This window comes from Quercus lobata, chromosome 2 (assembly GCF_001633185.2).
Source record: "Quercus lobata isolate SW786 chromosome 2, ValleyOak3.0 Primary Assembly, whole genome shotgun sequence".
Classification (NCBI taxonomy): domain Eukaryota; kingdom Viridiplantae; phylum Streptophyta; class Magnoliopsida; order Fagales; family Fagaceae; genus Quercus; species Quercus lobata.
The window spans coordinates 53,276,948-53,421,126 of NC_044905.1; the positions used below are offsets into that span (position 1 = coordinate 53,276,948).

General features: G+C 35.9%; 7 protein-coding genes and 4 long non-coding RNA genes across 15 annotated transcripts in view; all 11 read right to left on the reverse strand.

Annotated features, from left to right (window-relative positions):
• Positions 1 to 1,866: 1,866 nt before the first annotated feature.
• On the reverse strand, positions 1,867 to 2,983 carry LOC115978019 (leucine-rich repeat extensin-like protein 3). Its single transcript, XM_031100053.1, has 2 exons — positions 2,843 to 2,983; positions 1,867 to 2,395 (listed from the first exon to the last, which is right to left on the reverse strand). Exons 1-2 carry the CDS (start codon positions 2,943 to 2,945, stop codon positions 2,115 to 2,117), a joined length of 384 nt encoding a protein of 127 aa, XP_030955913.1. The 5' UTR covers positions 2,946 to 2,983; the 3' UTR covers positions 1,867 to 2,114.
• Positions 2,984 to 12,990: 10,007 nt separating this feature from the next.
• On the reverse strand, positions 12,991 to 13,698 carry LOC115966313. Its single transcript, XM_031085567.1, has one exon. It carries the CDS (start codon positions 13,696 to 13,698, stop codon positions 12,991 to 12,993), a length of 708 nt encoding a protein of 235 aa, XP_030941427.1.
• Positions 13,699 to 22,023: 8,325 nt separating this feature from the next.
• On the reverse strand, positions 22,024 to 23,018 carry LOC115978058. Its single transcript, XR_004088631.1, has 2 exons — positions 22,933 to 23,018; positions 22,024 to 22,437 (listed from the first exon to the last, which is right to left on the reverse strand). It is a non-coding gene; the product is annotated as an uncharacterized LOC115978058 (long non-coding RNA).
• Positions 23,019 to 33,310: 10,292 nt separating this feature from the next.
• Positions 33,311 to 34,297, reverse strand: LOC115978020. The gene is made up of 2 exons (XR_004088620.1): positions 34,182 to 34,297; positions 33,311 to 33,836 (listed from the first exon to the last, which is right to left on the reverse strand). It is a non-coding gene; the product is annotated as an uncharacterized LOC115978020 (long non-coding RNA).
• An 18,989-nt stretch (positions 34,298 to 53,286) lies between these two features.
• Positions 53,287 to 54,427, reverse strand: LOC115966322. Its single transcript, XM_031085575.1, has 3 exons — positions 54,081 to 54,427; positions 53,708 to 53,939; positions 53,287 to 53,316 (listed from the first exon to the last, which is right to left on the reverse strand). The coding sequence occupies exons 1-3, from the start codon at positions 54,425 to 54,427 to the stop codon at positions 53,287 to 53,289; spliced, it is 609 nt and encodes a 202-aa protein (XP_030941435.1).
• Positions 54,428 to 67,104: 12,677 nt separating this feature from the next.
• LOC115978021 lies at positions 67,105 to 68,091 on the reverse strand. Its single transcript, XR_004088621.1, has 2 exons — positions 67,976 to 68,091; positions 67,105 to 67,630 (listed from the first exon to the last, which is right to left on the reverse strand). It is a non-coding gene; the product is annotated as an uncharacterized LOC115978021 (long non-coding RNA).
• Positions 68,092 to 74,269: 6,178 nt separating this feature from the next.
• Positions 74,270 to 75,320, reverse strand: LOC115978045. Its single transcript, XR_004088628.1, has 2 exons — positions 75,190 to 75,320; positions 74,270 to 74,694 (listed from the first exon to the last, which is right to left on the reverse strand). It is a non-coding gene; the product is annotated as an uncharacterized LOC115978045 (long non-coding RNA).
• A 3,624-nt stretch (positions 75,321 to 78,944) lies between these two features.
• On the reverse strand, positions 78,945 to 87,427 carry LOC115975842 (isoprenylcysteine alpha-carbonyl methylesterase ICME). Of its 5 annotated transcripts, none has more exons than XM_031096862.1 (11): positions 87,131 to 87,427; positions 85,756 to 85,832; positions 85,423 to 85,492; positions 85,215 to 85,295; positions 84,150 to 84,224; positions 83,048 to 83,149; positions 82,817 to 82,963; positions 80,935 to 81,000; positions 80,666 to 80,809; positions 79,728 to 79,818; positions 78,945 to 79,456 (listed from the first exon to the last, which is right to left on the reverse strand). In XM_031096862.1, exons 1-11 carry the CDS (start codon positions 87,382 to 87,384, stop codon positions 79,295 to 79,297), a joined length of 1,269 nt encoding a protein of 422 aa, XP_030952722.1. In that variant the 5' UTR covers positions 87,385 to 87,427; the 3' UTR covers positions 78,945 to 79,294. The 5 variants fall into 5 exon arrangements, with proteins under 5 accessions (XP_030952722.1, XP_030952721.1, XP_030952723.1 ...); XM_031096861.1 differs by having other exon boundaries at positions 78,945 to 79,510; XM_031096864.1 differs by having other exon boundaries at positions 79,364 to 79,456; positions 79,728 to 79,804.
• Positions 87,428 to 106,590: 19,163 nt separating this feature from the next.
• LOC115975843 lies at positions 106,591 to 118,135 on the reverse strand. The gene is made up of 9 exons (XM_031096867.1): positions 117,814 to 118,135; positions 116,454 to 116,562; positions 116,160 to 116,266; positions 115,134 to 115,259; positions 114,914 to 115,034; positions 114,685 to 114,769; positions 107,452 to 107,565; positions 107,284 to 107,323; positions 106,591 to 107,122 (listed from the first exon to the last, which is right to left on the reverse strand). Exons 1-9 carry the CDS (start codon positions 117,994 to 117,996, stop codon positions 106,970 to 106,972), a joined length of 1,038 nt encoding a protein of 345 aa, XP_030952727.1. The 5' UTR covers positions 117,997 to 118,135; the 3' UTR covers positions 106,591 to 106,969.
• Positions 118,136 to 125,381: 7,246 nt separating this feature from the next.
• On the reverse strand, positions 125,382 to 132,469 carry LOC115966337 (putative calcium-transporting ATPase 13, plasma membrane-type). Its single transcript, XM_031085586.1, has 3 exons — positions 132,272 to 132,469; positions 132,029 to 132,148; positions 125,382 to 127,670 (listed from the first exon to the last, which is right to left on the reverse strand). The coding sequence occupies exons 1-3, from the start codon at positions 132,467 to 132,469 to the stop codon at positions 125,382 to 125,384; spliced, it is 2,607 nt and encodes an 868-aa protein (XP_030941446.1).
• A 10,655-nt stretch (positions 132,470 to 143,124) lies between these two features.
• Positions 143,125 to 144,179, reverse strand: part of LOC115975844 (cinnamoyl-CoA reductase-like SNL6) — a 3,146-nt gene continuing 2,091 nt past the window's right edge. The window contains exons 4-5 of the mRNA XM_031096868.1: positions 144,078 to 144,179; positions 143,125 to 143,706 (exon numbers count right to left, since the gene is read on the reverse strand). The exon at positions 144,078 to 144,179 is cut by the window's right edge and continues 52 nt beyond it. Of these exons, the coding sequence (XP_030952728.1) occupies positions 143,396 to 143,706; positions 144,078 to 144,179 (413 nt within the window). The 3' untranslated portion in view covers positions 143,125 to 143,395. The remainder of the gene's footprint in view (positions 143,707 to 144,077) is intronic.

A 144,179-nucleotide genomic window follows, 5' to 3' on the forward strand; every position in this document is an offset into this window, starting at 1 on the left:
AAAAAAAGTTAATTAAAAGGAAAAAAAAAATACAAAAAGCAAAAGTATCTACAATTACACGCCTACACTACTAAACATCTTAAACTAAGTGAAATACTAAGTAGTAGAGTAAAATACTATGACTAAGTTATTAACACTTAGTCTAATAGCACAAAACTAAAGTAAAAGAAAAAGTCCAAAAGTACATATCATTAATGAACTTTGAATCTAAAGCGTGTAAACTTAAAATATATACTTTTTGTGCTCCTTAGAATCTATTTTTCTCTCAAGTTGTAAATTTATAATTACAAGCATTCTGGCAATGAGTTATCAATATGGAAGATTTTGTTATCATAATTGAAAAAAAATTTAGTCATGCTCAAAACTATTAGAATTGGAAGGATATGGAAGTTTTATGTTTTTTGGTTTTTAGTTTTTTTTCCCCCCATCACATGTATAATAGTAACACAAAAAGTCTAATAATAGTAGGTGCCCACTTAATAGGGGGGAAAAAAGCGTATTATGTGCAATTTGTTTCTTTGATTGATTTGATTCATTCTCTCTAAAAATTTGGCATTTTTTTGTTCATGTGAAAATATGGGTCAGCCCAACCCGCCCGCAACCTGATTACTTTGACTTTTTAAAAATGACCCATTTTTTAACCCAACCCATTTTGACCCACAACCCGACTAATTTGATCCGATCGTTTGCCATGTCTAAGACCCGAACTCAACCCAATCTATCAAGCCTCAAGAAATTTGAAATCCAAGATCTATTTTCAACCCATGATAACAACGCTTTCCTAGGGTTTTGTGCACTAGGGTTCCGAGCATATAAAAGCTATATTTTACAGTCGTCCATAGAGATATAAAAAGATACATGCTTTACAAGAGTTGCTAAGACTTTTTGTGCGCCTTAAGTTTTTGTGCCAAGCTGCTTCCAAATCTACAAGCGTGGATTGAATACCTCTATCAAACAATAGTAATCAATTGTTGCTATGTTGTTAGTCACATATAAGGTGCAAAGAAAACTTCTCTACAAGAATAAGTCCGATTGGATATTAGGGATGATATTGGTATATGTCAATAGTTTTAACTATAGATTAGTATTTTGGAATAGTCCAATTGGGGTAAGATTCATTATACTTATAACCGCTTGATTCTTGATTTGTGAATTATTCTAGAGTGGTGATCTAAAATTCACTTGGTGAGGTTTTTGCTTACGAAGAATTTTCCCTTCCGTAATCAAATCATCATGTCAAGTTTATTTTCCATTGCACTTTATTTAGTTTGGTAATTTGATTGTGCCTCCACTTGATTTGCATGTAATTTTTTGACTAATTAATTAATTTGAGTAATTGAATTTATTAATTGGTGGCGGCAATATATAACGCAACACCTTCTAAAATAGTAAAATAAAACAAGTTGAAAATCCTGATTATGAGTGAATTCAAAATCAATTTCACACTTCCTGATTTCCTCAATCTAATATATATATATATATATATATATATATATATATATATATGTATTTATTTATTTATATATTTCTTTTGTAAAGTGTCATAAGGACATAAGTATGACAGAAAGTTAATAGATATGATGTAATAGAAATGGTAAAATGATTTTTTTTTTTTTTTTTTTTTGGAATACTTGTAAATGAAAAGTGTGACTGGGATTGATATCATTCATTTAAGTTACTTTGCCCCATTCCTCTCAACATTCATATGTTGCTTTACCTCGAAAGTCATTATACATTTTTTCCTGTCGGATCTGTGAATAGCTTATATGACTTCTTTTGATTTGTATTTTTTTCTAGTATATGTGACAAAATAAATAAATAAATAATCTTATAACTCCGAACAATTTCAGAAAGGGAGACAAGATATAGTATTTGGAATTTGCATGGAATTGCATCAAATTAGCCAACTGACTAACTTTTAGTCAGAACTTTTATTTTATACACGTTACATCTAATAATTATGGAGTGCATAGAATAGTACATGACAAGGAATTATAAGCCACTAAACATGTATCAAACCAGATTCACTTTATTCTTAAATACTGCTCTTCACGAGAATAAGCAACCTAATGCTCATTTATTTCTGAACCATGGTGCTTCATATCTCAAGGGTTTTAAGGAGGACAACGCTTATATGCGCTAGGAGTACATCGAGGTCGAGGTTCAGGTTGGCAATAAGGCGTATTTTTCTTACTGCACGGAATTGCCGGCCTATTGCGGATTGGAGGTGGCGGTTTGCTGGGTGGAGTTGGGGGCTTGAAGGGCGAAGGTGGTGGTGGCTTCAGGGATGGAGATGGCTGCTTGAAGGGCGAAGGTGGTGGTGGCTTCAAGGATGGAGATGGCGGCTTTTTTATACATCCCCGCCCATAAGTACTACCTTTTGGATCACACCTACCTGGTATATGAGAAAAAGTTATCAGAATATGAACAAATTAAGGAAATTAACTAGGAACAGATAGGCCCTAACAATGGGAGCTTGAGTTTTATTATATATTGAAAATATCAAAAACTGAAGTACCAGATAACTAATAACTAGTATTTGGTCATACTTTATTAGAAAAATACTAACTTTTGTACGTGAATAAGTGATAATCTTTTAGGCCTTTTTCTCTTTTTTTTTTTTTTTTTTTTAAACATTATTTCAATCTACAAAATATTGAATTATTCATTGTTGACCAACTATTTTTCAACATAATTGAGCAACTGCTAGCATGAAAATTCAAAATCTTGATCAATGAACTTCTAAGTAAAAAATAAAATGATTATATTAATAAGAATGCTGCAACTTGAATGTAAAACACAACCATCTACTACTACTAGAAACTAGTTCTCCCATCACTACCTATCGGGATTCTTGGTTTGTCGACTCTGCTGCTAGCTGCAGCTGAAGAAGGAATGAAAAAAGTTGAAGCCAGGAGAAGGCAGACAATTAGAGTGGCCTTCATTTTGAGAGTTAGTGGTGCTAAGCTTCTCTATCCCCCATCTTATTTATAGACCACCCAAGCAGGAGCACCTGTAATGGTAATGGCTATTAAACTCACTGGAACAAGACAAAGTATCAACTGGGATATAATTGAAAAGTATTACAGTAATAAAAGGGTAACACATAAAACCAAATTAAGATAAAACTAAAAAGAAGACATAGAAAAATTGGCTAAAAGACTTAAAAATTGACTAGATCAAAGTTTTCTCTACGCTTGTTTGTTTATTTTTTATTTTTTTAATGTTTTTCTTTTCGAAAAAGATTGAAATGCATTGCCTTTACTATTCTTATTACGTGCTATCTTTAGTTCACAAATCTTGAAATAAAAGCAGAAATCAAAAATTTTAACCTGACTTTATTTGTGGAAAGATGAATGCATTTGCTTTTTTCATTTTTTTTTTTTTCCATTTTCGCAATGAACGTAATTATTATTCTTTGTTCAAATTTAAATATTTTGGTTTTCCTTTTTAAGACATCCCAAAATACGTGTAAAGTGGATAAATTTATTTCTACACAATTCTATAGTATTCTTCACTTTTTGTAAAACTAAAGAACAAAGAAAAATAATCTCAAATCAAAACATGTAACTTAGGATGGAATAAATAGATTATATGAGATTGATGCTATCAAAATAAAAGAGAATTCTTTGGAAGGTGCTTCTCGTTCGGATCCTCACCATTTCATGGACAGGATCTCTTTAAAATAAAACGATGGTCTAAGAAGTGCCACATCAATTAAAACCTACAACACTCAAACTCAACTATGGTTAATGTTTACTTAGTATACCCACCGATCTAAACAATTTTTTTCAAAATCTCTCTCTTTTCCAACCCATCTCCAAGCTTCACTCTTTCTCAACCCTGCCATTGCCGCTGCAACCATGACCCTCGTTCCAAACCACCTTTATCGCAGGGGCCACATCTCATAGCCCAGCATCACCAGACTGCTCTGCTAGAGCAATCACTACCTAGTAAGTTTCTCTCTCTGATTTTTTTTATTGATAAGCTCTGTTTGGTTGCTGAAAAAATGAAGGGAAAAAAACTATGATACCGCTATTTTTTATTGATTTATTGGTGCTGAATATGGTTTCTTTATTTCTTTATTTATTTTTTTGATAGAATGGTTTCTTTTTGTGTGTGTGTGTTTTTAATTTTTTTTTTAAGCTTTTGGTTTTGAGCTTGGTGGGGTGTTTCAGATTTGGGGGATTTATGGATTGTTTCTATCTGAATTTTTTCTAAAAGCAATGGGATTTATAAGTTATATTTTTTATTCCACACCCAAGTTTCTTGAGACTAGGATAAAAAAAGATTATGGATTGTTTTGATCTGAATTTTTTCTAAAATCAATGGGATTTATGAGTTATATTTTTGATGCCACACCCAAGTTTCTTGAGATTAGGATAAAAAACATAAAAAGGAAAACCATAAGCATAGCTATTTTTTTTTTTTTTAGAATAAACGGCAAAAGCAAAGCTAGTTTAAGATAAAGGATGAGCGAAGAATTAATTATTGGAAAATACTTCATATGCTTTGCATAAGTTAAGAAAAATGACATGAAAATGACAACATAAAAGAAAGGCATGAGGGGCGGGGCGGGGATGGGATAAAACAAAACCATGTGAGGTGACAGCAAAGACCTCATCCTTCGGATCCACCCAGCCCCATTGCCATCCCTACTAATGGGGCCTTATATTTTCTTGGGTAATAGCTGGGGCCTGGCAAAATATAATAGACCACTCACACTTACAAGAAAGTATATTATGTTTCCACCTTCATACAATATCACATTCGTAGGTCCTGATATTGTATAAAGCGAAAACACCCTCACAAACTTTTGTATTGAAAATAGGACACTTGTATTACACCATCACACTGATATTGAAGCTGTGTGGGACTCATTTACTTTGATTGGGATACTGTAGGGATAGGGAGCGGAAACAGCACATGCCTTATCCACACTTCACACCCCAAACTTTGGTATTGAAATTGGACACTTAAACCCCACACTGATATCGAAATCACAAGAATTCAATGCAAAGTGACTGATTCATCAGTGGGCCTTCTAGGTCTAAAGAAATTTCGTGGATACTGAATGATATCAATGTTCCTGCATCAAATCACCATCATAGAGACTTATAAAGTTGGCTAGACATAAAAATTGAATAGGGTAAAGTTATGTACCTTTATTTATTTAATTTATCAAAACTATGGAAATGAGTTTGCTTCTACTATCTTTAGTTTATTAATCACGTGGGTATCATTTTGCTCAACTGTCTATCATCGAATGAGAGATTTTTTAGTGATTCCAACCTTCTCTACCCTTGTCTTATATACACAATCAAGTAAAAGTGTGTGAAATGGACAATTAATTAAACTCATTGGAACAAGACAAAATAAAGTAGGATATTTAATATAAAAAATAATAATAATTAAAAAAAAATGATAGTTACAAAGGAAAATTGACAATTGAACCCTAAATATCTCAATTGGAAACATAAAAAAAAATATCAATTGAGTTATAAGGCTCTTGTTAATGGGACATTTTTCTCCCTTCATTTTTTGCAATGAACTTAATTTTTTTCTTTATTCAAATTTAAATATTTTGGTTTCCTTTATTGTGAATGGAGTTGCTTTATATCCTGCACAGTAAAAAGCTTATCCATGTAGTTATACTTTAATTAGACTAAAAGAGAAAAGTAACACCATCGTCCGCTGTCCACTTGTAATTGACTCTTAAGTCTTCACTAAGTCCAAAAACATTTGGCCACCACGTGTTTTCTACTTGACAATGACCAATGCTCACTTATTAGTCTGCTTTTTAATCATCGAAATTATTATGAAATTTCTTCTAAAAAAGAAACAAAAGATATTAAGTAATTATATATACGTAACTAATAAAATTCTCGTGCTACTAGTCTAATTCAGATAGCCTTAAGTTTGATGGCTTCAAATTTTGCAATGTGTGTGCAAGCCAAATGCAGTAAGTTTAAACTCTAAAAAACAAACCTAATTACACACCCAAATCCTCAATATGCTAAAGTACCAACTTGTAATTAGTGGACCTAATTTTTTGTATTTAATTTTCAACAAAAATACTTGTTGTGGTCTCATTTGTAAGTAATGAAATCCAATAACAAGTTGACACTTAATTAAACATGTTGAGGAACGACGTGTTTGGGTGTCAATAAATGAAACTATTTAGTCAACTTAGAATTTAATACATTTCATTGATTTTTTAGAAAATATTAAGATAGTCTCAATAAAAGTTATTATTATTTGTAACAAAAAATTTAATCTTTTTTTTTTTTGGCTAAATAAGCTATGCAGTTGTTTATCAAGAGATTGATGTGTTATAGATTACTAGTTTTGGTGGCACTTGCAAGGCACGTGCTACCCCTTGATTGCAAAACTTAAGATAGGCTTCTATCTAAAGAACTATGAAATCATATTCTCAAAAATACATGTAATACAATGTCATATAAAAATTTTGATTACACACAAACTTAGAGTAACCATATAACATATGAAATATCAATTTTTCTATGATAGTTTTTTATAACCTATTTTCCAAAGGCAATATCCACTCATCAAAAACTTTTAAGAATGATATTGAATATTATTATCCTACATTTTATAAGTTTCTATGATGTTTAGCTTTATTAGTTTTTAATAGACAACCTTTTAAGCAAGAAAATAATAATAATAATAATAATAAAACAAGATAAGAAAATGCATATGTGCAATTGAAGTCTCTGTTAGATAAAATTATAAATTTAGAAGATTGAAAACCTAGGAAATTAGTGTTTTCTAAGTAACATATAGAATACCTTATATCACGATTTCAACTTCCCAAGCATAACTACTACATAAAACTCAAAATACGTGAAGAAGAGTTTTGAGATATTAAAATTCAGTGGGGTATTTTAGATATAGCACAATGGAATATTTTAAGAATTAATCATAGGATACATTATATAGAGTATAGTTTAGAGAGTAATAGTAGGGGTATTTGCTAATTTCTAAAACATAAAGGAAAAATTGCTTGGTTTTATAGTTTAGGGGGACTTATAAACTACCCAAGAGTTTAAAGGGAGAAACGGCATTTTCCGCAAGTATTTTTGTCCTTAAAACTATATATGGACAAAATGTCAAGTAACTAATCCACAAAATGTCCATAAAAGTATTTTCCGCAGGTAACTAATCCAAAAAAGAAGTCTAGAAACACAACAAAATATCACAATACCTCTATTTTTAGTTGTGGTTGCAATCGGTCTAAAATTTTATTATTTTATTTTATATTTATTTAGACTTATAACGGACTTACACTTTAGTAGTTGTGAAAATATTATGACATAAGCAAAATGTCCCAACATTTTCACAATACCTTTTATTTTCAGTTATGGTGGGTTTGGTCTTATATTTTATTATTTTATTTCAACATATAAGGAACTGACACCTTAGTAGTTGTAAAAATATTGTAACAAAAACAAAATGTTACAAAATTTTCACAATAAATATTTTATTTTATTTTGACCTATAAAAAACTAACAACTCTTATGAAAATATTGTGACAATTTATTATGTCATTATAACTATTTCTAAACAAAAACATTATGTCAGCACATGTAAACATTTAAAAAAAAAAAAGAGAGAGAGAAAAAAAAAAAAAAGCGAGCTCAAAGTATCAAACCAATGTCAATATATATAAATATTAAAATTTTAAAAAAAATTAAAAAGGAAAAAAGAGACCGGCTGAAACGGTGAGTTTTGGCTCACCAATTGATTAACCAATGGGCCTCTTAGCCCTTTTTATATAGGTGTTGCGGGTTTAATTGGGAGCCTTTGATTCTCCTTATTTAGGTAATATAATATTAAAATAAAAAATATTACATGTATGATATTTTTATAATATTTTTATAACAAATTTGAAATGATAAATTGTTATTATTGATTTTTTTTTTTTTCATTTGTTTTTTTTTTAGAAAGAAGACAAAGGCGTTTTATTAAGGCAGGCTAGATAAATCTGTCTGGAAAACTGATACAAGGTCTGGTGGGATGTCATCCATCCAAACAGTCATAACAGGTAGAACTTTTGCCTTACAAGCTAGGGAGTGGGCCAGCTTATTACACTGGCGTCGTACCCAGGATGCAGAAAAAGTTGTAAAAAATGAACTGAGGAATAAAATATCGTTTATAAGATGACCATGCTGTGCTAAACTTCTACCTCTGTTTTTCAAAACTTTAAACAGAGATTCATTGTCGCCTTCCAGAACGATGTCTTCCAAACCGAGTTCCAGTGCAAGCTCCATCGTTCTCCGTGCTGCAAGTGCTTCGGTCTCGATCACAGTGGCTGGCAAAGGGATTTGTTGCGTCAGTGAGACCAATGCGTGACCTTCACTATTCCCGTATTACAATTCCCAGTCCAGTTGTATTGTCTTCAACGAATGCTGCCACGTCGTAATTAATCTTGTATCGTTGAGCTTCCGGCGAAGACCAGGCCATCTGATGTTGACCTCGGTGCAGAGATGGATTCGCTGAAGGTGCAAGAGCTTCGAGTTGTCTTTCCCAAGCATGCTCTGTTATTTTGTCTAAGGGCAGATCTGTTTTGCCGAGGCGGAGATTGTGCAGCGATTCCACATGTTCCATATGACAAGAGGGAATAGTTCCGGGTCCTTATTACCTGCAAAAACAAAACCCATAACATCAGTGAAATTTTTGCTACCCCTGAGTGCTTCATGATTCCATATTGGAGTTTGATTCCATAAGGAACTCAGCACTGGGCAGCCATACAAAGCGTGGACCGTGTCTTCTTGGTGCACTCTGCAGATATCACACAAACCATCAGAGGTGATTTTACAACGAGCCAAGTTCACTTTAGTGGGTAAGGAATTTAAGCATGCACGCCAGATCAGGTTTTTAACCTTATTTGGCACCTCCAAACTCCATATTTTACTCCAGAGAGGTTTCATGGCTTCAGCATTCGAGGGTCCCGGCTGTTGGAGCGTGTTTGCTTCTAATAAGAACCTGTACCCCGATTTAATAGAGTATTCTCCGTCCGCATTAAAAGGCCAAATCAGGACATCTTCTTGAATGGAGCGACATAGAGGAATATTCTTAATGGTAGCTGCTTCAAAGTCATAGAAGAGCCGGTCAAGCATATCATCTTTCCACGTTCTGTTCAATGGGTCAATCAAGTCACTCACCCAGACAGTACCATCCCCATCCGGTTTTGGTGTTAAAATTCTGGGTTTGTGTTTCACAGGGAGCCAATTATCTCCCCACACCAGTATCGAAGTTCCCGTACCTATTCTCCACACCGCTCCACGTTTTATTACCTCCCTTCCTTTTAATATGCTTTTCCAAGCGTATGAAGCATTACTTGGGGATCTTGCTTCCATCACAGAGGTATTTGGAAAAAACTTGGCTTTGAAAACCTTGTAGAACAATGATTGGGTGTCATGCAGAAGTCTCCACGTTTGTTTTGCCAAGAGTGCATCATTAAACATGGCTAAATCTTTGAAACCCATGCCTCCTTGTGATTTAGGCTTACATAATTCCGACCATTTCACCTAATGAATCTTTCGATTATCACCTCTTTGACCCCAAAAAAATTTGCGAATTAAGGCCTCAATCTCATTGCACAAAGTGAGTGGTAACTTAAAACAAGACATGGTGTAAGTGGGGAGAGCTTGTGCAACAGCTTTAATAAGAATTTCTCTACCTGCTTGAGATAAGAGCTTCGACTCCCATCCTTGTAGTTTCTTCCAAATTTGTTGCTTTATGTGGGTGAAGCTCTCAGTCTTGTTTCTACCCACCAGGGAGGGGAGACCCAAATACTTCTCATATTGTTGAACTACCGTTACTCCAAGCATATCCTTGATCCTATCTTGGATATCAGTATTGGTGGACTTGCTAAAAAAGAGTGTGGTTTTAGCTCGGTTTATTTGTTGACCAGAGGCACGCTCATATTTAGCAAGAATGTTCAACAAAGTTTGGCATTCCTTCTCCGTAGCCCTACAAAAGATTAAGCTATCATCTGCAAAAAGTAAATGGGTAAGTTTAGGACCGTTACGACTGATTAATACTCCGTGAATATCACCATGTGTTACTGCTTTATTTATCAATACATGCAGCCCCTCTGTGCACATGAGGAAAAGGTATGGGGATAAGGGATCTCCTTGTCTAAGACCCCTTGATGGTGTGATGTGACCCTGGGGTTCCCCATTTATCAACACCGAATATGAAGTCGTAGTAATGCTTGCCATCATCAGTTTCACCCATCTCTCTTGGAAACCCATTTTCACCAAGACTTTCTCCATAAAAGACCACTCTATCCTGTCATATGCCTTACTCATATCGAGTTTCAAGATTATAAATCTTGTCTTCCCTTTATTATGATTTCTCATGTAGTGCAGTGTTTCAAAGGCCACTAGAATGTTATCTAAAATCAAACGATTAGACATAAAAGCACTTTGGTGTTCTGGAATGAGATGAGGCATAATAATTTTCAATCTATTTGCTAGAACTTTTGAGAAAATTCTATAAAGCACATTACTCAAGCTTATTGGCCTAAATTGAGACACATATTCTGGATTCTCAACTTTCGGTATTAAAGTAATAAAAGAGTGGCAAAGTGATTGCGGGAGCACACCACTATTGAGATAGTGAAAAATGGAGTGAGTAACATCAGACCCAATCAAAGACCAATAGTTTTGGTAAAACAGAGGGGGCATACCGTCGGGGCCGGGAGATTTAAGGGGAGCCATCTGCTTTATTGCTACCTCCACCTCTTCAATAGTAAACTCTCTGTCAAGCTGAACATTCATGTCGGGTGTAACCACATATGGGATAGCGTCAATCACTTCGGTTAGGTCATTTGGCTCATCGGATGAGAATAGATTCTAGTAGAAATCAAGAATAGTAGTATTCACTTGTTCTTGCCCGCCACACCAGTTACCCGTGGCATCCCGTAACTTGGTAATGTAATTCCGTCGGCGACGTTGTGAAACTTTGCTGTGAAAGAATTTTGTATTACGGTCACCATCTCTAAGCCACATTACTCTTGAGTGCTGGCCCCACATCTTTGCTTCCTTATCCAGCAACTAGTTTACTTCCCTTTCTAACAACTTCATATGGGTTGAGTTTCCAGTCCGAGCTGTCTCATTTTCTGCCTGCTTGAGATGCTTACGCTTTTTTTCAAGGTCTCTTCTAACTCTTCCAAAACATTTTTTACTCCACCGACTCAGCTCCCTTCCGTACTTATCTATTTTATTGAGAACCCTGATGTCCCATGAGTCTACAACGCTCTCCCTCCACATGGCTTCAACTGTAGTAGTGCACCCTTCATCCGTGAGCCACATTTGTTTAAATCTAAATGGTTGGTGGAAACTCGAATCCATCCCTTTCGGAGTTATCCACAGTGGTTTATGGTCAGAGGTTGTAACATCTAGATGGTGGATTTTTGAACCCGGGAATCTAGTGAACCAATCTGTGGTGGCTAAACCTCTGTCAAGTCTCTCAAAGACTATATAATCTGTAAAGTGTTTATGCCAAGTGTACGGGAAACCCACATACCCCAAATCCATGAAACTACAATCATCAAGAGCATCCCGAAAGAGTTGCATCTATGAATGTGGCCGGGTTCTTCCCCCTAATTTTTCAGATTGCCGAGTGATCTCATTGAAATCTCCAGACATAACCACGGTGAAGTTCTCCTCATTTTCAAGTTCCTCAGCTTATCCCATGATTCATGTCTTTTTTGGGTGTCTGGTTCACCGTAGAAACCGGTGAATCTCCATTCCTCAGGTGTATTTTTATTAATTGTGGTGTCTATATGGTTCAGGGAGAAAGTTTCAATATCCAGGTTGAAATCTTCCTTCCAGAATAGTGCCAGACCACCTGCTTTATTTCTTCTTGGAACCTCAAACAGATTCTTCAATTGAATTCTTCTTTGCACTTGTTCTAGCCTAACTTTATCTGTCCATGTTTCGGCTATAAATACAACAGAGGGATCTTTTGCCCACACCAATTCTGCAAGCTGATCAACTGTCAATGCGTTCTCAAGCCCACGACAGTTCCACATTAGGAGACTCATTGCTTCTGGCAGGGCTGTTGAACAGCCTCTACCAATATCTGAACATTTTCCTTAGGAAGCTGAGAAACCACCATTTTCTTGTTGGGTAACCCAGTATGGTCTACATGGTTGTTTGCTGGCCTCTTTTGTCCCAAAATGTCAAGTGTGTCTGAGGGTGGTACCCCTCCGTTTCTGAGTAAACATTTCCAGGTTGTAAGGTTGGTTTTGTTTTGTGGAGTTACGTTTAGGATGGAAGTATCGGAGAGAGGTTTGGGTGGTGTAAGTGTCGAGGTAGAATTTTTGGAGGGAGTAGCATGGTATTATGTTGGTATGGTATCATGGGTTATCATGGGATTAGCTTTTTTTGGAGATATTGTCATGTTGGAGGTATCAAAGAGAGGTTTGGGTGGTGTAAGTGTCGCGGTAGAGTTTTTTGAGGGAATAGCATGGTACTGTGTAGATACGGTATTATGGGTTAACGTGGGGTTAGCTTTTTTGTGTGAAGGTATTGTCAGGTTGGAAATATCAGAGAGAGGGATGGGTGATATTGGTGACGTGGTGGGACATTTGGGATGAGGGGTGGGGTAATGTAAGTCATAGGTATTTTGGAATGACGTAGTATGGATTTTGGTATGAGAGGTGGGGTCATTTGTTTTTGGGATATTATGGGGTGACGTGGGGTGGGTGATATTTTGGGTTGGGATATTATGGGAGTTATTTTCGGTCAGAGGCAAATCATATTTGCTTAGATCGCGGTCTATATCTTCAAGAACAGTCTAGAAATCATTCATGTGAGTAGAGTGTGGCATAAATTTCGGGTTTGATGGAGACAAGTTTACAGTGGCCTTACCAGCAAGGGAAGTATCTTTTGCCTGCGGATTTGATGCCATTTCCGAGTCTGTACTTTCCATCTCGGGCTGTGTTGCCTTTTCAGATCAGTTTGACTTATCAGCCACCGGCGCGTGAAGGGTGGGTCGCTGGGAATGTTCTCCAGTCTGCTTGGTTGCCTTCGACGCATAAAAACCCAGGACTGAGAGTACCGATTTGCTCTTTCCATTAAACGGCGAAGCCTTGATCCATGATCCATACCGTTTCTCCGATTCAGGTAACGTCCCTTCACTTTCGATCCATAGATCGCAGTCTTTATCACTGTGCGTCAAGCATCCGCACCAATAACATAGGTTAGGGAGTCGTTCGTATTTGAAAGTGACCCATTGTTCCCTACTGTCATCAAAGGCTATCACACGTCCCCTGCACAGGGGTTGAGATATGTCCACTAACACCCGGACCCTCATAAAACTCCCCCCGTCCTCTGTTGGAGCATTCTGCAAGTGGCACACCTGACCAGCTGTCTCACACAGCCCCTCTGCCACTCTTTTGTTCATGAACCTAACCGGAATCCTATGCACCTGAACCCAAAAATGGGTGAGGTTAAAGGATAGATTTTCAACTTTAGAGTCCGCTTCGTACCGTTGCAGAACCATAAGATTGTTGTCGTAGCTCCATGGTTCGTTTGCAAGGATATTTTCAACGTCAGTTTTACTGTCAAAAATGAATAGTACTATATGGTTTCCAAGATTTTTCAATCGGAAACCATTTTTGGATTGCCATAAAGGTTGAAAAGTAGCTACAATGGCGTCCATATTTAAGGCTCTTTTCGTTAAGAATTTGGCTGCGATAATATACTCTGTCGTAGCCAAATCTGATCTCATCTGAAACTTGGGACCTTCCCATTAAGAAAGAGAGAGTCCATTCCATTTTTTTGTGAGTTCGTCCATGGAGGTAAAGTACAGTGTTTCCCAAAGATCCAAGAAAAAAAAAACCAACAAACCTTAGTGTAAACTTGTTACTCTAAGGGACAGAGGCACCTCCGATGAGGGACGACACTTCTACGGCCTAGGAGAAGTTAGAGTTTCTAACTTTCACTAGTAGCCGAGAAACAAAGCACCAACCTTGTTATTTTTTATTCTAATTTGAACCTATCACTGAAATTATTATTTTTCCATAAATAATAGTTAATAATAACCTGCTATTTAAGATTTATTGTGAAAATGTTGTAAAAATATTGAATGTATAAGATTTCTTTATATTAAAGCTTTTCATTTATAATCCAAACTCACAATTTTAGCTCAATAAAAGGAGAAATTATAAGATCCACATGGTGGATAAGTGATGTAGTCTACCATTCCACTAAAAAACTTCCACTTGTTTAAAATTGTTAGTTAAAAAAAATTTTTAAACAGAAATTAATTACTGACTCAGTAATTTTAAACAAGTGGAAGTTTTTAGTGGAATTGTGAACAAGTGACGTAGTCCACCAGAGGACTCTATAATTTCTCCAATAAAAGATAAAATTATACCAAACCAAAATGATTGTAGAAAAGATATAAAAGGCAAAACTACACTAAACCAAAGCTACATTAAAAAAGCTCCTGTAGAAATGCTCTACGCTCTTTTTATATAGTTAGTAGATTAGTAGATACATTAGACTCTAATTTTTTTAATAGAAGACTTAAAAATTGACCAGGGTAAAGTTTTTCGTCCCTTTATTTATTTATTTTGTCACAGTGATTGAAATGTGTTTGCCTTTACTTTTTCTTTTTTCGTTTTTTTTTTCTTATTTTTTTTTTTTTTTTTGTTTCCTGCTATCTTTAGTTTACAAATCTATACATAATTTTGCTAATATGTCGGGGGTATTTATTTAGCATCATGTACACGTCTCGTCCTTGAATTAGTTTAGTACAGTTTCATTTGGTTAATACCTCTTTCTTTTCTTTTCTCCTTTTTTTTTTTTTTTTTTTTTTTTTGAGAAGTTGGTTAATACCTCTTTGAAAGAGGCTAGGATAAGGAACCGAAGCAGAAATTAAGAATTTGCACCTTACTTTATTTGTGGAAAGATGAATGCATTTGGTCATTTTTTTTCTTTTTTTCTTTTTGTGTGGGTATAAAGTAGGTAAATAGAGAAAACTAAGAGCACTATTGGGTGCCCTTATGATATTTTGTTAAGGACTATTTTAGGAAAATTTTGATACCATTAAAAACCTCAATTGCCTTTTTTTTCTTATAAAAAGTTTTAAAAATTATTTCTTAGACTAATACCTTTAAAGCACCCACTACCTTTTCCCATTAAAATAAGGTCTCAATATATTTTAAGAAATCAAGTTTTTTTTTTTTTTTTTTTTGAGAAACTTTTAAGAAATCAAGTTAGATGTCTAAAATTTATATATTTTGATTAATTTCTTATTTTGATTATTAATAATTATGAACTACTTATTTTTGTTTCTTTATTAGAATGATATTAAACATATGTTTGTGGTTAATTGAGATTATGAAGTATCTAAGCATAATAATAAGCCCGAATTGAATTCTAAACAAATCGAGATACATTTTGCAAATCTTCTTGTGGTATTTCTTGAGCCACAACTTAAACCATGTATGAAATAATAAATAATAGTTTTTACGTTTATATTAGACTTTGTATGACAATTAACATTGTTTATTTATTTTATCATTAACAATCAACTTAGTATTATTTAGGTTTTTTTTTTAAAAAAAAATATTATCCTTTTAATCTTGTATCTCCTGAACTAAAATTTTGGTTCTACTACTTTATAACTCAAACTTTTTCTCGCTATATGATTGGAATTTACATAGAAGTCCCTCAAATAAGCCACCAACAGATTAGTCCACTCTTTTATTTTGCACACGTTACAATATACTATTATTATGGAGAGCATAATACATAACTAGGAACTAATTATAAGAGGCATCATAAAGCCCAAACCATATATCACATAAAACCCACTTTATTCTTAACTTCTCTCCACGATAATAAGCAACCTAATGCTTAATTATTATTTGTAACACAAAATTTACTATTTTACTCTTTTGGCTAAATAAGTTGTGTTGTTGTTTATTAACAAATTGATGTGTTGTACAATAAAGTAGACTCTAATTTTTGGTATATTACAGTAAGGGAAAGGTTTTGTATACAGCCATTAACGTATAATGGGTAATGTGGTAGTAAAAAGAAAATGACAAATGTCTAAGGTCTACATAATCATGTGCATTGCATATAACTCTTGGACACATGTTACTTTCTTTTTACTGCCACATAATTACTACATACAAATAGAAGTCCATTTGTTTTTTGTCTCCATTGCAAGAGCCTTGTGGTTTGTTTTTTGAATGCTCCATGGCAAGAGCCTTGTGGTTTGGAAGTAGATGGCGTGCTCAAACGAACAATATGGATCTCACTAACAGCACTGATATCAAAAGTAGAAGCATGTGTATTTTGAAAGGCTCCACCAAAGAGTGCGAAAAGAAATTAAATTCGTATGCAGTGTGTTCAAATGAGAAGGCTTATGTAGTTGTGGTAGCTCAGGATGGAAATGGAGATATTTTGAAGGTGTGGGATAGAAGTATAATGGTGTGTACGTAGTCCTAGTTTTGCTAAAGCTTCTGCCATAGTTTGGGCTTTACAACTGGCTAAAGATGAAAAGTTCCAAAGTATAATTGTTAAGGGTGATTCTAAGATCTGTGTTGATGTCTTAAATAAGAATTTGGATCAGGCATGTCAGAAGATTCAGCCATTATTGAATGATGCATTAGTCTTAGCTAATTCTTTTGTGAATTGTTGACTTGTTTTTGTTGGATCAAGAAGACTTCGAATAAAGTTGGCTAGACATAAAAATTGAATAGGGTAAAGTTATGTACCTTTATTTATTTAATTTATCAAAACTATAGAAATGAGTTTGCTTTTATTATCTTTAGTTTATTAATCACGTGGGTATCAATTTGCTCAACTGAAAAGGTCTTTTGTCATTAAATAAGAGTTTTGTTAGTGATTCTAACCTTCTCTACCCCTTTCTTATTTATAGACCATATATACAGTCAAGTAAAGGCGTGTGAAATTGACTATTAATTAAACTGATTGGAACAAAACAAAATAAAGTAGGATATTTAAAATAAATATATAAAAAATCGATAGTTACAATGAAAAATTGACAATTGAACCCTAAATATTTCAATTGGAAACATAAAAAAATATCAATTGAGTTATAAGGCTCTTGTCAATGAGACATTTTTCTCCCTTCATATTTTGCAATGAAATTAATTTTTTTCTTTATTCAAATTTAAATATTTTGGTTTCCTTTATTGTGAATGGAGTTGCTTTATATCCTGCACAATAAAAAGCTTATCCATGTAGTTATACTTTAACTAGACTAAAAGAGAAAAGTAACACCATCATCCGCCGTCCACTTGTAATTGACTCTTAAGTCTTCACCAAGTCCAAAAACGTTTGGCCATCACGTGTTTTCTACATGACAATGACCAATGCTCACTTAGGTGTGTTTTGGATATCGCTTATTTTGCAGAAAACTAAAAACACTATAGCAAAATAAATTTTAAATGTGTGAATAGTGTCATGAGACCCATTTTTAATGAAAATTTTGGTAAAAAAAGAGATTTGTGGGTTTTGTGAACAGTGTACGGGACCCACTGTAAAAGACAGAAATGCACTTATAAAAAAAAAAAAAAAAAAATGCCAGACGCAATGTTGTTCAGCACTATCCAAACGGTAACTTATTAAGATCTGTTTGGATACCGCTTATTTTGCTGAAAACTAAAAATATTGTAGCAAAATAATTTTTAAATGTGTAAATAGTGTCATGGGACCAATTTTTAATTTTTTTTCTGAATAAAGTACTTGTGAGTCCCGTGAACAGTGCACAGGACCCACTGAACAGTGCTCTATGTCTTCTAAAACGCATGAATAAAAAAATAAAAAAATAGAAAAGAGGAAACGCCAAACGAGAAACACGCAAACGCAATCAGCTAAATCCAAACATATTCTGAAATTTCTTTTGAAAAAGAAACCACGTGTTTTCTACGTGACAATGACCAATGCTCACTTAGGGTCCGTTTAGATACAACTTATTTTTACTGAAATTGAAAACTGAAAACACTGTAACAAAATAATTTTTAAATGTGTGAATAGTATCATGGGACCCATTTTTAATATTTTTTTTCTAAATAAAGTGATTGTAGGTCCCATGAACAGTACCGGAACAGTGCGTGAACAATGTTAAACAGTACGGGAACAGTGAATTTTCTCCCCTCTGAAACGCGTGCAACAGGAAAAAAAATTAAAAAAAAATAATAATAAAGAGGAGAAAAACACAAACGCAAAACTCAAACGTGGATCCAAAGCCACACTTATTAGTCTGCTTTTTAATCATCCAAATTATTATGAAATTTCTTTCAAAAAGAAACAAAAGATATTAATTAATCATACATAACTAATAAAATTCTCGTGCTACTGGTCAAATTCAAACAGCCTTAAGTTTGATGGCTTCAAATTTTGCAATGTGTGTGCAAGCCAAATGCAATAAGTCTAAACTCTAAAAAACAAACCTAATTACACTCCCAAATCCATAATATGTTTAAGTGTCAACTTGTAATTAGTGGACCTAATTTTTTTTTATTTAATTTTCAACAAAAATACTTGTTGTGGTCTCATTTGTAAGTAATATAATCCAATAACAAGTTGACACTTAAACATGTTGTGAAACGGCATGTTTGGGTGTCAATAAATGAAACTCTTTGGTCAACTTAGAATTTAACATGTCAAAAGCCTTGTAGCTAAATTGACACCTCCCCATGTACAAAGTGCTTGGGGGTCTAGGGGGGAAAGAGTTCAAGTTGCAGAGTTAGCAGCATGTTGTAATTATTTCTCCCCAAAAAAAATTAGAATTTAATACATTTCATTGATTTTTTAGAAAATATTAAGATAGTCTCAATAAAAGTTATTATTATTTGTAACACAAATTTTACACTTTTTTTTTTTTTTTGGGCTAAATAAGCTTTGCAATTGTTTATTAAGAGATTGATGTGTTATAGATTACTAGTTTTGGTGGCACTTGCAAGGCACATGCTACCCCTTGATTGCAAAACTTAAGATAGGCTTCTATTTAAAAAACTTTGAAATCATATTCTCAAAAATACATGACATACAATGCTAATCTCATTCATTGAAAAATTTTGATTACACACAAACCTAGAGTAACTATATAACATATGAAATATCAATTTTTCTATGATAGTTTTTTATAACCTATTTTCTAAATGCAATATCCACTCACCAAAAACTTTTAAGAATGATAGTGAATATCATTATCCTACATTTTATAAGTCTCTATGATGTTTAGCTTTATTAGTTTTTAATAAACAACCTTTTAAGCAAGAAGATAAGAAAATGAATATGTGCAACTAAAGTCTCTATTAGATAAAATTATAGATCTAGAAGATTAAAAACCTAGTAAATTAATGTTCTCTAAGTAACAAATAGAATATCTTATATCACGATTTCAACTTCCCAAGCATGACTACTACATAAAACTCAAAATACGTGAAGAAGATTTTTGAGATATTAAAATTTAGTGGGGTATTTTAGATATAACACAATGGAATATTTTAAGAATTAATCATAGGATTCATTATATAGAGTATAGTTTAGAGAGTAATAGCAGGGGGTATTTGCTAATTTATAAAACATAAAGGGAAAATTGTTTGGTTTTATAGTTTAGGGGGAACTATAAACTACCCAAGAGTATAAAGGGAGAAACGGCATTTTCCCCAAGTATTTTTGTCCGTAAAACTATATATGGACAAAATGTCAGGTAACTAATTCACAAAATGTCCATAAAAGTATTTTCCCCAGGTAACTAATCCAAAAAAGAAGTTTAGGAATACAACAAAATGCCACAATAATTTCACAATACCTCTATTTTTAGCTGTGGTTGCAATCAGTCTAATATTTTATTATTTTATTTCATACTTAATTTGACTTATAACGAATTTACACTTTAATAGTTGTGAAAATATTATGACATAAACCAAATGTCCCAACATTTTCACAATACCTTTTATTTTCAATTATGGTGGGTTTGGCCTGATATTTTATTATTTTATTTCAACATATAAGGAATTGAAACCTTAGTAGTTGTGAAAATACTGTAACAAAAAAAAAAATGTTACAACATTTTCACAATAAATATTTTATTTTATTTTGATCTATAAAGATCTAACAACTCAACAATTATGAAAATATTGTGATAATTTATTATGTCATTATAACTATTTCTAAACAAAAACATTATGTCAGCACATATAAACATTTTTTTTTTTTTTAAGACAAAAAAAAGAGTGAGTTCAAAGTATCAAACCAATGTCAATATATATAAATATTAAAATTAAAAAAATTAAAAAGGGAAAAAGAGACCGGCTGAAACGGTGAGTTTTGGCTCACCAATTGATTAACCAAGTGGGCCCCTTAGCCCTTTTTATACTGGTGTTGCGGGTTTAATTGGGAGCCTTTGATTCTCCTTATTTAGGTAATGTAATATTAAAATAAAAAAATTATATCTACAACATTTTTACAACACTTTTTTAAGAAATTTGAAATGGTAAGTTGTTATTGATTCTAATTTAAACCTATTATTGAAATTTTTTTTTCTGCTAATAATAGTCAATAATAACCTGCTTCTTAGGATTTACTGTGAAAGTGTTGTAAAAATATTATATGCATAACATTTCTTTATATTAAAGTTTTTCATTTGTGATCCAAACTCACAATTTTAGCTCAATAAAAATTAAAATTATACCAAACCAAAATGATTGTAGAAAAGATATAAAAGACAAAACTACACTAAACCAAATCTACATTAAAAAGGCTCCTGCAGAAATGCTCCTTCACTCTGTTTATATAGTTAGTAGATTAGTAGATATATTAGACTCTAATTTTTTTTAATAGAAGACTTAAAAATTGACCAGGGTAAAGTTTTTCGTCCCTTTATTTATTTATTTTGTCACAATGATTGAAATGTGTTTGCCTTTACTCTTCTTTCTTCTTTTTTTTTTCTTTTTTTTTTCCTGCTATCCTTAGTTTACTAATCTATACATAATTTTACTATTATGTCGGGGGTGTTTATTTAGCATCATGTACACGTCTCGTCCTTGAATTAGTTTAGTACAGTTTCATTTGGTTAATACCTCTTTCTTTTCTTTTCTTTTCTTTTTTTTTCTTTTTTTTTTCTTTTTTTTTTTTTGAGAAGTTGGTTAATACCTCTTTGAAAGAGGCTAGGATAAGGAACCGAAGCAGAAATTATGAATTTGCACCTTACTTTATTTGTGGAAAGATGAATGCATTTGGTCAATTTTTTTCTTTTTTTCTTTTTGTGTGTGTATAAAGTAGGTAAATAGAGAAAACTAAGAGCACTATTGGGTGCCCTTATGTTATTTTGTTAAGGACTATTTTAGGAAAATTTTGATACCATTAAAAAACTCAATTACCTTTTTTTTCTTATAAAAAGTTTTAAAAAATATTTCTTAGATTAATACCTTTAAAGCATCCATTACCTTTTCCCAATAAAATAAGGTCTCAATATATATATTTTAAGAAATCAAGTTTTTTTTTTTTTTGGAGAAACTTTTAAGAAATCAAATTAGATGTCTAAAATTTATATATTTAGATTAATTTCTTATTTTGATTATTAATAATTTTGAACTACTTATTTTTATTTCTTTATTTTAATGATATTAAATATATGTTTGTGGTTAATTAATTGAGATTATAGAGAACCTGAGCATAATAAGAAGCCGAATTGAATTCTACACAAATCGAGATAGATTTTGCAAATCTTCTTGTGGTATTTCTTGAGCCACAACTTAAACCATGTATGAAATAATAAATAATAGTTTTTACGTTTATATTAGACTTTGTAAGACAATTAACATTGTTTATTTATTTTATCATTAATAATCAACTTAGTATTATTTAGGTTTTTTTTTTTTTTAATATTATTCTTTTAATCTTGTATCTCCTTAACCAAAATTTTGGCTCTACTACTTTATAACTCAAACTTTTTCTCGCTATATGATTGGAATTTACATTGAAGTCCCTCAAATAAGCCACCAACAGATTAGTCCACTCTTTTATTTTGCACACTTTATAATATACTATTATTATGGAGATCGAGCATAATACATAACTAGGAACTAATTATAAGAGGCATCATAAAGCCCTAACCATATATCACATAAAACCCACTTTATTCTTAACTTCTCTCCACGATAATAAGCAACCTAATGCTTAATTATTATTATTGAACCATGGTGCTTCATTTCTTAAGGGGTTGAAGGTGGGCAACGGTTATATCGGTTACATCCAGATCGAGGTGGCCTATTGAATGGCGGACTTGGCCTCCTATAGGGTGGACCTGGCGTTGGTGGAGTTGGCGGCTTCAACGGTGGAGCAACTGGCTTCAAGGGTTGAGCTGGCGGCTTCGAGTGACAAGCACGAATATATGGATTACACTTTTCTGAGATATATATGAGATAAATTTATCAGAATATAACCAAATTAAGAAATTAAGGAGAAAACATACATGGAAGAGAGCAATTAGAGCAAAAGTTCCATAAATGGAAAATCTCAAACAGTGAAATTACTTGACAAGTAATTTGCTAATTAGTACGTGTTTAGAAACTTAAAATTTATCAGAAAAACTCTAGCTTTTGGAATTGAATATATGATTATCTTTTAGGCCATTAAAAACAAGAAAACTCATTTGATTTCAATATCGGTATCTTAAAAATCATTTAATTTTGCCCAGTCTTTAACAACAATTTGAAATTAATAAGCTTATATTCAAAATATTTTTCAACATATGTAAATGAGTAACTGCTACTACGTAAAAGCTTACTCAATGAACAAAATCAAAAGTTTATTTTAATAAGTACGCAACAAAATAAATTAAAATACAACTATGAACTATCTAGCTACTAGAAAATTCAAAATAGTGCTCTCGCGAGGTAACCTGATGCTGCATTTGAAGAAGGAATGAAAAATATGGAAGCCAAGAGAAGGCAGACAATGAGAATGGCCTTCATTTTGAGACTTCTTGATTCTAAGCTTCTCCACCCTTATCTTATTTATAGGCCATACATCCAAGTAGAAGTGCGCAAAATGGACCATTAAACTCATGGAACAAGACAAAATGAAGGTAGGTGATTTGAATTCAAGACATCTCCATTAGAAACATCATTAAGTAACAGTTGAACTACAAGCTTTTAATAATTAAGATATAATTGAAAGAAAACTTTAAAAAATAAAGCTGGCTAAAAAATTGATTAGAATAAGGTACGGTTTGGATTGCGCGTCTACGTCTGGCGTCTGGCGTCTGGCGTTTTGCTTCTTTTTTTCATTTTTCAAGCCACTTATATTGACTTTCAGAGACAAAATTTACTGTTCATGAAGAATGCATGCACCGTTCACGCACTGTGCATACACTGTTCACGTATTTAAAAATATTAAAAATGGGTCCCATGGTACTATTCACATATTTAAAAATTATTTTGCTACAGTATTTTTAATTTTCAGTTTTAGCAAAAATAAGTTCAATCCAAACGGACCATAAAGCTTTTTGTAAATTTATTTATTTATTTATTTTGACAAGACGATTGAAATGAATTTACTTATATATATATATATATATATATATATATATATATATAGGATTGAGTTCAAGTTACACCTAGTGTAACTTTAAACAATATTACACCACTCAATATATTTTAATTAGATGTGAATTTTGACAAATCCACCGTTAGATTATATTATCTTTATATATTCTCCATGCTTGCAAAATTTCAAGGTGATCAAAGATTAATAGTCATGTTATCAATCAATTGTTTAAATTCAAATTTTTATAGTTTAAAATAATGCATAAAAAATGAGTTTATGGATTAAATAGTAAACAACATCCAATTAACATAAAAATTGGCACGAATATTAAGAACATATAGAACATGTAATTCAACAGTAAGATTTTTAAAATATGAATTCTATAACAAATTATTGAGTGGTGTAATATTGCTTAAAGTTACACTAGGTGTAACTTGAACCCAACTTATATACACACACACACACATATATATATATATATATATATATATATATATATATATATTGGTGGTATCAAAAGATAAATCATTGGAAGGTCTCTCCCTAAGGGAATGCATTCAAACCGGTCTTGGCGTAAAACCTCATCTCAATTCCCAGCAGTGCTTTAATGAAGACCTTATTTTGTTGATTTAAAATAAATAAATAAATAATTTCAGTTTTAGTGCACAAAAATATTTTTAACAAAATAAGCACCCACATCCTCATAACTCTACTAATTGCGAACCTCATTAAGCTAGCAAGCAACAGCTAATGGTCTATTTATTCATTGGATACTATCTAAATAATTCAAGGGTTTAAGCTTGTCACTGTTATCTTATTGCACTTTGAAAAGTCTATCTTGGATATACAGAGGAAATTAACAGGCGGATTGGTCTATTTGTAGTTGACCCCTAGTCTTCACTAAGTTCAAAAACTTGTCAGCACTTCTTTTTTGTCTATTTAATAATAACCACTCATTATGTCAAGACCTTTGTAGCTAAACCGGCACTTCTTGGTATTTTTAACAATAACCACTAATTATGCCAAGAATTTTGTAGCTAAACTAACACTTTATAAATTTTCATAAAAAATTGTTGAGGATACCAATTCTCTCTCCCCTTGTTACCATCATATTCATCTAAAAATAAAAAATAAAAAATAAATAAAGAAAACAAAAACAAAACAATAAACGACTAATAAAATCTCCTACCAGTCGAATTTAAGCAGACTTAAGTTCGGGTGGTTGGCTCAAAATCAAGCCAAGGCGATGGATGAGACTAATTGAAAAACTTTGAATTTAATAGATTTTATTGTTCTACTTCTATCCGAAAATAATAATAAGACGCTCAAACCTCACATTGATATTGACAGAAGAAATTTCAATGCAAGGCAACGGTTCAGTGGGCTTTCCAGTTTCCACAAAGATACTTCGAGGACATTGCTTGAAATCAAAAATGCGCCTGCGTCAAATCACCATCAAAGAATACTATCTAGCTACTAGAAAATTCAAAATAGTGCCCTCACGAGGTAACCTTCAGCGGCATTTGAAGAAGGAATGAAAAATGTGGAAGCCAAGAGATGGCCGACAATGAGAATGGCCTTCATTTTGAGACTTCGTGGTTCAAAACTTCTCTACCCTTATCTTATTTATAGGCCATACATCCAAGTAGAAGTGTGTAAAATGGACCATTAAACTCACTGGAACAAGACAAAATGAAGGAAGGTGATTTGAACTTAAAACATTCCTATTAGAAATATCATTAAGTGACAATTGAACTACAAACTTTTGACAATTAAGATATAATTGAAAGAAGACTTTAAAAAATAAAGCTGGCTAAAAAATTGATTACAATAAAGTTTTCTGTAACTTTATGTTAGTTTTTAGACCCCTTAAAACACAATTGGATTAACCAAGGTAATTAGCCAAGTTGTTACTTAGTCCAAATTAACAAATCTAGGTTATCACAATCAAACAATTATATCATGCAAAGCAGTGGAAAAATAAATAACACAACGATATGATAACCCAGAAAAACCAAACCGGTAAAAAACCTGAGGAGCATTTAACCTAGCTATCCTCAAGGTAAAAAGCAAATCCACTAGAAAGAATCAAAATTCATACAATAAGACTTACAAGCCCCCACGCTCCACTTCTTATTGCTACCCACCAGTAGAACTTACTGACACGACCACGTGAAAGCTCCGAATCCACAGACTTCTTCTTTCTTTGGCCTTTGCAAAACACAAACACCCCCATTTGTGACTTTGAAATTCCACTCAAAGGTTTAGCAACACAAACTCTCATATTTATGACTCCAAGACCACCCTTGAAGGCTTAGATCATCAACACCTTTGATAACTAGAGAAGGCAGCAACTTCTACAACACCGGATCTTGAGATTTTTCAAGGAATAATACCGGTAGAAGACATAAGAGAGCTTTTGGATACAAAACCCTAGATCTACAAAAGAGGCACAAGATGCACTCTAATCTCTCTAAAAGACTCTCAAAACCTCACCTAGGGTTAGCTTATAATGTCCTTTAAATACTGGAAAAAACGGCTTGCAATTTGGGCTTCAAACGAATAAGTTATGGTTTTTTTACGTTTGCTGATTTTGCTAATATGCGATTTTGGATCAATCGAATCTGTCTTTCGATCGATAAAACCAACCAGCTTGTAACTCATTAGTTTTTATCCCAAACTTGAGTTTTTTGTCTTGTGCTTCAATGTAGGCCATTCTAAACTAATAAGACTTAGTTTTTGTCATGTTTTGTCATGGTTTGCCAACATTACAAACTCAAAACCTAACACTTTATTTATTATGACAAGACGATTGAGATGAGTTTACTTTATTTATTTATTTATATATTAGTGGTATCTAAATAAAAGATAGATCATTGGAAGGTCTCTCCCAAAGAGAATACATCCAAACCGGTCTTGGTGTAAAACCCCATCTCAATTCCCAACAGTGCTTTAATGAAGACCTCATTTTGTTGATTTAAAAAAATAATAATAATTACAGTTTTAGTGCACAAAAATATTTTTAACAAAATAAACACCCACGTCCTCATAACTCTGCTAATTGCAAACCTCATTAAGCTAGCAAGCAAACCTCATTATTGCACTTTGAAAAGTCTATCTTCTTGGATGTATGGAGAAAACTAACATGCAAATTGGTCTATTTGTAGTTGACCCCGAGTCTTCACTAAGTTCAAAAAATTGTCGGCGCCCCTTTTCTGTCTAATTAACAATAACCACTCATTATGCCAAGAACTTTGTAGCTAAACCAACACTTCTTAGTATTTTTAACAATAACTACTAATTATGCCAAGAACTTTGTAACTAAACTGGCATTTTATAAATTTTCAATAAAAATGTTTAGGATACCAATTCTCTCTCCCCTATGTAACCATCATATTCATCTTAAAACAAAAAACAAAAAACAAAACCAAAAAAAAAAAAAAAAAAAAGACTAATAAAATCTCCTACCAGTCGAATTCAAGCAGACTTAAGTTCGGGTGGCTGGCTCAAAATCAAGCCAAGGCGATGGATGAGACTAATTCAACAACTTTGAATTTAATAGATTTTATTTTTCTACTTCTATAAGAAAATAATAATAAGACACTCAAACCTCACATTGATATTGACAGAAGAAATTTCAATGCAAGGCAATGGTTCAGTGGAGATGGAGTAAGGCAAAACTATGCCAGGTGGGAGCGAAGACCCCATCCTTCGGACCTGCCTTGCCCCGCCCCATTGCCATCCTACTAATGGGAGCTCATAGATGGGGCCTTATATTTTCTTGGTTAATAGATGGGGCCTGCCAAAAAATAATAGATCACTCACACTTATAACACTTATAAGAAAGTATATTATGTTTCCACTTTCATACAACATCACATTTGTAGGTACCATGATATTGTATACAACATCACATTCGTAGGTCCTGATATTGTATAAAGCGAAAACACCATCACAAACTTTTGCATTGAAAATAGGACACTTATATTACACCACCACACTGATATTGAAGCTGTGTGGGACTCATTTACTTTGAGTGGGAGACTGTAGGGATAGGGAGCGGAAAAGGCACATGCCTTATCCACACTAAACACCCCAAACTTTGTTATTGAAATTGGACACTTAAACCCCACACCGATATCGAAATCACAAGAATTCAATGCAAAGTGATTGATTCATCAGTGGGCTTTCCAGTTCTAAAGAAATTTCGTGGATATTGCACGATATCAATGTGCCTGCGTCAAATCACCATCAAAGAATACTATCTTCTCATCCTCACAAATCACACAAAGGGGCATTAGTCTTTAGGCGAAGAATCAATTCCCTTCCAAAATAGTAAGCTAAAACAAGGTGAAAATCTTGACTCTTGGCTCTTAAGTGAATTCTAAAGTCAATTTCACTCAACCTCAGTATAACGAACGGAATTGAAATAAATAAGGTAATAATGTTTTTGTTAAAAGTGTCATACGGACACAAGTATGACAAAAATTTAATAGATATGATCTATAATACAAATTGAAAGCTCGGATTTGTGCTAAAACACAAGAACTTGTTCAGACCCCCAATTAAAAATTATGACTAAATTGCTTTTACTCTAACTTAGACTAAGTGCGGAACAAAAGTAAATAAGCGCAATGAACCGATAACACTACCTTAAGCCATATTCATCAATCATCAACAATAAAATGAAAGCTCAAAGAGTAAGGAAGAGAGATGCAAACACAAGATAACACCGAGACATGTTATCGAAGAGGAAACCGAAGAATTCAGCAAAAAACCTCTCCACAACCCTACAAGTCGAAATCAATCCACTAGAGAATAAAGTTGGAGTACACGAATAACAAAAACCCTCCAAGCTTAGGCTACCTCATGTACTTGAGCTTTCCAAGCTCCTGCTACCAACTAACTTCTCGGAGCCTTGTCTTCTCTAACTTTCCAGATCTCGCAATTCAGCCTGATTGCATCCGCCAATGAATGTCTCCCTCCAATGCTTCCCAGCAGTATCAAAATCTCACTTTACACTCAATATGGGTATGGTAAGTGTTTGGGCTATCAACCTCTCAAAGATCTAAAGATGGAGGGATAGGAGTTGAGGAAAACTACAAGGAAATGTGTAGATAATTGAGGGTATAACAATCTCTAACTCTCAAGTGTATTTTCTAGGATTTTCTCTAGAAAAGCACTCCTTACACTTTGTGGGTAAAGATGATATATATAGTGTGGATAAAGACTTGGTAAAGCAAAACATAACTTTTTACCAAACAGAAACTTTCGCGGGTCCTTCACTAGTTGGCCTTACCCACGAAACAGTCGCAAAAATTACAGCTTGGTGTTGATACCATATTTTGTCCGTCCCTGATTTGCGTGCTGGATCCCGAAAAATCCAAAAGCATTATTTTCTTCTCATGGAGCCGCGAGAACATCCAAAACGACATGGTGCAACCTGTTCAGGCACCAAAGCGCCCGAAGTGCATTTTTCAGCCAAAACGACCAAAATGCCCCTGGTCAACCCTAGGTTTGACCAAAGGTCAAACGAAGTCAAAACCCTCACAAAACAACATTTTTCATAGTTTTACATTAAACCCAAGCTTCTTAGAGATTTTAACAATTTTGACCAAGTTTGACTAAGTTCGACCCAAAGTCAATCTCAAGTGGGCCCAAAAACCCTAATTTTGATCCTGCTGTCAAAACGAGTTGAAACCAACGCCATTACGAAGATTATCAGTGTGATGCTCTAATTTGATTGATTGTGTGATGTGTGTGGGAGTGTGATGAGTCCCAAAGCAAGTATTTACTAGATAGATCTGAGCTTTATTAACAACTATAAGGAGATTCAATTGTGACTAATCCTTTTGAAGTATAGCGCAGATGTGGCTAACGCTTTTTTTTGGGTCATTACATATGGTATCAAAACCGGCCCGATAACCCTATGTGGGCTCAGAGACACTACCCACAAAGTGGGCCCTAACGAGAACATTAGGGATTTAAGTGGGGGAGATTATGATGCCCCAATTTGATTAATTGTGTGATGAGTCCCACATCGGGTATTTACTAGGTAAAGATGGGTTTTATTAACAACTACAAGAAGTCTCAATTGTGACTAGTCCTTTTGAGGTATAACACAGATATGGCTAGAACTTTTCATTGGGTCGTTACAGGCATTTCCAACTCGAAGGGTAAAAAGAGATGGAAGGGCAATCCAAACGCAAAGGGTAAAAGGAGTTAAAAAATTTCTTAATCAAAATATTCCTTATCGTGTACAATTTTTTGTATACCACTTTATATTTTACTAATTCAAAAGATCACTTTTTTTTTTAATTCCTTATAAAAATAAACAAAGTTTAAAATAAAGAAAAAAAAATAGACACATGGTATTCTATAAAATGGATAGAACTGAGAGTGACAAAAAGGGGAAAGATGATTTCTATTCACTATTCATGTTATGTATATTTGGGGGCATATGCATTTAGTTGTTACCACTTTAATGTTAATCTTTAGTGTTAATCAGATATATAATAGTGTTTAAAAAAGAAAGAAAAAAGAAATGAATAATACTTTTTAATTGATATTTAAATATTAAACAAGAATTCACTTAAATAAGCAATTTAAATTTGCTTAAGAAAAATACCCAAAAGATAAAAAAAAAAATAAAATAAAATAAAAAAAAAAACCAACCAACCAACAACTAAGATCAATGTAGGAAAGAGAAAAATCGAGTTCCACGATTACTACAAAATGCAATGGTATAAGATTTTTTTTTGGAATTTATTGCACTTTGAAAAGTCAATCTAAATAGACTAATATTAGATAGAAAAAACTAACACCATCGTCCCTCATCCACTAGTAATTGACTCCAAGTCTTCACTAAGTCCAAAAACATTTGGCCACCATTTGTTTTCTACTTGACTACCTATGCTCACTTACATAAAGTATGCATGTTACATTGTCGGCTTTTTAATCATCCAAATTATTCCAAAATTTCTTTAAAAAAGAAACAAAAAAATATTATGCGTAACTATAACTAATAAAATTCTCGTACTAATGGTCTCGGACAGCCTTAAATTTGATGGCTTCAAATTTTGCAATGTGTGTGCCAACCAAACGCAATGAGTAAGTTTAAAAACATGTGCACCAAAATCCACAATATACTTAAATCTTAACTTGTAATTGATGGACCTAATTTTTTTTCAACAAGTACCTATTGTTGTCTCATGTGTAATTGATAAAATTCAATAACAAGTTGACACTTAAACATGTTGTGAAAAAGTGTTTGTTGGGTGTTAGTAAATGAAGCTATATATTTGGTCAATTTAGAATTCAATGCATTTTATTGATCTATCAAAAAATAATAAGACAGCCAAAATAAAAGTTATTAATGTTTGTAACTCAAAATTTACTATTTTACTTTTTTGGCTAAATAAGTTGTGTTGTTTATTAAGAAATTGATGTGTTGTAGAATAAAGTGGACTCTAATTTTTGGTATATTACAGTAAGGGAAAGGTTTTGTATGCTGCAATTAACATATAATGGGTTACGTGGCAGTAAAAAGAAAGTAAAAAGTGTTTAAGGTTAACATGATCATGTGCATTGCATATGACTCTTGGACACATGTTGCTTTCTTTTTACTGCCACATAATTACTGCATACAAATAGAAGTCCATTTGTTTTTTGGCTCCATAGCAAGAGCCTTGTGGTTTGTTTTTTGAATGCTCCATGGCAAGAGCCTTGTGGTTTGGAAGTAGATGGCATGCTTGAACAATATGGAAGTAGAAGCATGTTTATTTTGAAAGGCTCCCTACCAAAGAGCGCGAAAAAAAAAATTAAATTTGTATGTAGTGTGTTCAAATGAGAAGGCTTGTGTAGTTGTGGTAGTGCTTGCTCACTCCCAAGTGTAGGAGATCGTAGCAATATATTTCTTGGAGTACCGAGGTCAAACCACAAGGAGCAAGGTAAATTCAAAGACAATATAATTAACTAACAATTTGAGTGAAGAAGAAAAATACTTTTGCTTGGTGATTTTTAACAAGAATAATAATAAAAATTGATTTTAATCAATAATGTAAATACTAGGGCATCGAGGTGTTTCCCTATATCAATATGAAATTCTTTGTGATCTAAGAAAATATCTATTTCATAATTGATTGTTCTTATACAATTAAAAACTTATGATTCGGTTGAACTGAGACAATTCAAGAACGCATGATAACCTCGATTAATAATGCGGTTAGAAAAGTTTTCAGAAAAACCCATTCACTTTAAAACCTGATTTCTATTTGAAATTATTAGAAATTCATCTACACAATAAGAAAAACATGATTGAACTTATAGAAAGCATGGAAGAACTAATACATCAAAAGAAATCTAATTGAACAATCAAATATTTTATTGATAAAATCCTAGAAAAAATCACATTGAATATTCATACCGTATAGAAGAAACATAACCCCTAGCCCTAGCAAAGAGTTTAGGCTGCCATTAGAGAAAGGAAAATACAATTTTTTTCTCTCCAAAAATTCGTTCTACCAGCCTCCCTTCAAAACCCTATTGTCTAAGTGTCCAAAGAAAATAAAACATTTACTGTTTTAATTTCCGTCTAGGTTTACAACGGTAACTTGTGAGTTAATTTCGGCCTTCAAAAATTGAGAATTTTGGAAAACTCAAAACTGGAAAGTTGTAGATATTTAAGTCACGGTTCCAACTCATCTGGCCTTGTGTCAATTGGATTTTTGAGGAGAGAGATACACCCAAAATACTGATCAGTGCTCAAATCAGATTTTTCCTTTTCAGATTCTGCTTCTTTGATTTCTTTCCTTATTTGAAGCTTCCAATCATGGTAGACGATCCGAGCAGTCCAGCTGCACCTCCTTAGACATTTAAGCATGGTCCTTTAGGTCCACTTTAATTCTAGTTTGGCCTCCATTCTCTCACAAATTCTTGTAAACTCATCTTTCTCACATGATTTCCTGAAAGTAGAAAATTACACACAATGAACAACATCTTATTCAAGAAATTATGTAAAGATAAATAATAGAGACTAATGTAAATCATGGCTTAATTGTACAAATTAAGCATGATAATAAGGAGATAACGCCCATATAAATATATAACAAGTATACATTTTAAGGCGCTATCAGGTAGCTCAGGATGGAAATGGAGATATTTTAAAGTTGTGGGATAGAAGTATAATGGTGTGTACGGTTTGGGCTTTATAGCTGGCTAAAGATGAAAAGTTCTAAAGTATAGTTGTTAAGGGTGATTCTAAGGTCTGTGTTGATGCCTTAAATAAGAATTTGGATGAGGCATGTTTGAAGATTCAGCCATTATTAAATGATGCAATAGTCTTGGCTAATCCTTTTGTGGATTGTTGACTTGTTTTTGTTGGATCAAAAGGGATGCTAATTCCATAGCCCATGAGCTAATTAAGTAGGTATATTTTGTATTTAATAAATATATATCTCCTATTTTTGTAAGTGTGTATCCTTTCCTCGTGCTGTCATAGAGGATTGCGAAAGAGATGTATTTCTTTTGCTCCCTCAATGAAATATTCACATTTATCAAAAAGGCAAAAGACACAGTAGTTAGGTTAGGTGTGTTTGTAATATAATTAATATATGTATTTCTCCAAATAAAAATAAGGTTTAAATCTTCACTTGGGTGAGTTTTAAAGTCAATTTTAGTCATCCTCATGCAATAATGTCAAAAACATCCCCATGTATATTTCTTCCAAGAACTGTGGACTGAAAATTAATTCATATAACTTGAACCTTTTCAGAACTCTTGTTGATGATGCATAATTAGAATTTGCACAAAAAGTCCCTCAAATAAGTCAACAGACAAACTTTAGTCAACTTTTTATTTTGGACACATTTACAATACACTAGCATGGAGTGCATAATACCACATATATATGATATTATCGCATAATTAAAACCCACTTTATTCTTAATTAATACTGCCCTCCACGATAATAAGCAACCTAATGCTTGATTATTGTTGAACCGTGGTGCTTCATTTGTTAAGGGGTTGGAGGTGCGCAACGTCTATATGGGGTACGACTACATCCGGATGGCGGAGTTGGCTTCGTCCTATAGGGTGGACCTGGCGATGGCGGAGTTGGCTTCCTATAGGGTGGACCTGGCGTTGGCGGAGTTGGTGGCTTCAATGGTGGAGTTGGTGGCTTCAGAGGCGGAGCTGGTGGCTTCAAGGGCAAATTTGGCGGGTTCGACCGACATGATCGTCGATATGGTTCACACTTTCCTGAGAGCAAAAGTTCCATATATGAAAAATCTTGAAATGTGAAAGTACATGGTTAGGAACTTAGAATTTATCATAAACACATTAGCTTCGGGAGGTGAATAAGTGATTATCTTATAGGCCTCTAAAAACAAGAAAATACTTTTATTATTAGTATATAAGAAATCATATTGAATTACTCATTCTTTAACAACAATTGAAACAATATTATATTCAAATATTTGTCAACACAAATAAGCAACTGCTACTAGTATGAAAAATCTTACTCAATAAATAAAAATTAAAAAAATTATTTTATTAAGTATGCTACAAAATTGATTAAAATAAAACTATCTACTAGAAACTTACTTTCTGCTGCATTTGAAGAAGGAATGAAAAATATGGAAGTCAAGAGAAGGCAAACAATGAGAATGGCCTTCATTTTGAGAGTCAGTGATTCTAAGCTTCTCTATCCTGGTCTTATTTATAGACCATACATTCAAGTAGAAACTTGTAAAATGGACTATTAAACTCACTGGAACAAGACAAAATGAAGTAGTATATTTAAACAAATAAAAATCAATAGTTACTATGGAAAATTGACAATTGAACCCTTAATATTTCAATTTGAAATATAAAAAAAAATATCAATTGAGTTACAAAACTCTTGACAAGTAAAATATAACTGAAAGAAGACTAAAAGGGGGAACACATGAAAAAAAAAAAAGTTATGTATCCTAATTTAATTAATTTATCAAATCTATGGAAATGAGTTTGCTTTTACTATCTTTAGTTTATTAATCACGTGGGTATCAGTTTACTCAAATTTTTTTTTTTTTTTTTTGAGGGTGATCAGTTTACTCAATTGATAAAATCTTTTGTTATTGAAAAAAAAATTTGTTAGTGATTCTAACCTTCTCTACCCTTGTCTTATTTATAGACCATAGATACAGTCAAGTAAAAGCATGTGAAATGGACTATTAATTAAACTCACTAGAACAAGGCAAAATAAAGTAGGATATTTAAAATAAATAAATAAAAATTGATAATTACAATGGAAAATTGACGATTGAACCTTAATAATCTTAATTGAAAACATAAAAAAATATCAATTGAGTTATAAGACTCTTGCCAATTAGACATTTTTCCCCTTATTTTTTGCAATGAACTTAATTTTTTCCTTTATTTAAATTTAAATATTTTGGTTTCCTTTATTGTGAATGGAGTTGCTTTATATCCTACACAGTGAAAAGCAATTTTTTCCTTTATTTAAATTTAATATTTTGGTTCCCTTTATTGTGAATGGAGTTGCTTTATATCCTGCATAGTGAAAAGCTTATCCATGTAGTTATACTTATAGACTAAGGTCCGTTTGGATTCGCTTATTTTGCTAAAACTAAAAACTTTTTGCTGAAAGTACTATAGATAAAGGTAAAAGTTAACTGAAATAATACAGTGGGACCCATGAATAATATCAAAAAATGCAATGAGACTCATGAATAGTAGCAAAAATAAGCTAAACAGTAAAATAAGTTGACAAAAATAATTTTTGCCAAACACACACTAAAAGAGAAAAGTAACACCATCATCCACCGTCCACTTGTAATTGACTCTAAAGTCTTCACTAAGTCCAAAACGTTTGGCCACCACGTGTTTTATACATGACAATGACCTATGCTCACTTTTTTTTTCTGAATAAATACTTTATTACTCAACACAAAACTGGAGAAATACAAAAAGGCTTGGGCCTAGAACCATCTCTATCTAAAGCTTTCATCATAGATAAAGGCAAAATGGAGATGGGAACTGGCCTAAACCAAGATACAAAAGCAGCCCATTGGGCAAAAAGATGAGCAGGGACATTACCTTCTCTATTTACAAAAGAGAAAGAAACATTTACAAAAGATTTAGATAAATACAAAATATCATCATATATGGATTTGATACTCCAATAAAGGACATAATCTACATTCTTCAAAGGATCAATAACATTTAGAGCATCACCTTCCAATATTATATTTCTATAACCTTCCATAGCAGCACACTTGATAGCACACCAAGCAACTTTAGCTTCCCCTAGCAAAGAATTCCCTGGATCCAGTTGTTCTGCCTAAGCCAACAGAAGCTTTCCTGAATCATCTCTGCCCACTACTGCCACAGAAATTTTCTCTTCCCTTATTGCTGCATCAAAATTTAATTTTACCCAGCTATTTAGAGGGGAATGCCAAATATTAATTTTTGGTGGTGTCCTTGGTAATTTACTCCAAGCTTGTTTATGCTTCTCGAAAACACGCCTTATCTGTCTAGCAAGCTCAATTGAAATTCTTTAGCAAATTCATCATCTAGCCCCAAATTTGTTTTTGGGTAGAGAATAATCTTAACCCAATCTAGAATAGAAATATTTGACAAGTTACTCAAGTTAATAGGCCATGGGGCCATCAACCAGATTTGTGCAACCCAGTCACATTGAAGAAGCAAATGCTCTAAAGATTCTGGAGCATTATTACACAAATACCAATCTAGTGAGGGAAGAGGAAACCTGTTATTAAAAGCCGTACAAGTTGGTAAATATTCCAACTTATCTTCCATAAAAGGTTTTTTAGTCTAGCTTTTGCTTTTATTTTCCATAGCTGCTTCCAATCCTTGGCCTACAATAGAGGGTGAGTTTGAGTATTTGAGCTTCTAATGGTTTTGTAGGCTAATTTCACAGAGAACTCCCCAGAAGAGGTCAAATACCAAAAGACTTGGTCTCCCAAAAGTATGAGGCAAGTGGATATTAAGAATTCTATTCACCGTAGCTGGCTCAAACAAAATGGATAGTTTCCCTCTATTCCATTGCCTGGTGTCTTGATCAATTAGATCAGCAATTAGATGAACATTGTCAATAGCTCCACTTCTGGCTTGGGGAATAAAACCAGGTTCATTAAGAATCCATGGATCTTCCCAAATCCAAGTATTAAAACCATTGCCAATTCTATGGCACATGCCTTTTTTTATTACTTCTCTACAGGCAAATATACTCTAGGATGCCCAAGAAGCATTTTTAGGCATAGGAATTTTCATGAAATTTCTATTTCAAACATGCTTCTTTTTTAACATTGTCACCCATATTTTGTCTTCATTACGAACCACTTCCCAGGTCAATTTGGCCACCAAGGCTTTATTCATGTCTGCCATTTTTTTAATGCCCAATCCTCCCTCTGATTTAGGACTACAAATGGAATCCTAGCTTTTAAGAAAGCACCCCCGTTTGTTTTCTTCCTTCTTTCCCCACCAGAAATTGCGATACAATGCATCAAGTTTTGAACAAACTTGGTGTAAGGACACGGTTTACAGCCCAAGCCCAAAATATGTTGGATCTTGGCCCAATAAGTCTAATACAATAAATTTGCAGAGAGTGGGTCGAAGAACTAGACCCTAATGAATTTCACAACAGCTAGTATAGGCTTGGAAGATGACCAAGCAAGAACAAAGAAAGTAAAGCTGAACGACTTCACCATCCGAGGAGGTCACACTTATATAAATTGGTCACAATTAAATACAAGAACAATGTAGATTGCTACAGTGTTCTCTCTCTATTTTTTTCAATCCCTTCTCATGGAGGATCTCTCACCTTATATAGTTCCCTTTGGATAATCTTGATCCTACACTTGTTAACCATCTGAGCCCTTACTTGAGTACCTGTCCCATCAAACACCCCCTTTGGCTTTCTATGAGTTGCGATAGGCAAAACAGCACTGTTCAGAGGCCTTCTCCACATAAATGTGGCCAAAAAAGTAGCTGCAACGCATTTAATGCAGTGCCTTAGATATTTTTGGATTTCCTTCTTTCTCCTACGTTCATGAAATACGTCCCTATCATTGGAGTTTCCTGGAGGGTCACTCTAATTGCTGGAGTACAAACCTGAGCTACATTCATCACATCTGAGGAGCAGTTCCCCCTTGGACCTACACCCATTCGTTCCTTGCTCATGAGACTTTAAATTGGAATTCCTAATAACCACTTGTTCCTCTTCGGACCATTCAACATCCTCGGACAAAGCCTAAGGCCCAATATATGATTCTGGGCCCTTACCCCTACGATAGCCCCTCAAAACTCTGGTTTTTCCCTCTCATCTAAGGAGAAAAAGCGGGGTTTTGATTTTTAATAGATAAGACGAACTAATTCCTTGATTCACACGTGTGGGAGTACCATTTTACATGCCTCATAATTGTTACTGACGCTTCGTAGCCCATAAGGCGTCATTAATTACTCTAGGCGGCGTTATGTTCCTCGCATCCAATGATGAGGTGCCAATCCAATGGCCTATATTTTTCCTAGGATTTTGAGCGAGAGTATTCCCACTCATTTTCTTCCCTTGTATAAAGCGTATGGGGAAATCATTCCCCATTTCACAAATCTTCAAGTTCTTCAGAGATATCTAACACTCAAATTCTCAAAACTTTCCAAGTGACCAGACTTTTCTCACCCGTTCCTCAATTAGTTATTAGGAATTCCAATTTAAAGTCTCTACAAATTCATCAGGGTCTCCCCTGGTCTTCCTTTGTCCAAGCGGGGTAGACAAGTTTGGTAGGGATGGCAATTTAGATCCGATCCATGGATACCCGGTCCGGCCCGACCCTAATGGGCCGGATTTTACCCGGCCATATAAAAAATAGGGTCGGGTATGGGTTTTTTTTAAAAAATCCGAAACGGGTCCGGGTCGGGTCCGGATTTTATAAAAAAATCCAAGACCCAACCAGGATATAACCCGGTTCCATTGAAATTACTAAAAACTCACCTTATATATATATAGATATATGTTTAGTTGTAAACCCTAACCCAGTACACCATCCGCCTCTCCCTAACCCAGTATACCATCTGCCTCTCCCTAACCCTCTAATCTCTCTGTCGCTCACGCCCTCACGGCCTCAATCTCCGGCCTCAGTCACTCACGCCCTCACGGCCTCAATCTCTCTGTCCTCTTATCTCTCTGTCACTCACGCCTTCACCCTAACCCTCAATCTCTCTGTCACTCATGCAGCCACGCACTCAGCCACGCAGCCCTCGGCCTCACTCTGAGTCACTCACACTCAATCTCATAGCTCACACAGTCACTCACTCACTCTCAAGCACTTTCCTTATGAATTGGTTTTGGGTCGTGATCTGCTTGTTACCTAAGCACTCTTCCCTCTGTCTCTAGATCTAAAAGACTAAAACCCAAGGCCGAAGACCTCAAGCTCTCTCTCTCTAATCTCCAACTCAGGGCCAAGACTCTCTTCTCACTCCATTTCTATTTTTATCTTCTTCTTTATATTTTTTTTTTTTGTTTGATCCGAAATCTACTCCGTTGGTTTGGTTATTTCTGGGTTTGAGGATTGAAAAATGGGATTTTTATTTATTTATTTGGGTGTGGCTGTGGAGATTTGGAAAGAAGGAAATTTTGAGATTGGTTGTTTGGCCGTGGGTTTGATGTTGAGTTTGGGGCTTGTTTCATGGAAGCTTCCTTTCTGGTTGGGCTTAACGGGGCCCACGGGGCCCGCGGGGCCCAGCGGGAGCGGGTCCGGGCCTCGGGAAAAAAACCCGTTTAATATACGAGCCGGGTCCGGGCCTCTGGTCTTGGCCCGCGGGTCGGGTCCGGGTATGTAAAAATCCGGTCCGAACCCAACCCGTTGCCATTCCTAAAGTTTGGATCCCCGGAGAGATGCTTCTTTAAGACCTCCTTTGGGAACGATCAATGTTATCTTTGCTGCCCTTGGTAGGATTGGTTCTTGCCCCTCCAGAGTGATATCTGTGACTCGACTATCCACCGAGTATAGCAATTCAGAGCCAAAAAGAGCCAGAATAGAGATCTCACTGGTTCTGAGCTTCTCAGCCGAGGATAAGATCATAACTATTCAACCCCTTGACGATGCTTTAGTGGTCACACTTAAGATAGGGGGGTATGATGTGAAGAGAGTATTGGTAGACTAGGGAAGTGTTCTCGAGATAATGTACCCCGACCTATACAAGGGGCTGAATTTGAAACCCGAGGACCTAACGGCGTACAATTCCCCTCTAGTAAGTTTCGAGGGAAAAATTGTTACTCCAAGAGGTCAGATTAGACTGCCCATACAGACCGGTTCGGACGTGATGGAAATGGATTTTATTATGGCTAGACCTTGGCTTCACGCCCTAGGAGCCGTCTCTTCTACCCTGCATCAGAAGGTGAAATATCCGACAAATGGCCAGGTTAAAGAGATTATGGAGAATCAATCCATGGCTAGGTAGTGCTTGGTGGCTGCCATCATACATCGGCCCAATGCTGAGTCCTCGACCTATGTTGAAAGGAGCTTATAGCAATTAAAAACTCTGGTATTGCTTGATAATTGATCGACTAAGGAAGTGAAGTGCGAAGATTTATAAAAGGTTATTGTTGGCAACGATCTGGAGAAGTTCTTTCAGGTCGACTCCCAGCTACCTCCTCAAGAGAGAGAAGAGCTAATTGAGTTCCTTGGAAAAAATGTGGATGTATTCGCATGGAGTGCTTATAAAGCTCCAAGGGGGGACCCAAACTTCATTTCCCACCATTTGAATGTCAATTCATCTGTTACCCCCAAAAAACAACCTCCTTGGCGCTCATCAAGAGATCATTTTGATGCTGTCAAAGATGAGCTGACAAAGTTTAAGCAGACAGGGGCTATCAAGGAAATTTTCTACCCTAAGTGGCTGGCCAATACTATAGTAGTAAAGAAAAAGAATGGGAAATGGTGAGTATGTGTAGACTTCACGGATTTAAACAAGGCTTGCCCAAAAGATTCCTTCCCTATGCCTCGAATAGACCAACAGATAGATGCCATTGTTGGCCATCCTCGGATGAGTTTCTTAGATACCTTTCAAGGATACCATCAAATACTACTAGCCTTAGATGATCAGGAGAAGTCAGCCTTTGTCACTCCCACTGGAAACTACCATTACAAAGTAATGCCCTTTAGTTTTAAAAATGCGGGATCCACCTATCAAAGGATGATGACTAAGATGTTTGAATCGCAATTGAGCCAGAGTATTGAGGTCTATATAGACGACATGGTGGTAAAGAGTAAGGTGGTGTCTGAGCATGTGGGAGACCTCGGAAATATTTTTGAAATTCTAAGGAAACACAAGCTATGCCTTAACACTTCCAAATGCTCTTTTGGTGTGGGATCAGGTAAGTTTATGGGCTATATGGTGACTAACCAGGGAATCAAGGTTAATCTTGACTAGATTAAGGTGATAAACAGTCTACAACCACCTCGAAATCCAAAGGAAGTTCAGAAACTAACAGGACTAACTGCGGCCTTGAACTGGTTTATCTCCCGATCAATGGATAGATGCAAACCCTTCTTCCTATTGATGAATAAATGGAAGGGATTTTAGTGGAACGAGGAATGTGCTTTGGCCTTCCAACAGCTTAAGGAATATCTCTCTCATCCACCTATCATGTCCAGCCCTAAGATGGATGAAATTCTATTTGCTCATATTGTCGTGGCCCTTCATGCATTTTGCCAATGTAAGATGGCAACCACCATCCACTGCCTAGCCATGAACTGATTTCCCATTATCTCTTTAACCTAGCCATCTAACAGATATTTCACCTTCTAGTGCAGTGTAGAAAAGATAGCTCCTAAAGTGTGAAGCCAAGGTCTAGCCATAATGAAATCCACTTCCACCACGTTTGAACCGGTCTGTATGGGCAGTCTAATCTAACCTCTTGGAGTAACAATTTTCCCCTTGAAACTTACTAGAAGGGAATCGTACTCCGTTTAGTCCTCGGGTTTCAAATTCAGCCCCTTGTATAGGTCGGGGTACATTATCTCGACAACACTTCCCTGGTCTACCAATACTCTCTTCACATCATACCCCCCTATCCTAAGTGTGACCACCAAAGCATCGTCATGAGGTTGAATAGTTCTGATCTTATCCTCAACCAAGAAGCCTAGAACCAGTGAGATCTCTATTTTGGCTCTTTTTGGCTCTGAATTGCTATCCTCGGTAGATAGCCGAGCCATAGACATCACTCTGGAAGGGCAAGAACCGATCCTACCAAGGGCAGCAAAAATGACATTGATCGTTCCTAGAGGAGGTCTTGAAGAAGCATCTCTCTAGGGATCCAAACCTATATGCCCCTCTTGTACAAAGGAAGACCAGGGGAGACCCTAATGAATTTGTAGAGACTTTAAATTGGAATTCCTAATAACCGCTTGTTCCTCTTTGGACCATTCAACATCCTCAGACAAAGCCTAAGTCCCAATATATGATTCTGGGCCTTTACCCCTACATTTGGTTTTGGAGAATGAGAGAAGAAGCTTAATAAGAAGAGATTGATGATGCCACAGAAGAAATGAGAGTGGCTCTACCAGCTTGTGACAAGGTTTTCTTCTTCCAGCCCTGAAGACGTTGTTTAACTTTCTCAACAATTTCTTCACACACTGCTTTCTTATCTTTACCTGAGACAATAGGAATACCCAGGTATTTTTCCTTCTCATTTGAAGCATTAATTCCAACTACGTTAGCCAGCCTTGTTTTTAGACCATGGGGAGTATTTTGGCTGAAAATAATGACTAACTTGTAGAAATTAACCTTCTGACCTGACCAGCATAAGAAAATATCCAAACAAGATTTAATTTTCACCATGTTCTCATCATTTGCTTGTGCAAAGATAAACAAATCATCCGCAAATTGTAAATGGGTGATTGGCATCAAGTCTTGAGTTAACTTGAAACCTTGTATCCCATTACAGGAGGCTTCCCTTTCAATTAAACAAGCTAGAACTTTAGCAACAAGGAGATAAATGGGGAGAGGGGATATCCTTGTCTTACCCCTTGTTGAGGCCTAAAAAAACCAAATGGGCTGCCATTAATAATAATTGAGAAAGACGTTGTGGAAACACACTGCATAACCCATTGGATCCATGAGCTTGGAAAACCAAAACAATGAAGAACTTTTTCTAGAAATCCCCATTCTAAGCAGTCATAAGCCTTTTCCATGTCTATTAGTTTGCTTTTATCATCCAAATTATTATGAAATTTCTTTTGAAAAAAAAAAACAAAAAAACAAAAAAACAAAACAAAACAAAAGATATTAATTAATTATATGAAACTGATAAAATTCTCGTGCTACTAGTCAAATTCAGACAGCCTTAAGTTTAATGGCTTTAAATTTTGCAATGTCTGTGCAAGCCAAATGCAATAAGTCTAGACTCTAAAAAAAAACAGACCTAATTACACACCCCAATCCATAATATGTTTAAGTGTCAACTTGTAATTGGTGGACCTTTTTTTTTTTTTTTTTTGGTTTAATTTTCAACAAATACTTGTGGTCTCATTGTAAGTAATGAAATAATAACAAGTTGACACTTAAACAAATTCTGGAACGGTGTGTTTGGATGTCAGTAAATGAAACTATTTGGTCAACTTAGAATTTAATACATTTCATTGATTTAATTTATAGAAAATAATAAGATATATAGTCTCAATAAAAGTTATTATTATTTGTAACACAAAGTTTACTCTCTCTTTTTTTTTTTTTTTGGCTAAATAAGCTTCACTGTTGTTTATTAAGAGATTGATGTGTTATAGATTACTAGTTTTGGTGGCACTTGCAAGGCACGTGCTACCCCTTGATTGCAAAACTTAAGATAGGCTTCTATCTAAAGAACTATGAAATCATATTCTAAAAATACATGTCATACAATGCTAATCTCGTTCATATAAAAATTTTGATTACACACAAACTTAGAGTAACTATATAGCATATGAAATATCAATTTTTCAATGATAGTTTTTTAAACCTATTTTATAAAGGCAATATCCACTCACCAAAAACTTTTAAGAATGATATTGAATATCATTATCCTACATTTTATAAGTCTCTATGATGTTTAGCTTTATTAGTTTTTAATAGACAACCTTTTAATCCTATGCACAGGATGTAGAAAACGCAGTTTTGGTGATTAGGGTATGTTGTTGTTGCTTTTTGTGAGATTGAAACCCTGTGCTGCCGCACTTTGTATTTTTCCCTGATAATAGTGAAACCCTTGCAACTCCGTAGATGTAGGCAAATTGCCGAATCACATATATAATGTCTTGTGCGTAATTGTTTTTTTTTTTTTTGGGTGTGTTTTCTCTATTTTTTTGTTTCTCACAGGTTGGAAATTTGAGGTTAATTCCCAACAAAATATATATGGCAAATACCTTATGAAAATGGAGAGATAAATACCTCGATTATGGACGATTCTTTTTTCTTTTTATTGGAAGGGGTCGACTAAAGTCTAAATTATTATTTTGTATGAGTCAAGAAAAGTTTGGTTTGATTTTGTTTCTAAATCATTTTTTACCAATCTGCGAAAATTTTGTGGTAAAAAGCTTATGTATTGCCTATTATAGTTTTTTGGATCATTGCTTGGCATAGGAATTTGATGAGTTAATAGCTTAACGTCTGCTCAATGGTGCAGAAAAAACATCAGTCATAATCATAAGTGTGGGATAAAATTATAAAAATCTCCCGCCTCATTTTTTTTTTTTTTAAATTAAAAAAATAGGGACATAAAAATTTTAAGGGTTCTACTTTACACTTTACCAATCACAAATTCACAAGTTATCATGTGACTAATTTTAAACAAATAAATTAAAAAAATTAAAATTAGTTATTTTATAAGAAAAGAAAAAATAATATATGAAAATAAATAATTGGTAGGGTATAAAATAGAAAACTAAAATCTAGAAAACATTGGTGTAGGGACTGGGTTTAAGCATTATTCCTAAGGGATAAGTGAATTCAAGCCCAACAAACCCAATACAATAAATTTGTAGAGAGTGGATAGAAGAACTGGGCTTTAATGAGTGTAACAACAGTTAGAGATGGTTTAAAGAATGAACAAGTAAAACAAATATGGATTTGAGCAAGCAATTCAGTCCTCGGCACTGGTCCGAGGAGCTTCAACTTATATATTTCTTGAGTGACAGTGGTAATGGTTACAAAGTTGGTTCAGATTGCTATAGTGTGTCTTCTGGTTCAAATTTCTGATCCCTTTCCTCAGGGCTCCTTCTTCTTTATATACTACTTTCCTTCTTCATCTTCACCGTACACGTGCAGGTCGGATCTGATGTTGTTGGTCTTTTCACATCAACCTCCTCCCAAAGCTCTTAGGTAGTAGCTGTGAGTCTGAAAAGCCACTGCTCAGGTATCATTTCCACATTAATGCGGCCAGAGTGTTAGTTGTGGAGTATTTAATGTGGAGGCAGCAGCTTTTCCTGGAATTGCTCTACCACCATGCTCCAGTGTGCATACTTTCTGTACCTATCTTTTCCTTGGGGTGCTTTGGAAGATTGTCTTTGTCGGTAAATCAATTTTCTTCTACCTCGGCTTTTGCTAGCCGAGGACAACGTTGTCCTCGGCACGGTTTTCTGGGTCGCAATGATTACCACTGTCTTCTTCGTACACGATTCTAGACCTCGGCATAGGCCTCAGGCCTAGTACGAAAGGTGGATGTATGTCACTGGGCCTTATGACCCCACAATAGCCCCTCAAATTCTGCTGTCTGGCCCCTCGGACAGAAAGGAGGATTTTGATGTCCTCGAGCGAATCTTGGGCTTATTACGTCTTGCCTTCTACTGGCGTTAGTGCATTTTTAGCTGCCTGTCCCTGACGCTTCGGCATTTGGAGCGCACCCTTATTAAATTCCTGCGGCTGGTTGTCCCCTACGTTCTACGGCGTGATGGCGATCCAACGGTGGAGATTTTTTCCAAATCATGAGCGGGAAAAATCCCGCTGCTACTTCGATTTGGGTATAAATACCCATTTAAATCAATTTGCCCAAATTACCTTTGCATTCAAGAGCTCCTGCGCACATACGTTGAATCTACCAATCCTTCTCACTCTCTCGTGTCTCTTCAAAAGCCTATCCGAGGACACTTTTCTCATCCTTGTAAGTTATTTCCAAACTTTTCAAATTTTCTTTACTTTCCTTTTCTTGTGTCTTTCTTCCTTTGCCTCTTTTCCTGACTTTCTTTAGTTTCTCTGAACTTTTCTTGGGGATGGGTAGATTTAAGAGTTTGGTAGATTCAGAGGAAGAGATGGAAAAATTTAGGGCTAACTACAGGATTCCACCCAACGTGGGCCTGAAATATTGTGAAGAGGGTGAATGGCATTTTCTAAGGCAAGTGGGTGAGGTGATGATTCCCATGATCTCCTTCATAGAAGGTGGCGTGAGAATCCCTATGGGGCCGGTGATAAGGGATTACCTTAGGTTTGTTAGGCCAACCCCCACTCAGTACGTCCCAAACGTCTTCAAAATACTAGGGTGTGTAGAAGCTTTAAATGTGAAAATGGGGCTACGGTTGACCCATCACGATGTGAATTGGGTCTATAACCTTCACCACCTGAAGGGGAAAGGGTACTACCTGAAAACAAGACAACCTGAGATCAGGCTCATACAGTGCCTTCCTGAGTCTAGCAAGGGGCTAAACAAGGATTTTTTTTATCATGTTCGGGGAATGGCATGATGGCATTCCTTGCCCGACAGAAGAAGGGCAACCAAGTAAGGCTCTAGAGATAAGAGTAGGACTTGTTATTTCATCATGATTTGTGTGGTTTGGCCTCTAACCCTTTGCTTTTCATGGTTCTGCAGACAAAGGCACCATCGAACCAAATTTCAATTTGGTTAACAAGGAGAGCTTGGACAACATCCTCAAGGCCGAGGTGTTTGTGAACGAGGACGACAATCAGCTCAGAGCGGCTTACCTGATACTAGGGTATACGCCTATCTCTCGTGCTTTCCAAGCGCCAAAGTGTGTTATCAAGGCCCGTGATCCACGTCTCCATAGGATTAGCGTTGCCATTGAGGGGTTTCTGCTCCCTGAGGATGCTTCAATTCCGAAGGGCATACCCTTGGTTGGCTCTTCGTCTTCTCATCCAGTGGTAAAAGAAGAGGAAGGAAAAACAGAGAAAGAAGAAGAAATCTTTGAGGTAGGTTCGTCCGAGGACGATTTTGAGGTGTTCAACCGAGCTCAGTCATCTGAGGACCCTTCTGGTGATCTCGACGATCCAAGCTATACTGAAGAAGACTTCCCTTCAGTAGAAAACCTTTTTGAAGACGATATGGGCATTCAGAGGAGGCAAAGTACAAGTTTGCTGAATTTGATAGAGTCCTAGCCGAGGAAGGGGACACAAAGGAAGGTAGCTCAAAGCAAACCCCCTTCCCCTTCTCAGAGCAGGCTCTGTCTTGCTCCCTCCAAACTTCCTCCTCCTCCTCCCAAGTCAACCCTACCACCGAGACCCGAGCCTTCCGACCCCAAACGTAAAAGGGAGTCAAAGGGCAAAGAGGTGGTAGAGGCTGAGAGGCCACGCCCAGCACCAAAAGAGGATCCCTAGCAAGCTACCAAGCAACAAAAGGTTGGGCACAGGGGGCGTAAGAAGAGGGTCGATCCTCTACCTGAGCCCTAGGCCTAGCTCCTGGCTCCAATGCTTAGTGGGCCGCTCTGATGGACAATGCTTCCATCAGGGACTTCTAGGGAGGCATCGGCAGCCATATGGCTGATGCTTTGGAGAATGCTCTACTTCTGCCCTAGGACATGGCCGAGCTGAGGTCCTTTAGAAGGCAGGAGGTCTTCCTCAGCCTCAAGAGGTACTTGGGCATGATAAGGTTTCCAACTTAGTTTAATTAGTTAGCCTCTCATTCTTTTTTCTTTTAGCCTTTGTTCCTTGTTTACCTTGCATTTGTTCACTTTTTTAGGCTGTTCAGGCCACGTTCAGGGCAGAGGAGATAGCCACTAGCTGCAGCAGGTAGTTAGAGGACGAGAGGAATAGGCGTGTTGCGACTGTAGAAGCCTTTAACATTGCCGACCAGTCTACACAGGACCTGAGGAATAAATTGAAGGATGAGGAGAGGGCGAGGAGGAGTGCGAACTCGGCTTTAGAGAGCACTTAGTGGCAAGCCGAAGACCAAAGGCAGCTCCTTCGCAAGGCCAAGGACCAATTGGCTGCTGCTAAAAGGCAGATTGAGTCCTTGAAGAAAAAGTTAGCAGTTGTAGAGAAAGCCAAGGACTCCATGGAGAAAGCAAGGGACAAAGCAGTGTCAGCTCGTGGGGAGGCAGAGAAAGCTAGGAAACTGGCAGAAGAGACTAAAGAGAGGGCCGAGCAGGAAGCTTACGAGATTAGGGTAGCTAAGACCAAGACCAATCTCAGAGCCCAAATGCCAGGGGTATGCAGGCTCTACTGCTCCCAAGTTTAGGTTAAAGCCTTCAATCGGGCTGGGGTTAAGGCTTCATCTAAACCTAAAAGAGCAGAGAACGTGTATTATCCCCTGCTCTCCGAGAGTCTGCTCTCGCCAGTTCTGAAGCTGATATTGCGCCTAAAGCCGCAAAGGGAGGTCAGGATAGTGCCACCAATGCTCCAATTCCTCTTGGCACAACTGCCGATGAGACTGAGCATCCCGGGGTGCTAGAAAAGGAGAAAATTATTAACCAGGAAGTACCCCAGGATGTGATGAAGCCTCCTGTTGACTCGCAAGCTCCCTCTGCCGAGAAAGAGGCTCTTAAGAAAACGGAGTTAGTCTTAGCCTCCCTTGCTAAGCCTCTCAAAGTCACTCCTCCAAGCCAGGGTCCTGAAGCCTCAGACATAGCCTCTCAACAGCCTTCTAAGGACAAGTTAACTATAAAGGTGAAGAAATAGGCTGTGTCTGTTTATTTGTGCTGCTGTTGTCGTTTTTTCTTCTCTTCCCCCTTTTTTTTTTGTAAGCATACTTGAATTTTTGTAATGAAACTGCCTTTTTGTAGTGAAATGTGTGCACTTCTTTTAATGATAAGGCTTTTTGTTCATGTGATTCGTGCTCTTATTAATGTTTGAGTAACCCTAATAGTGTAATACATCTTTCACTTCTATTAGGTGGACCATAAGAGAATTTAGGTTTATAATATAGATCCCATAACTTCTGAATTGATTACTACAATGGACTAGAGATGCTAAATTCACAGTACTTTATGAAAAGAAAAAAACTCCAACCTCTAGGCACATACATTATGGTAAGACATGCAAATGCATATTTTTTAGAAACTCATTGACCTTAGTGAAACAGAATAGTATTAACTATAAAGGAAAGATAGGCCCAGTGTGCCTTGAAATGCTTTAAGTGATGCTCATGGATGGACATTTTTTTACATCTTTCTTCAATAAGGGCAAGGCAGGTGATCCGAGGAGCCAGGCTCCATTTAGGGTCCTATTTATCACTTAGATAAATATCTAAAGTAGTTAATTTCCTCAAGGCTTGTGGTCCGAGGATCCCTGCAATGCCTTGGTTCTGTTTAACACTTAGATGGTCGCTAAAAGGTATTAGTTTCCCCAAGATTTGTGGTCCGAGAAGTCATGCAAGACCTTGGTTTTGTCTAATACTTTAATAGTTGCCAAAAGTTATTAGTTTCCCCAAGGTTTGTGGTCTGAGGAGCCATGCAAGACCTTGGTTCTGTCTAATAATTGAATAGTTGCCAGTAGTTATTAGTTTCCCCGAGGTTTGTGGTCCGAGGAGCCATACAAGACCTTGGTTCTGTCTAATACTTAAATAGTTGCCAAAAGTTATTAGTTTCCCCAAGATTTGTGGTCCGAGGAGCCATGCAAAACCTTGGTTCTGTCTAATACTGTTATTAGTTTTCCCAAGGTTTGTGGTCCGAGAAACCATACAAGACCTTGGTTCTGTCTAATACGTAAATAGTTGCCAGAAGTTCTTAGTTTAACCAAGGTTTGTGGTCCGAGGAGCCATGCTTGACCTTGGTTCTGTTTAATACTTAAATAGTTGCCAAAAGTTATCAGTAGTAAATTAGAGTGCAAACAAAACTGCTTTCATTAATAATAATACCTTCTTAGGTTATTTATATTCCATAGGCGAGGTACAGTTTTCTCATCTAAGTCTTCTAAATAATATGCACATATTCCTGCTACTGAAGTGATGCGATATAGTCTTTCCCAGTTAGGCCCCAACTTTCCCCAAGCCTGGTTCTTGGCATTACCTAAAACTTTTCTCAGCACCAAGTCCCCTGGTGCTAATGGCCGTAGCTTCACATTGGCATCATACCCTTGCTTGAGTTTCTGGTGGTAATAGGCTAGTTGGATCATTGCCTTCTCTCTTCTCACTTCAATTAAGTCCAAACTTTTCCCTAGCAGTTCATCGTTATTGCACCCTAGCAGTTCATCGTTGTTGCGGGAAGTGAAGCTACTCTTGCTTAATGTTGGGAGGCTTGTTTCTAGGGGGATGACAGCCTTGGCCCCATAAGTCATAGAGAAGGGAGTCTCTCTTGTTGACCAACGTGGTGTAGTTCGATATGTCCATAGGACGTGTGGCAGTTCTTCCACCTATCTTCCATTTGCATCATCCAATCTCTTTTTCAGCCCTTTGACTATGATCTTATTAACAGCCTCGTCCTATCCATTTTTTTGGGGGTAGGTTGGAGTGGAATACCAGTTTGTAATTCCCAGGTCACAACAATATCTCCTGAAGGTCTTGCTATCAAACTGAAGGCCGTTATCCGAGGTGATGGTATGAGGGACCCCAAATTGAGTAACGATGTTCTTCCAGATAAACTTCTTAGCATCTACATCCCTGATGTTGGCCAGGGACTCGCTTCGACCCATTTGGGGAAATAGTTTGTGCCGACCAATAGGAATCTCTTATTTCCTGTTGCTTTGGGGAAAGGGCCTACGATATCCAAGCCCCACTGAGCAAACGGCTACGAACAAGAGAGAGGATTAAGGACCCCTCGGATGTTGGAGAAAATCTCTGGCATTGATCACACTTCTTGACGTACTCTTAGGCTTCCTTCTGCATACCCAGCCACCAATATCTTTGAGTGATGGCTCTGTGGGACAGAGATCTTCCTCCTGTGTGACTTCTACAAATTCCTTCATGCAACCCTCGAGTAGTAATTCTAATGCTTCAGGATGTATACATAGCAAATACGACCCAAAATAGGAGCGCTTGTACAATTTGTGATCCTCGGACAGCCAGAACTGAGGAGCTTTTCTTCATACTTTCTCAGCTTCTGATTTCTCTTCAAGTCGTGTGTCATCTTTAAGAAAGCTCACTATAGGATCCATCTAGCTCGGACCCACTCTGACTTGATGGATCCGAACCACATCCTGCTTAACTCCATCTACTTTGCACAAGTCCTCAATAAGGATGACCCGAGGTAAACCCTGAGCCAAGGAGGTGGCAAGAGTGGCCAATGAATCTACGTGCATGTTTCCACTCCTAGAGACATGTGACAAGTCGAAGAATTCAAAATCCGATTGCAAGCGCCTGACCTGACTCAAGTACTCTTGCATTCTCACATCTCTGGCATCTAGGTCGCCCTTCACTTGACCCACAACCAATCTTGAGTCCGAGAATGCTTCCACTTCCTTTCCTCCCATTTTTTGTACCATGGCCATTCCTTTCAATAAAGCCACATATTTGGCTTCGTTGTTTGTGGCTGAAAACCCTAGTCTCAATAATTTCTCTATGGTAATCTTCTTAGGGGATATTAGAACTAACCCCACCCCGGACCCCCTTTGGTTAGCTGCGCCATCAACATACACTTTCCAGCGTGATGGTCCTTGCACGGAAATTGTGCCAACCAATTTTTCATCCATTTTTTGCTCCTCTGCTCTTATTTATATCGGGGGTTCAGCAAATTTAGCTATTAAATCAGCGAGGACCTGGCCCTTTACGGAGGTCCGAGGCATGTATTTGTTATCGAAAGCTCCTAGAACTGTGCTCCACATAGCAATTCTTCCCGTGTAATCGGCACTTCGGAGTATAGACTTAAGCAGAAGCTAAGTTAGAACAACAACTATATGCGCTTGGAAGTAATGAGGGAGTTTTCGTGTGGCATGCACTACTGCCAAAATTACATTCTCCAATGGTAAATAGCACACCTCAGCCTCATGTAATGATTTACTCACATAATAGACTAGCTGTTGTATGCCACCATTAGTTCATATCAACACCAAGCTTACAGCATAAGAGGCCACCGCAATGTAGGCGAACAAAACCTCGTCGGCCTTAGGGCTGGACATGATGGGTGGTCGGGATAGGTATTACTTAAGTTGTTGGAAGGCTAAAGCACAATCCTCAGACCATTCAAATCCTTTCCATTTACTCATTAGGAGGTAAAATGGCCGGCACCTATCCGCAGATCTAGAAATAAACCGATTCAAGGCTGCGATCATTCCAATGAGTTTCTAGACTTTTTTGGGATTTCGAGGAGGCTACAGATTGTGAATTGCTTTGATCTGATCTGGGCTTACCTCAATTCCCCTATGAGTTACCATATAGCCCAAAAATTTTCTGAACCCAATACCAAATGAGCACTTAGAGGCATTGAGACGCAGTTTGTGTTTCCTTAAGATGTCAAAAATGACTCTGAGGTCTTCCACATGCTCAAACACCACTTTGCTCTTTACCACCATGTCATCTATGTAGACTTCAATACTCTTGTCCAGCTGTGACTTAAACATTCTAGTCATCATCCTTTGGTAGGTAGACCCCGCATTCTTCAAACCAAAAGGCATCACTTTGTAGTGATAATTTCCAATAGGAGTCATGAATGCCATTTTTTCTTGATCATCCAGGGCTAGTGGTATTTGATGGTAGCCTTGGAAGATCATCCAAGGCTAGTGGTATTTGATGGTAGCCTTGGAAGGCATCTAAGAAGCTTATCCGAGGATGGCCTGTAGTTACATCCACTAACTAGTCTATCCAAGGCATGGGGAACAAGTCTTTCAGACACGCCTTGTTTAAGTCTGTGAAGTCCACACAAACTTGCCACTTCCCACTCTTCTTTTTTACAACCACAGTGTTAGCCAACCACTCAGGGTAGAACACCTCCTTGATAGCCCCTACGTGTTTGAGCTTTCTCACCTCATCCCTGACAGCGTCGACGTGCTCCTTAGATGGGCGCCAAGGTGGTTTTTTTTTTTTTTTTTTGGAGTGGCTAATGGATTTACATTTAAGTGGTGGCAAATGAAGTTCAGATCAATTCCTAGGGTATCATAAGCGTCCCATGCGAACACATCGATGTTTTCTCTGAGGAACCCTATCAATCCCTCCTTTTCCAGAGGGGGTAGTTGAGATCCTACCTGGAAGAACCTCTCCGGGTCATCGCCAATGATCACCTTTTCTAAATCCTCACATTTTGCTTCCTCGGCTAGTGCATTAATAGGCGATGCCAGGGTCTTTGATTGCTATGAGCTTTCTTCAACACGGGCCGAGGACTCCGCTTTGGGCCGATGTGAGATGGCAGCCACCAGGCATTCTCTCGCCATAGCCTGGCAACCTCGAATTTCCAAGACCCGGCCCTCGAAAGGGAACTTCACCTTCTGATGCAAGGTAGGGGCAACGGCTCATAAGGTATGAAGCCAAGGTTTGGCCACGATGGCAGTGTAAAAGGAGTAAGTATCCACTACAATGAAGTTAGCCTCCACTATCTCCGGGCTGGTTTGCACAGGTAGTCTAATCTGGCCCTTTGGCATGATCATCTTCCTGTCAAAAGTCAATAAGGGGGAGCTGTAGGACGTCAAGTTTTCTAGTCTCAGCTTCAGCCCCTTATAGAGATTAGGGTACATGATCTCGGCCCCACTACCACCATCTACCATCACCCTTTTTACGTCGTAACCCCCAATCCGAAGAGTGATTACCAACGCGTCGTCGTGGGGTTGGATTGTTCCGATTTTGTATTCCTCGGAGAAACCCAAGACTGGATGAGGATACACTTTAGGCCTTTTTGGTTCTAGGATAGAGTTATCAGCGAGTAGCCGACCTACAGACATCACCCTAGTAAGGCATGAGCCCGTCCTCCCCGGAGTAGCAAAGATTACGTTTATCGTTCCTAGGGTGGTCTCAAGGAAGTGTCTCTCCGGGGCTCCTAGCTTACCTGGCCTTGATGACCACTGGAAGGATGCAAGAGGTGCCTCAGTTTCCCTTCTCGAACCAACTGATCAAGGTGGTTCCAAAGGTTCCTGCAATCTTCTGTAGTATATTCGTGTTCTTGGTGGTATTGACAATACAGACTCCGATTGCGCTTTATGGAGTCTCCAGCCATCTTATTCGGCCACTTGAAGAATGGCTCGTTCTTGATTTTCTCCAAAACTTGATGTACTAGTTCTCTGAATACGACATTAACCGTCTGTGTATTGGTTAATCTGGATTACCCTACGAAATCTCTTCTCGAACGGTTATTGTTGTATCGATCCGACCTAAAATCACTCCTCCTTTGTGGGATAACCTTCTCCTTTCCTTTTCCTTACAGCTGGTCCTCTTCCACCCTTTTGTATTTGTCAATCCGGTCCATAAGTTGACGTACACTGGTGACAAGCTTACTAGTCAAGGATTTCCTCAAGCCGTGCTCGGTTGGGAGACCGCTTTTAAAAGTGCTAATGGAGACATCATCAAAGTTTTCATCCATCTCATTGTACATTTCCCAATATCTGTCCGAGTATGCTTTTAGAGTTTCTCCCTCACGCATGGACAATGACAACAACAAGCTTAAAGGCCGAGGAGCCCTACTATTCGTAATGAAACGAGAGCCAAAGGCTTGGGTAAGCTGCTTATAGGAATTTATGGAGTTCGTCTTCAAGCCGTTGAACCACCTCATCGCTACAAGTCCTAGGCTGGACGGGAAGACCTTGCACATCAAAGCTTCGTTCTTGGAGTGGATGCCATTCTTTGATTAAACTGGCTCACATGCTCTACGAGATCCGTTCGACCATTATAAACGATGAACGTAGGCTGATGGAACCGCCGAGGTAGCCTAGCTCCTTCTATACTGTGCGTGAAAGGTGACTTAGAGATCTGATCCAGAGCCTTACTCATGGCATCATTACCTAGACACCTACTAGATGGGCCCTTTTTGTTTTCGTCTATGATGGTGCTCGTCTTCATAAGAGAAGGTCTTGCTTGGAGGAGTTCTTGCTCTCTGCCTGTAATTGCTGTCCTCTTCATCATTAGAGGATATGTCAGAACCGGAAAGAGATCGCCTCCGCTGTGCATAGCACAATTTCTTTTTCAAGTCATCTATCTCCTGCTGCATGGTTTGGTTGTTGTTTTGTCTCTAGGATATGTGACTGCCCACTTGGGAGTGGCTTTTGCTCGTCTGGGTGGTATGCACACTCCCCTCTCGATTCCTTTCATTGCCCTGATTTTGCTCAAGGTTAGGAAGATTACTCTATCGCTGGAACCCTGCGAGTTCTGTAAGTTGGGGATATATTTGGCGTGGGTTTTCTTGGTGCGGACCTGATCCTACCATGTTTAACCGTTGCACTCACTAACACATAAGTTCTTCCCACAGACGGCACCAATTGTAGGGATTGGATTTGAGCACTATTCTTAAGGGATAAGTGCATTCAAGCCCAACAAACCCAATACAATAAATTTGTAGAGAGTGGATAGAAGAACTGGGCTTTAATGAGTGTAACAACAGTTAGAGATGGTTTAAAGAATGAACAAGTAAAACAAATATGGACTTGAGCAAGCAATTTAGTTCTCGGCATTGGTCCGAGGAGTTTCAACTTATATATTTCTTGAGTGATAGTGGTAATGGTTACAAAGTTGGTTCAGATCGCTACAGTGTGTCTTCTAGTTCAAATTTCCAATCCCTTTCCTCAGGGCTCCTTCTTCTTTATATACTACTTTCCTTCTTCATCTTCACCGTACATGTGCAGGTAGGATTTGATGTTGTTGGTCTTTTCACATCAACCTTCTCCCAAAGCTCTTAGGTAGTAGCTGTGAGTCTAAAAAGCCACTGCTCAGGTATCATTTCCACATTAATGTGGCCAGAGTATTAGTTGTGGAGCATTTAATGTGGAGGCAGTAGCTTTTCCTAGAATTGCTCTACCGCCATGCTCCAGTGTGCTTACTTTCTATACCTATCTTTTCCTTAGGATGCTTTGGAAGATTGTCTTTTTTGGTAAATCAATTTTCTTCTACCTCGGCTTTTGCTAGCCGAGGACAGCGTTGTCCTTGGCACGGTTTTCAAGGTCGCAATGATTACCACTGTCTTCTTCGTACACGATTCTGGACCTCGGCATTGGCCTCAGGCCCAGTACGAAAGGTGGATGTATGTCACTGGGCCTTATGACCCCACAATTGGTATATTGGTTCTTTTTTTTGAAAAGGGGGGGGGGGGGGGGGGAGAGGGGGTTGGTTTAAGAGATAGAACATATATAATGGTTCAATGTTAATGAGTCTATGCATGTTGCAAACATATGACATATGATAAACACATGTAAATTGAAATAGTAAATTAAGATAGAATCAGGTTAATGGGTGCCCTTATGTTATTTTGTTAAGGGATATTTTAGGAAAATTTTGATATCATTAAAAAACTCAATTACCCTTTTTTTTTCTTATAAAAAGTTTTAAGAGTTATTTCTTAGACCAATATTTTTAAAGCATCCATTACCTTTTCCCATTAAAACAAGGTCTCAATATATTTTAAGAAATCAAATTTTTTTTTTTTTTTTTTTTTTTTTTTTGAGAAACTTTTAAGAAATCAAGTTAGATGTCTAAACTTTATATATTTAGATTAATTTCTTATTTCGATTATTAATAATTATGAACTACTTATTTTTGTTTCTTTATTTTAATGGTATTAAATATATGTTTGTGGTTAATTGAGATTATGGAGAATCTGAGCACAATAATAAGCCCGAATTGAATTCTACACAAATCAAGATAGATTTTGCAAATCTCCTTTTGGTATTTCTTGAGCAACAACTTAAACTATGTATGAAATAATAAATAATAGTTCTTACGTTTATATTAGACTTTGTATGACAATTAACGTTATTTATTTATTTTATCATTAATAATCAACTTAGTTTATTTAGGTTTTTTTTTTTAAAAAAAAAATATTATCCTTTTTATCTTCTATCTCTTGAAATAAAATTTCGGTTCTACTATTTTATAAATCAAACTTTTTCTCTCTATATGATTGGAATTTACATAGAAGTCCCTCAAATAAGCTAACAGATTAGTCCACTCTTTTATTTTGCGCTCGTTACAATATACAATTATTATGGAGAGCATAATACATAACTAGGAACCAATTCTGGAGGCATCATAAAGCCCAAACCATATATCACATAAAACCCACTTTATTCTTAATTAATACTTCTCCCCACGATAATAAGCAACCTAATCTATATATCTATATATATATATATAAAACCGAAGCCTTTGCTGGCACCACAATTTTCCACGTCAGCACAATATTTAAAAAATAAAAAATAAATAAAAATTATAACTCCTCAAAACCCTAGCTACCTTACCCCTCTCTCAAGTTAAGTTAAGAAATATAAAGCCACGGTTTCTGCAAACACTCTCTTTCTCCAGACGTAGGAAGCCCTAAAGCATTCAAGATCTACAAAACCCTAGCAACCTTACCCCTCTCTCAAGTTAAGAAATATTTTCCACGTCAGCACAATATTTAAAAAATAAAAAATAAATAAAAATTATAACTCCTCAAAACCCTAGCAACCTTACACCTCTCTCAAGTTAAGTTAAGAAATATAAAGCCACGGTTTCTGCAAACTCTCTCTTTCTCCAGACGTAGGAAGCCCTAAAGCATTCAAGATCTACAAAACCCTAGCAACCTTACCCCTCTCTCAAGTTAAGAAATATAAAGTCACGGTTTCTGCAAACTCTCTCATTCAAGATCTACAACGCACGGTATAGATTTTAGCTTATAAAGTTCAGCTTTTGTAAGGTTAGTTTTGTTTATATATTAATTAATACATAGTACTTTGTTCACCATTGAATACTCATATAATCAATTTCCAATTCAGTGTTCAAGAATTAAACCAAAATTCTTTTAAATTATCTATAATATTTTGTCCTCTGAAAATTTTATCTCTTTGATTTTAGTATATTGTGTTTCTTAAGTTATAGAGAGATTTTCTTTGGTTTCTGCAAACTCTCTCTCTCTCCAGATGTAGGAAGCCCTAAACGCACGGTATAGCATTCAAGATCTACAACTCACGGTATAGATTTTAGCTTATAAAGTTCAGCTTTTGTAAGGTTAGTTTGTTTATATATTTAGTCCTTACGTTTAGGTTTAGGTTTAGGTTTTAAAAGATTTATATATTACTACTATGTGGCTGAATTTCCTGTGACATCAGTTTTATGTTTTTAACCAAATACATCAGGAAAGCAAGAGAAGGCGCATAAATATTTAGTCCTTACATTTAGGTTTAGGTTTTAAGAGAGCTGAATTTCCCGTGACATCAGTTTTATATATTTTTTTTTTTTAATTTGTTTTATGTAAGGTTAGTTTGTTTACATCAGTTCTTTATCTCAAAGATAAGGCTTTTATTTCTACCGCAAGAACTATTTAGGTATGTATCTCTTACAAGCACACATAAACTTAAATTGTCTTTTAATATATGCATGCTTTATTATTTTCTAATAGTTTTCCTGTGCATCGCACGGGTTAGCGACTAGTGCTTAATTGTTACTGAACCATGGTGCTTCATTTCTTAAGGCCTATTGAATGGCGGACTTGGCCTCATATAGGGATTACGTGGCGTTGGAGGTGTGCAACTTTTATTTGGGTTACGAGTACATTTAGTATAGGGCGTTGGTGGAGTTGGCGGCTTCAACAGTGGAGCAACTGGCTTCAAGGGTTGAGCTGGCGGCTTCGAGCGACAAGATCCACGAATATATGGATTACACTTTTCGGAGATATATATGAGATAAATTTATCAGAATATAACCAAATTAAGAAATTAACGATAAAACAGGCATGGAAGAGAGCAATTAGAGCAAAAGTTCCATAAATGGAAAATCTCAAACAGTGAAATTACTTGACAAGTAATTTGCTAATTAGTACGTGTTTAGAAACTTAAAATTTATCAGAAAAACACTAGCTTTTGGAATTGAATATATGATTATCTTTTAGGCCATTAAAAACAAGAAAACTCATTTGATTTCAATATCGGTATCTTAAAAATCATTTAATTTTGCCCAGTCTTTAACAACAATTTGAAATTAACAAGCTTATATTCAAAATATTTTTCAACATATGTGAATGAGTAACTGCTACTACGTAAAAGCTTACTCAATGAACAAAATCAAAAGTTTATTTTAATAAGTACGCAACAAAATAAATTAAATACAACTATGAACTATCTAGCTACTAGAAAATTCAAAATAGTGCTCTCGCGAGGTAACCTGATGCTGCATTTGAAGAAGGAATGAAAAATATGGAAGCCAAGAGAAGGCAGACAATGAGAATGGCCTTCATTTTGAGACTTCTTGGTCCAAAGCTTCTCCACCCATATCTTATTTATAGGCCATACATCCAAGTAGAAGTGCGTAAAATGGACCATTAAACTCATGGAACAAGACAAAATGAAGGTAGGTGATTTGAATTCAAGACATCTCCATTAGAAACATCATTAAGTGACAGTTGAACTACAAGCTTTTAATAATTAAGATATAATTGAAAGAAAACTTTAAAAAAATAAAGCTGGCTAAAAAATTGATTAGAATAAGGTGCAGTTTGGATTGCGCGTCTACGTCTGGTGTCTGGCGTTTGGCTTCTTTTTTTTTTTTTTCAAGCCACTTATGTTGACTTTCAGTGACAAAATTTACTGTTCATGAACAGTGCATGCACCGTTCACGCACTGTGTATGTACTGTTCACATATTTAAAAATATTAAAAATGGGTCCCATAATACTATTCACACATTTAAAAATTATTTTGCTACAATATTTTCAATTTTCAGTTTCAGCAAAAATAAATTCAATCCAAACGGACCATAAAGCTTTTTGTAACTTTATTTATTTATTTATTTTGACAAGACGATTGAAATGAATTTACTTATATATATATATATATATATATATATATATATATAGGATTGAGTTCAAGTTACACCTAGTGTAACTTTAAACAATATTACACCACTCAATATATTTTAATTAGATGCGAATTTTGACAAATCCACCGTTAGATTATATTATCTTCATATATTCTCCATACTTGCAAAATTTCAAGGTGATCAAAGATTAATAGTCATGTTATCAATCAATTGTTTAAATTCAAATTTTTATAGTTTAAAATAATGCATAAAAGATGAGTTTATGGATTAAATGGTAAATAACATCCAACTAACATAAAAATTGGCATGAATGTTAAGAACATATAGAATATGTAATTTAACAGTGAGATTTTTAAAATATAAATTCTATAACAAATTATTGGGTGGTGTAACTTGAATCCAACTTTTATATATATATATATATATATATATATATTGGTGGTATCAAAATAAAAGATAAATCCTTGGAAGGTCTCTCCCTAAGGGAATGCATTCAAACCGGTCTTGGCGTAAAACCTCATCTCAATTCCCAGCAGTGCTTTAATGAAGACCTCATTTTGTTGATTTAAAATAAATAATTTCAGTTTTAGTGCACAAAAATATTTTTAACAAAATAAGCACCCACATCCTCATAACTCTACTAATTGCGAACCTCATTAAGCTAGCAAGCAACAGCTAATAGTCTATTTATTCATTGGATACTATCAAAATAGTTCAAGGGTTTAAGCTTGTCACTGTTATCTTATTGCACTTTGAAAAAGTCTATCTTGGATATACGGAGGAAATTAACAGGCGGATTAGTCTATTTGTAGTTGACTCCTAGTCTTCACTAAGTTCAAAAACTTGTCAGCACTTCTTTTCTGTCTACTTAACAATAACCACTCATTATGTCAAGACCTTTATAGCTAAACCGGCACTTCTTGGTATTTTTAACAATAACAACTAATTATGCCAAAAACTTTGTAGCAAAACTAACACTTTATAAATTTTCAAAAAAAAAATGTTGAGGATACCAATTCTCTCTCCCCTTGTTACCATCATATTCATCTATAAAAAATAAAAAATAAAAAAAAAACAAAAACAAAAACAAAACAATAAACGACTAATAAAATCTCCTACCAGTCGAATTCAAGCAGACTTAAGTTCGGGTGGCTGGCTCAAAATCAAGCCAAGGCGATGGATGAGACTAATTCAACAACTTTGAATTTAATAGATTTTATTGTTCTACTTCTATCCGAAAATAATAATAAGACGCTCAAACCTCACATTGATATTGACAGAAGAAATTTCAATGCAAGGCAACGGTTCAGTGGGCTTTCCAGTTTCCACAAAGATATTTCGAGGACATTGCTTGAAATCAAAAATGCGCCTGCGTCAAATCACCATCAAAGAATAGTAGAATACTATCTAGCTACTAGAAAATTCAAAATAGTGCTCTCACGAGGTAACCTTCAGCTGCATTTGAAGAAGAAATGAAAAATGTGGAAGCCAAGAGATGGCCGACAATGAGAATGGCCTTCATTTTGAGACTTCGTGGTTCTAAACTTCTCTACCCTTATCTTATTTATAGGCCATACATCCAAGTAGAAGTGTGTAAAATGGACCATTAAACTCACTGGAACAAGACAAAATGAAGGAAGGTGATTTGAACTTAAGACACTCCTATTAGAAATATCATTAAGTGACAGTTGAACTACAAACTTTTGATAATTAAGTTATAATTGAAAGAAGCCTTTAAAAAATAAAGCTGGCTAAAAAATTGATTAGGATAAAGTTTTCTGTAACTTTATTTATTATGACAAGACAATTGAGATGAGTTTACTTTATTTATTTATTTATTTATATTTTAGTGGTATCTAAATAAAAGATAGATCATTGAAAGGTCTCTCCCTAAGAGAATACATTCAAACCGGTCTTGGTGTAAAACCCCGTCTCAATTCCCAACAGTGCTTTAATGAAGACCTCATTTTGTTGATTTAAAAAAATAATAATAATTTCAGTTTTAGTGCACAAAAATATTTTTAACAAAATAAACACCCACGTCCTCATAACTCTGCTAATTGCAAACCTCATTAAGCTAGCAAGCAAATCTCATTATTGCACTTTGAAAAGTCTATCTTCTTGGATGTACGGAGAAAACTAACATGCAGATTGGTCTATTTGTAGTTGACCCCGAGTCTTCACTAAGTTCAAAAACTTGTCGGCGCCCCTTTTCTGTCTAATTAAAAATAACCACTTATTATGCTAAGAACTTTGTAGCTAAACCAACACTTCTTAGTATTTTTAACAATAACTATTAATTATGCCAAGAACTTTGTAGCTAAACTGGCATTTTATAAATTTTCAATAAAAATGTTTAGGATACCAATTCTCTCTCCCCTATGTAACCATCATATTCATCTTAAAACAAAAAACAAAAAAAAAAAAAACAAAAAAAAGACTAATAAAATCTCCTACCAATCGAATTCAAGCAGACTTAAGTTCGGGTGGCTGGCTCAAAATCAAGCCAAGGCGATGGATGAGACTAATTCAACAACTTTGAATTTAATAGATTTTATTGTTCTACTTCTATCAAAAAATAATAATAAGACACTCAAACCTCACATTGATATTGACAGAAGAAATTTCAATGCAAGGCAATGGTTCAGTGGAGATGGAGTAAGACAAAATTATGTCAGGTGGGAGCGAAGACCCCATCCTTCAGACCTACCTTGCCCCGCCCCATTGCCATCCCTACTAATGGGAGCTCATAGATGGGGCCTTATATTTTCTTGGTTAATAGATGGGGCCTGCCAAAAAAATAATAGATCACTCACACTTATAACACTTGCAAGAAAGTATATTATGTTTCCACTTTCATACAACATCACATTCGTAGGTACCATGATATTGTATACAACATCACATTCGTAGGTCCTGATATTGTATAAAGCGAAAACACCATCACAAACTTTTGCATAGAAAATAGGACACTTATATTAAACCACCACACTGATATTGAAGCTGTGTGGGACTCATTTACTTTGAGTGGGATATTGCAGGGATAGGGAGCGGAAAAAGCACATGCCTTATCCACACTTTACACCCTATTGAAATTGGACACTTAAACCCCCCACCGATATCGAAATCACAACAATTCAATGCAAAGTGATTGATTCATCAGTGGGCTTTCCAGGTCTAAAGAAATTTCGTGGATATTGCACGATATCAATGTGCCTGCGTCAAATCACCATTAAAGAATACTATCTTCTCATCCTCACAAATCACACAAAGGGGCATTAGTCTTTAGGCGAAGAATCAATTCCCTTCCAAAATAGTAAGCTAAAACAAGGTGAAAATCTTGACTCTTGGCTCTTAAGTGAATTCTAAAGTCAATTTCACTCAACCTCAGTATAACGTATAACGAACGGAATTGAAATAAATAAGGTAATAATGTTTTTGTTAAAAGTGTCATACGGACACAAGTATCACAAAAATTTAATAGATATGATCTATAATACAAATTGAAAGCTTAGATTTGTGCTAAAACACAAGAACTTATTCAGACCCCCAATTAAAAATTACAACTAAATTACTTTTACTCTAACTTAGACTAAGTGCGAAACAAAAGTAAATAAGCGCAATGAACCGATAGCACTACCCTAAGTCATATTCATCAATCATCAACAATAAAATGAAAGCTTAAAGAGTAGGGAAGAGAGATGCAAACACAAGATAACACCGAGACATGTTATCGAAGAGGAAACCGAAGAATTCAGCAAAAAACCCCTCCACGACCTTACAAGTCAAAATCAATCCACTAAAGAATAAAGTTGGAGTACACGAATAACAAAACCCTCCAAGCCTAGGCTACCTCATGTACTTGAACTTTCCAAGCTCCTGCTACCAACTAACTTCTCGAAGCCTTGTCTTCTCTAACTTTCCAGATCTCGTAATTCAACCTGATTGCATCCACCAATGAATGTCTCCTTCTAATGCTTCCCAGTAGCATCAAAATCTCACTTTACACTCAGTATGGGTATGGTAAGTGTTTGGGCTATCAACCTCTCAAAGTTCTAAAGATGGAGGGATAGAAGTTGAGGAAAACTACAAGGAAATGTGTAGATGATTGCGAGTATAACAATCTCTAACTCTCATGTGTATTTTCTAGGGTTTTCTCTAGAAAAGCACTCCTTACACTTTGTGGGTAAAGATGATATCTATAGTGTGGGTAAAGACTTAATAAAGCAAAACATAACTTTTTACCAAACAGAGACTTTCGCGGGTCCTTCACGAGTTGGCCTTACCCGCGAAACAGTCGCAAAAATTACAGCCAGGTGTTGATACCGTATTTTGTCCGTCCCTAATTTGCGTGCTGGATCCTGAAAAATCCAAAAGCATTATTTTCTTCTCATAGGGCCGCGAGAACATCCAAAACGACATGTGCAACCTATTCGGGCACCAAAGCGCCCAAAGTGCCTTTTTCAGCCAAAACGACCAAAATGCCCCTAGTCAACCCTAGGTTTGACCAAAGGTCAAACGAAGTCAAAACCCTCACAAAACAACATTTTTCATAGTTTTACATTAAACCCAATTTTCTTGGAGATTTTAACAATTTTGACCAAGTTTGACTAAGTTCGACCCAAAGTCAATCTCGAATGGGCCCAAAAACCCTAATTTTGATCCTGCTATCAAAACAGGTTGAAACCAATGCCATTGCGAAGATTATAAATGTGATGCCCCAATTTGATTGATTGTGTGATGTGTGTGGGTGTATGATGAGTCCCAAATCAAGTATTTACTGGGTAGATCTGAGTTTTATTAACAACTATAAAGAGTTTCAATTGTGATTAATCCTTTTGAAGTATAGCGCAGATGTGGCTAACGCTTTTTTTTGGGTTGTTACATATGGTATCAAAACCGGCCCGATAACCCTATATGGGCTCAAAGACACTACCCACAAAGTGGGCCCTAACGAAAACATTAGGGATTTAAGTGGGGTAGATTGTGATGCCCCAATTTGATTGATTGTGTGATGTGTGTAAGTGTGTGATGAGTCTCACATCGGGTATTTACTAAGTAAAGCTGGGCTTTATTAACAACTATAAGAAGTCTCAATTGTGACTAGTCCTTTTGAGGTATAGCGCAGATATGGCTAGCACTTTTCATTGGGTTGTTACAGGCATTTCCAACTCAAAGGGTAAAAAGAGATGGAAGGGCAATCCAAACGCGAAGGGTAAAAGGAGTTAAAAAATTTCTTAGTCAAAATATTCCTTATTGTGTACAATTTTTTGTATACCACTTTATATTTTACTAATTCAAAAGGATCACATTTTTTTTTAATTCCTTATAAAAATAAACAAAGTTTAAAATAAAGAAAAAAAAAATAGACACATGGTATTCTATAAAATGGATAGAACTGAGAGTGACAAAAGGGGAAAGATGATTTCTATTCACTATTCATGTTATGTATATTTGGGGGCATATGCATTTGGTTGTTGCCTCTTTAATGTTAATCTTTAGTGTTAATCAGATATATAATAGTGTTTAAAAAAGAAAGAAAAAAGAAATGAATAATACTTTTTAATTTATATTTAAATATTAAACAAGAATTCACTTAAATAAGCAATTTAAATTTGCTTAAGAAAAATACCCAAAAGATAAAAAAAAAAAACCAACCAACCAACAACTAAGATCAATGTAGGAAAGAGAAAAATCGAGTTCCACGATTACTACAAAATGCAATGGTATAAGATTTTTTTTTGGAATTTATTGCACTCTGAAAAGTCAATCTAAATAGACTAATATTAGATAGAAAAAACTAACACCATCGTCCATCATCCACTAGTAATTGACTCTAAGTCTTCACTAAGTCCAAAAACATTTGGCCACCATTTTTTTTCTACTTGACTACCTATGCTCACTTACATAAAGTATGCATGTTACATTGTCGGCTTTTTAATCATCCAAATTATTCCAAAATTTCTTTAAAAAAGAAACAAAAAAATATTATGCGTAACTATAACTAATAAAATTCTCGTACTAATGGTCAAATTCGGACAGCCTTAAATTTGATGGCTTCAAATTTTGCAATGTGTGTGCCAGCCAAACGCAATGAGTAAGTTTAAAAACATGTGCACCAAAATCCACAATATACTTAAATCTTAACTTGTAATTGATGGACCTAATTTTTTTTCCAATAAGTACCTATTGTTCTCTCATGCGTAAGTGATAAAATTCGTTAACAAGTTGACACTTAAACATGTTGTGAAAAAGTGTTTGTTGGGTGTTAGTAAATGAAGCTATATAGTTGGTCAATTTAGAATTTAATGCATTTTATTGATCTATCAAAAAATAATAAAACAGTCAAAATAAAAGTTATTAATGTTTGTAACTCAAAATTTACTATTTTACTTTTTTGGCTAAGTAAGTTGTGTTGTTGTTTATTAACAAATTGATGTGTTGTAGAATAAAGTGGACTCTAATTTTTGGTATATTACAGTAAGGGAAAGGTTTTGTATGCTGCAATTAACGTATAATGGGTTATGTGGCAGTAAAAAGAAAGTGAAAAGTGTTTAAGGTTAACATGATCATGTGCATTGCATATGACTCTTGGACATATGTTGCTTTCTTTTTACTACCACATAATTACTGCATACAAATAGAAGTCCATTTGTTTTTTGGCTCCATAGCAAGAGCCTTGTGGTTTGTTTTTTGAATGCTCCATGGCAAGAGCCTTGTGGTTTGGAAGTAGATGGCATGCTTTAACAATATGGAAGTAGAAGCATGTTTATTTTGAAAGGCTCCCTACCAAAGAGTGCGAAAAAAAATTAAATTTGTATGCAGTGTGTTCAAATGAGAAGGCTTGTGTAGTTGTGGTAGCTCAGGATGGAAATGGAGATATTTTAAAGTTGTGGGATAGAAGTATAATGGTGTGTACGGTTTGGGCTTTATAGCTGGCTAAAGATGAAAACTTCTAAAGTATAGTTGTTAAGGGTGATTCTAAAATCTGTGTTGATGCCTTAAATAAGAATTTGGATGAGGCATGTTAGAAGATTCAGCCATTATTAAATGATGCAATAGTCTTGGCTAATCCTTTTGTGGATTGTTGACTTGTTTTTGTTGGATCAAAAGGGATGCTAATTCCATAGCCCATGAGCTAAGTAGGTATATTTTGTATTTAATAAATATATATCTCCTATTTTTGTAAGTGTGTATCCTTTCCTCGTGCTGTCATAGAGGATTGCGAAAGAGATGTATTTCTTTTGCTCCCTCAATGAAATATTCACATTTATCAAAAAGGCAAAAGACACAGTAGTTAGGTTAGGTGTGTTTGTAATATAATTAATATATGTATTTCTCCAAATAAAAATAAGGTTTAAATCTTCACTTGCGTGAGTTTTAAAGTCAATTTTAGTCATCCTCATGCAATAATGTCAAAAACATCCCCATGTATATTTCTTCCAAGAACTGTGGACTGAAAATTAATTCATATAACTTGAACCTTTTCAGAACTCTTGTTGATGATGCATAATTAGAATTTGCACAAAAAGTCCCTCAAATAAGTCAACAGACAAACTTTAGTCAACTTTTTATTTTGGACACATTTACAATACACTAGCATGGAGTGCATAATACCACATATATATGATATTATCGCATAATTAAAACCCACTTTATTCTTAATTAATACTGCCCTCCACGATAATAAGCAACCTAATGCTTGATTATTGTTGAACCGTGGTGCTTCATTTGTTAAGGGGTTGGAGGTGCGCAACGTCTATATGGGGTACGACTACATCCGGATGGCGGAGTTGGCTTCGTCCTATAGGGTGGACCTGGCGATGGCGGAGTTGGCTTCCTATAGGGTGGACCTGGCGTTGGCGGAGTTGGTGGCTTCAATGGTGGAGTTGGTGGCTTCAGAGGCGGAGCTGGTGGCTTCAAGGGCAAATTTGGCGGGTTCGACCGACATGATCGTCGATATGGTTCACACTTTCCTGAGAGCAAAAGTTCCATATATGAAAAATCTTGAAATGTGAAAGTACATGGTTAGGAACTTAGAATTTATCATAAACACATTAGCTTCGGGAGGTGAATAAGTGATTATCTTATAGGCCTCTAAAAACAAGAAAATACTTTTATTATTAGTATATAAGAAATCATATTGAATTACTCATTCTTTAACAACAATTGAAACAATATTATATTCAAATATTTGTCAACACAAATAAGCAACTGCTACTAGTATGAAAAATCTTACTCAATAAATAAAAATTAAAAAAATTATTTTATTAAGTATGCTACAAAATTGATTAAAATAAAACTATCTACTAGAAACTTACTTTCTGCTGCATTTGAAGAAGGAATGAAAAATATGGAAGTCAAGAGAAGGCAAACAATGAGAATGGCCTTCATTTTGAGAGTCAGTGATTCTAAGCTTCTCTATCCTGGTCTTATTTATAGACCATACATTCAAGTAGAAACTTGTAAAATGGACTATTAAACTCACTGGAACAAGACAAAATGAAGTAGTATATTTAAACAAATAAAAATCAATAGTTACTATGGAAAATTGACAATTGAACTCTTAAATATTTCAATTGGAAACATAAAAAAATATCAATTGAGTTATAAAACTCTTGACAAGTAAAATATAACTGAAAGAAGACTAAAAGGGGGAACACATGAAAAAAATAAGAAGACTTCGAATAAAGTTGGCTAGACATAAAAATTGAATAGGTTAAAGTTATGTATCCTAATTTATTTAATTTATCAAATCTATGGAAATGAGTTTTCTTTTACTATCTTTAGTTTATTAATCATTGGGTATCAGTTTACTCAATTGATAAGGTCTTTTGTTATTGAATAAAAAATTTGTTAGTGATTCTAACCTTCTCTACCCTTGTCTTATTTATAGACCATATATACAGTCAAGTAAAAGCATGTGAAATGGACTATTAATTAAACTCACTAGAACAAGACAAAATAAAGTAGGATATTTAAAATAAATAAATAAAAATCGATAATTACAATGGAAAATTGATGATTGAACCTTAAATATCTTAATTGGAAACATAAAAAAAATATCAGTTGAGTTAAAAGGTTCTTGCCAATTAGACATTTTTCCCCTTATTTTTTGCAATGAACTTAATTTTAATTTTCCTTTATTTAAATTTAAATATTTTGGTTTCCTTTATTGTGAATGGAGTTGCTTTATATCCTGCACAGTAAAAAGCAATTTTTTCCTTTATTTAAATTTAAATATTTTGGTTTCCTTTATTGTGATTGGAGTTGCTTTATATCCTGCATAGTGAAAAGCTTATCCATGTAGTTATACTTATAGACTAAGGTCCGTTTGGATTCGCTTATTTTACTGAAACTAAAATCTTTTTACTGAAAGTATTGTAAATAAAGGTAAAAGTTAACTGAAATAGTACAGTAGGACACATGAATAATATCAAAAAACATAGTGGGACTTATGAATAGTAGCAAAAATAAGCTAAATAGTAAAATAAGTTGACAAAAATAATTTTTTCCAAACTCACACTAAATGAGAAAAGTAACACCATCATCCACCGTCCACTTGTAATTGACTCTAAAGTCTTCACCAAGTCCGAAAACTTGGCCACCACGTGTTTTCTACATGACAATGACATATGCTCACCTTTTTTCTTTTTTTCTTTTTTCTTTTTTTTTTGTTGAATAAATATTTTATTACTTAACACAAAACAGGAGAAATACAAAGAGGTTTGGGCCTGGAACCATCTCTATCTAAAGCTTTCATCACAGATAAAGGCAAAATGGAGATGGGAACTGGCCCAAACCAAGATACAAAAGCAGCCCACTGGGCAAGAAGATGAGCAAGGACATTGCCCTCTCTATTTACAAAAGAGAAAGAAACATTTACAAAAGATATCATCATATATGGATTAATTGATACTTCAGTGAGGGACATAATCTACATTCTTCAAAGGATCAATAACATTTAGAGCATCACCTTCCAATATTATATTGCTAAAACCTTCCATAGTAGCACACTTGATAGCACACCCAGCAGCTTTGGCTTCCCCTAGCAAAGAATTCCCTGGATCCAGTTGTTCTGCCCAAGCCAACAGAAACTTTCCTGAATCATCTCTGCCCACTATTGCCACAGTAATTTTCTCTTCCCTTATTGCTGCATCGAAGTTTAATTTTACCCAGCTGTTTGGAGGGGACTGCCAAATATTAATTTTTGGCGGTCTCCTTGGTAATTTACTCCAAGCTTGTTTATGCTCCTCGAAAACACGCCTTATCTGTCTAGCAAGCTCAATTGAAATTCTTTAGCAGATTCATCATCCAGCCCCAAATTTGTTTTAAGGTAGAGAATAATCTTAACCCAATCTAGAATAGATATATTTGACAAATTACTCAAGTTAATAGGCCATGGGACCATCAACTAGATTTGTGCAACCCAATCACATTGAAGAAATAAATGCTCTAAAGATTCTGGAGCATTATTACACAAATAGCAATCTAGTGAGGGAAGAGGAAACCTGTTATTAAGAGCAATACAAGTTGGTAAAATATTCCAACTTATCTTCCATAATAGGTTTTTTAGTCTAGCATTTGCTTTTATTTTCCATAGCTGCTTCCAATCCTTGGCCTGCAATAGAGGGTGAGTTTTAGTATTTGAGCTTCTAATGGTTTTGTAGGTTGATTTTACAGAGAACTCTCCAGAAGAGGTCAAACACCAAAAGACTTGGTCTCCTAAAAGCTGATGAGGCAAGTGGATATTAAGAATTCTATTCACCGTAACTGGCTCAAACAAAATGGATAGTTTCCCTCTATCCCATTGCCTGGTGTCTCGATCAATTAGATCAGCAACTAGATGAACATTGTCAATAGCTCCACTTCTGGCTTGGGGAATAAAACCAAGTTCATTGGGAATCCATGGATCTTCCCAAATCCAAGTATTAAAATCATTGCCAATTCTATGGCACATGCCTTTTTTTATTACTTCTCTACAGGCAAATATACTCTGGGATGCCCAAGAAGCATTTTTAGGCATAGGAATTTTCATGAAATTTCTATTTTGAACATACTTCTTTTTGAACAAAGTCACCCATATTTTGTCTTCATTACGAACCACTTCCCAGGTCAATTTGGCCACCAAGGCTTTATTCATGTCTGCCATTTTTTTAATGCCCAATCCTCCCTCTGATTTAGGACTACAAATGGAATCCTAGCTTTTAAGAAAGCACCCCCGTTTGTTTTCTTCCTTCTTTCCCCACCAGAAATTGCGATACAATGCATCAAGTTTTGAACAAACTTGGTTTGGGGGAATGAGAGATGAAGCTTGATAAGAAGGGAGGGATGATGCCACAGAAGAAATGAGAGTGGCTCTACCAGCTTGTGACAAGGTTTTCTTCTTCTAGCCTTAAAGACATTGTTTAACTTTCTCAACAATTTCTTCACACGCTGCTTTCTTATCTTTACCTAAGACAATAGGAATACCCAGGTATTTTTCCTTCTTATTTGAAGCATTAATTCCAACTGAGTTAGCCAGCCTTGTTTTTAGACTGTGGGGAGTATTTTGGCTGAAAATAATGACTGACTTGTGGAAATTAACCTTCTAACCTGACCAGCATGAGAAAACATCCAAACAAGATTTAATTTTCACCATGTTCTCATCATTTGCTTGTGCAAAGATAAACAAATCATCCGCAAATTGTAAATGGGTGATTGGCATCAAGTCTTGAGTTAACTTGAAACCTTATATCCCATTACAGGAGGCTTCCCTTTCAATTAAATGAGCTAGAACTTCAGCAACAAGGACATAAAGAAATGGGGAGAGGGGATCTCCTTGTCTTACCCCTCGTTGAGGCCTAAAAAAACCAAATGGGCTGCCATTAATAAGAATTGAGAAAGACGTTGTGGAAACACACTGCATAACCCATTGGATCCATGAGCTTGGAAAACCAAAACAATGAAGAACTTTTTCCAAAAATCCCCATTCTAAGCGGTCATAAGCCTTTTCCATGTCTATTAGTCTGCTTTTTATCATCCAAATTATTATGAAATTTCTTTTTAAAAAAAAAAACAAAAGATATTAATTAATTATACGTAACTAATAAAATTTTCGTGCTACTGGTCAAATTCAGACAGCCTTAAGTTTGATGGCTTTAAATTTTGCAATGTGTGTTCAAGCCAAATGCAATAAGTCTAGATTCTAAAAAAACAAACCTAATTACACACCCCAATCCATAATATGTTTAAGTGTCAACTTGTAATTGGTAGACCGAAATTTTTTTTTTTTTTTTTGTTTAATTTATAACAAATACTTGTGGTCTCATTGTAAGTAATGTAACAATAACAAGTTGACACTTAAACAAATTATGGAACAACATGTTTGGATGTCAGTAAATGAAACTATTTGGTCAACTTAGAATTTAATACATTTCATTGATTTAATTTATAGAAAATAATAAGATATATAGTCTCAATAAAAGTTATTATTATTTTTAACACAAATTTTACTCTCTCTTTTTTTTGGCTAAATAAGCTTCACTGTTGTTTATTAAGAGATTGATATGTTATAGATTACTAGTTTTGGTGGCACTTGCAAGGCACGTGCTACCCCTTGATTGCAAAACTTAAGATAGGCTTCTATCTAAAGAACTATGAAATCATATTCTCAAAAATACATGTCATACAATGCTAATCTCATTCATATAAAAATTTTGATTACACACAAACTTAGAGTAACTATATAACATATGAAATATCAATTTTTCTATGATAGTTTTTTATAACCTATTTTTTATAGGCAATATCCACTCACCAAAAAATTTTAAGAATGATATTGAATATCATTATCCTACATTTTATAAGTCTCTATATATGATGTTTAGCTTTATTAGTTTTTAATAGACAACCTTTTAATCCTGTGCGCAGGATGTAGAAAACGCAGTTTTGGTGATTAGGGATTGTTGTTGTTACTTTTTGTGAGACTGAAACACTATACTGCCGCACTTTGTATTTTTCCCTAATAATAGTGAAATCGCTGTAACTTCGTAGACGTAGGCAAATTGCCGAATCATATAAATATTGTCTTGTGCATGATTGTTTTTTTTTTTGCGTGTGTTTTCTCTATTTTTTTGTTTCTCACAGGTTGAAAATTTCATGTTAATCCCCAACAAAATATATATGGCAAATACCTTATGAAAATGGAGAGATAAAGACCTCGATTATGGACGATTCTTGTTTCTTTTTATTGGAAGGGGTCGACTAAAGTCTAAATTATTATTTTGTATAAGTTAAGAAAAGTTTGGTTTGATTTTGTTTCTAAATAATTTTTTATCAGTCTACGAAAATTTTGTGGTAAAAAGCTTATGCATTGCCTATTATAGTTTGTTGGATCATTTCTTGGCATAGGAATTTGATGAGTTAATAGCTTAATGTCTGCTCAATGGTGCAGAAAAAAACATCAGTCAAAATCATAAGTGTGGGATAAAATTACAAAAATCTCTCGCCTCATTTTTTTTGTTTTTTTTTTTAATTAAAAAAATAGGGACATAAAAATTTTTAGGGTTCTACTTTACACTTTACCAATCACAGATTCAAGTTATCATGTGACTAATTTTAAAAAATTAAAATTAGTTATTTTATAAGAAAAGAAAAAATAATATATGACAATAAATAATTGGTAGGGTATAAAATAGAAAACTAAAATCTAGAAAACATTGGTACATTGGTTCTTTTTTTCCTTGTGGGGGGGGGGGGGGGGGGGGGGGGGGGGGGGGGGGGGGTTTGTTTAAGAGATAGAACCTATATAATTGTTCAATGTTAATGAGTCTATGCATGTTGCAGTCATATGACATATGGTAAACACATGTAATTGAAACAATAAATTAAGATAGAATCAGGTTAATGGGTGCCCTTATGTTATTTTGGAGATAGAATCAAGTTAATGGGTGCCCTTATGTTATTTTGTTAAGGAATATTTTAAGAAATTTTTGATATCATTAAAAAAGTCAGTTACCTTTTTTTTTTCTTATAAAAAGTTTTAAAAATTATTTCTTAGACCAATACCTTTAATGCATCCATTACCTTTTTCCCATTAAAACAAGGTCTCAATATATTTTAAGAAATCTTTTTTTTTTTTTTTTTTTGAGAAACTTTTAAGAAATCAAGTTAGATGTCTAAACTTTATATATTTAGATTAATTTCTTATTTTGATTATTAATAACTATGAACTGCTTATTTTTGTTTCTTTATTTTAATGATATTAACTATATGTTTGTGGTTAATTGAGATTATGGAGAATCTGAGCATAATAATAAGCCCGAATTGAATTCTACCCAAATCGAGATAGATTTTGCAAATCTCCTTGTGGTATTTCTTGAGCCACAACTTAAACTATGTATGAAATAATAAATAATAGTTCTTATGTTTATATTAGACTTTGTATGACAATTAGCATTGTTTATTTATTTTATCATTAATAATCAACTTAGTTTATTTAGGTTTTTTTTTTTTTTTTTGTAAATATTATCCTTTTTATCTTGTATCTCCTGAAATAAAATTTCGGTTCTACTATTTTATAAATCAAACTTTTTCTCACTATATGATTGGAATTTATATAGAAGTCCCTCAAATAAGCCAACAGATTAGTCCACTCTTTTATTTTGCACACGTTACAATATACTATTATTATGGAGAGCATAATACATAACTAGGAACCAATTATAGGAGGCATCATAAAGCCCAAACCATATATCACATAAAACCCACTTTATTCTTAATTACTACTTCTCTCCACGATAATAAGCAACCTAATGCTTAATTGTTACTGAACCATGGTGCTTCATTTCTTAAGGCCTATTGAATGGCGGACTTCGCCTCTTATAGGGATTACGTGGCGTTGGAGGTGTGCAACTTTTATTTGGGTTACGACTACATTCAGCTGCTGAAGTTAGCTTCCTTGGTGGAGTTGGCGGCTTCAACGGTGGAGCAACTGGCTTCAAGGGTTGAGCTGGCGGCTTCGATCGACAAGATCCACGAATATATGGATTACACTTTTCTGAGATATATATGAGATAAATTTATCAGAATATAACCAAATTAAGAAATTAAGGAGAAAACATACATGGAAGAGAGCAATTAGAGCAAAAGTTCCATAAATGGAAAATCTCAAACAGTGAAATTACTTGACAAGTAATTTGCTAATTAGTACGTGTTTAGAAACTTAAAATTTATCAGAAAAACACTAGCTTTTGGAATTGAATATATGATTATCTTTTAGGCCATTAAAAACAAGAAAACTCATTTGATTTCAATATCGGTATCTTAAAAATCATTTAATTTTGCCCAGTCTTTAACAACAATTTGAAATTAACAAGCTTATATTCAAAATATTTTTCAACATATGTAAATGAGTAACTGCTACTACGTAAAAGCTTACTCAATGAACAAAATCAAAAGTTTATTTTAATAAGTACGCAACAAAATAAATTAAAATACAACTATGAACTATCTAGCTACTAGAAAATTCAAAATAGTGCTCTCGCGAGGTAACCTGATGCTGCATTTGAAGAAGGAATGAAAAATATGGAAGCCAAGAGAAGGCAGACAATGAGAATGGCCTTCATTTTGAGACTTCTTGGTTCTAAGCTTCTCCACCCTTATCTTATTTATAGGCCATACATCCAAGTAGAAGTGCGTAAAATGGACCATTAAAAAATTGATTAGAATAAGGTGCGGTTTGGATTGCGCGTCTACGTCTGACGTCTGACGTTTTGCTTCTTTATTTTTTTTTTCAAGCCACTTATGTTGACTTTCAGAGACAAAATTTATTGCTCATGAACAGTGCATGCACCGTTCATGTACTGTGCATGTACTGTTCACGTATTTAAAAATATTAAAAATAGGTCTCATGGTACTATTCATATATTTAAAAATTATTTTGCTACAGTATTTTCAATTTTCAGTTTCAGCAAAAATAAGTTTAATCCAAACGGACTATAAAGTTTTTGTAACTTTATTTATTTATTTATTTATTTTGACAAGACGATTGAAATGAATTTACTTATATATATATATATATATAGAGAGAGAGAGAGAGAGAGAGAGAGAGAGTTACACCTAGTGTAACTTTAAGCAATATTACACCACTCAATATATTTTAATTAGATGCGAATTTTGACAAATCTACCGTTAGATTATATTATCTTCATATATTCTCCATGCTTGCAAAATTTCAAGGTGATCAAAGATTAATAGTCATGTTATCAATCAATTGTTTAAATTCAAATTTTTATAGTTTAAAATAATGCATAAAAGATGAGTTTATGGATTAAATGGTAAATAACATCCCATTAACATAAAAATTGGCATGAATGTTAAGAACATATAGAACATGTAATTCAACAGTGAGATTTTTAAAATATGAATTTTATAACAAATTATTAGATGATGTAATATTGCTTAAAGTTACACCAGGTGTAACTTGAACCCAACTTTTATATACACACACACATATATATATATATATATATATATATATACTTATTTTGGTGGTATCAAAATAAAAAGATAAATCATTGGATGGTCTCTCCCTAAGAGAATACATTCAAACCGGTCTTGGCGTAAAACCTCATCTCAATTCCCAGCAGTGCTTTAATGAAGACCTCATTTTGTTGTTTAAAAATAAATAAATAATTTCAGTTTTAGTGCACAAAAATATTTTTAACAAAATAAACACCCGTCCCTCAAAATAAATAAATAAACACCCACGTCCTCATAACTCTGCTAATTGCAAACCTCATTAAGCTAGCAAGCAACAGCTAATAGTCTATTTATTCATTGGATACCATCTAAATAATTCGAGGGTTGAAGCTTGTCACTCTTATCTTATTGCACTTTGAAAAGTCTATCTTGGATATACGGAGAAAATTAACATGTGCATTGGTCTATTTGTAGTTGACCCCGAGCCTTCAATAAGTTCAAAAACTTGTTAGCACCCCTTTTCTGTCTACTTAATAATAACCACTCATTATGTCAAGACCTTTGTAGCTAAACCAGCACTTCTTGGTATTTTTAACAATAACTATTAATTATGCCAAGAACTTTGTAGCTAAACTAACACTTTATAAATTTTCAAAATAAATGTTGAGGATGCCAATTCTCTCTCCCCTTTGTAACCATCATATTCATCTCAACCAAAAAAAACAAAAAAACAAAAAAACAAAAACAAAAACAAAACAAAACAATAAATGATTAATAAAATCTCCTACCAGTCGAATTCAAGCAGACTTAAGTTCGGGTGGCTGGCTCAAAATCAAGCCAAGGCAATGGATGAGACTAATTCAACAACTTTGAATTTAATAGATTTTATTGTTCTACTTCTATCCGAAAACAATAATAAGACACTCAAACCTCACATTGATATTCACAGAAGAAATTTCAATGCAAAGCAACAGTTCCGTGGGCTTTCCAGTTTCCACAAAGATATTTCGAGGACATTGCTTGAAATCAAAAATGTACCTGCGTCAAATCACCATCAAAGAATACTATCTAGCTACTAGAAAATTCAAAATAGTGTTCTCACGAGGTAACCTTCAGCTGCATTTGAAGAAGGAATGAAAAATATGGAAGCCAAGAGAAGGCAGACAAGGAGAATGGTCTTCATTTTGAGACTTCGTGGTTCTAAGCTTCTCTACCCTTATCTTATTTATAGGCCATACATCCAAGTAGAAGTGTGTAAAATGTGCCTGCGTCAAATCACCATCAAAGAATACTATCTAGCTACTAGAAAATTCAAAATAGTGCTCTCACGAGGTAACCTTCAGCTGCATTTGAAGAAGGAATGAAACATATGGAAGCCAAGAGAAGGCAGACAATGAGAATGGCCTTCATTTTGAGACTTCGTTGTTCTAAGCTTCTCTACCCTTATCTTATCTATAGGCCATACATCCAAGTAGAAGTGTGTAAAATGGACCATTAAACTCACTGGAACAAGACAAAATAAAGGAAGGTGATTTGAACTCAAGATATCCCTATTAGAAACATCATTAAGTGACAGTTGAACTACAAGCTTTTGACAATTAAGATATAATTGAAAGAAGACTTTAAAAAATAAAGCTGGCTAAAAAATTGATTAGGATAAAGTTTTCCATAACTTAATTTATTTATTTTGACAAAACGATTAAGATGAGTTTACTTTATTTATATATATATTAGTGGTATCTAAATAAAAGATAGATCATTGAAAGGTCTCTCCCTAAGAGAATACATTCAAACCGGTCTTGGTGTAAAACCCCATCTCAATTCCCACCAGTGCTTTAATGAAGACCTCATTTTGTTGATTTTTAAAAAATAATAATAATTTCAGTTTTAGTGCACAAAAATATTTTTAACAAAATAAACACCCCCCCCCCCTAAAAATAAAATAAAATAAACACCCACGTCCTCATAACCCTACTAATTGCGAACCTCATTAAGCTAGCAAGCAACAGCTAATGGTCTATTTATTCATTGGGTACTATCTAAATAATTCAATGATTTAAGCTTGTTACTTTTATCTTATTGCACTTTGAAGAGTCTATCTTAGATATACGGAGAAAATTAACATGCAGATTAGTCTATTTGTAGTTGACCCCGAGTCTTCTCTAAGTTCAAAAACTTGTAGGCACCCATTTTCTGTCTACTTAACAAGTATTTTTAACAATAACAACTAATTATACTAAGAACTTTTTAGCTAAAGTGCTAAACTGGCACTTTATAAATTTTCAACAAAAATGTTTAGGATACCAATTATCTCTTCCCTTTGTAACCATCATATTCATCTCAAAAAAAACAAAAAACAAAAAACAAAAAACAAAACAAAACTATAAAAAGACTAATAAAATCTCCTACCAGTCGAATTCAAGCAGACTTACGTTCGTGTGGCTGGCTCAAAATCAAGCCAAGGCGATGGATGAGACTAATTCAACAACTTCGAATTTAATAGATTTTATTGTTCTACTTCTACCAGAAAATAATAATAAGACACTCAAACCTCACATTGATATTGACAGAAGAAATTTCAATGCAAGGCAACGGTTCAGTGGGCTTTCCAGTTTCCACAGATATTTCGCGGACATTGCTTGAAATCAAAATGTGTCTGCGCCAAATCACCCTCAAATAATACCGTCCTCTTTATCCTCAAATCACACTCGGGCATTAATCTTCAGTAAATGAGGAATCAAATTCCGTTATGAAGCATGTCAGAACCTCCACGGTGGGAATAAGAATCATGGGGGGCAGAAAACCCTCAATTTAGAATTTGTTCAATTTTTTTTGTGTCAATGCAAAAATGTGTCTACTTCAGTTCAAATAATAATAATAAAACGGCTTTAATTCGCCCGATCGATGGCATTAATGCACTTTAATAAGTGAGATTTTTTGGGCCCATGGGGAACTCAAATGGTGGAACCAAGTCTAGACTTCGAAAAAAATGCATTCAAAAGTACATAACAAATTTTCCTATTGTAATAATAACCCATTAACTTAAGTCACCAAAAGAAAAAGAACTGTGAGAATTCCTATAAAATAATACAAACTGAGAGTTCCTAAAATTAATACACGATCATCTAACGGAGGTAAATGAATAAGGATAGTGATAACTTTGAGAACCATAAGAGCTAGAAGGGGCTAATCTTGCGAGCCAACTTCAACAAAAACTCAGGAACAAGGCGTCTTCTTGGAGGGGCCATAGCATCCTTGTCAAGAGCTTCCTTATCACCGGCATGTATCACAGAAACTAAATGGTCAAACAGTTCGTCTTTACCCCCTCTTAAAGGATCCTGCATCGAATGACCAAAAAGTTGAGGGTTGCTTTGAAGCACAAGGCCACCTTGCTGTATACATGAATTATAAATGTCTATAAACAACTTCCTTCTAGGAGTTGTTATGGTGGATATCTTGTCCACTTAATAACATTAGTGAGTATATAACATTTGATAGATCAGGCAACATATGCCTAAATATGAACAGTGGTTATTAATAGGAGTAAAGGCACGTAATAATATCAAATTATCAATCAATCTACAAGAAGATATTCAAGGCATCACTTACTTGGAGAAACAAATCTGTATGTGTTTTTCCCTCATAAAGAACTAGCTTTGCTTGAGCTCCTGCCCTTTGAAGAGCATCTACGAAAGTTTTACTGCAAAAGATGAGTAAATATCTGGAATTATGCATGAGAAACTAAGAAAAACTTATTAGCCTGTAAATTGATGATGATGCATGAATGAATAAATAGATTATCAAATTAAATTAAATTGGATTCAGCACACATAAATAACTATGCTATCCTTCTTATGTTTTATACTTACTATGTTCATATTTCTTAAAGAGCATGAAAGAAATGATACATTAATTATGTGTAATTCAAGTGTGTAAACAACATTATATGCATGTCATTTATAACCCCTTGCTTTCCTGTCTGATATTTCTATATTAATCGTGATAGAAATGGTATGCTGGTGGTGTGTTATTGGAAACTTCAATGTACTGTAAAGATCCTTCTTGCTGAAAAAGATGTAGATAGCCATGTCCACTCATGCAAGGACTTTAGGAAGATATATTTCAGCTTAACCATGCTACTATGCTAGTCTGTGTCTTCAAAGCACTGAGCATTGCATTCACAGCCAATGCACCACATAAAACACAAGGGGAACTATTCGCTACACAGTCCCATTACCTTGCCTACAAAACTCCCCTTTCAACCCTTGAGCATCTCCCTTACGAAAAGGGAATTACCCAAAACACCAAACAGGGAGCAAAGATTAAAATTTTGTAACTAAGCATTCAATTAGGAGTAATCATATTTCATATGACCGTGTTATATTTGTTTGATGGGATTGCAGGAAGGACAGGGGGAGGATGGAAAAGGGAAGGAATAGACAAAGTCCCCTTGTTTGGTAGACAAGAACCATGGAGGGAGAGGAAGGTCAACCCCCTCTTACCAAACATAGTGATCTTGCAGCAAAAATTTAAGGGAACATCCTAACCTGGCATCTGATGGTATGGAATAATCTGAAGTTCCATGGAAAAGAGTAATAGGAGGCAAGCGAGAAACAGCATCTCTAATGCTTTTGTCCTGTATTTGAACTTCAGGAGAAAATCGTTGCAATCCTTGTTCACCTTCCATAATGCTGTAATTGCACATTACAAGAATATATCAAGGTGATAAGCAGATAAAATAAAATAAAAAAGATAGTAATAATAAGTTCATAAGCGTATAGCAATCAGTTCACAGGAAAATATATTAGGCAAGTACCTTAAGAAAATGGAGCGATAGAGACCTCGATTATTGAAGTGATCAACTAAATTAGGTAAATTGTACCTGCTCCCAAAATTTTTAAGGGAAAAAATCAAAATATGGACATAAGTTCATGTTCAATCAGTAAATCAGCAAACATTATGCAGCAAAAAAGTATGCAAGCATATGCAAGTCTCTTTGCAACCTCACAAAACAATTAAACCATACTTTATTTCACTTTTCTTCTAAAAATTCATAAAGGATTTGCATCCTTAAAATGGGAAAGCAAAAACAGCACCATCCACCTAGTGCTGAAAGGAAGCAGTGCCAGAGGGGGCAGCATGGTAAAAACAAAGTACTAGTCTGATTGACAGATGTATCCCATTGCCTTCTAATTTACTCAGACTGATAATTCTAGTAGTTTCATCTTTCCTGCTATTGTATAGATTGAATATCTTTTGTGAAGCCTCACTTCCAACTGATGGATCAAATGCTTTCTGATCTTTAGGATTATTATACCAATATATATGACATCTGCCTTGAGAAAACGGCTCACACCTATAATAGACATAGATGACTAGCATAAACAAGGACCTGAAGAGTGTCAGTAAACAACACTTGATCCACAATTTTGAATTTTCTCTCCTAATTAAAATAAATAAATGGGGAGAACAGGACACACCATACTAGTTAGCAGTGTTCTGGAATAATTCAATCGAAAATGTGGCATACTTCCATTCCAAACACTAACCATGATAATCCAAAAATTCAATTATTTTCCTTCCCTTATTTATATTTCTTGAAAGACTTCATAGAGTTCAAGGCAAAACCAAGCTAAACTCATACAGATTAAATTGAACAATCGTACTTTACATTTTTGTTTTTTTTTTTATAGGTAAAAGAAGGGTACAACTTCTTACCCAAAGGAGTAGCACAACAGGGGACCGCGCCTCATGAAGCAGAGGTCACTAGTTCGAATCTCCCCTTCCCAATCCCCTTGGGCCAAACTTAATTATAAAAATAAAAAATAAATAAAAAATAAAAAAGCCTACTTCTAATGATACAATCTTCTTAAGTTGTATAAATGTACGATACCAGTCACATTAAAGGATATGAGGCAGTACCACATTCACTTTCCCATTTTACAGACAGCAAACAACAAAGATCCACTATTCTAGGTAACTTAGGGCAGTCACGCCAAACAATAACATTTATGGTATAAGTTTGGAACCTCTTTGAAAAACTAAAAGCCATTCCTTCATTATAAATTTCTATAATAATCAAAAAGCACAATAACTTGACAGACACTAAACTGCAGCAACACAAAAGAAACTCAAAAGTCAAAACCATGCAGTACAAAAGCCATATGTCAGACCAGTAAAGCTCCAAACTACACACCAAAAAGTAATTTAGAAGGCAATTGCTAGATGCCCAGTTGGACCATCTATAAGTCATTAGTATTTGCAAAAATACCGGCAGTGTTCCATATCCAATAAGGCAGGTCAAGGGGCACACTGCTTACTGTGTCCAGGATTCAAAACTTATAACTACACGGCAAAAAAGTGAGAACGGGTTTAGGATTTATGGTATTGAGAAGATATCAACCATCAGTGACCTTGGTAAAAATGCCAATGGATGTCCCATTTTCTCATGCACATCTAAACCCTCATGATCAACAAGTTCTGCAGCTACATGTTTCTCATCTGGGTTCCAAAGGTTAAACCCCAGGCTTGATCCTCACAATCTTCTATATATTTACTCTTAATAAATGGTAAACTATATACATATATATATATATGCATGCATTAAACAATAAAACATATTAGATAAACTGAGGACCTCTAATCAAATTCAGAAACTTCCATGAGATTCACTACAAAAGCAACATATAAAAAATTACCCTCCAGATAAACCAAAATAAGCTTTTAATTGAGATACACTCCATGTAATACTCTCTCCTTTCTCGGGTTCAGATTCTTTGATTGCTTGCTCCAGGAGGGCACAAGCAGAAATGTGTGCACCAGCTGATTGCCCCATTAGATAGATCCTACTCAAATAGGCACAAAAAGATCAATGACATGGTTTGAAGGTGAGATGGGGAATTCCCAAAACCAAGAAATTAGTCTGTCACCTGTTAGGGTCACCCCCATACTCAGTAAGGTGGTTACAGACAAATGAAATGCCCTGGGAAGTATCTTCTACCATATCACCAATAGTCCCCTGGGGAAAATTCCTGCATCACATCTTAACTTGTGAGGATCTTATAAATAAACTTAGACCATAATGGACAGAATACAGATAACAGAACAACTTCGCATACTTTAGAGATAATGAAAATTATTTGTATGAAGTATTGATGCAGGAGCTAAAAGGGTGCAACTGGCATCAACATCTCCAATGATGCAGCAGCTAAAATGATTAAATTAGCAACTTAGTTCCTTGAATACATTAAGGATTTTGATGCTTAGAAATTCATAATATGCTTCCCTTTGTGGTATTAGTATTGCTATTTCTTGCTTTGAAAATTGTATTTTACTATCTGGTAAAGTGTAGAGTATGTGAGAATGTGCCTAGTATTAATATTATTTATTAAGTTATGTACTCGAATGTCTATTTAAGTTGTCTTGGAAACTATCTAGATTATGCATCTTTGGCTAGTCAGTATTCGTAATCCCTTATAAATATCAATGAAAATATAAGGAAGGTAGACCCCTTTTTTTTTTTTTAAATTAAAAAAAGGGATTATTCCTACAATAACTCCATTCCCTACCTTTAAACCTTTAGGCTTTACCTGCTGAATACAGCAAAGCTATCAACTTTGCAGCCTTATTTGGGCTGCATGATCAGATACCATGTAACTTTCACTGTATCTTTTTTCCATCAATATATAATGGAGGGATGTTGTGGTTAGTTAAGTAGTAAAATCTCATATTGAATAATAGTGAGCAGTTAATATAACATAACTGGGCCTAAACCCATAGGCTTAACTTTGTGGGTAAAGTGCTGAAGATGAGCAAGTATCAGTTCCCATATTAGCAGTCAAAGGACTTAGTTTATTATTGTATATCAAGTCATTGATGAACTATGGACTCCAGTATGGCAATGAACTGAAATCAAACACCAAGCGTCCTTAGGCTTTGGCTCAAGTGTTAATTGTTGGGTGGTCCATTTAGGGTTTATTCAATTTATTCTATTAAAAAGGAAGGAGAAGAAAGCATCAAAAAACAAAATACCTATAGTCAATGCATGCCACTATTATGTCTCTTTCTGCCAATTGCTGTCCCAAAAGAGAACCCCATGCTTTGTACCTATAGAAGGCAAAAAAGGGGAAAAGAGGGAAGGGGGGGTGAGGAAGAAAGAAATATAAGTGATGTTGAACAACGGTAGATAAATCCATATATTCAAGGGAATGAATGCTAATATCTAGTTATCTACAATGTCTTATACCTATTTGGCATCAGCAAATGAAGAAAATATAAAAAATTGAAAACTGAAAATACAAAATAAAATCAAACCACTATTATGGTTAAAACTGCTGAACTAACAAAGTTCAAACAGGCAGTGCCATAAATTTATCATGTGACGAGGACTTTTGCATTAGATAAGAAAAAAAAAGGGTCTAACAGGGATTTGGATCTAGTAAATGTAGATACTCTAGTAAAGTTTTGAGGATGTCTCACATTTGCCTCATATCTTAGTTCAAGTAGCAGTAGTAAATTTAACATCGAAAACACTGAATCTACCATACATTATCGTCCATCCTCTCATGGACAAATTTAACTCGACTGTCTCATAGATCCATTCATTTCTTTTCTTTTTATTTGTTAGTTACACACACCTAGTGAATTTGGCAAAACGCTCCAAAGGTACATACAAGGTCAAAGTGGCTCCTTAACTGTATTTCATATTCCCAAAAAGCTCCATGTCAAATGTAATTTGGCAACTATTTACTGTTAGCACAGATGGGTAGTTCTTGCAATCTCAAAGTGTACATGCTGATCCCAAATGCAATTGGCAATCCTTACTGCTATGATGGGAGATTCTCTTACCAAAATAAGAAACATATGTTTATAATATCAAAATAAAATTTCAGAAAGACATCATATCTTCCAAACTTTAAACCTGCTTTAAGCCCTCAAGCAAATAATAGGGATGGCAGATTTTGTAGCCCTATATTTAGTACACAGATTAAGCAACTAATGTTGTAAACATGTATTCACAATGTTTTGTATCACAAGATGCAACAAATTTAAACTGAACAGTAATGCAAAACCTAGGAGCTATCACAAATCACTAACCCAATAATCCAAGCTCCACCAGTTACAAATATAACAACTGGCTTTGGTTCACCACTATTTGCAGGTAAAAATAGATCCAATCTGTATAAAAGTAAAGACACAATTGCAAAAGTAAAAAATTTGCATTTGCATGTGATACATGAGTCAGTTCATAGCTTGGCAAAAAGAAAATAAAGAAAAATTTATTACCTCCATCACAAGTACTTACCTATTTCTTGGTTGATCTCCATAAACAACACTTCGCCGGACCTGGCTTGAGAAGAAATAATAATATGCAACTGTAGAACAATAGCAAGCAAGTTATGTTCCATTTATTCGGACCATATGTAAATATATCCTAAAATAAAAATATGTCCCTGTCACAGATTGAAAAATAATCTAGAAACCATGCCGCTTTTGTCTTTTCTTCACATAGACACAAGGAATCCCCGGCATTTAGTTTCCTTCAGAATCTAGTTATATAACTAAGCAATCAAATAAAAGGAAACAAAAAGAAAGGACAAGGGAACAAGGTTATGCAACAAGTAAAAACAACACAAACCTTGAAGAAAGCCGGGCATAAGTAGCAAGGCATAACAACCAAGAGCAATTAATCTTGTGATCCACCGGTAGCCTACCCTGAATGAAAAGAAATGGTTAAAAATGATATCCACACCAACTAAAACAAGGTGAAAGCTTTCCATGTCACTTGAAACCTAATTGCTGACAAAGAAAAATCTAAAGCCTTTCATCCATCAATTTTTTTCTTGGACAGTAAACTAAAGTAAGCATGGACTTGTTAGAAATTAAGGCATATAACATGCCAAAACTGATCCAAGAACTCCATCCAATGGAAACAGAAAAAATAACAAATACTTCAGAACAAACACATCAACTCCTTGGATTTGAAAAGTTGTCCAACTATTACTAGAATCACTTAACTTCTCAAAAGCATTAACATCATTTATACACACATTCTTCATGTAGTATAAGCCAAACTTTTTTGTTCGCAAATCAGGTAAAAAAAAATATCCTCCATAATAGTCTGAATTTATTTTATTGGCAAGTAAAATGACTTTACATGGAGATCTATACATTTATATATTTAGAAGATACAGACGCACCCATGGGTCTTGAACCCATAACCGTACCCTCCACCTTGCTCTTACAAAGGGAAGGAGATGTCATTTGAGATGAGTTCATTGGCTATAGAGATCTATGCACAAAGTTGCAAAGCAATTTACTCCTTCCGTCTCATTTTGTTTGTCTACTTTAGAAAATCCAAACATTAACCTTTTCAATAAAATAAAAGGCAATATTAAAGAAGTTATTAAAACTGTCCTCATTGGTTTTTTGAAGCAGAAAACGACTTTGGACATCCCTAAATGAAACAATGGATAAACAAGATGCAAATTGGATTTATATTCAATTAGAATGGTATATTAATTCTTCAATTATTGTTGGAAAAAAAAAAATCAGTAGAAAAATAAATAAATAAACCAAAATCATCTCAGCTATACATCACACTTGCAAAAAGTAAACTGCAGAATATCATAAAATTCAACTTTCAAATTCCTCTTACTTTTCTTTCTCACTCAATTTTCTCAGCAACCCAACATCAAACACCAAATGTCAAATTCCAATAAATCATCATGAAACCACTTAGCTAAATTTGCAAAAGGTAAAAAAGCAGAACAACTCTACGATTCAAATTTCAAAATTCTCTCCTATTTTCTTTGTCACCAGAAAAATTAGCTAAATTTTCAGAAGCTAATACGTCAAGTTTCAAATCTCTTCCTTTTTTTTTTTTCTTTTCTGGCTCAATTTTCTCCGCAACCAAACAGAAAATGTGAAATTTGTACAAAAAAAACACACACATAAATGATAAATCATATAAATGCAAAAATATAAATAAATAAATAAATAAAGAAGAGTACCCTAGATATCGGAGGAGGATGAAGCTGAGCCGAGTGACGAGATAAGTCTCGGCGGCGGCGTGGCTGATAGACTGAGCGCGGTTGAGCCGCGTTGGCGCATCTCGAAGCTTGGCGTCGGCGGAGGAGGAGGAGGAGGAGCATCGGCGGCGACGCTGGTGGTGGTGGTGGTGTTTGGTGGCATCAGTGAGAGAGTGAGTGAAAAGCTTATCAGAAGAAGAGAGCAAGCTAGGCTTGGCGTCCACCTCTAAATTCATGTCCAAAAAGCCTATTTTGGATTTCAGAATCGCAAAAATTAGATTTGAACGTGGAAGCAAATTGAGGCTGGGAACGTGGGTTTTTATAGTTTGTTTAGTGAGGGTGTATGCGTATGTGATTTGGATTTGCATTTGCATTTGTAGTTGTTGTGCGTGTTTTTATTATTATGGGCATAAAGTAAAGTAGAGCCAAAAGAATAAGAATATTTTTATTTATTTTATTTTGCGTTTGAATTTTGCGGGAGTTAAAAAGGACAAGTCGCTTCCGTGCTCTCCAGAGTCCAGACTGTTTTTTTTTATGTAAAGCCTCGCACTTAGCGCGCGGCAATCCCGCGTGCCCAGCTCTCCAGCACTTTCTTTCTTTTTCTTTTTTTCAAATCAAGTCTAGTTCTTTCTTTTCATTCCTACGTGCTGTCTCTTCAATCATGCGTGCTGTCTCTTCCATGATCAAATGCCAAACTTGCACTGCTAAATTTCTTTTCCGTTAAATTGCACTGCTAAATTACCCAAAACGACGTTGTTTTACACTTTTTTTTTTTTTTAATTCCTGAATTTTAGGGGAAAAAAAAAACATCATTATGTGGTATAGTGCCCGTTTGGGTAGAGCTGAAACTTGCGTTTCAGCTCTACGTTTTCCTACCTTTTTTTTTTTTTTTTTTTTTTTTTTCTCTGCACGTGAACAGTAAAAGTACTGTGCAGGGGACAAAAAATACTATTCACGCACTGTTTACATACTGTTCATGCACTATTCATGGGTCCCACGACACTATTTACACATTTAAAAATTATTTTGCTACAGTGTTTTCAGTTTTCAGTTTTCAGTTTTCAGTTTTAGCAACAATAAGCTCAATCCAAACGGACCCATAGTTACCTGATTCTCATTTCTTGAATGTTTCACCGTTCCAATTTTCAAAGTATCATTACTACCTAAAACTCAAAATACTTAAAAAGAAAATTTTTGAAAAATTAAACATATTGAATGATGGAAAATGTTTTTTACATTTTATTTTTGTTTTTTTTTTTTTGTGTGTAAAACTGTTTTTTTTTTTTCACTTAAAACAGTGCGTTAAAAAAAACAAAAAAATACAAAAAGTCAACCCAAGAAAAATTGGACATAAAACATTGAATTTTAACTCAACAAAATTGATAAAAATAAAATAATAGAAACACAACAAAGTGTCACAACAAAGTGTCACAACACTTTCACAATACTTTTATTATTTTATTTTAACCTATAACGAACTAACACCTCAGCAATTATAAAAATTGTGGGGTCAAAGAATTTGGCAACCCCGACCCATCTCATACTAAACCCAAAGCCCACGTCAAGGAGGAAGGAATAGCTGAGGACGAATAAATAAAGCCCAAGTGGCCTAAAAACATCGCCGAGGAAAATTCTGTCCTTGGCCAACCCAGATCCTAGTAGGGAAGAACGGTCTGCCATCAACGGCAGCCTCCCAAAGAGTCCCAAGAAAAAGGACAAGTACTGTAGGACAGCCATGGGAGCATGGTGTAGGAACAGTTCAAGGAGAAGCTGTCACCTCCGCATTAAATGCCCACAACTAACGTTCTGGCCGCATTAATGAAGAAATGACCCCTGAACAATACAGTCTTGGTTGCTGCAACTCACTGAAGGTTTAGGAAGGTGGCTGATGGGACAGGCATTCGAGTAGTGACCTGCATGATCAACAGATGAAGGGTCAAAATCGACTGGAGGGGGATATATAATGTGAGAAATCCTCCAGGAAAGGGGGCAAAAGGAAAAGGAAGGAGAATATGGTAGCAATTTGCAGGATCTTGGAAACTTTTGTGACCTAGCACTGAAGAAAGAATAAGAACACTAAGTTCCTTGGACGAAATGCCCGAGGACAGAATTTCATACTTTAGTCCATATCCTTGTTATTCAATCTATTCATAACCGTGTCTAGTTGTTGTAATCCTCACTAAGACCTAGTTCTTAAACCTACTCTCTATAAATTTATTGTATTGGGCTAGTTGGGCTCGAGTCCACTCACCTAGTAGCAGAAGTGCTCAAACCTAGTCCCTACAAAAATATTGTGATAACAACGAGATATCACAATATTTTAACAATACATTTATTTTTTGTTATGGTTGGTTCTAGTATGATAATTTACTATTTTATTTTGACTTGTAAGACACTAGCACCTCAAAAATTGTGAAAATATTGTGATTATTTGTTGTGTCAATATTTTATTAAAAAGATAAAAAGTGATCAGCTCAAAAGTGTGAAATGGTGAGTTTTTGCCTCAGTAAATTGATCAAACCAAAAAGTTACAGTAGATAAGCTCCTCGCTCTTAAGAAAGTAAAGTAAGGGGTATTTGTTCGTCTCCAATATATTAAGGGGAAATTGCTTGATTTGAAAGTTTATGGAAAGTATGGGGTTTTTTTGTGTGTGTAAAACTATGTTTTTTTACTTAAAATTGTGCGTTAAAAAAAAAAAAGCAAAAATACAAAATTTAACCCAAGAAAATTGTATATGAAACGGTGAATTTAGCTCAACAAAATGTCACAACACTTTGAAAATACCTTTTTTATTTTATTTTATTTTGACCTATAAAGAACTGTGTTAAACTATGTTTTTTTCTTACATAAAACAGTGCATTAAATTTTTTTTTTTTTTTTAAAAGCAAAAGCAAAAATGCAAAATTCAACTCAAGAAAATTGTGCATGAAACAATGAATTTCGGCTCAACAAAATGTTAGAACACTTTGACAATACATTTATTATTTTATTTTATTTTGACATATAAAGAACTAAAACCTCAACAATTATGAAAACTAGCATGTAACTCATGCAAACGCATGGATGCATTTAAAATTAAACACAATTTTTATTATAAATGTACGGCACTGAGATCCCAAAGCCCATACAGGCCCTGGGCCCAAGCCCATACCAGCCTTGGGCACAGGCCCAGCGGAAAGGTCCAGTTACCCTACGCCCTTCTTGAAACTGCCTTAATGTAAAAACAAGTTTTGGGTTTTGAATTTTAAGAGGTGATCGGACAAACTTTCCCGGGCAAGCATATGAGCCGTGTCCGGGAAAATCATGATATGCACGGGAAATTGAGTTGCCGAACATAATCGATCAGGCTGGAATCAAGTTCCAAGGCCATAAATGCTGCACCGCCCTCTCATCTAAACATCCACTTTAACCTGATAATATTGGACCTTCAGTAGCACTAACGGTGGCTGTAATCATAATCTCCCCACTAACCTTGGCTATAAATAGAAGAAATTTGGGAGAAGAAGGGTTCAGAAAAACTGAGAGAAAATAGTCAAGTGAGAGAGTATCAACTAAGTGTTGTTTTGAGTCTCTCTGCCGAGAACGACCCATAGTAGGAAATCCTCGAGTCCACTACAAATAAATTGTGAGCCCAAGCGATTTAAGGCCCAGAAGTCTTATACTTGGTTCTTACAATTGGCGCCCACCGTGGGGCTCTCCTACGAAGTTGTGGTTCGACTGAGACTCAAACGAGGGGAATGTCTGAGGAGCGTTCAGGAGAGCGTGCACCGAGCAGTTCCATAGGATCTTCTCGGGGATCAACGTGGAGGGAGAGAAGGCAGAAACGGTGGGAAGATAGGGAGCACCCAAGAGGAGAGGAAAGGTCCGGATTGGGAGAAGGGTCGGCCCAAACACACCAAACGGTTTCAGGCGTCTCGGCGCATCAGCAGTATGATGATAGAGAATGAGAGCTGGAGCGGTTGCGCAGATTGGTAATGGATTTAGAGCTGGAAGCAAGGGGTCGGCGCCATGAAAGGAATCGCAACCCCCAGCAAAGGAGAAATCAGGGCGAGGAGGGCTCCAGCCGATCTGGTACGCAACGATCCCGAGACCGATCACGCTCTCAAGAGTCACACCGACAACCACGAGAACCACGTCATCGACGGAACCGCTCACGGTTGCATGGTTACGATAACCAAGGATTAGAATCGCCGGAGGAACGACAGCACCACAATGCCGCCATGTACGCCATGAGCCGAGCCTTGCGGATGGCGGCCCGATCTCCATTCTCCGATGAAATTGAACGGGCCCCAATGCCGAGCAGATTCACACGACCGCCATTCAATTCGTATGAGGGGAGGACAGACCCCGTCGAGCATGTTAGCCATTACATCCACATGATGTCTTTGCATGCACACAATGATGCATTGATGTGTAAGGTATTCCCTTCTAGTCTCGGCTCTACTGCACTGAGATGGTTCAATGGGTTACGGAAAGGTTCTATACGCAGCTTCGCCAAGCTGATTCAAGAGTTTGGCAGTAGGTTCGTGACCTGCAGCCGAGTGCAACAGCCGGTTGACGCACTACTTTCCATGAAAATGAGGGTCGGGGAAACCCTTTGGAGTTATGCCAGCCGATACTAGGAACTCTACAACGAGATTGGTGGAGGAAACGAGAAAATAGCAGCAAGCACCTTCAGGATGGGGCTCCCCGAAGATTCTGAATTACGGGAGTCGCTGACGAGAAGACCCCCCGAGGATATAAGGCAACTGATGAGACGCATAGAGGAGTACAAACGCCTGGAGGATGACTGGCTACAGAGTAGGGGGAAAGCTCCATTAGTGGGGAGATCTCGGCAAAGCATTTTGCCAACGAAGCCAAAAAGAGACTTCAGAATGCAGGAACCAGAGGTGCAAATCGAAGGGGTTAATGTGGGGTTTAAAGAGCCCGTGCACAAAATCCTGGAACGGATCAAGAACGAGTCATTCTTCAGGTGGCCAAACAAAATGGGGGGCGACCCATCTCGAAGGAACCAAAACCTATACTGCACCTATCACGGAGACAAAGGACACACCACCGAGCAGTGTCGGGTATTAAAAGATCATCTCGGACAGCTAGTAAAGGCAGGGTACCTGAAAGAGTTTGTAGTAGACTCCACTGATCGAGAAGCCGGATAGGGCGCCCAACAGAAAAGGAACCCCCTCCCACCTCCACTGGGGGTAATCGAAATCATCCATGCCGCACCAAGAGGAACAGCAGCAGCAAAAAGGGTATTGACAGTGGCTTGCACGGGGGAAGAATCATCCGAGAAGAAAAAGAAAGTTGGATGGCTAGCCATCTCGTTCGGAGAAGACGATTTGGAAGGAACGGTCCAACCTCACGACGATACTTTGGTGGTAACAGCCTGGATAGGCGGATTCCTGGTGAAGAGGGTAATGATTGATCAAGGGAGCGGGGCTGACGTCATGTACCCGGACCTTTTCGAAGGGCTCGGGTTAAAGACCCAGGATTTGGCGAAGTATGACATGCCGCTGGTCTCATTTGACGGGAGAGTCGTAATTCCCGAGGGGCAAATCTCTCTCCTAGTGGACATGGAAGGTAAGGGAGTTATAGTTACCTTCATAGTAGTCCGATCATTCTCACCGTACACCGCAATCCTGGGGAGGCCGTGGATCCACGCCATGGAGGCTGTTCCGTCCACTCTCCACGTGAAAGTAAAATTTCCTACTGAGTATGGAGTTGCCGAGGTAAGGGGGAACCAACAAGTGGCGAGGCAGTGCCTCGTCGCCGCGGTCAAATGGAAAAATGAACAGCTCGGTCAAGCCGAGCAGGCCGAGAAAGAGACTTCATAGCAATTACAAAAACCCTAGGGGGAAACAGGGGCGGACATTGCCGAAGAGGTGTTGAAGGTTAGAATTCTTCTAGATACTGACAGATATTTCCAGATAGGTATAAGCATGAATGACCGGGAAAGGGTAGAGATGTTGTTGTTCCTTTTGCAAAACGTAGATGTTTTCGCATGGAACCCGTATGAAGTGGTCGGCGTAGATCCCGAGTTCATTGTCCACAAACTCAACGTGGACCCATTATTCCCCCCGAAGAAGCAGAAACCGAGAAGAGCGTCAAAAGAACACGTCGATGCAGTAAACCTGGAGGTCCAGCGGCTGAAGGAGGCCGGAGTCATAAAAGAGATATTCTTCCCGAGATGGTTGGCAAATACTGTCGTAGTGAAGAAGAAGAACGACAAATGGAGAGTTTGTGTGGACTTCACAGACTTGAACAAGGCATGTCCCAAGGACCTATTCCCAATGCCCAAGATTGATCAGCTAGTAGATGCCACATATGGGCACCCGAGGATGAGCTTCCTAGATGCCTTCCAAGGCTACCACCAGATTGCCTTGGCGCCCGAGAACCGAGAAAAGATAGCATTTATTTTCCCGAATGCAAACTATCACTACGAGGTCATGCCGTTTGGATTGAAGAACGCCGGAGCCACGTATCAGCGAATGATGACGAGAATGTTCCGAGAAAAAATTGGATGCACGGTTGAAGTTTATATTGACGACATGGTGGTAAAAAGCAGAATTGAGTCACAGCACACCGAAAACCTCCAGGGAGTATTCGAGATACTACGGCGGCACAAATTGCGCCTGAATGCCGAGAAGTGCACTTTCGGAGTGGGGGCTGGTAAGTTCCTGGGATATCTGATCTCTACTCGGGGAATAGAGGCTAACCCCGACCAAATAGAGGCCGTGAACCACCTCAAACCACCAAGCAATCCTAAAGAGGTGCAAGTGCTCTCTAGAATGTTAGCTGCCCTGAACCGATTCATCTCCAAGTTTGCCGATCGCTGCTGGTCGTTTTATCAACTTCTGAAGAAGTGGAAGGGGTTTCGATGGGACGAGGGATGTGATGAGGCTTTTCGAGAGCTGAAGGAATACTTGGCAAAGGCGCCGAGGTTGACAGCCCCGGAGCCCGGGGAGGATTTGTTTATGTACCTCGCAGTCACCGAACATGCCGTAAGTGCTGTGTTGCTAAGGGACCAGGTAGTACAAATGTCAGTGTATTATGTAAGCAAAACCTTAGTAGATGCCGAGACAAGGTACCTACCCCTGGAGAAGTTAGTTTTAGCCCTGGTGCACGCCACGAGGAAGTTACCACATTACTTCCAGGCTCACACGGTGTTCGTCCTCACCGAGTATCCATTGCAGTCCCTGTTAAAGAGATCTGACTTCACGGGTCGAATTGCCAAATGGGGGACTCGGTTGGGATCGTTTGACATAAGATACCGACCTAGAAGCTCGGTGAAGGGACAGGTTCTCGCTGATTTCATCGCAGAATTCACACCCAAGAATGACGCAAGGTAATCTGTAGTGCAGAAATTCGCCCGTGGAGGGTATTTGTGGACGGCGCATCAAATGCTATGGGGGCCGGTGCTGGTATTGTCATAATCACCCCTGAGGGTATACGACTGGAACACTCCTTCAGATTGGGATTCAAAGTCTCAAACAATGAAGCCGAGTATGAGGCCCTACTGGCCGGTTTGAGGGCCGTATTGCATCTGGGCGCAAAGGATGTAGAGATTTACTCGGACTCTCGACTGGTTGTTTATCAGATCACAGGGGACTTCGAGGCTCGAGACTCTCGAATGAAAGCTTATCTAAGTACAGCGAAGTAGCTTATCGGTCAATTCGGAACGGTAAAGATATCCCAGGTAGCTCGGTCACAAAACAAGCACGCTGACTCCCTTGTCACGCTAGCCTCATCGGCTACCGAGGACACGCCACGGCTAGTCACAATAGAACTTATAAGGGAACCAAGTATCTGTGTGAAGAGTGTTCCCGATCAAGCCGGAATAGAGGTTGCGTAGGTAGCAGTGGCTGGTCCATGTTGGATGAACCCGATCATAGATTTCCTTGCCGAGGATAAAGTTCCAGAGGATGAAGACGAGCCCAACAAGATTCGCTGGGTGGCTCCTCGGTACTGGCTGTCTTCGGACCGAAAATTATACCGGAGGTCCTTCGCAGGCCCTTACCTCTTGTGCCTACATCCCAAAAAAGTCAAAGAGCTTCTGATCGAGCTGCATGAGGGAGTGTGTGGCGGACATGTTGGGGGACGGTCTTTAGCACACAGAGCGATGACCCAGGGGTTTTGGTGGCCACAGATGCAGAAGGATGTCGCTGAATACGTTTGGAGCTGCGAACAGTGTCAAAAGCACGCCCCTATGATCCATCAGCCTACAGGACGTCTAAATCCTGTCAGCAGCCCGTGGCCGTTCGCACAGTGGGGGCTAGACATCCTTAGACCATTCCCCCGAGCAACGGGGAACCGCCGTTTTGTATTGGTGGCTGTAGATTACTTCACAAAGTGGGCTGAAACTGAAGCCTTGGCTAATATCCGGGATACTGACGTGAAAAAGTTTATATGGAAAAACATAGTTACAAGGTTTGGGGTGCCAAATTCGCTAGTAACAGACAATGGGCTACAGTTCGACAGCAACGCTTTTCGGACCTTCTGCAGCGAACTCAGCATCAGGAACAAGTATTCAACCCCGGCTTACCCACAAAGCAACGGCCAAGCTGAAGCAGTAAACAAGACTATTTTGAACGGGCTCAAGAGAAGGTTGGATGGGACGAAAGGAAGATGGGCAGAAGAGCTACCCAGTGTATTGTGGGCTTACCGCACGACCCCGAGGAGGTCCACGGGGGAAACCCCATTTTCTCTGACATTCGAAGCGGAGGCAGTGATACCAACCGAGGTGAGCTTATGCAGTGCACGGGTCGCCGGGTTTGACCTCGTCCAGAACGCCGACCTGATGATGGAGCATTTGGATTGGCTAGAAGAATGCAGGGAGGCCGCGACCATACGACTCGCCGAGTATCAGCAGAAGCTGGCCCAAAGATACAACCGAAATGTAAAGGGGAGGGAATTCAGTGCCAGGAAACTAGTGTTAAGAAAGGTTGTGGGGAACATGCGAGACGTAGCTGCAGGGAAGCTTGCTCAAACCTGGGAGGGACCATACAGAGTCACGGCCATCGTGGGTGCAGGGGCCTACTACTTGGAAGACCTCGACGAGAGGCCGCTTCCCCGACCATGGAACGCCAAGAACTTAAAGAAATTCTATGCATGATCATCCGTGTAAGCCAGAACTTGTATTTCGTTAAAATTAAGATTATGATGAACTTATTTGTATATGTTGTTTTTGGCTCCGTGACTGCACACCAAGAGAATCGCAAATAAAGTTCTAAGGACAGAAACCTGACCCTCGGCTCGATCAAAATCGCCGAGCAGGTGAAAACCTTACAAATAAATCTCAAAGGACAGAAACCTGACCCTCGGCTAGATCAAAATCGCCGAGCAGGTGGAAACCTTACAAATAAATCTTTAAGGACAGAAACCTGACCCTCGGCTTGATCAAAATCGGCTAGATCAAAATCGCCGAGCAGGTGGAAACCTTACAAATAAATCTTTAAGGACAGAAACTTGACCCTCGGCTTGATCAAAATCGCCGAGCAGGTGGAAACCTTACAAATAAATCTCTAAGGACAGAAACCTGACCCTCGGCTCGATCAAAATCGCCGAGCAGGTGGAAACCTTACGAATAAATCTCTAAGGACAGAAACCTGACCCTCGGCTCGATCAAAATCGCCGAGCAGGTGGAATCCTTACAAATAAATGCTCTAAGGGCGAAAACTTGGTTCTCGGTTAAGCTAAAATCACCGAACAGGTTTAAACCTTATAACTAAATGCTCTAAGGACGAAAACCAGGTTCACGGTTAAGCTAAAATCATCGAACAGGTTTAAACCTTATAACTAAATGCTCTAAGGACGAAAACCAGGTTCACAGTTAAGCTAAAATCACCGAACACGTTTAAACCTTATAACTAAATGCTCTAAAGACGAAAACCAGGTTCTCGGTTAAGCTAAAATCACCAAGCAGGTTGAAACCCTAACCCTTTGCAAATGCTAAGTCCATTAGCGCTCTCGGATTCCCCAAAGCACCGCACAACAGGTTTTGGGGGTATCATTCCATTAAATGGCCAGAACGCTGGCATGATCCAAGCAAAGCATACAAATAGATATAAATTCATTCAACAGATTGAAACAGAAAAAGAAAACGGTTTACCAATTAAACAAACAAAGGCAATTGTTCGGTCACCACATCCCGATGACGTAGGCAAATAAACCACCAAATTAGAAATACGATAATAATAAAAGTAAAATCAGCTGGGAGGTTGGGTCGGCAGGGTCACTTCCTGCTGGTCGGTCAGGGGGAAAGGCGGGTCTTCACCGAGAATCTCGTGCACAGTCGGGATGCTGGTGGCTTCCATTTCTTTAGGCTCGGCGTGAGCGTCAATTTGTTCAACCAACTCCCTCATGCTGGCCGTTTCCTCCTCGTCAATAGCAGCCGGGGCTTCCTGGACGGCAAGGACAGGGCTCAGAAAGGGAATTTGGCCGGGGTCTCTCAGATGCGAATCTTCGGGAGCTCCCATTGCTTGGAGAGCGGCGAACCACCCGGCCTCAAAACCCAGATTCCGAGCCCGAGCCACTACCGGCTCTGTAGAATTTTCGGCATCAGCGAAGCGCTCGTTGTACCACTTTTGCTCTGCGGCCGCCAAGGCTGCCCTGAGGTCGGCTAACTCCTCGGTGTTGGCGATATTGAGACTGATGGCTTCAGCTAACTTGACCTCCGTCTCATTCTGCTTGGCCAGGAGCTCCGCACACCTCTTTTCGGCCAATGCCCGGTTCTTCTCTGCGGCAGCAGCCTTCTTCTCGGCAGACTCAGCAGCTTTCAGCTTTTCCTTCGCCGTTTTGGCTGCTGATTCCCGCGCCCCCTTCTCGCGCTCGTTTTCCTCGGCAAGATCCCGTGCCCGGGCAGCCACAATGTGAGCCAGTTGAGCAGCCTAGCAAGCACAAAGGTTAGAAAGGAAGCAGAAGTAAATCTGTATGAAGGAGTAGATAGACTAAAGAATTACCGCAATGGCGTGCCACTCTAACCGGCACCCCACAGACTCCTCGGATCCATCCTCGAAGGCGTGCACGTCATCGGGGAGAAGAAGACCCTCGGCCAACGTCTGGGCAATCCGGCCACCTTCACCCTTCTCCCACATCCGCACGCAGGCGGTAGAAGGCAAAGGCTTGCCGTCCAACAGGAACTTGGGTTTCCACGCTGGGGCCACCTGGGAGGAGGACGCAACCCCCGCTCCAACCTGGGTTTGCGACTCGCGGATAACAATCCCAGCTGCTGGCTGGGGAGGGGTTTGCACGGCAGCATCTCCCGGGCCGGTGGAGGGTTGATCGGTGATTTTTTGCTTCTTTTTGGCCCTCCCTGCTTGGGAAGAGGGTGGAGGTTGAGGCACTTGACCCCGACCCTAAAAAGGTGGGGGCTGATTTGGCTGCCACGCACCAGGCACGAAGCGGTCAATGGTCATGACCTTCCTTGACACCATCCTGCTGCCGGGTTGAATAGCTTCGGCCAACAAGACAGCCGCTTCAGCTACTGGTTGCTGGGGCTCGGTGGGCGGATTCTCGAGATGAGACTGCTCTTGGGCAGGGCCTTCTTGCTGAATAGCTTCGTGGGCTATCTCCCTAAGGCACCGAGATACCCGCTTCGCGGACTCGTCTCGTAAAGGAGCTAGCTCGTCCGAGCAAGTGAAGCGCCGTCCAAAGTCCCTCTCTTCCCCGGTCGTAAGCTTCGACGGCAGGAAGTTCACGTACCGAACGTCTATATATGATAGCAGGGGGCTATCAACTAATAGCGCCTGCTTGAAGGGCTGCCAAGTAGAGTAAACTGGCTCTACTCCGAGGATCAAGTGCGAGACCCGGAGTTGTCCATCCCAATGCACGTATATCTCAGAACGAAGGATGAAGTTCAAATCCCTGGCGTGGACGGCTCTGATGTCCGGAACAAACACTTTGCCGTCTGCAAAAGAGCAAGTGTCGCATTAGTATCTAACAATAAAAATTTACTTCAATAAGAAGAAAAGGAGAAGTAGAGGAAAGCAATTATATCAAGGGGATGGAACGAACCCACATCACGCCATGAAAGGGGGCAAGGGACGTCCCCGGCAAACCAATTGCCGCGCACCCTAACGAACTCCCCGGCGGAGTTCCTGTTCGAATTAGGTAGGCATGATATCAGCCGTACCAGAGTATCTCTTGTCTTTAGGTAATAGTTGGTGGCTTTGTTCCCATAGAGGCTATACATTTGGTTAATGTCATGGTGGTTTAACTGTAAGTTAAAGGTATGGTTCAACTTACTGACACAGCTAACTACCCGGTAAAAGTTGGTGGGAAGCTGGTCAGGACACAGCCCGTAGTACGTGAGTGTGTTTATCAAAAGGGGATCTACGGGGAACCTGACCCCGCCTTCCAAAATTGACATTAAAGGGAAGAAGGCTGTACCCCGTCCTCGGTGGAGTTCAATATCACTCTCATGGCAGTAAGCCACATCCACGTCATCGGGAACATTAAATTTACTCCTAAAGGTGGCCAAAGCAGCCAAGGATTCTAGAAGGTAATAGTAACCCATCTATAACGCCTAAAACTATAAAAGGGAACTTGAAGAAATAAAGCTGAAGGAACAGGAAGGGGAAGAAAAACTTACTTTGGGTTCTAAGGAGGAAAAGAACACTGGGCAAGCGAGTAAGCGCACAGAGATTTGGTCGGCAGAGAGTAAGCGCAAAAAATCAGAGGCGAAGGAAAAATGAAATGATGTTCAGGGAGAGACTATTTATAGAGCCAAAAAGAAAGGGAGGGAGAAGAAACGTTTAATCAAGCAATAAATGGGCACGATTTACGAGCGGCCCAGCGAATGCCAAACGTAACTGATTCGCGCGCCGTTTCGGTTCACGAACCGTCAGGCAATAATGGCGACTGCACCTGGCGCCGCGAAACGGCGCGTCTTTTGAGATGAATATTAATGAGAAGCCACAGTCACGAGTCCCGGGTTATAAGATTCCCGAGGTCAAAAGGCACAGACAGCTCCTTGATTCTTCTCGGCGACCGAGTATGAATCAAGAGGGGGCTAATGTACGACACCGAGATCCCAAAGCCCATACAGGCCCTGGGCCTAGGCCCATACCAGCCTTGGGCACAGGCCCAGCGGAAAGGTCTAGTTACCCTACGCCCTTCTTGAAACTGCCTTAATGTAAAAAAAAGTTTTGGGTTTTGAATTCCAAGAGGTGATCGGACAAACTTTCCCGGGCAAGCATATGAGCCGTGTCCGGGAAAATCATGATATGCACGGGAAACTGAGTTGCCGAACATAATCGATCAGGCTGGAATCAAGTTCCAAGGCCATAAATGCTGCACCGCCCTCTCACCTAAACATCCACTTTAACCTGATAATATTGGACCTTCAGTAGCACTAACGGTGGCTGTAATCATAATCTCCCCACTAACCTTGGCTATAAATAGAAGAAATTTGGGAGAAGAGGGGTTCAGAAAAACTGAGAGAAAATAGTCTAGTGAGAGAGTATCAACTGAGTGTTGCTTTGAGTCTTTCTGCCGAGAATGACCCATAATAGGAAATCCTCGAACCCACTACAAATAAATTGTGAGCCCAAGCGATTTAAGGCCCAGAAGTCTCATACTTGGTTCTTACAATAAAAATATAAATAATTAGTCAATTTTTTTTTTTAAAAGCATGTAACACATACATATGTATAGATACATTTAAAATTAAACACAATATTTATCATAATATATAAATAATTAATCAAATTATTTTTTTTAAAGTAAACGTAATTAGTCATGTGGGGGCCAGTCAATCAATAATTATTAAAACCGTGTTAACTGGGCCTGTGGCCCATCCGATGACGTTAAACCATCCGAGGAGGCCCACATAAGGTTATAAGGGGAACCAAATGAAAAGAAGAGTAGATATCACATGAGATGGGTCCAGTATTCGTCCGAGGACAAAATCCTTCTCGGCAATATGCGTCCGAGGACGACCTAAACGCCGTATTGTCACAAACATACTTCGAAGTTGCATTACCACTAAAGGTGGGACATGGGGCCAAGGGTAAGAAAGAAAAGATAAACAAATATCTTTAACAACTGTTGCCTCCGCATTAATTGCATCTCAACCAACTCTCTGGCCGCATTAATGTGGAGGTGATGCCTGAACAGTGATGAAGCCTTACAGCTGCTAGTTGAAGGTTCCAGGAAGTGCTGGATGGGACAGGAAGGGATCCCCCAAATCCAACCTACACGTGTATGATGAAGATGACACCAAGATGACAGTATATAACATGGAAGAATGCATTGAGAAGAAAGATCAGAACTTCTAAACAAGTGATGCTTAGAAGAAAATCTTATGAAATAAAGAACTTAGCTTGTTTCAAGGATAAATTGATCGTAATATTTGTATTAATCCATCTAGAAACGTTAAGTTTAATCGTTTTTCTTCTGAAGTTAATCTAGTTCTTTTATATCTACGCTCTACAAATTTATTATTTGGGCCTTTAGCATTCGAACCCAATACGAGTTTGGGATCGTTACAAATTGAGTCCTTACAAGTCACATATTAAAATTCTTACCTAAATTTAATACTACTTATGATCATTTTTTTTTCTAATTTTTAATAAGACAAAATGTGTAGTGAATTTTTTTTTTTAACATATGGTGATTTTTATTGAGTATATGTGATTGGTTTTTTTTTTTTTTTTTAGTTTATTAATATTAGATTCTTAGTATTTTGCACTCACTAACTCACTTAGCACAAAAATTAAAAAACTTAAGTGGACACATGACACAGACTTAAGTGGATAATTATGGTGTGATCCCCACATAAATTTAGACTCATAGCACAAAATTGGATTATAATTTCAAATTTTAATTGAACTTTCTCTAAAATTTACCTATTAATATATACCAGTATTTTTTTTTTCTTTATAAAAAAATTATACATTTTTTTATAGAAAATGTTGAAATTATACATGGCATTAGTTTACGCCATTTTTAAACCATAAATTTCTAAAATATGTAATGGTTTTTCATTTTATATATATATATATATATATATAATATTTAATTTAATTGGATTTAAACTCTTCGGTTTTTGCACCCAATAATTCATTTGCCATAAAAATTTAAAAAATAAATGGAAACGTGGCACAAAATTGGACTCTAATTGAAATTCAATTTAGAATCTATTTGGATTTGGACTCTTCGATTTTTGCACTCAACAATTCACTTGGCACAAAAAAATAAAAAATTAGAAGGGACACATGGCACACAATTGGACTCTAATTGAAATTCTAATTTGGCTTTCTCTAAGTTTTACCTATTAATATATATAGACTAGTAATAGGCCTGTGCGTTGCACGGTTTTATGAAAAAACTTATAAAATAAATGTAAAATAATTATATATTTTAATAGACTCAATAACGATAAAAGAAAAAATTATCAAGTGTAAATAATTATTTCACTAAAATAAGGGGTAAGATTTCTTTCTAAAACTAAATTAAAATGATAATTCCAAATTGAATTTTAAATTGATAATTATTTAAAAAAAATGTACTAAACAATTGATAAATCTAAAATTAATATAATCTTGATAATATTATAAATTAAAATTAAAGTTGATAATTAAAGAATACACGTGTAGAACATCTTGATAATTTGATGTAACATAAAAATCAAATAAGAAAATTGTTAAAATTAATCTATTAATTATAACCATATTTAATCATTAATTCTAAGACCCTAACCCTAAGCATATAAATTAGATCAAAGCTAAGAAAATTAGTTTAAATAAAAGGAAACCAATGCACAAAACCTAATCAATTTAATAAAAACGAAATACAAAAACAAAGAAAGAGCCTTTAGAAACTTGACAATGTTTTCGAATGTTTTGAATTCATTAATTAAAATCACATGAAGACAAAAAACCAATAATAACAGTAAAGAAAATAAACAAAATGAAAATAATAATAATAATAATAATAAAAGAAGAAAGAATGCATATCTGCATTGTCATTGGATTTAGGCATTCACATATTGAAATAAGTTTCACTCCAAAAAGGATATATAGAGTTATATATATTGGTAGAGTTCCATTTGAAATATAATTCATTTAAATCTTATTGAAATTAAAGATATCTAATCAATGTGTTTGTTTTTATCCCATAAAAATTGGAATTAAAAAAAGGTCATATGAATAGAATGACAAAAAAAAAAAAAAAAAAAAAAGAGTTGATTCAACATAACATAACATGTAAAAAATTAAAATTTAAAAAAAGAGAGAAAGAGAACGTGGTTGATAGCTGTAAGGACTCAGTTTGTAACGATCCCAAACTGGTATTGGGTTCGTATGTTAAAGGCCCAAACAATAAAATTTGTAGAGCGTGGGTGTCCAAGAACTAGGTTAACTCTAAAAGAAAAACGATTAAACCACACGTTTATAGATGGATTAGCACTGATATATCAATTAATTTTTCTTTGAAACAAGTTCAGTTCTTTCGTTATTAAGGCTTTCTTCTGAGTACTCTTTGTTTTTTGATGTTCCGATCTCTTTCCTCAATGCTTTCTTTCATGTTATATACTGCCATCTTGATATCATTTTCACCACACACGTGTAAGTTGGGTTCAGGGGATCTCTTTCTGTGCCATCTAACACCTTCTGGAACCTCCAACTAGCAGCTGTAAGGCTGCTTTATCACTGTTCAGGCATCACCTCCACATTAATGCGGCCAGAGAGTTGGTTGTGAGGCAATTAATGCGGAGGCAGCTGTTGTTATAGATATTTGTTTGTCTTTTCTTTCTTACCTTTGGTCCCATATCCCACTTTTAGTAGTAACGTAGCTTCGAAATACGTTTGTAATAAAGTGGCGTTCTGGTCGTCCTCGGACTCATATTGCCGAGAAGGATTTTGTCTTTGGACGAATATTGAACTCACCTTACGTGATATCTATTCTTCATTTCGTTTGGTTACCCTTACAACCTGATATGGGCCTCCTCGGACAGCTTTATGTCCTCGGATGGGCCATAGGCCCAATCAACTTGACTTCAATAATTTATTGACTAACCGGCTCCCACAATAGCTATAAGGAATTTTGATATATATATATATATATATATATATTTAAAGGTCATCAACGTAGAAATTATCAAACTAATGGAGATATATACTGTTTTTTGGAATAGATAGAGATTATCAATTTATTAGAGATATATACTGTTTCTTGGGATAGATTTATATTAATCACCTCTTGAAGGATTTGGATTGTGCTTATCCCTTAATAATCAAGTTTTGTAGCTTGATATTCTGATAAAATAATATTAATTTAATAATATTAGAATTTTGAAAATTTAGATGATAAATATTATCTAAATAAAATTTTTGTATGTTAAATATTATCCCCTAATTTAATAAATATATCCTAACAAATAAAAAAATAATGTTAATTAGATGATAAATATTATCTAAATTAAATTTTTGTATGTTAAATATTATCCCTTAATTTAAGAAATATATCCTAACAAATAAAAAAATAATGTTAATCTAATTTTATTTAATGATAAGAATGAATTAAAGTTCTGGTAGTATATTATTCCTTTTTAGTTCTTTAAAAATCTAAAATTTTAATAAAATTTCTGCAATTTACTGAAGTCAAGTGGCACAACCACAGTGTCTAAACCCAACTTTTATTATATATAATATGATATAATATGATATGGTGACAACAACACAATATCACAATATTTTCACAATATCTCATAAAAAAAACATTTTTATATTACATTTATTTTCTATTATGGTTGGTTCTAGTATAATATTTTATTATTTGATTTTGACCTATAAAGAACTAACACCACAATAATTGTGAAAATATTATGACAAGTTCCTCACTCTTTTTATATATAGAAATTAACACAAACCATACAATGTGTAGGACAGTTCTTTATAAGTCAAAATCAAATAATAAAATATTATACTAGAATCAACTATAATAGAAAATAAAGGTATTATAAAAATGTTTTTTTTATGAGATATTGTTAAAATATTATGAAAAGTTCCTCGCTCTTTTTATTTTTTATATATAGAAATTAACACAAACCATACATTGTGTGGGACTAAAATGCCTCCAGTGAAAGAAAATGACAGAAATACTGTGCCTATTAGTTCTGCTATGAACTTTTTTTTATAAGGGCAAAAAAATAACTTAAAGAAAATTGTCAAAAAAACTCCTTCCAAAAGATTTGCCTACTCACGTTTCTTGGCTGTTTACCGGACTATAGCAGTAAATTTCCCTACTTGCTCTAAAATAGAAGCTACTCCACAAAGTACTGTTTATAGACTCATTCGCAATTTTTATATAGGTAATAGATATAAATAAAGTTGAAAATATTAACAAATGACTTAAGAGCATTGATTTATGAATATTCATTTCACCTTAACTCTCAAACAATGCGAGGGGAGAGAGAGAGAGAGAGAGAGAGAGAGAGAGAGAGAGAGAGAGGAGGAGGAGACAATTTTATTTTTCTCTTCTGTTAAATGTATTTTTATAAAATGATATGGCATATTCTAATCGGACTATTTGTAAAGATTTCAAGTTTAATTGACATTTATCAGATAGATATAAATATTAGAAATCTACTAAAGTAGCTCCAAAGTTTAAACTTAGGTCTTCCTTCTCTTATTGGAAATAAATGATATCTCAGAAAATGATCTTACGAGACTACCCACTTATAGCGTGCGAGAGAGATCATACAAGCAGAGGTCGTATATGTGGGATTCACATGCGCTATATATGACAATTGACAAGACTGATGACACCTTCCCATACAAGACTTTTTATTTTCCTACGGAAGCTGCGCTAGAGAGAGAGACACTAAATAAAGGTAGGTACTCAACTCATCCACCAAAAATGTGCCATGCAAAAGTAATAATTTGCGGCCACGCAACTTCAAGAGTGCAAGACAAAGACGTCTCCAGAAAAATATTGTCCCTCCCCTTTACCCGAATCAGGGAGCAACTAGTGGAAGCAATGTCTTAATAATATGTAATCCTTTCTGACTTGAGTTCCTCTAGTCTACTCTACTCTAGTGCACCATTTATTAAAGCGGTTGCTTAACTAACTGGCCTTCAAACCTATTATATTTCAACAACCAGTGCAGGCTAGACTGCTTTTCTCTCTCTATCATACTAAATAAACTAGCCTTATAATTAAACCATTCGAGTCATCCTAATAAAGGGAAGAAAAAAAAAAAAAAAAGTAAACTAGTCCACCTAAAAAGTTGTTGTCCTTTTCTTTTAGACCTTTTCTTCATTGATTCACATTTTGTAAGAAGTGCAGACGAGGCAAGCACCACAATTTAACAAAAGTGGGTGTGCTTTACATACTTATTTTGTTTTTAAAAAAAATTAACTAAAAGTATAACTTTTAACATATTTTAAGAAATAATCTAACAAAATATGCCTGTAAAACAAACATAACCCCACTGTTCTCGAAGATGGGAGAAAATCATTGTAATAAAAATAGGGTGGCCTCAAAACAAAAGGGCTCTTTTCGTCTTAAGCAACAACAAAAGAAACCATCTCCATTTCTATCAGTGTGCTACAAACAATCTGGACAAATTCTTAATTGTCTTCATAATCTAAAACGTAATTTCCATATAATCTTAACTTTAAAAAAAAATTCATTTCGTCAAATTAATCCATAATTCTGTGTAACATTTTATGCTTGGGCGCAAATCAACTTTGTTTCAGTCCAAAATGGAAGATTTTGTCATATATCTGACATAAGTTCCTTTTTTTAGATAAAAAGAGTTCACGTGAATCCTAGTGGAATTCATCTTTTGCATCCCTTCCTCTCTCTTTCGAGGCTTCTTTTCTACCTGAGCCACCATCTCTGAGCAGCAGATATTGGAGCCTGCAAGAACGGGGCATAGCGGTGGACAAGTGGATTAACAGTCATTCCAATCATAGTCCATACACTATTGTGGTAACTGGCAGTCACAGGGGCATGATACATGAGCTTCAATAGCTGTCAAAAAAAAAAAAAGTCATTAGGTTCTAGACACAATAGCGCAAAGGTTAACACAAAGTCTTCAGAGACCAAATATGAGGAAAAAAAAAAAAAATCTATAGAGATTTTTTTTTCGAGGGTGAAATCTCTATAGATGATAGAAGAAAAATGTAACGAACCTGCCAGTACATGAAAGTTTGTATTATGTTGCGCTGCCACCTGCAAGTATATAATGTTAGAATCTAAGAGGCACCAAGAACAGACGCAAACAAAGACATAAGAATGAAAGGAAAAAAAAAAATCACAAAGACTGAAATAGAAAAAAAATATATCTCTGAGAATCTCACGAGAACAAGGAAATAATCAGGAGAAAGCCAAGTCCAATCTCAGCATGGGAAGATAGTATACTGAGTGTAGTTGTGTTGGACTCCACCCAAACACAGGGCTCTTCCAAATACTTCCTGTTCACCAAAAAGGAAAAGATAAGATTACTCAAACGAAAAAAATTCCAAAAGAGCAACGAAATAATGGCTCATATGAGAAAGGTTGAAACAATGATATGTTTTAACTCAAGAATTGATAAAAATTTTCAAGCAGACAAACTCTACTACATGAAGACAAGGGAAAAGCATAAGGGTTCTGTCTTCTGGAACATCAAAACGAACTACAGATCATACATCCAACATTGTTCAGTTTGTGTGTGTGTGTGTGTGTGTGTGTGTGTGTGTGTGTGTTTTTAAGAGAGAGAGTGAGAGATTGCCACATAAGGCATGTCTGGTAGTGCAACAGGCAACCAGAAAAAACTCTTCAGGAAAACATTCAGGATGCCTGCTAATTTTCTAAAAGTTCTTTAAGGGGAGCTCAAAATCTAAAATCTCTGTTTGCTAAAAGCCCACATTTTGAGCTTTATCCTTAAAGCTCTTTTCAGGCACTGTTTCAGCTATTAGGACATGTGATAGACAAAAATGCTCATGCCGTTTTCTCTTAATACACTTGACACCCTCACTCATTTCTTTCTTTCCTCTTTCCTAAATCTAAAACAACAAAAGGATCTCTCATCTACATCACTGCATCTGCCTATACCGTGGGCATGTCAAAGTCCTATCCATCTCTGGACAGCACCAGACAGAGAGAGAAGATGCTACACTCTAAACTAGAGAGAGAAAGATATAGTGTGAGTCACCAATCAGGTGTGGGGAATAGGAGGGCTTTTATGGCATGAAGAGAGACGGAAATTGAGAGAGTTAGAAAGTCATTTAAGTTTAGAGAGTGTGAGATGGTATCAAGGTACAAATGGTTCCAGAGAGACCACATAACGGTCAAAATTCCATTTTTTTGGTCTTCACTTATCCATAAATTTAACTCTCTTTTTTTATAATCCAATTTTACCATAATCATACTTTACTATGATCATGCCAATAGTAATTATTAATGTGACAAAGATTATGTCCATATGATGTTGATATGGAATGTTTAAACAACATGTTGATTGTACAAAACCATAACACATACATTTAATACACACATAAGAGCCATAATAATTTCTTTTCAATAGAATAGTATAAGGATAATATTGGAACACATTCATAACCATGATAAATATTAATTTGTAACAATAAACCAAGAAAGCAGCAATTATAATAAACAAATTAACACCAGCGATTAATGGAGTTATTTGCACTCAAGTATGAAAATATATATTAATAGCATAAATGTTAGGATCGTGATTGGGACTCAAACGGAAGCCAAATTGGGCTAAAACAAGGAAGTGCCAACTGGCACTCCTTGATCCAATGCATTCTAAACTTCTGTGGCAGCCTTCTCTCACTCCCATGCACATGATTCAACCTTGAGGTAGCAGCTTGGAGCTTAGTTGGATGAGATTACAAGAGATGAACATGTTAGAGTCAGTTACAATAAGATAGACTAACCTAAGTGAGTTAGGGTTTAAGCACGTGTATCATGTTAATCACATGTAAATCTTTATGATCACATACTGAATTAATTAGCTAATAAGCTTGAGACATGCGGGCCAATTTGATTAGGGTAAGTGATGTCTAAATAGATGCTTGTATCTCTCATTTAGGGCATTATAATGAAGAATAAACTTCTTGTTGCTTAGACTTGTGAGTCTTGCTTGGAGGAAAAGACTCTCAAAGTAGCCTCGATTGGAGAATTCTGAATCTACCTCGCCTCAATAACTCGACCCCTTCCACCTGTAGGATGTTTTAGACAAGTTTTTTTCTCTCTCAAGAAGTCACAATCCTTTCCATTACTCATAACATTCATGAATCCCACACTTAAATTCCATCATCCATAAAATCTCATTTCCAATCCAAAACCCTAACTGCCTAACAATCAAACTCCAGCACTCCTTATACACCAACCTTCGTCTTTTCACCATACATAAATCCAGCAACTCCAACCCAAGAACTGAGTTCCCTCATCAAGGAATACTACCCCTAAGTGTGTTCCATACCATAAAATAGTAAATTTTAGTAGCAATTACCAAACAGTTCATTTATACAAAGCACATTTATCATGTACTCTACTTTGTCATTCCTCACATTTTAAAAAGCTTTCTATCAATTTGGTTACCAAACAAATACAGCAACTTTAAAGCACATTGTAAGTGTAATTTTCCAAACAATCTAAATATTGCAACTTTTTTCAGTTTAAGCTCTTTATCACAAAAATCTACACTGCTAAAGCTCTACTTCCTGCATAATTTAGCTCTACTTCCTACAGTAATCTCAAATGGACTCAGGCTTAGCTGCAACTAGAAGAAAATCAAGCTTTTCAAAGGAAAAATGTGATAACTCTCACAAACAATTTAAATCCAACTATAGTCAGCAGGCTCAACCATAAATTCATCTTCATATTGATAATTCTTCAGCATCAAGGACATCAAGCAAAGTATTATCACCAACTGTGGAGGAGATGCAAATTATTTAAGCTAAGAGCATGCCAAGCCTGTCCAGGTTCTTGTGAATAGTTTAGAGGCGTATAGATTATGTGGGATAAGAGGGCTTTGGAAAAGATGGAGGCCATGGTTGGTACTTTCTCGGTATTGGTTAAGTGGCAAGGGGTGGTAGATGGTTTTATATGGGCATGTTCAGGGGTTTATGGCCCAAATGATAATAATGAGAGGGGACACACATGGATGAGTTGGTTGGTATTCAGCAATACTGGAGGATACCATGGTGTTGTTTTGGGGACTTTAATGTTATACGGTTTCCAAGTGACCGTTTGGGTGGAACATGTCTAACTCTGGCAGTGGAAAGATTCTCTAAATTTATGAGGACCTTAATTTGATTGACTTGCCGCTGAAAGGAGGTAGCTATACTTGGTCTAGTGGTACAAATCAACCATCAATGTCTAGGATTGATAGAGCTTTGATCACTCATGATTGGGAGGAAAACTATCCGAATGTTATTCAAAGGATTTTACCTCGTCCCATTTCAGACCACAATCCAATTCTTTTGGAGGCGGGGGAAATGGCGAGGGGGAAGAGTCCTTTCAAGTTTGAAAACATGTGGTTGAAGATAGATGGGTTTGTGGATAGAGTTCAATCTTGGTGGAATCGGCATTCATTTGTGGGTACACCTAGTTTTGTGCTTGCCAAGAAATTAAAGGCATTGAAGGAGGACATAATTAAGTGGAATTGTAGAGAGTTTGGTAATGTAGATCGTCAAAAGAAACAATTGTTGGAGGAGTTGAAAATTTTAGATGCTAAGGAAGAGGAGCTTGGACTCACTGATAGGGAGATATATTATGGGGCAGATTTGAGGTCCCAGATGGAGCATCTTCTTTCTTTGGAAGAAATTTCCTAGAGACAAAAATCTAGGATGTTATGTATTAAAGAAGGGGATAATAACACCAAGTTCTTTCACAAGATGGCAAACTCCCATAGAAGGTATAATCATCTGAGGATCTTGGAGGTGGATGGGGTGGTTTTTGAGGAGGAATTCAAGGTAACTGCTCAGGTAGTACAATTTTATAAAAATTTGTATAAGGAGTCTGAGGAGTGGAGAACTTTTGTGGAGGGATTGGAGTTTGATTGTATTGGGGATATAGAGAGGGTTTGTCTTGGAGTTTGATTTTATTGGGGTGGTTTTTGAGGAGGAATTCGAGGTAACTGCTTAGGTAGTACAGTTTTATAAAAATTTGTATAAGGAGTCTGAGGGGTGGAGACCTTTTGTGGAGGGCTTGGAGTTTGATTGTATTGGGGATATAGAGAGAGTTTGGCTTGAAAGGAAGTTTGAGAGAGAGAAGATTTTTCAAGTTGTAAGAGACTTGAAAGGGGATAAAACTCCAAGTCCGGATGGGTTTACTATGGCCTTTTATCATTATTGTTGGAGAGTAGTGAAGAAATATTTCTTAGCGGTCTTTGAAGAGTTTTTTCAATATTATAAGTTTGAAAATGCTACTTTCTTTGCTTTAATTCCAAAAAGAATGATGCCTCGAATATTAAAGATTTCCGACCTATTAGCTTGGTGGGGAGTGTGTATAAAATCTTGGTTAAGGTTTTAGCAAATCGTCTGAAAATGGTTTTAGATCAGTTGATCTCTGAAACTCAAATGGCTTTGTGGGTGGGAGACAAATCCTTGATTCAGTTCTTATTGTAAATGAATGTGTTGATAGCCGAGTGAAGAGTTGGGTTCCTGGGGTCATTTGTAAACTTGATGTTGAGAAAGCCTACAATTATGTGAATTGGGAGGCTCTTCTGGATTTGTTGAATAGGATGGGCTTTGAGGTGAAGTGGTGTAAGTGAATTCGCACTTGTATATCCACAGTCCAGTTCTCTGTTTTGATTAATGAGTCTCCAACAGATTTTTTTGGTAGCTCAAGGGGTTTAAGACAAGGGGATCCGCGATCTCCTATGTTGTTTTTGATTATGATGGAGGTTTTCAGTAGGATGTTAAGAAGAGTGGAGGGAGCTGACTTAATCCGTGGTTTTAAAGCTAAAGGTAGGAGGGGTGGTGGGGAATGTGTTTCACATCTATTGTTTGCAAAGGATACTATTCTATTTTGTGATGCAGATGTGGAGCAAATTCTTCATATTCGGTTGTTGTTACTTTATTTTCAGGTTGTGACAAGTTTGAAAGTCAATGTGTAGAAGACTGAAATGGTTCCAATAGGGGAGGTAGATGATGTGCATGCCTTGGCTAAAATTTTGGGCTGCAAAGTTGGAACTTTGCCTATGTCTTATCTTGGCATGCCGTTGGGGGCTTCGCATAATTCTCCTTCAATTTGAAATCCTATCTTGGAAAAAATTGAGCGAAAGTTGGCCGGGTGGAAGAAGTTGTATTTGTCTAACGCTTCATTTGGGAGTTCATAAGGGAAGGGAATGGAATGAAATGATCATAAGGGAATGGAATGAAATGTATTTAAGTAAGGGAAATGAATGGAAAAGAATGGAATTGAATAGAATTAAGTAACCTTGATTAGATGTTTTAAAATTGAGGAATGGAAAAGAATGAAAATGAATGGAATGTAAGTAATCTTGTTTGGGAGTAACATAGAGAGAATAAAATGGAATCATTTTATAATAATATTACTATTTAGACCCTTATTAAAAAAAAAAAAAAAGTTGAATATATAGGGGTATTTTGGGAGTTTTAGTAAAAAAATCATTAAATTTAATTTCATTCCCTCCTATTACTCCCAATTTCAAGGAGAATGAAAATTTGAGGTTTTAAGGGAATAGAGAGGAATGAGTGTTCCCTCCTACCCATTCCATTCCCTCCCACTTAAACTCTCAAACAAACAAATGGACTTTCCATTCCCTCCATTAAAACTCCCAAGCAAGGGAATGGAAAAATATTCTAAAATTATTCTTTTCATTCATTTCCATTCCCTCCTCCCAAACGAGGCCTAAGGGGGGTAGATTGACACTACTTAAAAGTACGTTATCTAGTCTTCCTACTTATTTTCTATCATTACTCACCATTCCTACTTATGTGGCTAATAGAATGAAAAGTTGCAAAGGGATTTTCAATGGGGTGATAGCGAGACTCATTTGATATGATGGGATAAAGTTTGTGCGCCTATAGCCAACGGAGGTTTAGGTATAAGGAAACTTACTACTTTCAATAAAGCCTTATTGGGGAAATGGCTGTGGCAGTTTGGGAAAGAGGAGAATCGACTATGGAGGAGGGTGGTAGCTTCAAATTTTGGAAAAGAGTTGGGGGGAGGGGGGTTGGACTTCTAAGCTAGGTAGGGGAGTTCATGGGTGTGGTTTGTGGAGAGTTATTCATATGAGCTGGGAGGATTTTAGCAAAAATACTCAGTTTGTTGTTGGGTTGGGGAATAGAGTGAGATTTTGGCAGAATGGGTGGTATGGGGATCAACCTTTCCAATTGGCTTTCCCTAGACTGTATGGTATTGCTATTGACAAGGAGGCCTCTGTAGAAGCTTCTTTGTCAAGGCAGGGGGCGAAGGATAGAAGAATTTGGAATGTTCATTTTATTCGGGAATTTAATGATTGGGAGATGGATAAAGGGCTGCATTTTCTTCGTATCTTGGGAGCCAATACTTCTTCAATGGATATTGGAGACCGGTTGAGATGGAAGTTAAAGCCTAATGGAGATTTTGACATCCAGTCATATTATAACAAGTTGCGGGATTCTCCTTCAGTTGTCTTTCCTTGGAAATGTATATGGAGAGTTAAGGCCCCTAAATGTGTTTCTTTCTTCATTTGGTGTGTAGCTTGGAATAAGATCCTAACAGGTGATAACCTGAGATTGAGGGGCTTGGATTTTGTGGACTGGTGCATTATGTGTCGACACTGTGGGGAGACAGTGGACCACTTACTTCTTCATTGTGAGATGGCTTATCAGTTGTGGAGCTTTGTTTTTATAACTTTTGGAGTGTCGTGGGTCATACCTAGATCAATTCCAGATATTCTTTTTAGTTGATGGAATTGGTTGGGGGAACATTCGTCTCAGATCTGGAATTTAGTTCCATTGTGCATACTATGGTGTATTTGGAAGGAATGGAATCGGCAAACTTTTAAGGATTTGGATAGTTCCGATGATCTGATGCTTGCTTCTTTTAGTGGAACACTCTTTGATTGGTCTCAGGCTTGGGGACTCACGACTAATGGTTCTCTCCCTTCTTTTCTTAGCTCACTTTTTCTTTTGTAATTAATCTGTTGCTTGGTTTTTTTCTATGTATTTTCTCTGTTTTTTTCTTCTTGTAATTTCTGGTTTGCTCTGTGCTTTTCATGCATAGAGTAGCCTTTTGTGTATATATCATTCTTACTTATCAAAAAAAATATATATCACATTCACATTATGAAAATCATATAAAACAAAGTATTCAATGAAATATCACTAATAATGTTTCTGGAATGACAAGATTTTCAATAGTATATTCAGGCCACCTTCCCTTTCTTCTCCTCCCCTCGCCAAAAGGGAATAAAAAAAATCCAAATATAAGGTCAATGGGCAATAAGATAGCATGAACAAGAAAACCCAAATAAGATACAAACAATTATGTAATCAAGTAAATCGAAACTAGAGAATCAACTAACTAACTAACTATATATATAAATATAAGGTTCATAACTCTCCTACCTGTACAAGGAGGAGCGATTGAAATTACGCCTAAGGAACTTGGCAACAAGTTCAAGTGCTCGACATAAAATGGGGATTAAAGCAACTGCAACAGAGATCAACTCATCAGACTATGCACAACTATATTAAAAGCTAGATTCAGCTATATGACAGAAGAACAAAGAACATAAACTGAGAGAGGAATTAATAAAGATACATGAAAAGAACTAAGAGACTGAGCAATTCTCACACTTAAGGCAAAGATTCGAAGTCACAAAGGTAAGGCAGTAGATGAAGTAGATGAAATCCTTGGTCACAATGATAGTCTGAAAGTAACTTTGCAGAGCCTGCAAATTCCATCCTCTGGGTTGCTGAAACAATAAAAGATTGGTTAATGAGCTTGAAGAAAGATAGCAAACCAAGTATGTAGTTCAAAGCTACAAGGGCAGTGAAAACAAATAAAAACATACCCCATATAGTGAATACAAGGAATACAGAGAGGAACATGCAGTGCCCATAAAGGAAAGCCGATATGCCCTTTGTGAAAGATTTCTAGGTACCAGTGGAAAAATTGCAAGTACAGCGACAACAAACACCTGCAGTGAAATATATATATATATATATATAAGCAATATTAACAGAATAATTTCAGTAATACAAGCAGATCAATAAGGTACAGGGATCTCACTATTTTTCCCTATTTTTTGTTCAAAATGGCATCCTTTTTAGGTGAGCTAATAGCAAGATTCTAACAAATGTTGACAGAAGGGGGCAGTAACTACTTGTTGAAAGTTGTGAGCTTTCATAGTCAAGAGACAGATTTAGAAGCAAATTGCTTTTTTATAATTGCCAAATTTACAATTAAGATGCAGTAGATTTTATTATATTCACTCTGGTATAAACTTTGACTATTAGCTTAGTTGTTATCGATTTCAATGATACACAGAACATGTTGGTAAAATAGATGCAAAAATACTCAAAAGAACAAAAGCAGACCGATAATAAGGGTTTAAGGAATGCAAAAATGTATGATTATTTGGTCAACAGCTCAAATCGATAACCAAATAGGTAAATTTACAACAAGGTTCTTTACAATCAACAGATTTAAGCATCCAACACTTTCCAAATAGCCTATCTTCTACGGTTGGAAAACTGAACTATTTGTTAACAGACTCATAATTGATGATTCTGATTGGGGGTGGGGGGAAGACGATAAAGAAGAAGTGGCTTTAAGGGAACAAATAAGTGTAAAAATCATGAAAAGCTTTGGAGAGATATTTAGTAAAACATCAATTTTTTTTTAGTAAGTTACACATGCATCCGGTGAGTCTTGAACCCAGGATCTTACCCTCCACCTAGCACTTATAAGGGGAGGAGGTTTCAGTTGAGCTAAAGGTCATTGGCTAGTACATCATCATAACTACATACAAAAAATTGCAAAAGTTTATTGACTGTCAAAGTATATGAATGCATGCATAAATTTGGTTTCACTGTACCCAAGCATTCACAGAGAACTGAATCGTATGCCGATCCCAGCGCAGAGAAGTTGGATTTGGACTGGTGGTTGCTGATGTCCCTGAAGCTCGAGTAGTACTAGTAGACCCTACAGCAATATTAAGGTTCAATTCAATGGCAGAAGAAATTTTAAGCCCAGCGAAAAGAAAATTAATACATATAAGTGCAGTAAGCAGATTTGTAATACTTTCACTTCCATTTTGGATCTTTAACAGTTGACCCCACGGCCTACGTCATTATATTTTTATCAAAAATGTAAAATTCAGATTATCTACCTGAGTTTCGCTGTCGAGGTTGGTCATTTGAAGATGTTGATGATGCTGATGGTCTTGCTGGTTGAGATGAACTATTAGTCGACATAGGCTCCACCACAAGATCGGGATCCTGTTTATGAAATGCAAGTATCAGTTCGGTAAAGATCATCAAGACACAACAGTTAAAGCAAAGCTGACTTATGTGCGACATTAAAAAAAAATGTGCCCTTTATTTTAAAAGCCCCAAGGAGCATACAAATGTTACAAAAAAACATTAATACAAAGCAATTCCTCATCCAAGATAGAATCTCAACCTACAAAGCAATCCCTCTTACTGTCATCTGTGATAGGATCTCAATACGAAATATTCACTGAGAAGCAGGGGAAGCGATAGTAAAGAGTGTTGATTGATATATATATATTCCTTTTACTTATGTTAATGATAAATAAAAAATTAAGAGCATAACAACAAATCACTCAATTTTTTTTTTCTTCTTTTAGCTCCACTTGTTCTAATAGGGAGAGGAAGTCCATTTAATCTCATTGGCAACCACCAAATATTCAATCTCCCATTCTTAAAAAAGAAGACCAACAAAAATATCTAAAACGTATACAAAACATGATGATAGATATATTAAGGAAGTAAGAAGGAAAACTTGTCATAGCATACAAGAATTCTCTATTTGACAAAGCAAAACATCAACATCTCAACATGGAATTCCACATGCGTAAACAAAAGGCAAACCACAATTCCAAAAAGAGACTTATCAGTGATGTCAAGAAGAAAACAAAACAGCAAGAGCCACAGAAATTTACATGAATATAGTATTCCTTCTTGAAGACTTGATAATGCACTAAAATTATGGGTTTCAACAGAATTGAAAAACGATCCATGAACTGACTCCAATAATTCTGAGGAGGGGATGTTTTATTGGGGCTTCAGTTCTAACTGTAAAAAGAAGGCATATACTTGATCAATTTATTTTTAGAAAAGCTCTTAAATTTTGAGAACAAAAAAAACCTATAATCCAAATGCAACACCCATCTCAATAAACCTAGAACCAAAACCCCAAAGTACAAAATGGATAAAACCCAGATGGGATTCAAAGGGTTCAAGCCCAAATTCTTATAAAACATCAATAATCAATTACATTTTACACGTCACATGACCAATTCCAAAAAAGTCAAACACAACCCAAGACAACATTTCTTTAGACAAGAAAAAAAAAAACACATACATAGACATAATAATCCACAAACAATGAAGAACCATAAAAAAAACAATTAAAAAAAAAAAACCCAGATGGGGATTGATGGTCAGAATCTCAAATGTCCAACAAGAAAAAAGAAAACCCAGATGAGAGAGAGAGAGAGAAGGTACGATGTAGCGCTGATAGAACTTGCGCTTGTAGTGGTCTTGGACATCGGAGACGGAGCGAGAAGCCATGCTGGGAGGAATGAGGATGTTGGACCAGTACTCTGCCCATCTCGGGTCGTCGTCGTATTCGTAGGCAGTCGCCGCTATTCTCTTCAGTTTCTGCGGATCTTCCTTCTCTTCTCCCATTTTCTTTTCTCCTAATTCTCTCTCTCTCTCTCTCAGACTCACTATTTTTTAACTATTATTAACTAGTAGTGGTAGAAAAAACTAGGAACATAAATAAGAAAGAAACTACTACTTTTGCTGCCAATACAAAAAAGTCCTAAGTTTTTGTTTTATCTCCTCATGGAAAACAAGTAGTAATGCCAATGAAAAGGAAACTCTCCTTCAGTCTTGACTCAATCACGTAACGACGTCGTTTCTTTGATGCCTCTCTTTTTTCTTTTTTCAAGTTTTTTCAAGTTTTTTTTTTTTTTTATACAAGTTGTGATGTATGGCCTTGCAACAAGTTGATTAACCATAAATTTAGGTATAATATCTTTTTTATCTCACTTTTTTCTATTATGGTATGTCATGTGTCTGAATAGTGAAATATAAAGTGGGTCAAAAAATTTGTGTTTAGTAGTACATTAAGTTTTCCAATTAAATTTAGAAAATTAGCTCTGTTTGTTTTACCGTTAACCTTTTTGTTGAAGACTGGCTTCATTTAAGCACAGATAGTTTGGATTCAACATACTTCAAGTTCTAGAAAATCAAGACTAAAGCTACAAGTCGTATGAAGGCTATATTACTAAACTGCAAGTAGTTTAGTATATAGGTAGTTTTTCTATTGCTAAACAACTGTACCTAGTTGTTAAAACAAGGTATACCAATGAATCTTTACCTGTCAGCAATCTTCAATCTTGTTTAGCTAGTAAAGCTAAATTAAAGGGTTCAAGTTGTTTAAAGCCCATGCCTCCATATGCCTTTGGAGCACATAAATTTTCCCAGCTTAGCCAAACCATATTTCTTCATACTCGTCAATTCATCACAAAGGGAATCAAGAATTTAAAAAAAAAAACTCATAGTATAAGTTAAAATAGCTTGTGCTACAACCTTGATTAGAACTTCCTTTCCTGAGATTTGAAAAATATGAGAGTCACTTAATTAAGATTTGAAAAATCACTCAATAATAGAATTACAATTGTTAAATGGTGTTTTTGTTCTATAATAACAAAAAATGAAATTGTTTGGAGCTTTTTTTAGATAAAAGTGTGTTACATTATGTGCAATCTTTGTTCTTGAAGCTTAGGGCCTATTTGGTTTAAGCAAAAAAGGGGTGTATTTTGTATTCATTTTTAGTTTTTGTGGGACCCACCACTAAAAAACTTGTTTAGCCTTGTATTTGTATTCAATTTTCATTTTCAGTATCCAAAAAAAGTGGATTTGAATACAAAAAATGAATACAATTTTTTGCTGATTTCATTTTCAACAAAAATGAATACAATGACATTTTCATAAAAACCCAAAGTTGGTGGGCTAGAACCAACAGATCTCTTTTAAAAAAGACCACAACTTTAGCTCTCTCTCTCTCTCTCTAATCTTCCTGGTGTTGTCCTTCACAAGTTAGAGACTCAAGCCATTCCCCTCTCTCTCATTTGTACTGATTTCTCTTCCTCTTTCCACTGTACTGATTTTTCTCTTTTCTCCTAGGTAAGATAGTTTCTCTCTCTCTCTCTCTCTCTCTCTCTCTCTCTCCTTTGCAAGATTGATTTCTCTCTCCCTCTCTCTCCTTAGCAAGATTTATTTCTTGCTTTCTTTGTCAGTTTGATTTGGGTGGTGGTGGTCAATACAATGTGCTGTGGATGGTGGATTTGGGTTTAGTGGTGATGGTGGTTTTATGGTGTGGTGTGGGTGTGATGGAGTTTTGGGTTTTGATTTGGGTTTGGGCGTGAGTTTGATTGTGGCTGTGGCGATGGGTGTTGTTGTGGTTGTGGATTTGGTTGTGTGTTGGTGTACCAGTGGAGGAAATGGTGGTGGGTGTGGGTTTGGTTGTGGCTGTGGTGATGTAGGCAATGAATTTGGTTGTGGTTGGGTGTATTGGTAGGAGAAATGGCGTTGGGTGGTTGTGGTGTGGTTGTGCCTCTGTGGGTTCCAATTTGGTGGTGGTGATAGTGGTAGGGCTGTGGTGGTGATGGGGGTGGATGTTGGGTTTGGTTTTGGTTAAATCGTTAGAATGGGTGTGGTGTGGGTGTTGAGGTAAATTTTTAATTGAAAGATATAATGTGGAAAAAGTTGAAAAACAAACAAAAACTAGACCAGAAATTTATGCCAAGTATAAAATTGGTTGGGTAGAGAAAATGAGTTGAGGATTTGAGAAATAGAAAATGAGTTTAAAAAATGAAAAGAGAAAATAAATACATCCCCAAGGAGAACCAGACCGGGCCTTAGTGTTCCTTTTTACGGAACTCTAAATCTCATATTTAATAACTGGAACATCCTCCTTAGATATTGACTAACTTTCATTCACACTAGCTTTCTCTAGAAATGTGTAGGTGTGATATTGTTTATTAAATTAATTAGGGCAAGCTCATAAGGTGGTTCTTCCCCTTTTTATTGGATTGGTACTTTGTTGAAGTTACATGTAAAGGAATAGCATAGTATTTTCATTTGTAACTTTTGATAGATTATAATATTTAATTGGTATTTAATTTATGTTCAATTTTTAGATTTTATCATGCAAAAGAAAAATGTATTTTATTTTTTGGTTATGTTATGGTTCTGTATTTTATTGATTAATGCAATTATTAGTTATTGCTAGCTCTAATTTTTGTTTTCTCTCTTATAAAGGTAACTTTTGTAGATTCAAGTATTTTAGAAGTGTTGACAAAATCTTTGGTCATATAAAGGTCATGAAATTCACAAAATTATATTGATAAAAATCTAATTTTGTATGGATTTTTAAATTATTAAATTGAAGTTTAATAAAGAAGGCTATTGGCAAAATTGAGTGATAATTTTTCAACCCATTTGGTTTCAAAATGTTGAACAAGTAAAGTAAATAACAATACCTATCATTATATGTTGAAGTATAGTGAAAAAAAAAAAAACATGGTTTTGAAAACTGAACCAGACCAACTGGTTGAACCGGGTTAATCGAGAATCTAATCAATTTCATTTTTTAAACTCATGAAATCGAAAATTCTTTTTTTGCTGCAAACCTCTTGAATTGCAATTAAACAACATAATTTTATAAATTGGACATGAGATTCCCAATTTCTTCCATGAAACTTCACTATAAAAAATGACAAAGAATAGTTTGGGTTGTCGTGGGGAGTAGCTTCCTGTTCATTGAATCTTTTCTTTAGAGAAGAAAGAGTGAGGTGGGGAGAGAAAGAGAGAGAGTGAGTGAAGGCTGAAACTATGAAAGAGAGACCTGTTGCTTACTCTAATATAGTTTGTTTGAGGAATTGGGGAGGATGAGAGATTGGGGAGAGAAAGAGACTAAAACTGAGAAGTAAGTAGGAAAAAAAAGAAGTAAAAGTCTAGAAGAAAGGGGTTTTTATTACCTTGCTTGGGAAATGTGATTAGTGGGGAATAAATTGGGTTTTTCATTATTTATTTAAAGGGTAAATTTCACAAACTTACCCTGAGGTTTGGATTATTACTAATCAAGTCCAGAACATTTAAAAATTGACCATCTCAATCCCTAACCCCAAATACCTTGTAATGCTATTACATATTTTACTCTCTCTTATCCCTCACATTGAGTCTCTCTCTTTAGCCAAAATTGGGAATTAACCCTATTTCCTAAATAATATAATTAGTAGACACTGTTACAAAACTATATTTTTTACTAGCATCTCAAGTTTAAAAGACTCGATTTAGGGTCTACAAATCGAGTCTCAAAGACTTAGTTTTCATAGTCTGATAACATCTAATGTGGCGTTTTTCCACGTGGCATCCACCTGGAAATTGAGTCTCTAAGACTCGATTTATGACCCTTTACAAAACAAGTATAATGTTTTAAGCACCCCCTTTACACCTTCTCATCAAAGAAGAAAGAGAGAGAAAAACTCACCAAGCAAAACACATAAGAGAGGTTAAACCAAAAATTTTGAAAAAAAACAAAGTTATAAAGAAAGAAACTTACGAGTCTTCAGGAGAAGAACCAAAGGGTCTCTTGAATTGCGAACAGCTATCATAAATGTTATCTCCTAATCTCTTCATCTCTGAACTAATCCACCAAGAAAACCCATTTTACTCATCTTTTTCAACCCACAACAACCCACGAGCACCGATGAGCACCCACACCCCACGACCACACACGGCCCATGCTAAGCTGAAGCCACCCACGTTGGTCTGAAGCCACCCATGCCGACTTGAAACCCACCCACCCATGGTCCCACGCCGATTTGAAGCCACCCACGCCGACTTGAAATCCACCCACCCATGGTTTCATGCCGATCTGAAGCCACCCCCTCCGATATCGATCTTCGATTGACTACAACCCATGTTTCTGTTTCTCTCTCTCTCTCTCTCTCTCTCTCTCTCTCTCTCTCTCTCTCTCTCTCTCTCTCTCTCTCTCTTGAGAAGGTGTGTGCTTAAAACATTATACTTGTTTTGTAAAGGGTCTCTTATAAATCGAGTCTTAGAGACTTGATTTCCAAGTAAACGCCACGTAGAAAAAATGCCACATCAAACGTGATCAAACCATGAAAACCGAGTTTTTGAGACTCGATTTATAACTCAAAATCGAGTCTTTGAGACTCGAGATGTTAGTAAAATATATACTTTTAAAACCGTGCCTACTAACTATATAGTTAGGAAAATGGGCTTAATTCTCAATTTTGGCCCTCTCTCTTCCCTTTCTTTGAAATTATGAATTAGATTAGAAGGAAAAAAAAAAAATTGAAGTACACAATGTCACAACCTACTACCTACAAGCTATCTCTCTTCCTTTCTTTGAAATTCTGAATCAGATTAGGAAAAAAAATTGAAGAACATAACCTTTCTCACACAACCTACAACCTTTTCTCTCTTCCCTTTCTTACAACCTACAACCTTTTTTTGAAATTCTGAACAGATTAGAATAAGAAAAAAATTTGAACACAGCCTACAACCTTTCTCAATAAACAAACAGGAAAAATAAAGCTTGAATGGAATCCACCGATCACAGACCACCTACCATCAGCAAAACTCACAAACCCATCAGCAAAACAATGGCATCAGCATAAGCAAAACCAATAATCCCAAACCCACCAACCATCAACAAAAGCCATAAACCCATCAGCAAAACAACCTCATCGGCATCATCAAAACCCACAAACCCATAACTGTGTGACCATTCGCCACCAGCCACCCCACAATAAACCTAGAACCAACGATCTAAACCAAAAACCACAAAACCAAAGCCCACAAACCTCCAAAGCCAACCCACAACAAAACCCAAATCGTTTACCACTAATCCTAACCAAAACCCACAAAGCATTACAAACCCACTACCATGATGCCACTGTAAAGATGAAGAGAGAGCAAAGAAATCAGTGAACCCAGGTCCCAGTGCCACTGCAAACATGAAGAGAAGAGAAATAAGCAAACTCACCACCTAGGGCCACCGCAAAGTTGTAGAGAGAAAATAGAAATTAGAGAAGATACAAGAGAGTTAGTGGAAGAGAGAGAGAGAGAGAGAGAGAGAGAGAGAGAGAGAAGAAGAAGAAGAAGAAGAAGAAGAAGAAGAAGAAGAAGAAGAAGAAGAAGAAGCGATGTGAGAAAGAGAAGAGGGGTCTGATAGAGAGAATCTAAAAATTATGTAACGATTTGTAACACCGTGTGGTTTATGGACGGAAATGATAGAAGAAAAAGAAGAAGTGAGGTGAAAAAGAGAATAGGGGTCTGATAGAGAGAAACTAAAAATTATGCAACGGTTTGTAACACCCTTTGGTTTATGGATTGAAATGATTGGTTTTTAAGTGTTATGGACTTGATTGGTAATAGTACAACAATTAGGGTATGTTTGTGAAATTTACCCTTATTTAAATTATTTTTAAACTTAAAGGTTGCTAATTTCTATAAAAAAAATTTTATTATTTGTGTTTTATTTATTATTATTTGATTTAGGACATTATTACAGTTCAACCTAAGTTGAATCCCGGTCCAACAAACTTAAATCTCTTTTATGGTTATTTGAACAGTCTGTTTCGGTACTTAGAACGGATGAATGGGTTGAGTGCTCATCGGGTTCGGGTGGATTAGAGGTATGGATGAATCTGTGGAAATTGAATGTCCCTAGCAAGATTAAAGTGTTCGCATGGAGGGCCTGTCAAAATATATTGCCAACACGTGTGAACTTAGCTCGAAGGAAGATTATTGAGGATGACTTATGTGAGCTATGTAAATGTGCTCCGGAGAATGGAATTCACGTTTTATGGGAATGTGGGGTTGCGCGAGGTATTTGGGCAGGAAGCTTGGTGAAATTACAAAAGTTCACTCAAGGCCAAGGTGATGTTTTACAACTTTTCGCTGAATTGTTGCAAAGGCTGTCGACCGAGGAGTTTGAAGTATTCTTGGTCGTGTCTTGGCTTATTTGGAACCAGCGGAATTCGGTGATTCATGGAGGGCAAGTGAAGGATCCACGGCAGATTCTCAAAAGGGCCGAAGATTTCTTGACAGAGTATCATCAAGCACAAGACCAGCTGGAGCTTCTGCAGAACGTCCAACGGCAGTCAAGTGGGTGGCAGCCTCCTCATTCTGACCATTACAAGTTGAATTTTGATGCGGCTATATATACAGATTTGGGATGTTCAGGGGTGGGTGCTATTATTCGGAATGAGAGGGGAGAGGTTATGGCAGCTCTGTCTGCTAAGGGACCGTTTGTTCAGGACAGTGAGGAGGCGGAGACTTTAGCTTGTCGAAAAGCACTTGAATTTGCTATTGATGTGGGAATTTCAGACTTGATAATTGAGGGTGACAATGTATCAGTAATGAGAGCTGTGGCATCAAACTGTATGGATGGATCCAGATTAGGCAACATCCTTGAAGACATTCATTGGCTTGTAAGGAGTCTGCGATGGAGTTCCGTTAGCTGTGTGAAGCGAAGTGCCAATACCGTCGCCCACTCTTTATCCCGTTTTGCTAGAAATGTACCAGATGAGCTGGTTTGGATTGAGGATACTCCACAACCTGCTAGAGAAGCTTTGTATAATGACTCATTGATTTTCAGTTAGCTGAATGAAAGTTCACGTTTCAAAAAAAAAAAAAAAACAGTCTGTTTCAAAACCATGAAAAAATATGTAATGAAATTCAACTATTTGATAATACTTATGGTATCTCTTACGAAATATTTGTAAAGAAATGCAGTAGTTGGCTAAAAATTATTTATAAATTAGGGAAAAAAAAGAAGCAAAAAGAAGAAGCCGTACAATGCATTGACCAACAATTAGTTATATATCATTTTAATAGGACTTTGACTTTCTAACAAACACCACTAACAAGCCAATCACACGTAATATGAGCTATAACAACTTCTGACCTATGGGACTTGCGATCTCCTAATTACACAACACAACACACAAGAGGTCACTTTCTAAACCTCAATTGAGAATACCCCATGAAGCCATCCCAATTAGGAGACAAACGAACCACTGAATCCAGCTCAACCTTGCATCGTCTACAAGAATATGTGCAATCTCAATAAAAGCCATCTGCAGAATCAGAATAACACCCACAGCCAACAAAAACAGTGGGTTACGATGAAAGTGCCCAAACACATTCTTCTTCCCCACTTGTCTTGCGTTAATAAGGTTACACACTTGGCAGAGGACAAAAATATTGAAGACCATGGTTTTACTAACCTCCTTGCTTATGCTAATCACAATTTCCCCTATGAATTGGCAGGCTACTGAGACAACAACTTGATATAGAGCTTGAATGACAACGTTTCTCCAAATGTCCATAGTTATAAGTTGTCCAGTTTGTTCCAGTGGTGGTTTTTCCATCAGTTTCTCTATTGGTGGCTCAGTCAATAATCCAAGGCCACCTAGAAGAGTAACAACAAAGTATGCCCAGAAGAATTGGATTGCTGTAATTGGAGAATATCCACAAAACATTGTTGTGATAGAGGTTATCAACAGCCCTGCTATATTCATGGTGAGCTCAAGTTGCATATACTTGCGAATATTGTCATAAATACATCTTCCGCACCTGAAAATACTGACCAAGAAACTGAGATTGCTATCCATGATGATGATGTCAGAACTTTCTCTAACCATTTCACTGCTGCAGGTGCTTATCGTAATCCCTACATTAGCTTCCTTTAGTGCAGGAATCACATTTGTTTTAACACCAACCATTGCTACTATGTGACCTTTTTTCTTCAAACATTGCACTAGAAGGTGCATGTCAGAAGAGCTTGAACTTCCTATTAAGACAATCTTATCCACTTTATCCATCCGATCTTCGTTGGTGTAATTTCGAAAATCTACACCCTCAAGAATCAATCTATCTGCATCGGGAAGTAGTCCACACTTGCGAGCTATGTCTTCCAACACTGAGACAGTATCATCTGAAATCAGTATGATGTTAACTCCAGCATTTTGCCAAGCTTCTATTTCTTTTCTTGTCGTGCTCCAGTTCACATCAACAGCCATTGGGTTTAGTGTTAACCAACCAGTTATGTCGATACAGATAGTTGTGACTGAACTCATGGTGAGACAAGCCAATGGTTCTTGAGCAATGGCCTTGCCAGATAGCACCTTCTTATTCCAATAACCAATGGCGAGGGCGATCACAAATGGTATCCCTTCTGTTACTCCTAACAGCGACGTAAAAAGTGAAGCTGTCAAAGTACTGATCTTCCCATTTGGTTTCAAGACAATTTTCTTGCTCTCATCCATGATCTCTTTACTTGCAATTGGTTTCCCCTTGAGGTCTGGGAGGTTAAAGTGAAAACTTTTCTTTTGAAGCTCAAAACGGAAGAACAACACGACCAGGTTCTGGATGGAGAGTAAAAGCCCTGCAATTTGTGTGCCAGTGTTCAGCTTGTCAAGTTGTGCTGGTAATGGGGTCTTGTCGAGGATGCCATTGGTAACCTGCAGGTTCAATAACTCACCCAATACTGTGTTCGTACCCACTGATGTAACTAGCATGTGACCTTTTCCATTGATCACCTTTGGACCATAGAATAGAAATGGGTTTTTGTCATCAATGACACAGTCTAAACCATCATCCAGTTCTAAGAATTCACCAGATATGAGCAAACCATCAGCAGGGACCAAAGATCCCATCTTGAGGCATACTATGTCACCCCACAAAACATCTGAGATGAATACTTTCCGTAAGCATCCCCCTCTAATAGCATCCACTTGCATTTGCTGCATTCCCAATGGTTTCTTCTTTCTTGACATCTTCTGCGAACGTTCAAGCCAAAATTCCCGAAAGGAATGAATAAGCACAAACATGATGATGAAAAGAATGGTGATGATCCCTTCATGCCAACCAACCGGGCTTTCCATAACGATCCGAAAGCTAAGTAACAACATTGCATAAACGAATTGAAGGAAAATAATCCAATTATTGCATGTTTTTAAGAGGAATTTGAAGAAGCCTTGTGTAGGAGCTGGTGCTAGGAAGACTGTGCTTGCCATGCGTTGAGAGCATAGATCTTGCTCAAGATTGGGGATTCCCCTCTTTAAATCTGTACCTAGAGCCTCTACAATTCTTCGGATGCCTCCAAAATTCTGTATTGAATCCAAGTCTTTCTCCTTTACGAGCTTGGTAATGTTTGCTTGTAGGAGTTTTACATTACTATCACCATTGTCATTCTCACAGTCCAAATCTACACTTATGGAAAGTTGAGGTGATCTAGATGATATTTCCACATCCTGCAAAGTATCAATTAGAAGATACATTAGTATTCTGGCTATTCCTTTAATCTTGAACTCATTTGACTCAAAGGCAGATTGAAACACTTATTGAACTCATCATTTTCTTTTTTATTTACCACGTTGGAATTTGGCTTAGCCCAAGCCCAACAATGAGGTGACCATGTGGACTTAACAAAGCTAGGGACTGATTTATGTAGAGACCAAGGGGGGCCATGGCCTCCGAGCTCATGAAATTTATTTATTTGTTTAATTTATAGGAGTATATTTTATAGTATGTAATAATAAGTATTATTTGTGAGATATTTGGGTAGAAAAAAATCATACTTGGCCCACCAAAATTGAAAATTAGTCCCTCAAAAGCACAAAAAATAAAGCGACCAATTGGCCCATATATGTGGTCGGTGGCATCCTTCCAAAATGAAAACAGAAAACATTTTTTCTAAGATAGCAAAAACAAAACCAAATCCCTTCCATATATTTGTGTGTTCGTGTATATATAGACACACACTTATGCATTATAAGTTTAGGAATTTGTGATTTGGATGATGTACTATCTAGCTCCACCCAAAAGTGTACTTCCAAAAAAAAAAAAAAAAATAGCTCCACCCAAAAGTTTGTTAGGTGTTTTTTTTCGTGAGTAAGATGACCTTCTAATTCTATCATTATTGTTTCTCAAAAAAAAAAAAAAAATGGTGTATCATTATTGATTAAATAATTTTTTTTATGTCATCGTAAATTGTCAATTACAAGATTAAATCATTGATTTAATAAACATATAGTAGAATTGCTAAGTTAAAAATTTTAACCATGAATTCTTGAGAGGCGCATGCATTTTATTTAAAAAAAAAATTATATTTGTTTATTACTAAACAAGATTTATCTTCAATAATTCTCAAATCATTAAAAACTAGTCTTGAAAATAGAACTTTACTATTAGGAGCATAATGTAGTTGAACGTTTACACTTGAAAAAAATATATATGTATATATGTATATAAATATACTCCCTCCGTCCCACTTTGTTTGTCCTTTATTCCATTTTTAGATGTCCCAAAATATTGTCCTGTTTCTAAAAATAAGAGTTATTAATTTACTAATATTTCTATTATACCCCTATTTACTAATGTTCCTGTTAATAATTCAATTTTTTGATAAATTTATTTAAGAGTAGTTTTGGAAATTTATACATTTTTAAAAGGTAGACAAGATAATAAATGATGTTCCCTTAAAAAGTTTGACTTTTCAAACAGGGCAAACAAAGTGAGAGGAGGGAGTATATATATTTTAAATTTCTAGTTATGACCCTAGGGCGGGCTCCAAAGTTGTGCAATTTTTTTGGAGAAAAATAATCATATTCTTGGCTTGGACCCAAAAAATTTATGAGCTAGAGTTCTTTCAAAAGAAAAAAGATGTATTATATTTTTAAAATTTTAATATTTAAGAAAGCAAATGCGATACCCTTAATATAAAAATCCACCTCGCCACAACTATTGTCTTCAAGGCCCTTAAATCTCTTCACTTTTAAAGCAAGTAATTGATTCATGCAAGATTATTGACCTCTTAAGCATGGTTTTAAAAACTAAACGGTTAAAAAATTGAAAATGGGTCAGGTTCTTGGTTTTTAGTAGTTAAAATATCAATTTTTCATTTTTTACTGGGATTGGTTCCATGTTAGTTTTAATTGAACCAACCAATCTGGCCTGGTTTTTAAAACCATAATATTAAAGCCCTTAAAGTTTTTAAAATAAAATATAAGTTTATGACTTTTTCACGTCAAAAGAAAAGTCATTTCTATTGCAAATAAAAATTGAAAATTTGGACTATGCGAAAGCTAAGCCTTGAAATATGTTAATTTTGTCTAAAGTTTAAAATATAGGGAATTTTATTTTAACTTTGGGCCAAGAGCTTGAGGGTTTAGGGAGAAAAAGTTTTGAATTGCGGAGTTAATGGCATGTTATAATTATCTTAAAAAAAAAAAAATCAAACTTATCAATTTGTTAAGTAAAAGATTGTCAATTCCAAAATAGATTCAGTGTACGTTTGACTCCAAATCAAAAAGTCAGTTTATTTTTGAAATTATTCATGAGTCTCACTGTATTATTTTAGCTAATTTTTATATTTATTTATAATAATTTCAACAAAATAAGCAAATCTCAAACATATCTTCAATTTGATTTAAAACTTCTTTAAAAATGAAAACAACGGGAATTAGGCAGCATAAATTCACAGCCCACATTCCAAAACTACTTGAAACTGAGAGCGTTATTATCTTCTTCTCAAAAAAAAAAAAAAACGTTGAAACTTGGGAAAGAAAGTGTTAGAAATAAGACTTGTAGTTCTGTACTTCCTCAAATTTTTTTTTTAAATGTTCTGTACTTAATACTACAGTCCTCTAATTGTACTCTTGGTTAGCCATGGAAGATACGTGTCATGTATCTATTGGTCAACTGAAATTAGGGGTAGTTTTTGAAAGGAAAGTGTTAGAAATAGACTTGTAGTTCTGTTATTTCATACATTCTGTACTTCCTCAAAAAAAAAAAAAAAAAAAAGTTCTGTACTTTTTGTTTTTTGAGAAAATGTTCTGTCTTTAATACTATAGTCGTTTAATTGTACTCTTAGTTAGCGATAGAAGATACGTGTCAGTATAGGGGTGTGTTTTTTGAAAATTTTAGAGGGTTTTATTAATTTGTGTCCTTGAAATGCTTCTACAAAATTATTACTTTTTTTTTTTGAATTTTTCAATTTTTCATAAGATTTTATCAAGAATTGGTGATTAAATGAGACATATGCGTATGAATGGGGACGCGAACCCAAGCCTCCACACAAGATATATTGACTAAGACATTGACCATTTTGGTAAGTCAACTTTTTAGGTCTTTCCCACAAACTATTAAATTTATTATATGTAATGCTTCTAAAAAAACTATATATAATAGAATTAATAATTTTTATTGGGTCATACTAACGAGTGTTCTCAAGATATTAATTAACAATTCATTTTAAGAAAATTTTTACACTATTTTTATAGAAAATGAAAAAAACTGTCAAAATATTAATTTTTTTTTTTTATAAAAAATTTATTTAAATGGATTAGTAATCAATACCCTAATGACATTCGTTCCCATTTCTCATTTTTATTGTTATGGTTTTACCTTAATTGAATCTTATGGTCTGTTTGGAAGTTTAAAAAAGGAGAGGGAGTAGAGTAGAGGGAGGGAGAGTAATTCAATTGCCTTGTTTGGAAGTTTTTTAAGGAAGGAGGGGGAGGAGTTTGGAGGGGTTTCAACCACCTCTAACCCCTCATTTTTAGTTCCCCAAATTGGAGAGATTTGGAGGGAGAGTAGAGTAGATAAATTATTGACTAAATAAATTTTCCAATTTACCCTTTCTAAATTAATAATATACCAATGTTGCAAGTTCATTTTCAAATAGGGGTAAATTTATCTATTTTAATTATTTTCTCTCTTCTCCATCCTAATTTTTAAAACATCCAAATAAGGGGAAGAGCTAATTACTCCCTTCCACCTTACTAATTTTAAAAACATCTAAACAAGGTAGAGGGGAACAATTCCCTTCTACTCTCCTCCCTTCTACTCCCCTCCCTCTCTAATGGCCTGTTTGGAAGTTTAAAAAAGGAGGGGGAGAAGAGTAGAGGAAGGGAGAATAATTTAATTACCTTATTTGGAAGTTTTTTAAGGAAGGAGGGGGAGGAGTTTTGAGGGGTTTGGAGGGGTTTCAACCACCTCTAACCTCTCATTTTTAATTCCCATAAATTGGAGAGATTTTGAGGGAGAGTAGAGTAGATAAATTATTGATTAGATAAATTTCTTAATTTACCATTTCTAAATTAATAATAGACCAATGTTGCAAGTCTATTTTCAAATAGGGGTAAATTTGTCTATTTTATTCATTTTCTCTCATCTCCATCCTAATTTTTAAAATATCCAAACAAGGGGAAGGACTAATTACTCCCTTCCTCCTTACTAATTTTAAAAACATCCAAATAAGGTGGAGGGAAACCATTTTCCTCTACTCTACTCCCCTCTATTCTCCTCCCTCTCTAAACTTCCAAACATGTCATAAACTTCCAAACAGGCCATTAGTTCAATCTTAAAAACCTTGAAAGCTCCCTCTTTAATTTAATGAATGGTCTGGATTTCAAAACAATGTTAAATAACCATTACAAGTTTGTTAGGTTGGTTACAAAATTAGTTTTCCCGCTCTTTTATACTCTGTTTTGTATATAAACCGAAGTATGTATTATTTTCCTTAAAAGAAATGAGATATTTTCCCTTAAATTTTAACAGAAAGCGTCTCCTAGAAACTACGTGGAGGTAAAAAAAAAGAAACTTATACCTTCTCTGCTTTGTCTGCGCTCAGTATGAGATTTAGCTCCTTTAGGTTTCCTGGAGATATGCTTGCCATTGGCAAGGCCATTTTCTGAGACTCATGGTTGCCACCATCACCAGCATTGACCTAAACAAATTAATATAAGCTTTATCTTTAATGCACTTCAAACATTCAATCAAACAAAATTAAAGTTTCTCCATCCACCATATACATAACACAGATACAAGGGAAAGAACATAGAAAACTTACTAATTTAGTGTCAACGTCAAAAGAAGTCCATGAAGAGACTAATTTCTCTAGAGAATGAGAAACTTTCTTAGATTCATCAACTTTTGGTATGAGATTTCGCTCTAGTAACTTTGAAACAACCCTTCGCCAACGGTCTCTTGGAGTGATAGTTTCTTGAGACTCAAGGTCCAATTCTTGGCAAGAGCTTTTGGTTGACATTTTGATTTTCTAAATTTGGCAATTTATGTGAAAACTAGCCAATGAAGACACTTTCTGCAACAACAACAACAACAACAAACAAACAATGAGTTTTTTTTTTTTAAATAATCATTACAAGAGTTTGTTAGTTTAGTTACAAATTAGTTTTCCCTCTCTTTTATATTATTTTTTGTATTACTTTCCTTAATCAATGAAAATTCCAATTGATTCTCTCAAACTTTATAAGAAAAAGTCTTACGGAAACTTTGTGAAGGGAAAAATAAACTTATACCTTCTCAGTTTTATCTGCACTCGGTATGGGATTTAGCTCCTTTAGGTTTCTTGGAGATATGCTAGCCGCATTGACAAGGCCGTTTGTTGAGACGCAAGGATGCCACAATAGCCAGCATTGACCTAAAATAAATATAAGCCTTATACATAGTCAAAGCTCTTGGTTAACATTTTGCTTGTCTGAATTTGTAAGTTTATACAAAACCTATTGCTAGACCAGAAGGACACTTTCAGCAACAACAGCAGCAACAAAAAAGCTAACAAATAAACCAACAGTGACCCAAAGTAACAATTATTGGTAAAGGGAAAGAGATAGAATTAAATGAAGTACATAGGTGGGCACGCAGGAGAAGAGCAATTATATTGATGCAGAAGGGAAAGAGGTTAATTACACGGATAGGTGAAAGGAATTTTTAAGTTGCACAGCACTCTCTATATATATGTACACTTTTTTTTTTTTCTTTTTCATTAATTTTGTGAATAATAAATTAACAATTCATAGGAAACTAAATGCGTATGCTGCTTCGTCGAAGGTCCAGAGATTCCGCGTTGAGGATGCTTCGTCGAAGAAAAATGCGTTTACTTTGTTGAGCTTTTTTTTTTTATTATAATCATGTATCTTTTGTTGATGAGCTGAAGACCAATGATGTAATATGTATCATGCATGCATAAACTTGCATCTGCATGCCCCAACGATGACGCTCGAGAGACTCTCCAAATACTTTGAAAATGTCCGTGGCACTGCTCTTGCAAAGTCCAGGTCGGCTATGGGCCACGCCCACGCGGGACAGATTTTGTGTATGACCTTTGTAATAATTGATAGCTCTAATTAATACCTTATTAGTACCAGTGGTGGCTCTATATATATATATATATATATTCTAAATAGTCATTGAGAAACTTAATAAAGAGAGAATTAGAATATGATGATGTGCAAAATTGTGAGTAAGTCAATTGTCTAAACCTGTAGTTGTTAGATAACCTAAAGAGTGACATACCTTTAAAGTGTATCAATATAATTCCGGCCAATGACCCTTAAGATAGAAATTCACAATAATCTTAAAAAACTCAAAGAACTTAGAGCATGTTTGGTTTCAAAAAGTTGTATATCCACTTTTCATTTTATGTATTCTATATTCAAATCTTTTTTTTAAGAGAGTTTTAACTTATGATGTCTATTCTTGATGACATCAGTTAGTTTTTTTGAGAAAGTTTCAACTTATGACACCGATCAGTTTTTTAATGTGGCAGGGATTGAACTTCAAATCTCTTATACAACCATTAGAGACTTTACCAGTTGAGCTAACTAGCTAGAATCCACTTCAAATCCTAAATTTAAATATAGAAAAAGTACTCATTTTCACATTTGATAGTGTTGAGTAAGTGATTTTGAATACATAAATTTGGGTATGGAATACATCATATTCGGGTTTGGTCATTATTTTCTATTTCAAAAAGAGTAACTTTGTATTTTTACAATATTTACGAATATGCCACTGTATTTGTATTTATAGAAAACAAAAATTCTGAAATGTTGTTTTTATTTTTTTGTATTCAAATACAACTTTTAAGATACTTAAAATGAAAACTGAGTACAAATTTTAAAACTAAATCGGTTTTTTAGTGGTAAGTCCTCCGGAAAACTGAAAATAAATACAAAATATTGCACTTTTTTCCGCTAACCGAACAACCTTTTAATATTTGACAATTGTGTTTTCACGAACTTCAAAATTATGACGTATTGGTGTTTATATAGGGATCTGGGGCAACTACGTTCGCTGGAATGTAGGCATCAGTGTAACAGAGGTTGTGAGTTAGTGGCACCAAATCAGTGTAACGGAGGTTGTGAGTTAGTGGCACCAAAATCTGTGGGTTCGATATTCCCATACCATACATGGTGCCTGTGGAAAAGTAGGACATTGTGTAGCAATATCTACATTTGAGCAGAGTAGGGTACGCAATTAGCTTTGAGAAGTTTAAGTGTCCTTATTCGTCCATCTATACAGGCAACGGATGAGCATCCTTGGACAAACAATTCAAGTATGCTCATATTCCTTCAAGCTTTTTGTATGAGTCAACTAGGGTAGGAAGTTGTATTCGCATGTTGGATTCGTGTCGTGTCAACTCATAAGTATCTAACTATGTGAGTCGACACTAACTCGACATGTTTATTAAACGAGTTAAGATTTCTCAACCCCAACACGACTCATTTATTAAATGGGTCAGTCGTGTTGACCTGTTTATAAGATTTTATCAAAATGAAAAAAATAAATTATGAAAAACAAACAAATAAATATTTTTAATATAAAATTCAGAATTAATAAGTAACTGCATCACAAGTAATCATCTAAAATTAAAGCATATCTCAATATCACAAATAATCAATCACAATATGTTAAAGAAAATAAACTAGAATAACTAATAAATTTATATACCTAGAATTATGGTATATTAGTAAAATGTCATTTAATTAAACAGGTTAGATAAATCAAATGGGTTCCATGGGTTAAATACTAACCTAACTCGTTTATTAAACGGATCAATTGCGTCAACTCGAATATGACACGAACTCATTAAGTCTCAACCTATAACCTGCTAATTTCATGTTGTGCCGTGTTAGATTCGCAGGTCATGTTCAATTTTGCTACCCCTAAAGTCAACCATATTGGACGGGTCAACCATGTGAGTTGCTTAGTTGACAATCTTTCACATATATCAGACAAATGTATATGGCTGAAACTAACGAATGGGATAAAATAATTCCCATTAGAATATATTGTTAATGATGCATAAAATTGTCAATGAGCCGATCGTTTAGCCGCATAGTGATTAGAGGGTACCTAAAGATTTAAAGGTGAAGAACCTACAGAAAGCACTGGTGAGGTGCCAGCCAAAAACTCTTTGAAGGTTAAGTTAATGATTGTATGATCTCCAATAACTCCAAAGGTATGAAAGTTAGGAAATTCTACGTATCTATGGTTTTTTTGGAGAAGAGAAGGCTTGGTGCTTATATAGTGATATAGAGCTGGTCAAGATCTTGTGAATGTAGTTTTTTTCCTTATAGGGAGAGTATGGAGTTAATGCTTTGAGATCCTCATGCTTAACTTCCTTTATTTGGAGGATACAAATATGTAAAATAATAGAATTCTTTGGGCATGATATGCAAGTTCTTTTCATATGGAGATACTTGAGTGGAGGACATGCAAACCGTATGGAGCTAAGTATGGAGGATCATCCACCATGGTAGGTTCGACAGCCACATGATATATATCAGACGGACAAGTGCTTGACCGTTGCTATCGGAATCATCAGGCATGTGGGAAGCCTGACTCTCCCTTTGTACTTGACGATGCTCTTAGGCCTGACACTCCCTTAGTCCCTGATGAATCTAGGGTGTTAGACAAATTTTGTTTTGTTTTTTTGGTTTTGTTTTTTGAAGTACTTTTTGACGGTAATCATTTGAGTAAGCTTTATAAGAATATGGGGCAAATCTTCTTATAGTAAATGTCATCTGCTTATAAGAACCTAGATTACAGGACATTAATATGTTGTTTTCTATCTGTTGGTCTTATATACTTTGATCTCTATTATTTGGAAAATTTACTTTATAGAACGGTTCCTTGAAATCACTTTCTTACAACCTCAAAGCATATGAGAGAAATTAAAAGGGTCTCATGGAGCTGCTCATGAGAAAGTACCTCCTCATCTAGTTATGGATGTCAACCTGTCTGCTAATATGTAGTTGCATATCTAAATCTATATATATATATATATATATATATAAGTTGAAGTTGAGAGAAAAGTTCAAATTTTAACATTCTAAAATGCCTCACATTATCAAAGTTGCAAACTAGCGTCCGACATAGTCTATTACAGTTTTTTTTAATGATTAAAAATATTTACATACTAAATATGTTCCTTCAACCACTTAGTATTTATTTTTATTTTTAATTTATGATAGATAGCATTATGGTACAGTCTATTGCTTCAAAATTCATATTATTATTGTTAGTGCTTTGTCCGAGAAACCGCTGCTGCCATCTAATGGCATTATCATTTCTCATGTATACGCAAAGCAGGCAACTTTGTGGCAAATGCTCTTGCTTCTCCTCATTCTGGAAGGAGATTGTTGATATTAAAGACTTGCTAGTGTTGATTTAGCACTAGATTAATAAAAATCTTTGATACGATCGTTCTTTAAAAAAACTATATAGACATTATATATTATGCCAAGAATTTTGTAACTCAATTAATATTTTATAGTGTTTTCAACCGAGACATTCAGTATTCAAATTCATACTCTATTAGCTATCGAATTATTATCTTTAAAAAAAATAACAAAAAAGAACAATCAATTTAGTGACACAACAAAATTCCATTTTTTCATTCATTATTGTTGTGGTGATATGTTTTGATTAGCATGCAATAAAAATAATTTTAATAGCAATTCCCTAAAAAGAATGTTGTTGCATTAATTACAATATTACAATAAGCTGTAAAATAAAAAATTAAAAAGAAAAGTTGTAAAATTTGATTTGACTATAGTATTGTTATGGTAAAAAAAAGGACCTTTAATGATGGCTCCAAAAATAATTTAACGGGGCTAAGGGCTAACATGCAATATTGATGTCTCTTGACTTTTTATTTTTATTTTTGTACTCAATAGTTGTAGTTATGGGGAAGATTCAAATTTTCGTGCTCTAATATTATGATAAAATTACTGTTTATCCAAAAAATTTAAACCATTCGGAAACAATGAATATAATAATCTAATCTAAATAATAATGTGAAACACAAAAAAGTATTCATATTATCGCACAGGGGAATACAAGTGTCTTAAACTTGTCAACCAATCTGAGCTGTGTTAAATACTTAAATGGTAGTGTGAATCGAACAAACTCGACGGAGAGATCACTCAACGTAACTGAGGGACGATATTAATTTCTGTGGATAAAGTAAAAGAACATGTCGTTGAATCAACGTCGTCTATTAGTCATCGACTAGGGTTCGATGCAGTGGTACATTTTGGCTTTAGCATCTCATCGTATCTAATGTAGATTCTCAGAAATTTCCAAAGCTTGGTGTTGCCGTGTTGCTTTCATGACATTATTTGTGGATGCAATGGACAGCTAGCATTTTTACTTTGCAGGGAATTAACACGGAATTCTCAAACATGTGAAAAATAAAATAGAGAAAACACACGTTAAAGAAAAAATTATTATACGTATAAGATAGTATTTATGTAATTCGACAATTTATCTATGTCCACGGAGTTGTAAAAATTTCACTATTATCAGGGCAAAATATAAGTGCGGCAGTACAGTTTTTTCTCTTTCAAAAACAACATCAAGAAAACACTAATCACCAAAATAACGGTTTTTATATTCTGCGCACAAGATTTACAATGAGCTACAAAACGAGCCAAAAATTTCAGGTCCATAGACTAAGCTTCAAAAAAATCTCCTATTAAAAATCAGGCAATATTATTTTGGGTCGAATCATCATCCGAATCAAATACAACTAGACTCCATAAAGGCAAGCATACTTTTCTTATCAGTACTTTATATTCAATATTGAGGAAAGAAAAATGGTGTATTACTAGGAATATTGAGAGAAGACTCCCCAGTCCAGTCCCCACCAAGCAGAAAGAAAAGACTTTCGTTTCTTGAGAGAAGGGAAAACATTAAAAAAAAAAAAAAAAATGGAGCCTACAAATGTTGACTCTCTGCACCTTCGCAAATGAAGGCAAATCGCAGCATTGCCAGCCATGCATGCAAAGCCAATGTTAAAGGTACAAAACTGTTTTCTGTTCGATGAAGAGTCTACGGTAGCAACTTTAATTTTATGCCACCTTTATGTTGATTAGCCACTAATTTTTCTTATACATTGGAGTTGGTAGACTAATCAACCAAACTTAACGTCAAGTGTCGTGGAAATAGAAGATATTTTCTGTATTTACCGGTATTTGGGACGACCCCCGAAAATGTTGATCAACTTTTTTTTTTTTTTAAAAATTTATTTACGGTTGATTGTTAAATAATGGCACTTAAACTATGGGGAAAATTAGTTTACACTTTTCTATTCTGCAAACTATCTTCTACCTCACTCAAAATTTATTAACCAAACCTCCATCCCTACTATTAGCCACCCAACCCTGACCCACCCCCTACTAATGTCCTTGGTCATCAATTACAGCCTAGTTGCTGGCCCATGTTGCCGCCACCAATGGCCGCTAGTCTCCACCACCATTGGCTACCGTTCACTAACAGTTTTTTATAACATTTTCAGGAATGCAATCAAACATTTGAAAATATTTTCACATGAAATAATTTATTTTTCACATGAAATAATTTATTATTTTATGTTTGAAAAATATTTTCCATCATACCGAACATTAATTTTTTTTATGAAAGGTACTTATCTACCAAAAAAAATAATGAAAGGCACTAGAAGTTACAAATTATTTTTTTTGCATGATGAAGTTGAAAGAAGAGTAGGTAGCAATTTTTAATTGGAAAAATATTCTTTTACACTTCTTCACATTTATTATTTCATATTCATATATATCCACAATTGATGTATGAACGTTTATATTTTGATACATATCAAAGTGGTTGTAAAATAGTGGATTTGTGAGAATCATTTTTTTTATTTTTTTATTTTATGTTAGTGGTGTGTGTATATATATCATAACATTCTCTTGCTCTCATATACATTGGGAGAGGGGTATGATATGATTTAAAAGGAGTGAGGTAAGGCTCTTATTACACTTAAGGTGAATTCACTATGCATACCTAATTGAGTTACCTTACATATTCATATGCATATGCATCTCACAAGTACATGCATTCTCACATGGTCATGCATCTTCACATGTCCATGCATACCCATATATACATACCCCTTTACATGCATGTACATGCATATCCAATCTTTATATGTTTCTTTGAATCTAAATGTCAAATGAATAGTCACATTTCAAATGATAGAAATCAAGATTAAATCAAAACAAGGTACTATCATACAAATAGGTATTGTGAGGTGCCTAACATCTTCCTCGCACGTAATAGAAATTTCAAACCCATATCTTTGGTGCAAGACACTTGCCTTACCCTTTAGCTTAGGAACCCTTAAGTAGGGATGAAGCCAGAATTTCTAGTTGGGGTGGGGTGGGGTGGGGTGGGGTGGGGGGGGGGGGGGTGGAAGGTTTAGACCAAAAAAAAAATCATAAAAATCCAAATAAAAATTCATTTAGTGTTAACAAAATATTTAAAAATACAGTGCAATCATTTATGAAAAGCAAACTTGACATTCTTTTAAATCTTGAAAATCATCTATGATTGAATCTCACAAAAGGACTAATTATCATTACCAAGTAAAAACGAATACAAGTATGTGAGCAATATGCATAATACATTAATTCTAAATTTATTACTTACCAATTTATAATTCAATAGTTTTCAATTTATAAATTCTATTATCAATTTATTAGCTAGTTATAGCACTATGAGTTAGCAACAAGGATAGACGTGACAATTTTACGTGACAATTTTATCTCGTTAAGTTTGTGTGATATTTTATGATATTGTCTTTATCTTTATAAATTGATATTTTCATTAGTGTTTTGGGTGCTAAAAATAGCATTTTAGCTATTTTAGCACATTTGATGTGAATGCTCTAACTTTAATAATTTAGTAACTTTAGTAATTACTCACTCTGATGTGAATGCTCTAACTTTAATAATTTAGTAACTTTAGTAATTACTCACTCTGTGTCTATTTGGGTAAACAATTTAAAAAATCACACTTCACGTCTTCACTTATTAGCAAAACTCGTTGAAAAGTGTTGTTTCTATGAATTAAACATTTAGATAATATCAAAAATGGCCTAACAATAAAGTATTCTATTTAAATAGGGTTCCCGGGGGCAAGCAAGGCCTACACGTGAAGAGTGAAGAAACCATACCTCCACATGAAGTTCATCCACCTCACATGTAAGAGAAAAAGTAAGGCATAGTTATTACTTATTTGACCAATGAGAAAATCTAATACTACAACTTATCTAACATTTCTTTGTCCCAGAACATGGCAGAGTGTGAGTGGTGAAGAAAAAACGATGAATTTATATGTAAGTGACAGACGACTACTCACAGTTTGCCACATAAAACTTGTGGTAAAAAAGTTGTGAAATAGTTTGTAATCATAGAACTACTACTAAGTTCATTTCACGTAATAACCAATAGAAAAAAAAGTAGAACACAAAAAAAAAAAAAAAAAAAATGTAGTACTTTGATTCTTTCAGTTTAGATGTTGGGACTTGGAACCTCTCAGAGAGAGAGAGAGAGAAATTTGAAGTAGCAAAGAGGACTGAGTTTTTGGGTGTGACCAAGCGAAGTGATGAGGCCTAAACGGCACTGTTTGGAGTGAGAGTAGGAGTTCATTGATTTGTAGAGCGGCTAGTCTTCACGAGCTTGAAGATGTCATTCTCAAGCTCTATGAAGCTTGGTGTACCCAATAGTTCATCCTTCTTTTTCACTCTTTGAGGGCTTCTTTTCTTTTATGTTGTTTGAGCATTTTTTTGGTTCAAGGGGTTAAGATTTGGGAAGAGAGGGCTACGTTTTGTTTTTTTTTTTTGTCTAAATTATTTTTCAAGTCTATTATACATATATTTTTTTTCCTTCCCAAAATCTCAAGCAAGCCATTGCCCCCAAAGCCCAAATGTAGCTTTGTCCATGCCCTTAGTTAATTAGATAATAAATGGATTAGAAGTAGATGACCAATCACACCTCCTAAAACTAATGGTTGATAGCAACTATAAAAATGGAAAAATAATAGACGGACTCACTAATGCACACACACAAACTATTTAAATGTCCACAACTCACACACATGTTCACGACATGTCTCGCCACATAGGGAAAACGAAAAACTCCCAAACGGTTGGGAGGTCGATTAGGCCAAAAAACCCAATGTCAACACTATATTATTGGTTACTTTGACTTTGAGTAATGAAGTGGTTGACTTTAAATGTTTAAAGGAGTTACATGTAGACGATGAAAATTTTTGCGAAACTTGGGAGAAGCTCCTACAGAAGCAATCTCTTTTGCTGATTTTCATATTATGGATGGCTACCTATTCAAAGGAAACCAATTGTGCACTCCACATATGTCTCTATGAGAAAAGATTATTAGGGATCTACATGGAAATGGACTTGCTGGCTATTTGGGGTGTGACAAGACTATGGCTCGAATGGAGGAGAGGTATTATTGGCCTCAATTTGAAATGGGATGTAGCCAGGAAATCTTGTTCGCAAATGTCCTGTTTGTCAAGTAGTACAATGGCAATCTCAAAATACAGGATTATATATGCCTTTATTCACTCCCAAGAATATTTTGGAGGACCTAACAATGGAATTTGTGTTAGGACTTCCAAAGACTCGATCAAAGGGATTTAGATTTTTGAAGATGGTGCATTTTATTCCTTGTCGTACGACTTCTGATGCCGCATATATTGCAAAATTATTATTCTAGGAAATAGGGCGGTTGCATGGAGTTCCAAATTCCGTTACTTCTGATTGTGATTCAAAATTTATTGCTCACTTTGTGGAGAAGATTTGAAACTAATGGGCACACAAAGATCATAAACAGAACCCTAGGGAATTTAATTAGTAGTATTTTCCAGGAAAAGCCGAAGCAATGGGATAATGCACTTGCACATGCTAAATTTTCCTAGCTACAACAGGTTGTGCTCAGTTCTATTGGACGATCACCATCTTTAGTTGTCAACTGGAATGTTCCAAAGAGTACACTGGACTGAGCCAGATTGCCTAAAGTTCTAGGTTTCAACACTGTAGAAGAATATATGGTGAAATAAGTTCAGTCAGTTCAAGCAGAGGTGAATCAATTATAGATTATTTTTGTGATTTAAAAGAACATCAAATTCTATTTTAACAAATCACAAACAATTGAATAGAAATGTATTAAAATCAATCATTTTATTTCTTTTCTTTTAAAAAAAAAAATTGAACAGAAGTTGGCTTTATTTTTCATATATTAATTCGGTTTTGAGTTTTAGTATATTCCCTATTTTTAATGGTCAATTTTTTTTCTCCATAATCTGACCCCAAGGAAAAAATCTTGACTTCATCCTTGGACAAAGCCACAGGTCTCTATGTTATAATAATAACCATGCAAGTACCACAATAGTTTACATAACCATTGCCAAAACTCATCATGTAACAACTTGTGAGTGGTGGAGATGCAAATCTACATGAATCCGCTATTTTTTCTCTACTGCTCATAACTCATCATATGGCAAGTTGTGACAAAAGTTGTAAATATTGTGGTATTAGCATTTTTCTTATAAATAAGTGCAAAACTTCCCATTTCTTGTTGCGTCTTAAATTCTCCAATTAAATTGAATCAAGTAATGTTGCACTAATTACAATCTCTCAGTTTCATCAAGTGAAAAAAAAAAATGATGCTGGTAATATTGTTGTATTTGTGCACAGATTTCAACACTCTTCAATGAGAACAGGAAGTTTTACAGTTTCTTTCACAATTTGGTAGCCTGCTGTGAAGCTTGATGTATCTCCAATGAATTATTCCTCAAGGAGAATTTTTTTTCAGACTCTTACCATGAGATGTTGCAAAGGGTATCATCGATTGCACGAAAAACTTTGGGAAGATTGTAATATCAATTTAGCAAGCTTTGAGTTACTAAGTTTGCTACGTATTTCTTCATTTCCTTCTGGCAAGACTTCTAGTCTCCCTCCTGATAATTTACCATGCATCTTCAACCCATTTTCTAGTTCAATTGCCTCATCCAATCTTTGAACTACTCTGTCAAAGCAGAGATATCGTTCACAAGCTCCATAATCCATTGCTTCGTAAACATTGACATGTGCCTTTGCCACCTTTTTAACATCTCCGGTAGCTAGGACGCCTCGTTGTAGCATGACCTGGCCACCTTTGTATCAAATTTATAAAAAATTAGCGTAGTATAGCTCAACTTATGATCATACCAAAGTGCTGTGGTTATTCTCATGCGGTCATGCCCTGATAAGTGGTCATGCCCTGATAAGTCCATCATCAATTACTAGGATGTTACATTTTAAGAAAATTTGGGCTAGTTTCATAATGTTTTATAATTAGAGTTTCTAGAGGATTTTTTGAGAAGAAAATTTAGTCCAAGATTGAACCATATATGTCTAGGAACCATAGGGTATTGGGATCAACTTGTATAGTTTAGGTACAAATTTAATTACAGGCATCAGTTATGTTTGAAACTCGTAGATTGCAATTTCATCACATCTTCTTCAACAAAGAGAAGTTAAATACCTTTGAGGTATGGTATAGAGGTTGCCTTGTGAACATTTGGGAATAAGGGGGCCATGAGAAGGCCAGGGCACACTGTGACAAGCTCCACCTTCATTTCTTTAG

Excerpts from the sequence above, each read along its gene's own strand:
- LOC115978019 (XM_031100053.1), bottom strand. The coding sequence starts at position 2,945 with ATGAAGGCCACTCTAATTGTCTGCCTTCTCCTGGCTTCAACTTTTTTC. Across the intron at positions 2,396-2,842 it reads CAAACCAAGAATCCCGATAG|GTAGGTGTGATCCAAAAGGT; the intron begins GTAGTGATGGGA and ends CTCATATACCAG.
- LOC115966313 (XM_031085567.1), bottom strand. The coding sequence starts at position 13,698 with ATGGACGCCATTGTAGCTACTTTTCAACCTTTATGGCAATCCAAAAAT.
- LOC115966322 (XM_031085575.1), bottom strand. The coding sequence starts at position 54,427 with ATGAGGTGGTTCAACGGCTTGAAGACGAACTCCATAAATTCCTATAAG. Across the intron at positions 53,940-54,080 it reads AGGGTGGAAGAGGACCAGCT|AGAACTAGTACATCAAGTTT; the intron begins GTAAGGAAAAGG and ends TGTCGTATTCAG. Across the intron at positions 53,317-53,707 it reads CCAGTGGTCATCAAGGCCAG|GAAGATGATCATGCCAAAGG; the intron begins GTAAGCTAGGAG and ends GACTTTTGACAG.
- LOC115975842 (XM_031096861.1), bottom strand. The coding sequence starts at position 87,384 with ATGAATTTAGAGGTGGACGCCAAGCCTAGCTTGCTCTCTTCTTCTGAT. Across the intron at positions 82,964-83,047 it reads TATGGGGGTGACCCTAACAG|GATCTATCTAATGGGGCAAT; the intron begins GTGACAGACTAA and ends CTATTTGAGTAG. Across the intron at positions 81,001-82,816 it reads TATTTTGGTTTATCTGGAGG|GTACAATTTACCTAATTTAG; the intron begins GTAATTTTTTAT and ends TTTTGGGAGCAG.
- LOC115975843 (XM_031096867.1), bottom strand. The coding sequence starts at position 117,996 with ATGGGAGAAGAGAAGGAAGATCCGCAGAAACTGAAGAGAATAGCGGCG. Across the intron at positions 115,260-116,159 it reads AGTTCTCTGTGAATGCTTGG|GTGTTTGTTGTCGCTGTACT; the intron begins GTACAGTGAAAC and ends ATTTCACTGCAG. Across the intron at positions 115,035-115,133 it reads CCTTGTATTCACTATATGGG|CAACCCAGAGGATGGAATTT; the intron begins GTATGTTTTTAT and ends TTATTGTTTCAG.
- LOC115966337 (XM_031085586.1), bottom strand. The coding sequence starts at position 132,469 with ATGTCAACCAAAAGCTCTTGCCAAGAATTGGACCTTGAGTCTCAAGAA. Across the intron at positions 132,149-132,271 it reads TTGACGTTGACACTAAATTA|GTCAATGCTGGTGATGGTGG; the intron begins GTAAGTTTTCTA and ends TAATTTGTTTAG. Across the intron at positions 127,671-132,028 it reads GCGCAGACAAAGCAGAGAAG|GATGTGGAAATATCATCTAG; the intron begins GTATAAGTTTCT and ends GATACTTTGCAG.